Source organism: Diadema antillarum, unplaced genomic scaffold, assembly GCF_040938485.1.
Source record: "Diadema antillarum isolate AM-2024a unplaced genomic scaffold, OU_Dant_1.0 seq00000036_RagTag, whole genome shotgun sequence".
Taxonomy (NCBI): Eukaryota; Metazoa; Echinodermata; class Echinoidea; order Diadematoida; family Diadematidae; genus Diadema; species Diadema antillarum.
The window spans coordinates 308710-452888 of NW_027271150.1; the positions used below are offsets into that span (position 1 = coordinate 308710).

The 144179-nt window shown below is 38.4% G+C and overlaps 3 protein-coding genes and 1 long non-coding RNA gene across 5 annotated transcripts; 2 read left to right on the plus strand and 2 right to left on the minus strand.

The window, feature by feature from the left end:
* Positions 1-20845: 20845 nt before the first annotated feature.
* Positions 20846-24542, minus strand: LOC139725385 (uncharacterized). Of its 2 annotated transcripts, XR_011710543.1 has the most exons (5): positions 24456-24542; positions 23049-23317; positions 22453-22597; positions 21569-21660; positions 20846-20944 (listed from the first exon to the last, which is right to left on the minus strand). It is a non-coding gene; the product is annotated as an uncharacterized lncRNA (long non-coding RNA). The 2 variants fall into 2 exon arrangements; XR_011710542.1 differs by lacking the exon at positions 24456-24542 and having other exon boundaries at positions 23049-23428.
* Positions 24543-59555: 35013 nt separating this feature from the next.
* On the minus strand, positions 59556-94613 carry LOC139725386 (serum response factor-like). The gene is made up of 9 exons (XM_071636467.1): positions 94210-94613; positions 91029-91295; positions 68657-68738; positions 67414-67581; positions 66533-66665; positions 65138-65292; positions 64057-64197; positions 62596-62678; positions 59556-59790 (listed from the first exon to the last, which is right to left on the minus strand). The coding sequence occupies exons 1-9, from the start codon at positions 94513-94515 to the stop codon at positions 59632-59634; spliced, it is 1494 nt and encodes a 497-aa protein (XP_071492568.1). The 5' UTR covers positions 94516-94613; the 3' UTR covers positions 59556-59631.
* A 4936-nt stretch (positions 94614-99549) lies between these two features.
* LOC139725387 (BBSome complex member BBS1-like) lies at positions 99550-117945 on the plus strand. Its single transcript, XM_071636468.1, has 15 exons — positions 99550-99640; positions 101191-101267; positions 104967-105149; positions 105617-105741; positions 108390-108478; positions 108861-108936; positions 109652-109783; positions 111338-111444; positions 111956-112076; positions 113125-113283; positions 113936-114164; positions 114885-115018; positions 115588-115722; positions 117175-117261; positions 117726-117945. The coding sequence occupies exons 1-15, from the start codon at positions 99582-99584 to the stop codon at positions 117810-117812; spliced, it is 1800 nt and encodes a 599-aa protein (XP_071492569.1). The 5' UTR covers positions 99550-99581; the 3' UTR covers positions 117813-117945.
* Positions 117946-130755: 12810 nt separating this feature from the next.
* On the plus strand, positions 130756-139331 carry LOC139725388 (uncharacterized). The gene is made up of 4 exons (XM_071636469.1): positions 130756-131000; positions 135471-135894; positions 137488-137546; positions 137935-139331. The coding sequence occupies exons 2-4, from the start codon at positions 135630-135632 to the stop codon at positions 139036-139038; spliced, it is 1428 nt and encodes a 475-aa protein (XP_071492570.1). The 5' UTR covers positions 130756-131000; positions 135471-135629; the 3' UTR covers positions 139039-139331.
* Positions 139332-144179: the final 4848 nt, after the last annotated feature.

Here is a 144179-nt window from a genome sequence, read left to right on the forward strand (position 1 = left end):
ATCCTAGTAATGGTGTGATTGTCAGCATATCAATTCTCTGGAGATTTTGCCTCCAAAATCTGATGCGCAAGTCTTAATCCAGCATTATCTAGATTTCATTTTTTGATTGTTATCCAAATGGAATACTATAATGTAAGAAACGTTTGCATTTCTAATGACTTTTTGCATTTCTAATGAAAATTTTTGTAAAATTGGAGCTGATGGCCTTTTTTCATGGCAAGACATTTCACAAATTGCCACTGACATGCCGTGAACATTGGCCCTATTATGTAAACAAGAACTTTCACATGCATTTTAATTTCATGGATATTGGCTCTCATGAAATTCTCAAAATTAAGTATGCATGCAAAAATTTCTGGTTTTACAGTAACCATTACATTTACTAGCCATTCACCTGTGTAAAAAAAAAAAAGGCTTTCTTTGCATAAACTGATTATTTCAGTAAAGTTGAATTGATCACAGATGACAAGGTGTGTATCAAATCTTGCCACAGTAGCAGAGATCAAATTCTAAGTACATTAAAAATGGGTTAAGTACAGGCATAGGAAACCATGCCAAGAATCACCCCTCTCTAAATCCTTCTCAAATGGTGAAGGTTTCCTCTACTAGTCACAGGCTGACAGGGTCTACAGCAGCCGTTCAAGTTTCAAGGCACATGTGTGTTACACTTGGCGCACAGATTCCCCATTTTCTATGTTGTTGTTTTATATGCTTCCGCCACAAAGTTTTCGGGTCGACCGTCCATTCGTGATCAATTTTCTGTTTAACTTATGAACCATTTGACGTACTGTATACGCCAAATATTTTGCGAGGTTTTTATTTTCGCGAATTTCGTGAGTCGGGTGCTATTCGCAAAATTAAAGACATGCGAAAATAATGACTCTGATCCCAATATGAATGTGATGCACACATACATTTCTCCATTCAGTACAGTACTCCACGATCGCGAATTTTACCACTCGCGAAATCGTCTAGAAGTCCCGATTTGCAACAATTTAGACTCACTATAAAATATATGCCGTATACAGTATTCAAATGAAACTTGGCATGTGTATATATGGGTGGATGAAGCTATGTCCAACAACTTGAAGCAGTGAAGCTTTGGCATTTGAAATACAAACAAATAAACTCTATACATTGTCTTCCACATTACTGATTCTGTCTGTGACATTGCTTTGAGATAAGCTGTTTCAAATGTGCCCATCCCTTTTATGCAAAATATTAGGACAAAAAATACTCTGTGTCACTTGTTGCCCTACTGGAAGAAAACAACAACAAACAAACTCTAAAATCTGCAAAAGATACAAATACTACTTCATTGAATGTTCAAAGATATTCTATACACTACTGTACATATAACTGATGGCAACTTTTTATCGTAAAAATCAATTTGACAACTCTAATATGCCACAGGGAATTTAAAGACCGGCTCCCATTATGCTGATACATTTTACCACCAGTGATTTTGTGTGAAAAACTGCCAAAAAACAACACCAACGAATCCTAATCCTTTGTACTGCATTCTATCAAAATATCATAAACGTCATCATCACACAAGATATGATACACTTGACAGCCCATTAGGCTTACATGGATGGATAGGTGGATGGATGGATGACAAAGCAACATATACTGGTACTCATATTTATTCAGTTGATACTATCTGGTGATTAAAGAATTTAATTGCCAGCAGAACAAGAAAATACAATTGAAAGAGCATATTCCTGTTTCCAATGTTTTGTCATCTTTGCACCTTCCACAAGCTTTTAAACATTAACCCAAATGACTTTTGTTTCAACATAGTATCTCATACAACTGCCAGTCACTCCGTGTTTACTTTCTCAACATGCCATCCGCACGCGGCTGATGTGTGAAATATCACCGCCTCTCATGGAATGCGCCGTCAAAATTTCTCATTTCTCGGCTGCTGTAAATGCAAACCGAGAACCCACAGGAACAATGGATCAAAGTTTGTCCACTGCCTTCTTCAGCGACGTATCCGCGTCCCCTTCTGACGACATTTACGTGGCTGTGTTCCACGATCAGACGGACATTAGTTAATCATCTACTGCGAGTTTGTTTTACTGATTGACAAGATGTTGCGCAGGTGGGAAATAACGACCACACTAATGGCCATCATCTATATAGTAATGTAGGGCAATGGTATGAAATATAAGAAAATATAAAACTTCGACACAAATTAACTACTGCCAGAACAAAACTGTGCTGCAACACTTGATGGGCAAAATACACATAAAAAACGGGATAGGTGGAAAATGGGTTGTGGAATGTTTTGTTTTTAATATGAGAGTCTGCATTACTGCTCGCAATGGGGTCAAAGGTAAAGTGAACCCAATACCCCCCCCCCCCAAAAAAAAAAAAAAAATGTTCTTGGTCATAACATCACATAGCAAAGCACTGCGGACAGGGTTATTTTGTACATGTCTTATTTACATATCTCCAACCTCCCCCCCCCCCCCCACAAGTTCCACAGCCTTTGTGGAATAGAAAGTAAGAATTTCATCCTACAGGATTTCATCACCAATTTGAATACAATAGCAAATCAAACACACACACACACAAATCATAATTCCACTTCTGTTTGTTTTTACTTTCACTATTTTGAAATATCTCCCAAGGCAACCTTTGTCATGCTTATATTCCTCTACCCAGCGTTTTAAGATATTTACTAATATAAGCTGTGGATAGTCAGAATTCCCTCAAAAGAAATGCTATCATGTTCTGCTTTATATATATTTACATAATATATTCTTTAATTTGGGGACAGACTGACATGGAAAAGCTATCTTTTTACTACCTTTGGATTGTAAGTAGTTAAGAAGCAACAAATCAATTCTCCCTGGTGCCTTATATAGATCAGGCAGTATTCCACGGTGACTGCTATGTAACATTTGGCACAATAGAGGAGGGGGGGGGGGCGGGGGGAAGACAAAGAAAGATTGGTTTCATCTTCTCCTTTTAAGTCTGTCAAATTGAGAAAAATCTCCTGCCAAAATACCACCTGACAGTCTCATTAAGCGCAGTTAAGCGCAGCCTTGATTAGTTTCTAGGGACATGCCATGTGTTGGGCAAGGGGCACTTATGTTCGTCCCATCTGAAGGCAAGCATAACAGGGAGAAGGTGGATGAACGTCACATTGGGACATTAATACGGGCATCAACAAGTGAGACCATGCGAGATAAAACAGCAGGATAATCTCCACTTGCATTTGAATGGTATTTCACACTGGAACACAATTAACAGCACATGAACAATATATGGCATCACTCCAAAACATAGCTTTTTAGGTTTATTCAACACTTCCTCCATCACGCAGGTTTTGACTCCCTGCTGGAATTTTCACATCTCACTTCCCTTACCAGATGCTATTCAATACCATAATAAACACCACCACAAAAAAAAAGGAAAAAAATATGTGGTGCAAATTGCACCAAATCTATCCTAAGAGCACCACATGAACACTATACACATTGCGGGTAAAAAAAAAAAAAAAAAAAAATCTCACTGAGTGCAGATAATTCAGTCACAGTTTAATGAAAAGATGCCAGGGTTATCACTCCTAAGGTGACTCGAGGCGATGCTGGAAGCTCCAGTTTGTTCCGCCCCACTGCAAAGCAAAACCACTTACAGGTTGGTGTCCTTTGCTCGAGATGAGAGGGGGAAAGGAATGCTTTGATTTCAGTCAGGAGCTGGATGTGCAGGTAAGATCCATCGGCACACACGTGCTCCAATTCCTCACATTCACAGTTGACTTTTTGGGGCTAAATATTGTCCTGGTGTTTGTTACCCCCCACCCCCCCCCCCCACCCCCACCCCCATCCCCACCTCCTTCTTCATCCCCTCCAAAACCATCTTGCTCTGGAGAACATGTCCCTTAATGAAATCAAGGAGATGTACATGCATGCAAATCACTCGGTAAGATTATGCGCTGGCTCACTAACTGCAGAGGAGTGTGAACTCCTCAGCTTTTGGCATTATTCCAATGTCAAGCTCTTGTGGAGGAAAACAGCGGGAAAACATCTTGCTGCAACTTTTTTTTTTTTTCTGAATGGGCAGGTGAAAATGAGAAGCATTAAGAATGTATGGATTTTGATGTCATTTACAGTCACGTGGCGTGAAGTTTGCTGCCGTGTAAAGTACAGAATGGATCAATAATGTACTCATCTGTCAAATGTCCCACACTGGCCCAGAAAGATAACCTCGCAGTTTGCTGCCATAACGCAGCAGTTGTGCAACGTACAACACATCAATGAAGCCTGATGTGTATTTTTAAGCCTTGGCTATAAATGCTGACATGTGTGTGTGGAGACACAGTCTACTAGGGTTGGATTCAAAGTTACACTTTCGTGCAGAAGAATCACACAGAAACAACAATTTAAGAGTTGATCTTTCTGTTTATGTGCAAAGGTCAATTACATCAAAAAAAAGCATCCATCCTCTCTTACAATTATAAGAAAAGTATCTAAAGCAGTAAGAGGTTCCCAAGTTTGGAAATTATGGGGATTTACTGGGATGGGCTTTTAGTTTTGCAACACCACAAGTGGGGAAGTTAAAATTTCACAATGAGAAATCTTTAATGGGCTCTCACACAGCCATGCATCTGCGGAACGTCTTTAACATTCGTTTATCATTACATAACTGATATGACAGCCTGTTCTTTTTTTTAAGGATTATTTCAGGTTTCTTTGTATGGGGAGGAGAGGGGGAAAGGCATCATTTTAATTGTCAAAAATTTTCTGATCTGTTTGTCAAGAAATTCAGCAGAAAAAAAAAATCTCAAGATTGTAGTTTTTGAAACTCCACTTAGGTTGTCAACTGCCATAAATCATATGACATAGATAGACACCCATTGGCTCCCATTTTCTGCCAATCATAAGTGTGTTACACCTACTGTAAAACCAGAAATTTTCAGGAGTTTATACTTTTGCAAATTTTGTGAAGAGTTAATATTTACAAAAGTAAAAAGCACATAAATGTTTTTGTCTACACAATGCATTGCATGCCAGTCGTAATTCACAAAAGTTTCATTCCTCAAAAAAAAAAAAAAAAAAAAACGGCTGTCAGCTCTAATTCGCTATAAATGTTTATGGTTTACAGTATTCAAAGCAGCACTGGGAATCCCATTTGTCTTTCAACTCTGCAGATGAGCAGGCTTAACTCTGTGTGTACCACATTCGCACGCCCGACTCAGTCGATGGCGTGCCAACTTTGCATATTCTGCTCAAACACACAAGCCCATCCCAACCGATCGATAAATCGTCAAATGCTACAGTACAATGAAAGCGTTTCTTGCGATTCCATTCCTGTCACACGTGGCTTGCATATTATGTGGTGATTGACTATCAACGGGTGGTCTCTACTGGATCTGCAAGTAAATTCTCGTTTTCTGTCACTGTTTTGCGTGCAAAGGTCATGCCTCTACAATAATGTAGCTACTGATCGTTAAAAAGAAAAACAATCATAGATTTGTCATACAATTTACACCAAAGCAAAGCTGGGCATTTTCTCTACAACTTTGCGCATCACATATCCAGGGTAACACAAATCTATAAAAGTGACATAGATTTGAAAGACAGCAAGATTCACCAAACTATGACTACGTTGGTGTCTCAGAATAGTGTGGCACACAGGGGATTTACACCATGGCACATAAAGAGTTTAAAAAGGTAAAAATTGTTCATCCTTGACTGCAACTTCCAGAGTGGGGGCAAATGTCGTGCATGAAATGGTGACAGGAAAAATGATGAGGGAGAAAATGATATATATCTTTGTGAACAGTTTGCCTACTCCGGCAAGGGCATTGCATCCCTTCCTCTACTGGTAATTTGATATGTTAATTGCTTTTAAATCCATAAATTGAGACAATCTTGATAGAAGAGGTAGCACTTTCAAAACAAGCAAAATATTCATATCTGTCACAATATCCATGGCCATAGAATTTCAAATCCTGCATCTGTAACTGATGGTTATAGGGTTGATTTCATGCAGAAACACAGGAACAAGCACACACCCACACAAACGTAAACATAATATGAAATGAATTACCATGTGCATAAGACCATATAAGCCACATCCCAAGTTTGGTAAACAACAAAAATTAACGAAAAAAAAAGTGTGGTACGATTTTATTCTGTTCAAACTTTCCATCACCTGCTTAAACTGCATGAGATAATGCTGTTCTTGCAGGCTATTGTATTGCAATCCCCACTGTTGCTGTGCAAACTTACTTCTTCATGCTGTGCTTTGTAATTTTGTATTCAAGACTTTATTTAATCTCTTTAAAATTGGCACAGAAATGACAACAATAAGCAGCTGATAACATAACACATGTTGTCACTTGGTTGTGGAATGTAGCATTGTCTGTACGATTAACTGGATGTATTGCTCATTGGCACATAGCATAGTCCCATAGATGATCATGTGTGTTAGTAAAGACAGTGATTCGCTGGAATTGAATATGACCATGATTTGGTGGTGGTAATTAGGCAACATTCCCAAATTTACTGCTATATTTCTGTCAAAAAAAAAATAGCGACGCTTCATTGCCGATATATACAGTATGCTTGGATGCATAAATGACCTCAAGAAGTAGAATTTAAGTATTTTGCCATTTCAATAACATGTATACCTGGTAAATGCATCATCATAAAAAATGTAAGAGAAAACTTAGCTAACTGATAAGTCTGCACTGCAACCAGAACACGCCACTGCCAAATAAAGCGAAAATAAAAAACGAATGGACGGCAGTGATCACAAATTCATCAAGCACTCTGAAAATTCCCTCATACCAACAAAAAAAATCAAGTCTGGAAGGAAAAAAAATGCATATTGTAGCAGCATCAGAGATGGATAATATATCAAATTATGCCTTGATGATCATTTATTGTTTACCTATCATCCACATATATTCTAGCTTGCAATGAGAGACAATAGTTTGCTTAGCTGAGCTTCTTAGGGATCTCAATTCTATCATTACTGCTATCCCTTCGGCATGCCTTGACAAATTTCTTCGTCTGGTGGAAATCACTTCCCGTTCACTTACTGCTTACTTTAGTTTCGCTAGAGAGGACATCACTCTCTTCAAAGATAGATATTACATCTCTGGATCTGTGACAATCTGGCTGCCAGTAAAGGAGACACAATCCCCTACGGCAGATATGCTCTGACAATATGAAAAACAAAAATAGAATTTATGTGGGCAGAGAACATGCTGTGGTGTGTTGGCGAAGATTTGGGAGAACTGCTAGATATATGGCCGGTTAAATTTGAAGGATCACCACTGAATCAACTATCAACACACAACATCATTTAAACATGAATAAGATCTATCAATCAAAAAAAAAAAGAACATAAAGATAGGGGTGGTGAGGAAAAAAAGTAGCACGTAATACTTTGATGTTATCTGTCAATAACCACAAATAAGGCCAAGAAAAATGAAAGTTGTATTGGCATAATGCGACCGACCCTAAAAATGGTAGGGAACCTACGGATTTCAAAAAATATTCTTCGCTATTGCGATCATGACAGCACAATATTTCGATATCGATAGAGTAATCATCATCACTTTGGCACAGTTGCCATCTTTTCTCATTTGAGTTTCACAACTTTCATCTGTTTTTTTAATGATTTGTCTGCTTGTTTTGTATTTAATCTGCATTTGTAGTAGCATGACTTTTTTTTTTTTTTTGCTTGCCGAATAAAATCTTCAGCCAGTCATATTGTGTATATATATAAAACATTCACTGATGTAGTCATCAAATTGAAGCTCACACCTTTCCCCTTTAAAAACAAGCATATAAAATAAAAGAAGAAGACCTGCTTTCGATAAACTTACAAGTAAATATTCAGATCAATGGCCCGAATTTCCTATAAAAGGTGGTTTAAATCGAATTCGGCATGGTCCAGTTAAGTCCATAGACTATGCGCCAAATATAGGCATACATTACACATCTATGCACATCAGCGTGCATTCGTAATCGAGTTCTATTGACGTGCACAATGTGTCAAGCGAATTTACACAATGCGTGATCCATGGAATTGTTTTACCACCCCTGTGTGAAATCTGGCCTGTAGGTCCATTAAGGTTTTCTGGCTAAGCCAGTCATCTCATGCCAGTGGTAGAAGCCAGTATGATAACCCTATCCTATCCAGAGTATTCCATGACAGGCAAATGACACTTACAAAGGGAAAGCGGGTGGGGGGATCCCATTACGATAGCTTTTCTGATGATGTCACCTCCAAAAGTGGGAAAGATGACTGTAGCTTAAGCAATTTCCATCGCAGCCATATGAAGCAAATGAGGCAATTTTCGGTTGGAGTCAACATCTTCAGTCCACGCATGAGTAAATATACTCAATCTGCTCTCCACTTAGGCTAAATGGAATACAATTATTTACCCTCCTTCACACAGTGTACATTTCGTATGTACCAGTATCTCTCAGAAGGAACTGCATACTTACTTGCCTAAACTTGTTAAACTTGCATGAAAACAAGAAGGCACAGCTGCAGGAAAAATATATAAGTGCATCATCTAATGCTGGCTTTCCTACAGATGATAGGTGTCAAATGGGTGGGTGGCAAAATTAGTTGTAAACCAATTACTATGTACCCTCCCATGAAAAAAACAAACAAACAAACAAACAAAACAACAAACTTACTGCTTATTACACAACAGGTTCTGAGGGATTTTTTCTGCACATTCCTATGTACCATCTTCTGATTACTATACTGACACTTCCGGGGTTTCTTTTCACCAAGCTCAAAAATTAATTTTCAATCTAATCAAAGTTCAATTTTAACTGATTTTAGGGACAATCTGGGGCTCGACTAGTCCTCAGAAGTTAAGAACTGTAGCCATTCAGGAACGATATCTTGTACCTACCTTGCCACATTCTAGAATACATCTTGATGGTCTATAGATGTATCCTTCCCGACTAGATCTGATCTGAATCTGTCCAAAATTTGGGTTTTTTGTTTGGCTCGATATAGTTCCCATGTTAGTGAGTCAGGGCCCTGAACTTTGCAAGATATCTTTTATTGGAAAAGAATAGCATCGCATTGGTGAATTCATTAATGCTGCACAAAATCAGAAAGAAATTTACAAAAATTTTGCCAATTTTAGAGAATAACCAGAGCATGAATTTCAAAAATGTGTTGCCAACATTAAGAGGCCAGATACAAAGTTACAAATAAAAAGACTGTTGAAAATTCTGCAACCCAAACAAACAATTACATATAAATTGTTCGCAAAGTTGTCAACCATCAAAGAAATTCTGCTCATTTTACTTTACCTTATTTAAGAAAAAAAATAAAAACTAGCCATAAACATCAGTATAAATATACTACCTCACGAAAGACGCAGTCTCAAACCAAAGAAATCTGGTTTCTGAGACTTAATGTATTAAATGAACCATAAATGCCATGCATCAACTCTGGGGGGATTTTGGCATTTACCATATCTCAGTGCAGCAGATTGACATGTAGTAGACTGTCTGTGAGCATGCATTTCTAATAGCATCGAGTAGAATTCTTGTTTTTGTTTTTTTTTAATATCCATCGATACTGTTCTGCATGTAGAGAAAGATGCTATATGGGCCAACATTCAAAAATTTTCCTCTCACAGCAAAATTATGTTTAATAATAGTAGACATTTATAGAGTGCCTTTTCCACTGGATACAAAGCGCTATGTATGAGATGTCATTCCTGGTCGCCATAGGTATATACAAAATACCAGGCAGCGACAGTACAAGTCCAGTGCACATATAGGAACATCAAAATAAGTAAGTCTTCAAGTTTTGTTTGAAATGATCAAGTGTTGGTGATGATTTCAGAAGAGGAGGGAGCTTATTCCACAGCCTAGGAGCAGAAGAAGAGAAAGCTGCGTCGCCAGGTAGTTTTATCGTGTGTGGTTGAGTGAAGGTAACGGATGATGAAAGACGAGTGCGCCTAGAGTGAGAGTGTCGTACCAGACACTCCCCAATGTACTCTGGAGCTCTATTGTTGACTACTTTGTAGACCAGTAGGAGAAGCTTGAAGGATATTCTTGCTTTGACTGGCAGCCAGTGGAGTTGACGTATAAGAGGAGTGGCATGAGAACGTGAACGAACATGGTACACAAGTCTAGAGGCAGCATTCTGTACTCTCTGTAAGCGATCCACATCAGCCTGACTGATTCCGCCAAGAAGAGCATCGCAGTAGTCGAGTCGCCATAAGACCAATGCACGGACTGCTGTGTGACAAGTAGAAGCATCAATAAATTTTCTGATCCTCCACAGATTTCTAATGTAGTACTAGTAGTTAGCTAACTTACAGATCTGTGAAACATGCGTGCTCATCTTTGCATCAGAGGAAAAGATAACTCCAAGATTGCGCACATGTATGATCAGATGGAGAGATGAGAGTTGTACCAAGAGCAAGTTTGATGTCCTGTACAAGCTTAAGATGGCATTGGGAGGCGAGAACAAGAAACTCTGTTTTCTCTTCATTGAGTTTCAGCTTGTTCACAGTCATCCATTCCTGCACTTTACCCACACATCTGGACAGTGCATTCAGAGTGAGTTTAACACTGGAAGGGTCACTGGGGTCAAACTCAAGATAGATTTGCACGTCATCTGCATACATATGAGATACTTAACATTTTCAGCACGAAGAAGATTTCCAAGAGGACTGGTATACATGGTGAACAATAGGGGCCCAATTACAGATCCCTGTGGAATACCAACCACTGAAGTACACTCCCTAGACAAGTGACCAGACACGCAGACACAACTCCTTCGATTTGTGAGGTAAGAAGCCATCCCCTGTAGAGCTGAACCTTTGATACCAAAGGTGTTGTGTAAGCGATCAAGCAGAATTTCACGATCGATTGTATCGAACGCAGCAGACAGGTCAAGCATTACCAGCATAACCCCTTTCCTTTTGTCAATGCTGCGAAGGATATCATCTTGGACTTTGAGGAGGGCTGTCTCGCAGCTATGGTTACTCATATAGGCAGACTGAAAGGAATCGGAGAGATGAGACTTGTCCATGTACTGAACAAGTTGAGATGTGACTACACGTTCAATGATCTTGGATCTGAACTCGATATTGGAAACTGGTCTGTAGTTCTTGAGAATGTCTTTGTCACATGAGGACTTCTTTATCACTGGAATCACAATAGCTTGCTTCAGTGAGTCTGGGAAGGTTCCTGTTGATAGAGAGACATTTACCAAAGCAGTGAGTGAAGGAGCAAGAATCGGAAGATGCTTCTTCAGCAACCATGTAGGTAAAGGATCAGGACAGCAAGTCTTAGAAGGACTCTTCATGATTATCCGTGTATGTTCAGTAGCAGTTACCTCAGAAAAATCAAATTCATGTTGAGTTTGCTGATCTGCGTACATGGGGTTCAAGACCAAGTTGCTGCACTGGTTACTCAGGTCACAGCTAATATCATTGACCTTATCAGCAAAGAAGGATGCAAACTGGTTGCTCACATCTACTGGTGAATCATGAGCTGGTAAAACAGTGTCCTTGCGGTTGAGGAGAGATTAATGATTCCAAAAGCTGTCAAACAAAACAAATCTTGATTTCAATGGCTCCCTCATCAAGTGCACTATCAAGCCTTTTTCACACCCTCTTGAGACTTACTCAGAAAATGATAATTGTTTCCATGCTTGTTTGGGTTTTTTTAACAGACACTGATTGAAACAATCTAAAATTTGCCCTCAGCAAGGCTCTCTTCTGACTGAAGTAGTCAGAAAACAAATGTGGTAAGTCATGTTTCTGATAACTTGGTAAAGTACAGCAATATTGATGCTATATTGTATCTTTCAAGTCATCTTGCATGTGAGCACTGTATGTTAAGTGGTCATCTGTGAATTACAAAAATATAAAAGCCACTCTTGGTATCTACATAATACTCAAACAAACAAACAAACCTCTTTAAGAATCGGGACGAATGCATTCAATGGCTCTTCTCACCAACACACATGCATTACATTGTACGAAACAAAGCACGCTTTTATAGACACAATGTTGAGCAAGATTAATTATTTGTTCTCAAGATTGCTATCACATTCACAAACACAAACTCTGTAAGACCTACATTATCAGGCATAGATAATGCTTGCTTGAAAACAGACAAGATTCTTCTCAGCTTATCTCTCACTGATATTAACAACTGCAGTCAGCACACAGCTAGTGGAAAAGGATTAAAGGGGAATTCAGTCTAAAGCTAGTTTGAAAAGAGAGAGTACAATTTTACATATATACACAATAGTGAAAATTTGATCAAAATTGGATAAAAATTTGGGAAGTTATGAAACATTGTGAAGTTTTATTCATTTTTATGAAAACCTTTCTTCAACAGTCAATATAAATGTGCAAATAGTGAGTTGGTGATGTCACTACCTCACAACTTGCCATATAGTTAATTTGTACATGAAATCTTGTGATTTTATGTTTCTGCGTTTTCGAAAAAACAATTATGCCACCGTCTCAAATCCTATATCTGACTGATCATTAATTTGAAGTCACTTAGTAAGAAATAACACAATATTGGCAGAAACATTGGGTTTGTGTCATTTTTTTGCACAATCAATGGGAGATTGTGAGGTGATGACATCATTAGCTCACTCATTTGCATATTCATATCAACTGTTCAAAAACTAAATTGCAAAAATAAGTGAATCTTACAAAATTCCATAACTTTCTTAATCATCTTAACATTTTACTCTTTCTTCTCAGACTAAGACCAGTGCAGTTTCAGTAATTTAATTTACTTTACACTTGGCGTTTTTACAATTTACTAAACTTATAACTGGCCTAAAATTCTCCAGTAAGGCATCATCTCTTCCAGACACATTGGAAGACATAGGAAATCATATTGCATGACTCACAGACTATTGCCTTCTGAATCTCTATTCATTAGTCTTCCTACTATCTAATCTCCCGTGTTATACTCATCAAAAATTTTCAGTGCTAGTTCAACCGCTGCAAAGCGGTTTCGTGCTCTGATCAAACAGACTTGAATATGCAACTATGCAATCTGCTGTTTCTGAGGCAGCCTGAGCAGCCATTTGGGGCTCTGAAGTGAGCTCAGTGTTGCCCTGCAAGCTCAAAACTATTCCAGAAAAACCTAACTTCCACAGCCCCTGGAAGTTCACCTTGTGGGTAACGCAGTATGACACTGTAGTGCCGGCTATCGTGCCATCACATAATACACAGCTATGTATGTACAGCATGCTGATAATTTTCTCACGTAAAACTTTACCAGCATGCACATACATTGGTTATTCTCAATTAATTGATTGGTAATTCTCAATTATTTGATTGGTTATTCTCAATAAATTACTAAAGGCAGCATTTCAATACAGACTGGTTCCCAATTTCCAAACAGCTCTCACAAGTACAGTTCATGGGCTCTTGACTTTCTGGCTGCAGTAAAAAAACAGTGGTGTACATCTCATAGACAGTTTGGCATCATATCTCGTAAGAAACCTAGACAAGGGCGACTCCGGGTTCATGTTACCTCGCAAAATTGCTCGCACTCCTGCGACACCAACGACGCAGATGCCAGCTGTAGAAGCATGATCTTCAAAAACTGTCAAGATTCTTTTTTTCTTTTTTTCTAATATATCTCCCTTATCTCTCATTTACTTTCATTCTTATTTTCTTCCATCTTTTCTTACCCCCCCCCCCCCCTCCGTCTTTCTCAGCATGTCTTCTTGCCAATTGCCAGCAAGCAATTTAATCAAGACAGTGCTATCAATGACAGGAGGCGAGAGATTTTTGGTTGTAACACCTCTTCGTGCAGATATGATATCGATCAGGGTTGGCTGGTTCGTGGGCATGCATGAATGTGCGTGAAGACACAAATTTGTGTATGCCTCTGTGTGAGTGTGTGTGTGTGTGTGTGTGTGTGTGTGTGTGTGTGTGTGTGTGTGTATGTGAGCATGCAGTGATCCAGAGATGCACTTATGTCCAACTGACCTAGCATTTGTGGAAAGGTTACTGTGTACGGCACAAATTTCCATGTGGTTTTTATTTTCACAAATTTTGTGAGTCGGGTTCTATTCGCAAATATTACAACACACCAAAGTAACAAATGACTTTGATGCGAACATGAAACTTGCCTGCATACATTTTTATGTCCACGACTGTAATCAACAATCGCAAATTCAACCACTCCCAAAGTTGTCAGGAGGACCCAATGCAATACTCAGGGTGTAAATCATGTAAAGTTAAGACGGAGACAAACAATCTCTAAAACTTCTGAAATTCTTGACATCATATAACCATCAGACTATAAATCACTTCATTATAACATGTGATACAATGAACCATTCAATCATACATAAATAGGCTGTGTCTGTCTTTAGAAAAAAAAAACAACAACTCTATGGTGAAAGTATGAAGCTCTATATCACATCGCCTTAAAGGGATAGTACAGTATTGGTGGAGATGAGAATTGGGCTTTTAACTTTTTGTGAGATACCAAGAGAACACTAATGATGTAGTACAGAGCATACCATTTTAAGAGGAATTCAAAGTTTATTTGATGAAAATCGGGTTTGGAATGACTGAAACATCCAAAAACATAGTAAAACAAAGCGATCGTAATAAAGTGTGGGTCCCACACTTTATTAGAATCGCTCTTTTTTGGCTATCTCAGCCATTTCAAAACCAATTTTCATCAAATAAATGTTGAATTCCTCATAGAATTACATGCTCTTCCATATTTCATAAGAGGTTTCTCATTGTCTCACCAAAAAATTTTAGAAACCTGAAATTAGGTCTCAACCAAAACTGTACATTCCCTTTAACCCTTTCTTTGCAAGGGACTTTGAATAGTGTGTACAAATCCATAAGGTTTTTCGTCACAAACCAGCACTCAAAGAAGACCATTTCCATATGATTCGATACTGATCATACTACATGCAGGGCTCCACACTAACATTTATTTTTGGTGGCCCAAAGGCAAACATCCGACCTTTTTTGGTGGCCCGATCAGGCCACCAAATTCTTCATTTCTGAAATTTTGGTGGCCCAACGTGCGTTTTTGGTGGCCCCGGGCCACCAGGCCACCGTTAGTGTCGAGCCCTGCTACATGTATCTAACCCTGAAAAAATGAATAAGATGACTTCAAGCATTTCCAGGTTTGCGCATAAGGCATGCAGGGAGAAAATTATTCTAGACTTGTCTGGTGTAACCTTTTCTTCTCTTCCTTTGCAGTCCTGTCTCATCTCCTTCTGTCATTCTCTCTCTCTCTCTCGCTATCTATTTCTCTCTCACTAAAAACAAAGGAAATTTCAATTCTACCTTAACACCTTTCGAGGTTTGATTGAGTGTGACGTCTGGTTTTCAAATTGCCTCCCAATGATATTGATTAGATATCTCACAAGAGCTATTATAGATTGCTCTGTCTCTTCAGGCCTTTATGGTCTACTTTCTCCCTTTGCTGAAAAAAGAAAAAAACAAAACAAAACAAATATCTAGATCACCACATAAAGCTACTTCTATCTCTTAGCATCACAGTTTTGTTCTTAAAATCTTGAATAAAGTTGCTCATTTTTTACAGAAAATGGAACACTCTAGTTGTGCACATTTGATGAAATTTCCTTCATGACATTATTTAAGCTGGATTCAATGACTGATGTTTGAAGAAGAAGTTCATATGGCTTACTTTAGCTCCCCAAAAATAAAGAAAAAAAGAAATCTGAGATGCAGAAGAAATAACGTCAAATAGAAAATTTCTGCAAACGAAATCAATTATCATGGCCTTGCAACCGATAAAACAAAATCCCTTAAAAGTTAAATTAGCTGCATCAGTATGAGTACCTAGAAAAGATTGTGATATAGTTTGAATGTTGACAGGAACGCTAGCCATTAAAATTCCTACGGATGCCAAAACATTTGGGGGTTATTTGACTGTAAAGCACCTTGTACAAAAATCTGCATTTCATGCTGCCACATTTAGAGAAAGATTTGATTTGCCATCAATCTGTGTCCAGATATCACCTTTCCCAGTCTAGCAAGGTTGGATTGTAGGATGATATAATATATCTGACATCATTCCCAAGTGGAATTCCCATGAAAAAGCCCTATTTCAAGAAAACCCATGGGCAGGGATGATGTGTGATTGACAGGAATATAAAGCCAAGAGAACCATTAGTATGATGTAAGATGGTGGCACATTGAGTGTCATTTTTACACAACTGACCAACATTCAAATGGTAAGCAAAACATTTAAATAGTTTCACTCACGCTGTCCAGGACTCAACATTAGCATTGCCACTGCATGGTGGCCCGGCCCACTAAAAATTGATGTCAGGCCATCAAATTTGCACAGAGCTTATCATTTGGTGGCCCGATCAGGCAGCTAAAATTCAAATGAAATTTCATATTTCTTTTTATTTCAGATCATTACATTTCTTTTTCGGGACAACAAAATTTCAAATTCAAAGATTTTAGCGGCCCAAATGGACCACCAGCGGGAAATGTTATGGTCCAGCCCTGCTGTCATAAATCTCCTTACTCTGTTCATGCTCAATCTCCCCCTGATAGAAAAGTCCTTCATACACTATTGTAACAGATGAAATCACTTAAACAACTGTAAAGAAACAATTTGGTAAGATTTGGTACGGCAGTGAAGTCAAGTAAGATTTGTAAGATTTGTAAGATTTTATTGACTCTATCGACCCCCTCTCGGTGTATGAGAGTACAAACAGTGTACAATATATGAATACAAAAATGTTAGTGATAATGTACATGTACTCTCTAAAAAAGAAAGAGTGAATTTTCACTCGATTTTCACTCCCCTTGGTAGTGACGTCAAGGATCACTAGAAGTGGAGTGAATTTCGAGTGAACAGAAATATCACTCCAAAAGAGAGTGAAAAAAGACGGAAATGTTTTTGGTGGGATGTTCACTCCTTTCTCACTCTAAATTCACCCCTGACGTATTTCACTCTTTTGTCAGTCGTTTTTCACTCCTTTCTCACTCTCAATTCACTCCTATTGTATTCACTCTTCTTTAACTCCGGAGGTTTTTCACTCCTTTTTCACTCTTTTTTCAATCCTTTTTCAATCTTTTTTCAATCCCAAACGGAATTACACTCTACATGAGCACACATCTCTATCACCATTGATCACAGCACTCAGTGCACTAGTTATTCAACCCTGGAAGAAAAAGTGACAATATGGTGATGAATTTGGGAATAATCTAGGTGGTCTGGAGTCATTTTTGGAATAATGAATACCAATCAAACTCATACAAACAAAAACAGTAAGCAACGTTCATAATAGAGATATTTGTTAATATTAATGCATGTATTTAGAAGCCAACGATCCACCACTGGTAGCCCAGTGCATTGCCAACTTTGTGTTCCAGGTTTGAAAGTAATTCCTACCCGAGCTGGATCAATACATGAAACTGAATAAATATAAGCTAGTAATCCAAACGGCTGTTGTTTCATTCTTTCTTATTAATTTATTCTTTCTTTAAGTAGCATTGAGGGGATATAAGAAGATAATGTACTAAATGCCACGCATGTTATAGTTTTTTTTTTATGAGCTGATTCTCTATATTAAATAAATATGTGATGTCCACTGGATCACCTGAAATTAAAAAAAAAAGGAATATACCTCTTTAAATATCTAAACTTCAGCTGCAGAGCAGTACACCATTACAAACAGTCTTCAAGTGCTGAGTATCTGGTTTTCCATGAATTATGTGGCCAATAATAATTATACATATTTTTATCATTTAAGAACAACTGTCACCATAATCATCACAAGGTCCCTGCAAATATGCTATTCTAGCTGTCATTCCCAAAGCTCTACAAATGAAGAGTTTGTTTGCAAAAACTGCTAAGTCCATATGTGCCAAATGGAGATATTTGCGATTAAAGGTCAAGAAAAATAAAGAGAATAATAAGAAAATGTTTGCTTCTTTTGATCATAACTTCAAAAATGTACCTTTATATGTAGTGACCAATATATAATTTAAAAGGTATTATTTTGTACTTTATGACAGAGACCATACTTCAAAATCTTCTAAAATGGACATATCGGTTTTTGCGAACAAACTCTTCAAATATTAACATCACACATTTCCCTGAAAATATGCGAAATTCATAAAGTTTGTGCAAAAGTGAAAAATTTTACAAGTACCCTTCCTGAACATGTTTAATTTTCGACTACAAGTGAATATAATTATTGCATGTTCAATGATAAGCTACAAAAGACTTGCAAAGTATAGTCACCATTATCTATATTATAATACAAAAACAATTACACATGTAGTAGGAATTGTGATTGCTTCGAAAAACTGACAAAAATACAGAAATTTTCAATACTGCATGGTTAATCAAGTTTGGATCCTCTGTCATGTAACACAGTGATGCTCTACAAGTACATTGTACAAATACCTAAACATACTCTATCAGAGAAGCATGGTCTTGACTTTAAGTAGGCTTTAGGTGGGGTATTTATGTAGATGATAGAGCCAGAGGGGGGCTCCCTGGAACCCCCCAGACCTCGGCCATCAACCGTGCGATCATTACAAAATCCACACACAAACTGCCTGTGACATAATCTATAAAACGGTAATGTTGATTTTCAACAACAAAAAAAGTCAATTGGCTAAATTAAGCTAATTTGAGCATGAAATCAGACCATTTGCCATTAATAAAGTTCCAAAAAGGCACATTATTTGTTTTTTGTGTAAATATTCTCTCTAGTGTCCATAGCAAATGAAAGAGAAAAAAAACTGTGCCATCAAAAAATTCTGAAGTATCTATTTTTTCTATTTACTCATGTATTTCTTTGTTTCTTACTTTTTGTTTTTCATTGCCTTTTCAATGAAATTTGTCAGCAACACGTCCAGCATGAAAATATTTATGTCATTGATTACAATCAATAACCCCCCAAAATAATCATGCCTTCATGAAATTTGGCATGGAATGTCAAAGGGGAGGAGGGCTCGTAGCCCCCCCCCCCCCTCAACTGGGCCTACTATTTATGGAAAAAGAATTGCAATCACTACAGTTGTCACAACATGTATCATATCATTGATCTTCTTCACCTAAAATAAGGTATCATTGTACAATATTGAACACTTGTAATCCTTCCGAGTTTTGCCAGATGTAGCAACAACTAATGCATGCAAACTGAATTTCTTATAGAGTGATTTCATGTGACGTCATGTTGGCCACCATAATGGTGGCTTCCATAGCAAAGGCGATCAATATTCATTCATGCATGCCTCTCTAACAAAGGTGTTCTTTTGCCTTCGGTTTCCCTGAAGTAAACATTGCTGCAGCTTTTGTATGCAGTCTTGATTTCTAGTCGGTTTAGGCAATTGACTTCATTAGGCTGCGTTCACATAGAAGTATACGGTATTCGCTATTCGCTATTCGCTATCGGGCACCCAGTACACCATCACCCGCACCGTCAACTCGCTATCCCATGCAGTGAGGATTTCTTCCTCCTACATCCCAGCAAATCTTATCAACAATTTCTAAACTGCATCAGAATGTCAGTCTACATGCTTATTTTAGCTAAAGGGCAAATCCAGACCAAAATTGTCATTATTTCATAAACGAGAGACGGTATACGCTGCAAGAAAATCGAACAAGTTCGATTCCCACTTTGCTATACTATTCTATGCTATTCGGTACATTCAAATAGTGCCCTCTTATGTGAACCGGTGTTAGGAAATCCTATCGTTCGATTCAAGCTATTCGCGTGCCCTCGAAAACGAGCCCCAAATACCCAAATAGTATACTTCTATGTGAACGCAGCCTTATGGTGGGCAATCGTGACATCACTGCTAACACTCTATAACAAGATATGATTGTCAGTTGCAGGTTATCTTAATAATTTGTTATGAGGTCAAGGGAAGAATTATCCATAAGTTTGACTTGGCACATTAGTGAACTAATCTATTTAACTCCATCTACTCTAATGCCGTGGATTTATCAATGATGGGCTGCAGATGTTTCATGGAAAAAGAAGTTGAACCAATTGAGCTTCTACCCACAAGTTTTTCAAAGTACAGTACATCAATTACATAAAGGTGAAAATGTACAAAATAACTCTGGGTCCCGTAACCCTAGGGATCAATGATTCCCATCAATTTTGTTTTATTTTTTTTTAAGATTTTCCCCCTAGTCCAAAGAAGATGGATGCAATGAATTTGAGCACATGCATATGTACTGCATCAATGCTAATCAAAGGGGTGACAAAGGTATGTGGTAACTTAATCACAACATGGAGACATGATCTTCATCCCAAGAGCATGGATGACCATTGGAAGATTCTACTATTTAGCTGCTATTTGTAGCATTCCCACCCACCCCCCCCCCAAAAAAAAAAAAAATGAGGGAAAGAAAAAAAATTACATACAAGTGTCTGTCAACAGTTTTCTCTCTTGAATATTAGACCATAAAAAGGTTTTATTAAAGCAAGTCAGAATTGCCTGGAGAGAAGGGGGTGCTTAATCATGAGCGCAGCCAGATTCGTATCATACGGAATGCCAAGCTGTGTGTGGCCAAACATTCTTTGATATGCTTGGAACACCTCACAGATGAATGTATTGATTAACATGTGGCCATGAAGAGGAGATTTTTTTGACTATATAAGTCAAAACTATTTTCAGTTACTAGTATATACAACAATCAACAATTTAAAGCATTAACAATCACACATTCTATGCAACAAACTCTTTTCATCGGTGAGCCCTGTTTTACTTTTACTGTTGAGATGCTGCAGTACATCCTGGTAACAGCTTCATGCTAAACTACCGCTGAGCCTGATGAGGCTTGGTGGGAGCTGCAACTACTCTCTCTCTCTCTCTGCCTGAGGTGATTTGTGGTGTCATAGCTCCTCAAGGTCTTCAAACGATACTCGATGAATCCATGATCCTTGCCATACAGGTATACTCCTGAAATATAAGAATGCATTGTAAGTCAAAGCTTTTTCTTGAGTCTCAACAAATTTGACTTTGGCACAGAGTTAACTATAACTGATGAAGATCTGATAGCAGTAGAAATACATGTAGTGGCATTCTTATGGAAGAAAACGAGAATAGGTTTATTATAAATGAACGGCACAACTGGCATGTTGGAACTTAAGTTACATTATGTTATGTTGAAGTTAACGTTCATCGAACCTAAGTCATGGAATCAGGCCAATCTGCACACAACTTTATTAGACATCTATGAGGAGGTACATCACAATCCCCACATTGCCTGTATGTTTGCACAATGAGTTAATTAAGAAATAGGTGCAATTTCCCTGTAAAGGCCATTTTTTTTTTTTTTTTTTTTTTGGGGGGGGGGTCATGCCCATAATCTGAAAAACTTTGGGTCCTTGCCCCCTACCTAAACAAGGATGATCAACTCCTCGTTTGGTTGCTTAATTCTGTCCACTAGCTCTTGAGAAAAGTTGAAAATGTTGAAGTTTTTGCAAGCTAGATGAATAAGATACCATGTATGTCACTTAATCTTTCTGCTAAAGAGGGCTAAAAAAGGTTGTAGATCACATAAACTTACGAGTATAAACTTACATGTCCTTTTGCACCTTGTGTGATGTCTCACAAAGTGGGGTACTGCATCGCAACTGCCTTGGCTACAACATCCTTTGCTCACTACTTGGTATCTGAATTTAAAAAGAAAGCAAGAAAATGTTAATCATATTCTACGATGCAAACATCAAAAATTTGGCCCTCATTTTAATCTTTTAAGGGGCTGAACTATTTTTATGTTTTTTTTTTCTTGGCATTAATTTCTATTGCTATTCAGTACCACTGTTTCAAGTACATTTATTGCTACTTGAGCCAGATATCAGTTAATACATATGAAAATTTCATGCAGATAGGTTAAGTGTGAATGTGCACAGTTAGTAGAAAAATTTATACAAGATGTGATTATCCATTGAACTTCATGGCACATCAACTCCCACTTTTCTATTAATCATTGTGATGACTAAATCATAAGTAACAGTATTAGGACTACAATGTATTATCAAATCAATATACATGTGGCCCGATGGGGCTACCACGAAAATAAGTCAGCGTGGAGTCTTGTACGTACACTCTGTTTACATGTTTCATACAAGTATACCAGTCTTTATTTTTAAATCTATAACCATCACTTCATTAACAATGTTATACTTACTGGTCCCTTCTACTTTCTTTCCTTTTTTTTTGGGGGGGGGGGCAAATTTTAGTCTGCTTTTCTCTATACTTGAGAAGACCCCCCCAAAAAAAAAAAAACAAACAAACAAACAAACAAACAAACAAATGAACAGGCAAATTACATGGTTATATATTTTATGAAAATGTACATTGTAGTACAAGACATGACAATGGGAAACTGGTATTCCAGAACAATTTTCAAATTATAATAATAATATATGAATGATAATAATATTTTAACTAATTGAACTTACGCTGTACAGTTTTCTGCTTCCACTTTCAACAACAAATATGCTGCAATGATCTGGATGTGCAGATGTCTCCTCGGAACAGTCAGAACTCCTTCCCTCAGCTTTTGAAGTATCTCTTCCCCCTTGAAGTGATGTGTGTGTTGAATTCCTGGGCAAATAAATAAGATTTAATGGTTTTATGAATAATACAAATGGCATGAGGATAGTCGGTTCCTCCAGTTTACATTATAAACTTGAAGAGCAAAATCATTTAACATACATATTTGACACAAGCAACAGCTCTACTTACACAACTCAAGACTGACCATAACATGGTTTTCACTTCTGTCGATACGGCAAGTACACGGTACACATTTTTCTTAAATACAAGTACTAACCTGTCAAGACATTCATTGTCAGAGGGAAGGACAGCTCCAAAACTGCTCCATGAAGTATCTTGAAAATCATTTCTTCAAACAAAATAAAACCAACCAAGCATTCAGTCTCTTAATGTAGCCTCTTATGTAATTACTAAGACTCTAGAATGTAAAATAAATATAAATCAATTTCAAACTAGTCTCCCTTCATTAATCATTGTGGAAAACAACAGAATAGCTTACAGCAGGGTTAATGCAATGGAAGTCCATATCTCAGAGGCTCCTTCGCTGATGTTGGCCCGGTGTTTCCAGCATTCGTCAACCCTGAATTCAATGGCTAGTCGTTGTATGACCACATCTGGTACTTTGCAATCTGGTGATCTGCACCCTCTTCGTGTGACAGAGACTGTACAGCTCTCAATATCTGTCTTTGTTCTCCAAACGATGACCCCTACACCGAGTTCCTTTAAATCACCATCACTCCCGAAGAGCTGTCATGTCTACGTCCTTATCTGGAGGAAAGTATGAAAACACAAGGTTCAGAAATGGATTTAGAACTCATTTCCACAAGACAATATGCAGTTGTTTTGTCCACACAAATACTAAGTGAGCACCAATACAAAAGCTAGTAGGCCTAATTACTTTTTTAGCTACCGTACATCAGCATATTTAATGTTAGAATTAAAGACCCAAAGATGATCTCTGCCAAATTTCAATACCTACGGTCACCTGTAACGTTCATAAAAAACAATGTTGAAAAAAGTGCCAGTCATCGTCTGCTACAAGGGGGATCGATCTCCATGATGTGTGAGCACGCTGATCTTCAGCTAGAAGTGTGATGTCACAGTGGACCAACACTTCACACGAACAGTACACGCATCATACTTCTTACCTAGTACAGTAGTAGATGATCACGACACATGACGTGGGAGCTAGTGTACGTGGTATTCTCCCAGCTGTTTGGATGCTCAAATGTAGCGGCAAATAAGATTCCTTTTTACTACATACAGTGTATATAATGAACAATAATCATAAATCACCAAATTTCACCATTCTTTATTACCGTACTGATCGAGATCACCATCTCATCTGGCAACGCACAGACCAGTGTCAGTGATTCGGCTGTCAACTCAACAATAGCAATGTAGAGTACGTGTCTGGCGCTTCTAATTTATTGCTTTAATTAGCACAGCTTAGTAACAGTTAGGACCTTATAGTATAAGTTCGATCTCTAACGCTACACTCGACCACAGTAATCTCTGTGTGATGATATGCTTTCATACGAATGTCAATTCAATGACTAACGACCAATGTTTCATTCATCACCCATTTTTTTTTTTTTTTGAATAGTTCAAGCCCTAACCGTTAGATCCCAACGTGTACAATTAAAGTGTTGTCTAAAGACTCAACGTATTATTAGATCCCAACACCTTGCGTGTACCATCAGCTGAGTTTCGGCCTCCGATTCTAGCTGTTCGTAAGGTGTTCTATGGTATGACCAGTACAAACCATTGTACATTAATTGTTCGAAGGAGCGCCAGTACAGGCCCGGGGTTATTCGTATAGAACCCTAAAGGTAACTTACTTATGGTCGTTTACGGAGAGGTATAATTACTACAGTAGATCGATCTATGGTCTATAATTGCTTACCTTCAAAAATGTGAATAATATCTCCGCCCCACTCAATTTGAAGACAGACATTTTCTCCCGTCCATCACGACATCCAGGCTCTGCTTCTCACGATTGCACTTACACGCACGTAAATCTGTGATCCTATACATAATACACGCACGGCTAGCACACAGCACGCAATTATTACACACAGTCCACGCACAGGCGACGCGTCGCTCTTCAGGTAAACCTGCCCGCGCCCAAGCCAGGGGAAATTGCTGCTGGTGATTGGCTTAGAGTAAACACATGACAGGGGAATTCTCAATTTCTATTGGCCTAGCCAAACGCGTTTAATTATGTATTCACTCGGAATTCACTCGGCTTAATTTTCACTCGGAATTCACTCGGCGAATGGGTTTCACACAAATTTCACTCGTTACAAGAGTGAAATTCACTCGACAACGAGTGAAAGTCACTCTTAATTGAGTGAAATTTTATTCACTCCTTGCAAGGAGTGAATTATTCACTCGAATTTTTTTAGAGAGTATATATGTGAAAATAACAGATATAAATAAACATGTTTATAAAACAAGGCATAAAGGACGTCTACTTTACTTTCTACAAAACTACTGTCTTTCTTCCTTGGTTTTGAAGAAAACTGAAACATAATTATTCTGGCAAATTTGGCTAGTTTTTTTCAAATAGCAAGCATTAGCTGAATTGAATAGTTTGGCCATATGTAATGCACTTGGTCTACTGGCCGTCAAGCTACTAGGTAAATACAATATTAGTCTCACTTTGTGGAAAAAGGGACAAACAAAAATATAATGACATTCATCCCCTATATCAGCAGATGATAGTACAATGCAATTCATCTGTCAGGCTTGCATCAAACCTGCCCTTATCAACGGGTAATCCATTAGATCGACATCTGAATTTACTTAAAGTAATATAATCTTTCTTACACAGGACCTGTAAATACTTCTCAAACATCAAACCATCCTTAAACATTCTATAATTTGTACAAATTCTATTTGACCATGTGGCTGCTCTCCACTCTTGACTAAACATAAAGTCTAACTTATGAAGTGTGTGAAATCCATGCAGCAATAAATCCACCCCCTTGTGCTAACCACACATTCCCTAGCCCTGCATTTCATAATTAAACAAGAGACCCGCGGGTCTAGCGCTCACCTGAGTATCGCAAGTTCACCTTTCACGCAGTCACTAATCTAAATTATTCACAGCTCTACCAAAATTTGACGAGGCATTCTCAAGTGGAAGATGAAAATGTACAATAAGGGCCCAATTTTTTCAAGATTCCTTAATTTGGGGGAATTGGGGCCCCCTGGGGCCCTCTGGGTGGGGCATGGTGCCCAGTTTGATAAATTGAGATCCTGACCACCTAGGGATGCTACCTGCCAAGTTTGACAAAAATCCATCATGAGGTTTTCAGGAAGAAGATGAAAATGTACAATTCAGGCCTCCATTTGGACCCTTCCAACCACCCCCCCCCCCCCACCCCCAAGAGGGGCACCCCTGGATCTCCTATGAACAAACTTGAAACTACAGTCATTACTGTACTCACTCATAGTATTATCTCAGCTCTATAACTTCTGATTCTAGAGAAGATTTTTAAAGATTCCTTCATTTGGGGGGTTTGGGCCCCCTGGGGGCCCCCTGGGCGGGGCATGGTGCCCATTTTAACAAATTGAGATCCTAACCCCCTAGGGATGCTACCTGCCAAGTTTGGTGAAAATGGGTCATGGAGTTCTCAAGAAGAAGATGAAAATGTACAATTTAGGCCCCATTAGAACCCTTCCCCACCCCCCTCCCCTGGGTCCCAAGGGGGGCACCCCTGATTCTGCCATGAACAAACTTGAAACTACAGTCATCAATGTACTAACTCATATTATTAACTTAGCTCTATCACTTCTGGTTCTAGAGAAGAAGATTTTTACAGATTCCTTAATTTTTGGGGGTTTGGGCCCCCCTGGGGGCCCCCTGGGTGGGTCATGGTGCCCATTTTAACAAATGGAGTTCCTAACCCCCTAGGGATGCTACCTGCCAAGTTTGGTGAAAATGGGTCATGGAGTTCTCAAGAAGAAGATGAAAATGTACAATTTAGGCCCCATTAGAACCCTTCCCCACCCCCTCCCCTGGGTCCCAAGGGGGGCACCCCTGATTCTGCCATGAACAAACTTGAAACTACAGTCATCAATGTACTAACTCATATTATTAACTTAGCTCTATCACTTCTGGTTCTAGAGAAGAAGATTTTTACAGATTCCTTAATTTTTGGGGGTTTGGGCCCCCCTGGGGGCCCCCTGGGTGGGGCATGGTGCCCATTTTAACAAATTGAGTTCCTAACCCCCTAGGGATGCTACCTGCCAAGTTTGATGAAAATCGGTCTTGGGGTTCTCAAGAAGAAGATAAAAATGTACAATTTAGGCCCCATTAGGACCCCTCCTCACACCCCCCCCCCCCCCTGGGTCCAAAGGGGGGCACCCCTGATTCTGCCATGAACAAACTTGAAACTACAGTCATCAATGTGCTAACTCATAGTATTAACCTAGCTCTATCACTTCTGGTTCTAGAGAAGAAGATTTTTGCGGATTCCTTAATTTTGGGGGGTTTGGGCCCCCTGGGGGCCCCCTGGGTGGGTCATGGTGCCCATTTTAACAAATGGAGTTCCTAACCCCCTAGGGATGCTACTTGCCAAGTTTGGTGAAAATGGGTCATGGAGTTCTCAAGAAGAAGATGAAAATGTACAATTTAGGCCCCATTAGAACCCTTCCCCACCCCCCTCCCCTGGGTCCCAAGGGGGGCACCCCTGACTCTGCCATGAACAAACTTGAAACTACAGTCATCAATGTACTAACTCATATTATTAACTTAGCTCTATCACTTCTGGTTCTAGAGAAGAAGATTTTTACAGATTCCTTAATTTTGGGGGGTTTGGGCCCCCCTGGGGGCCCCCTGGGTGGGGCATGGTGCCCATTTTAACAAATTGAGTTCCTAACCCCCTAGGGATGCTACCTGCCAAGTTTGATGAAAATCGGTCTTGGGGTTTTCAAGAAGAAGATGAAAATGTAAAAAGTTTACGCACGACGCACGACGGACGACGCACGACGGACGACGGACGACGGACGACGGACGACGGACGACGCACGACGCACGACGCACGACGGACGCCGGACGAAGGGCGATCGCAATAGCTCACTTGAGCCTTTGGCTCAGGTGAGCTAAAAATATTTGCGATAAATTATAACCATCGTTATTTTGATGGAGAGTGTATGTCTCCTTGTAAGTACTTAATATGCCATATATTTCACAGGTATGATATTTCACGAATTGGGACTAGTAAGACAATATTGTGAGTGGTTAGATTTGTGATGGAGAACCAAAATGACAGAATGAGAAATGAATGTCACCCAATCCTGATAGAGTTTGTGATCTCCTACAAATGATATCTCGGAGATGACAGGCAGAGCACTTGTGTTACGGAAGCAATATTATCACAAGTTGTTAATTTCGTAAATATCAGTTGATAAACTAGAAATGTCGCTATGGCGACTGATGCCTCCGCCATAATGCATGATTGTCCCAATAGGCGTATAGTACAATGTCTTCACAATGTGTGATCCATGACAGTTTCACATAACTGGCAAAATATTGAAATGACAGGTTTGTCAGAAATGTCTTGAACTGGGTTTGCTTTAATTTTCTAAGAGTGCAGGTACACATATTTGGGGAATTGAGAATTTTAACTTGAATTCTGACAGACCTTTTTATAAGTTTATGCATTGAGTAATTTCCAAGGTATGAAGAAAGAGTGTAATGACGGTACAAAATGGATAATTTTTTTTTTTTTTTGGGGGGGGGGGCATTGAAACCTGGCCTTTGACCCTTAACCTTTGACCTTTGTCTGTCTGGCTGCAAATTTCCCAGAGAATCTCCATTAGGTAATGCATGTATTAAGTTTTGAAACTAATAATGCAAGCATTGCATATACTAATATATGAGGGAAATAGTAACATTTTGAGGAGTTGACCTTGACCTTTGACCCCTGGCTATTGACCCATGACCCCTAAATTCCCTAGATAATCCCTGCAAGTCAGTACATGCGTATGTACTAAGTTCCACGAAGATACATTGAACCATTTGCGAGAAAAGTGATATTACAACATTTTCACCTAACCTTTGACCTTTTGACCTTTGACCTTATGACATGAATCTCTCTCTGGAGAATCTTTACGCAGTAGTACATGTCCACACCAAGTTTCAAGAAAATACCTTTAGGCATTGCATAGATATGGGGGAAATTGCAACATTTGTAGCATTTGACCTTGACCTTTTGACCTTTGACCTCTTGCCAATCTCACTAAAATCTACTCAACTAATTGTCCCATCATACATCATCCTTGGACCAAGTTTGGTGAAAGCTGCTTCATCCAGTTTTGCGTTATCACGTAAACAGATAAATTTTAGAATTTGACCTTGATCTTTGACCTTTGACCTCTGTCCGATTTCACTGAAAAACTAATCAAGTAATTGTCCCATCATACATCATCCTCCAACAAAGTTTGGTGAAATTTGCTCTATCCAGTCTTGAGTTATCGCGTAAACGGATACAATTTCATGATTTGACCTTGACCTTTGACCTTTAGCCGATTTCACCCAATATCTAATCAAATAATTGCCCTATCATACTTCATGCTTGGACCAAGTTTGGTAAAATTCCAGTAAATATTACTCAAGTTATCGCGTAAACAAAAGTGGACGGACGTACGTACGGACGTACAGACGGACGTACGGACGGACGGACAACCCGAAAACACAATGCCTCCGGCACCACTTCGTGGCGGAGGCATAAAAATGTCCTGAAATAGAAACACAGATCCTATATAAACACAATAAAAGTATACATACATTGTACATGCATGTATAATTATACACTATATGTATCATAAACCCCCAAAAAGTCACAAGTGTGAATTTTCCAGTAAACATGAAAATTTGCATTTGAGCAAAGCAGGTTGATTGGCCATTTTGAGTGTTTTCCAGAGGACAAAGAGTGAAAAATTTCTATATAATTTGAAGCATGGGGAGCACAGGAAGAGGTATAAGAGTTTTATCAGTTTGATATCAAACTTGTTTTCTTGGCATGCAGCAAGATAATGAGAGAGAAAAAATAAGTCTAATCAGCAGCCACAAAGGAAAACCCTCGACAAAATAGGCACTAAAGAGGGAGAATGCTATTAAAGGTACTGTCTACCAATGGGAGCGGTGATTTAAAAAATGTTCAAGTTATCACATTTGATGCATATATGTGTAGGTCAGTTGTATCACAAAACATCCCACCATATAAAAAATTTTGCAATAAAGCCACAAATACTTGGAGATATTACTAATTTTGTCACTAAACCATAACTAGATGGTTTAGTCTAGAAACAATTTTATTATAACTATTGTTCACATTTTGTATATTTAACAAGACTTAACATTGATTGTACAGATTAAAATTTTTACAATAGTTCTTTCGATCCCTAACTCACAGTTTAGAACTATTTTGAAGCACTAAAGCTAGGTTTTTGTTTAATCTGCGAATGGTAAATAATGCCTTTAAATGTTGAGCAGTGAATTTAGCTCAGGCATCTCCACACAGCACTCGTACATGCCCTTGATTCCATTTGTATTGTTGGTTAAAACTGTGTCCTTGCACAGTCATAATATACACATGGAGGGAAAGAGAGAAAAAAAAGAAGAAGAAGGAAACAACTTTCGCAATTTGGAAAGCCAAATCACAACCAGCCCTCTGAACTGTCTGGCACACACAAAAAAACAGCCCAGCAAAGAACTTGATCAGAGCGGCTGACATTTTGTCAGGCCGCCACCCCGGTGGAAGCTGCTCCCGAGATTCGATTACGACGACACCAGCCCTCACCTGAAAAGCTGGCCGAAGCTGGGGTCGGCCCCAAATACTGACATGGGGATGCCATGACAAGTTCTTTTCCGCGCCCGGCGGTGGACGCCAGAGAGATAGAGAGAGGAAGAAAGATCTTTCAGAGGACAAGAAAATGAAAGATGGAGGGAAGGACAGAAGGAAGAAAGGAGTGAAGGAATAAAGAATGGAAAAAGAGAGATGAAGAAAACGGAGAAGAAGACAAGGAGAGACCGTCAAACTCATCACACTTTCCTCCAACCAAAATATCTTGGAGACGGAGATCACAGAGGAATGTGATCCTCTTCTTGCTTTATGAACTCCAAATTAGCCAGATAATGCCCTGGAACATGAATGAATAATGCAGCCCAGTTGCATACATTCTGTTGCAAACTCACCCACAGGCTAGGGAGGGCTGAAATATTTTCTCATCAAATTTAGAAGAACAGCTACTGGATACTACCGGGTACTACCACTTTAAGCAAAATGCAGGTCATCGTTGCCATTACTGAGTGCCCCCCGTAGACCAAACGCGGCAAAACGACAAATATGCAAACTTTGTTGCCATCTTTTCTAGATACAAAAGATAGATTGCCCACCGCAGCAAACCAGGCATGTCATTCGTGTTACACAGGGGGGTTTGACCTTTTCTTCAGCAAACAATCAAGTAAATTTACAACAAATTACGGCGGAAGTAAATTGCGTACTTTCAAAATTATTACCACCCTAGCGACTATGGCTTTGATTGGCATATCAATTGAGTTTGAGAACAAAGTCTCTGTTGATACATGCATTAGGTTTGACAACAGAAAAAAAGTACACTTCCTGGCCAGGTCTTTTTTTCTTCTTCTTCTTCTTCTTCTTCTTTTTTTTTTTCAATTTTCCTCATCTTCTTGCTGGTGAAGATTCTCAAATTTCTTTCATAGCTCTCTTTCTTTGCCTCTTCCATCTGCTAGTATGATGCCCTTCAGCTGTATGTAATGACGTACAAAGATCAATCTTTAATATTTATACATGTATATATATATATGTTTATACATGTATATATATATATATATATATATATATATATACTGTAAAAGTGGAAATTTTCGCGGTGTTCAAATTTTCGCGCATTTCGCGCAACCAGAAACTAGCGCGAAAATAAAAGCACGCGAATATTTTTGCTTGCCATTTGTGCCTGTGCGTGATGTCTTGATTCCGCGGAATTAAAAACACACGAAACTCTTCCGACCCGGCCAAGCGCGAAAAATTAGTCACGCGAAAATATCCACTTTTACAATGTATATATATATATATACATATATATATAGATAGATATGTATAATGATAAGTAGAAGCTGCACCCCTATACAATATTTGCTTTTGTTTTGTAGTTAAGATCAATTTTATTGTGAAATATCTAAGATGGATATTTCTTCATATCTTTTTTACTCTGTGTCATTTACAGTTTTGGACAAATTTCAGTGTATATTCAACCCAGCATCCTGTAAAATGTCCATGATTCAGCCTATGAGATACCTTTTGAATTTAATCAAGTTCAAAATAATGCTGAAATCTCAAGCCCAAGGAGAGTCCATTGAATAAGGGATCCCAGAATTCTTGACTTCTAATGATCCCTAGATGGAATAGGCTAAAATCTTGCATGTGAAATGTCCCATGAGGAATCCCAGAAATGCTTGACAAGTTAATTGGTTTTCAGATGACTTCCAAAATTGTAATCATCCCCAGTGACATACCCATAGGAGAATAACTTCAACACGCCTGGGTATAAAGCTGATGTCCATTGATAATTCGAAAATATGTTGGCATCCAAGGGTTCATTCAACATATAATCCAAATAGCAGGTGGTGATAAATCTTAATTGCCTAATTGGGCCACAAAAAAATATGTTCTTTTTTTTAAGTTTGGTAGCCCATCATAAACTTTTTCAGTGGGCCCGGGTCACCAGGCCACCGGGCCATCAGCAATGTCTAGCCCTGCTATAGCAAATCTTGGGTTACCATGACGCCTGCTGTATAAATCTCTACACCTAAATATTGAAAGAGGACTTCAGGACTGTTTAAATTATTTTTCATCTTTACCTGCAGATCTATGACATGCATTACAGCTCAAATGGCATGTCATCAGCTTTAAACTGAACATTACCTTCCCCATGCACAACTTCATGTGTCAGTCTATAAAGTGAGATACTGCAATAACCTCCTGCCATTAACCATGAACATGGGAGAGTGATGATATTATGCACCTGCAAAATTTGATACACGTTGCGATAACTGTCTATCAGAAGAAACAGTTAGAATTGATGGTCCACGAAAAAGTCTGCTAAATGCCAAGTACGTCAACACAACTCTTGTTTCTTGGTAACTCAATCCTTCCTTTCTCCCCCCCCCCCCCCTCCCCCATCCCCCACCCCCATCTAAATCTAAAGACTAATATAGACCTGATGATTACAACGATCCACATATTTGAATTTGCGAATTACAATTCAGGGAAAATGAAATTCTTTCATCTTGGTCACATACACAAACAGGGAGCCCAGGTCATTTTGTTCATTTCCGAGTAAACTTTATGTGAAAGCACAGTCTCTGATGACTATCATAAGTGACCAAAAAAAATAAACAAAAAAAAATAAGATATGTAAATGCGTATATATAGATGAATTGATGTTTCCTAAACCAATTGAGGTATCAATACCAATCATTTAATCACTAGGAAATGAAGAGAAACAATCCCAGATTACTTTTGAACCAGACGCTATGCCATTTCCAGTCTACAGCCTCAAGCATATTAAGCATGTCAGAATGCATTGACGGCTTAGGCAAATCCAACATCTTCATCGCGAATGGAGGACAGCCATAAATCGATCGATTCTGACTGGGAGCTCGGAGTACGACCACCATCAACTTGCTAATGCAGAGGTTCATTGAAAATCAGAGATATTTGTGCATGGAAGTAGATCAGTCTTTTACGTAAAAGGAAATGACCTGCGAAAATCCGAGACAATCAGCTATTACTAACCTATCCCATATTTAAAGAGGATACCCACAGCATGACTGCATGCCTGGTATGAAAGTTCAGAGTGTGAAAAAAAAAACATTTATGTCTGCTCTCACTCGTGATTTGACTAAAGGGAATGAAATGTATTGTGCTTTCAGAATGCATGTCTCTTGCAGTAGACAAATATTTGAGGTTTTTTCTTATTGTAGAGAGGTATACGATTTTGCCATTTTTATCCTAATCCTCACCCTTCTCCCCTTCCACCCCCCCCCCCCCCCCCAATTTTTGCCACTGCTCAATTTCCAGCCTTCCTGGGTATATAGGCACAGATGGGCAAATTGTGATTACAATTTTTAAAAAAGATCGTTTCGTTCATTCATACATGTTCATTGCCTTAATTCAATTTGGCCGCATAATTGCCTTCCAGCAAGCAAGTCAGTGACGTTTAACCTAATTTGGGCCTTATTCAATAAAGCCTTGGATCCTTCCGCTGGGGTGGATGAAAGGGGGAGGTATGCAAAACAAGACAGGGTATAGAGAGGAGGTTTAAGACTTTACGGGGGGGGGGGGGGGGGAATACATATTTGTTAGCACTCTTCTGAAGCGTGTTTTTTTTTTTAATGTGTTTAGAGTTGCTAAACGTTCAGACACTGAACATTCCATAATTGACATTTAAAGAGATTATAGAGTGCTGGTTGAGACCTTAGAACTTCAGGTTTCTAAAATTTTTAATTGAGATAATGAGAAACCTCTTATGAGATGTCAAAGATCACGCAATTCCAAGAGAAATTCAATGCTTATTCGATGCAAATTGGTTTTGAAATAGCTGAGATACCCAAAACGATCGCTTTGCTTTACTTCTGTTTTTGGATGTCTCAGCCATTCCAAAACCAATGGCATGCTCTGTACTATGATTCTAGATCTATTTCATAAGTGGTTTCCTGGTACCTCACAAAAAGTTAAAAGCCAATTCTTCATCTCCACCAATACTGTACCATCCCTTTAAAACCCACAAAATGTAGGCCAATGTGAATTTCTACTTTTCTACAGTAAGATGTACACTTTAAAGTAATTATATAAAAGAGGTAGGAGGTGCAGTTTCATTGAAAAAGGAGAAAAGAGGATTTAAAGTTTAGGATCACTCATGAATGCTGCACAGTGGTATCAGTTTCCCAGTGAAGTAGCAGCTGTCCCCAACCCTCCCCCCCCCCCAAAAAAAAACAACAACAACAACAAACAAACAAACAAACAAACAAAACAAAAAACATGGCATGACATGGTCCAGAAAAGCTGTTGACATCTTGACTTCAGTTTGTTTTTGTTTTTGTTTATGTTTTGTTTTTTGTTTGTTTGTTTTTGTGTGTGTTTTTTTTTTTTTTGGGGGGGGGGGGGGGGGGGTTAAGCTGCCAAATTCTGATGGTGGGTGGAGAAAAGATGGCTCTCCTAGATACAAAAGACTTACAAATTTGACTGGGTCAACCCTATTTACATATTTTGGTTCATTTCACAGCCTCTTAAATCTGTGACTTTTTGTGGGCTTTGAGCTGGGCGGCCCCATATAACAGTTGTCCTGCAAACTACACAGCCTGTATAAGTCATAATTGTAGCTTTCCATACACTTTCTATGCAAGAGTACATCACCATGGTTGGAGTAAAAATAAGGTCAAGGGAAGCTCTGCAACTAAAGACTGCAAAGGCAACAAGAAAGCACTTCCAGACCATACCTGGCAAAAAAGAATTGCAGAAATGTGTGAAGGAGAAAAATGATTCTACTTTCTTTCACACTGACTAAAAAACAACAACAATAACAACTCGATAAACATGAAACATGTTTTGAAACATGTTCATAAATGAGTTCTGTGGTGTATCCAAAACTCCTCAGACTGAGGATTAGGAGGCAAGAACAGTTCATAGGGAAGGAGGTAGAGGAGAGGGTAGCCTGATGGTGGAGGGGAGCGCAGAAAGCTCTCGCACCCATATGAAATCCGACCACCTGGTCGACATCCCCTGCTCGTGCAGGAATGCCAGGATCAGGAGTGGGTGCGGTGCAGGGCGTGTCATCACCATCATCACTATATATAAAGGGATGTGTGACAAGTCTCCTTTTGAGACTGATGAGAGCTGCTCACTAGGGGGAAGCGATGGCCCCAAGATGCCGGAGCATGCAATGGGTGCCAAGCTCCTTTCGACAACAGTTGGGGGGATGCAGGCACACAGCACGCAGAAGATGGGGCGTCAACTAAGAATGGAGCACTGTTGACACAAACATGAACTTGCCCAATATATCATAATTGCCGGTCACCAAACACTTGGTCCAGGCATAGACTTCATTTACAAGGTTTGGTTTTAACCCCCTTTTATAATGAAATACAGTTCTCATGAATACAACAAATTAATATATGCTTGATGATCATGGCTTTCTCTCAATTTTTTTCTTCAGATAAAGATTAAAAACCACTGTGAGTGACTGTTCTTAATCTTCATGATAGCCTATAAAAGCTAGAACCTGCTCCTTTGTAAATTAACTGACATTTCCATTCATGTGCTCTGAAAAAAAAAAAAACTTACACTCAACAAAGTTAGCCATAAAATCAGAAATTACGAGAGCCTTTTACAATCATACGAAAGAACTTAATCTTAAAAACATACTTAATGATTGTCCACTTTCTGGCAAAAAGTGTTGACTTAGTCTTGCAACCAGGAACAGACTTGACAAATGCCAAAAATCTGTTAGTCAGTCCGGCACACAATGGACATTCTTGGGGAACAAATTATGCTCAATGGAAGAAAACAAATGCACATTCCATGTTTGTTTGTTCTTGTGGTAGTTTTTTATACATAGATAGATAGATAGATAGATAGATAGATAGATAGAAGATGTATAGCTTATAGTCAGAGAGATAGATATATGAATAAATACACAAAAAGACAGGTAGATAGATAGATAGATAGATAGATAGATAGATAGATAGATAGATAGATAGATAGAGATTATATGCCTGCATTGATTAAGGTGGTATAAAGTAAATGATATGAAATCAATGTAGCAATCTCTGTGAGAATATTGCTAAAGCATTATGCCAAGGCCTTGAACATATGTAGATCTATACACACTGAGGCTCTTTCATGCTTTACATCATCATCATCATTATCTCCAGGTCAGTTTCCAGCAAACATTTTCATGTCATATACCCTTGATCAAACAGTCTGACTGACACTGAAGAAAATATCTCCTTTCTCAGTAAACAGTAAAGTAATACTGTGTGGAAATTTGCTTCTTCATTCTTTTTTTCATTTTTAGGAAGAAGGATTTAGTTTTTTTAGCTCAAACTGGAAGAAAAATGAAAAAGATGTCCAAGCAGCAAACCTTGTTTTTATTTTTTTCTTTTTTTCTTTTTTTCTTTTTTGTTAATTGAAGTACACAGATTGATGTTTGTTGATCATCCATTGATCATCAATTTATGCAAACTTTGATAAATGCAGGGAGAAAATTGCACAGTACAAATTAAAAAAAAAAAAAGAGAAGAAGATGGGATCCACTGAGACAAGCTAGCAATTCCAAGGAGAAAGCACCGATTGGACCAAGGATTGTTTGGAATACACTCAAGGATAGCATTTTTTAATGACAATCTCAGGTAACCCATCAGGAAAGTGAAAAGCATTGATCACTCTTTTTACCAGTACAATCATTCCATGGGAAAATTTCCATTTTCCTCAGATATCAGGGAGCCCTCAAAAAGGAAAATGGACATTTAAGCAAAATTTAAGTGCATAATAAATGAAAAAAAGAGCATATGAAGAAAAAAATACTCATTATGTAGATTGTCACACATTACATCCTTGAGAATCAGAAACTATCACTCTGGTATGTGGCTCTGATTTGAAGCGGACATGGTAATCTTTTGCCCTCCTTGTTTGTGCATGAAATGTCATTATATCACACTTTTGAATTAGATGCTTCTAATTCTATCACAAAATCATCATAACTTCTGTGAAGGACACTGCTGACAGAAGTCAATCTTATCACAAGTGGAATTCAAGAAGACTACTCTTTTCTGCCATGTACAGTATTCTATAGTGAGAATATTCTGGCACATTTCACACAATGTTTTACCAGCACAATACTTTACTTCCCAGCAGACAACTGCAGTCCTGTAGTCTCGAGATGATACTGAGCAAACAAACACTGACTTTTATGGGGTAGGGATTGTAGGTGTTGAATATTGACCAAAAATAGTATCTTACTGATATGTTTGGAGTGTTGTGAGGTGATGACATGATCACCTCTGCAAATTTGCATCTCTTGTTGAGACAAATATTCAGTTCAATTCAATTTGATTTTCATTTATTTCCATCCACGAAAAAAAGCTGAAGCCCTACTTCCATTGATCATCCAATATCAATTAATGCCAATTTGAACCTGGTCTGGAGTTGCACCTTAGGCCCCCATTCCACCAACCACCGGAGGCTAATCTGATCCCCAAAATGCAAAAATTTTCAGCATTTTGATGAGTTCCCATGAAATCTGATCCAACAAGCTTCAGAGACTCGCACCGAAGGGTCATCAATACTGATGCCGATGCCAGAAGAGCCTCTGAACCAAAACTCACATTTACCTGTCCAATAACTGTTTAACCATCAGAATATCAACAGACTCACAGGACATCGGCTGGACACGCCCGATAGTGGCACAACACAAGCCTAACACACATCGGATTAATTTGACACTTATCAAACTGGCTCAACACGTAAGTGACACTGACTGGACTTGCGACTCAATATGGCTTTCGATGGCGAACTAAGCTCTAAGCCTAGTTCCTACATCGGACGATCTTGCCTCATTGGATCACACCAAACATGTCAGACACTGACCTCACAGTCGACCAACACAGGTTGAATTCATCAGACTATACACCAAATGGTGAGTGGCTGGAGGCAAAAAAAAAACTTTGCTTTGCTTCCGATGAGTGACCGATGAGGAAAAATCTCTCTGGAACGGGGGTATTAAACACAATCTCAGAAGAGCACTTGACAAACAGTGCACAGAAATGCATAATAATGATTCGGTATCACATAGCAATTATTTCTATTTCCACACAAATCTTTGCATCAGCCATATCTATTTCTATGTCATCAAAGTTTGATGCACATAACATTCTGGCTGCTTAAAATCGAGATAAGCTCCATCAAAGCAAGTACGAAACAGGCACATCTTAACTAATTCTCCTGACAGCTGCCCTTTTCTTGAGTATTGATTTCTCTCACAAATATTTCAAAGGCATAAGTTTTATTACAGGCTAAGATTACAATGTGGCAGGGAGGTGGTGGGGAAAATATCTTCGTTGACAGTTAAGTGTTTTAAAAAAAGCAACAACCTTCTTTTCTCTTGACTTACAGCTGAATCATGGCAAAATGACAAACATGGCCAATGTAAAATATGACTGACCTTGTAGGTCCAGCCTTATCATTCCCACAAGAATCATAACACAGTGAAAAATAACATGAGACTCTTAGCAATGCATCACTTTTGTCATGTACAGGATCACCTTACTGTTGAAAAAAAAAAAAAAAAAGGTTACAAGAGAAAGAGGAGGGAAAATTCTACGCATTCAATTCAATAGTTTGAAATGACAACTGTGGGCAAAAAATTCACCAAGCACAAAAACTTGTCCTCTGATTAACAGCACAAAAGATCATTCTGTCACTGCTACAAGTATTTCCCCTCCATAATGATTTCACCAACATTATTGTGACATTATTTTAATAATTTTCACGAGTGACATATATATTCTACCCTAATAGTCAATACAATCAATCAAATAAAATGTAACTTCTCTCATCATCAACGTCACTGTTATGCCTAATCACCATTATCATGATCACTCATTATAAGTAATAGCAGTGGTACTAGCAGTAGTGATGACACTGATCAATTTAATAATTCATATGATCAATTTCTCACGTATCTTGGCAAAGAACAGCTACATTTCAACAGTTATAGCAAATAAGATACAAGAAATAGGCAGGCTGTTTGTATCAGACTGCAGGTGTAATACAATTTTGTTAAAATGTCATCCCTGATGACCCATCAACTGTTAACCTAGCTTTAAACAATGATATTACCCTCTAATCTGACAAACGATCCTGATTACGACCATATTATAATATTATATAACTGTATCCTTTTTTTTTTACCATTGAATGCACTTGTTTCAATTTTGCGATTAGTCAACGGCAGAAACCTAGCAATAAGACTTGCATCAAGTTGTCTACAAGCCCATCACTAACAATTCAAAAACTTATCATTGAAAATTGTTTTACTTTGATACATGATAACAAATACTGCATGGTATCTGACTTCACTCGAACTGATTGAAGGCAAGATTGTCCTTTAGTAATTTAGCTTTACAAGGTCTGTTATTTTGGTCACCTGATGTTGTGTTTGCTTCAGTGCAAAAGGGGCTCAAACTGGCCAACGAAACATTATTTCAGCGTATTCTCATCTTACTACTACTACTACTACTATTAATACTACTATTACTATTACTACTACTACTAATAATAATAATAACAGTAATATATAGTAATAATAATGGTGTTAATGAAAATAATTATGACAGCTATTGTTATAGCTATATTTATATCTTATTATTATTATTATTATTATTGCTATTATCATTATTACTATTATCATTATTATTATCATTATTATTACCATCATCATTATCATCATTACCATCATCATCATTAATGGTAGTGGCAGTAGTAGTAGTATATCATTAATTATTATTATCAAATATTTTATTATACAACACATTCTATTACAACACACTATTTTTAGTTCATATAGTGCACTTATAGAAATAGTCCCTATTCATTTTGAAATCCAATGAGGAGAATCATTTTCATCTTTTTCTCTGTGCTATAAATTCATTTCGATGCAGGGACAGTAAGTAAACCTCCACGAGCAATCTAGCCTAACAGTAGAGAAAATGTCTTTCAGCTATCCCTCTGACAGCCAGCAGGTAACAATGAGGCTTGCTGAAGATAGTTTGATTATCTGAATGAGCATTTTCCATGAATTTGCACGACCATTTAGCAGTGATATGTTCAACAACAGCAATAAATCTAGCAAGAAATTTTTGCCGCGGCAATGTCGACAATGGAATGCTTGCGTCACCCTCATTGATGCCCCACAACACCTGCGATTGGTTCCTGAGACCACCTCGGGCAACGGAGGAATATCTTTTCCCCTCCAAACTTCCATGCCAAAAGCGTCACGTATCAAGTTTCACTCTGCATTATTTGGACTGAGGTGAATTTGCCCTGCCAGATTTGGCCTGTTTTGGGTTGGAGTTTTTTTTTTCTCTGCCTGATGTATTTTGCCACATATCGAGCAATTCTGTTTTCTTTTCTTTTCCAAGAGCTACTCTTCCATATGCGAAAGTTTACGATAGTTTGTGATAGTTGGAGTTGTATTTTTATGCATATTTATTTATACCATGTTTCTTTAAGAAAGCTCTAATTGATGAAATGGCAAATCTTTTACTGAAACTCTCCCCCTAGCAAAACTTTGATGTCTCTTTCTTTCTTTCTTTTTACATAATGTGCAGAGATAAATATCTGTATCACAAATCATTCTTGGGGTTCGCATTTTTCCTTCAAAATAATGGCGGGAATAACTAATGAACTGAGGAGAAAAAAAAAATGAGGAGATTGCCTAAATTTGCGAGAGAAATTTAGAAAATACCAAACAGACTTTTAATGCTGTGCATGTGAATGCTCCTAATGTTCCAACCACTCGATACAAATACACAAGGGATTGCGATAACAGTGTTCTCATGCCATAGTACAGTCTATATGTGTGTGCTATAAATGAATGTCTAAGTGGTAATACATTTGATTCCTAATGTCACTCTAAAGATCTATCACTTTCTCTCTCACTCTCCTTCTATCTATACACAAAACAGACCTTGAACTGTCAATTATGTAAATAATGAGTCAATGTCATTGCCTCACAACTTGTCATATATTTTGTACATCAAATCTTCAGAATTCAATATCTGGGTTGTTGTTTTTTTTGTCCCAGTCTCAAATCTTATGAACATATTTGACATTTGATTATTGTGACACTCTTCAGCCAGGAATAACATCATGCTTTACACAAGTTTTCATAGCAGAAGAATTGAATTTTCATCATATTTTTATATACACTGTATGATCAAGATGGAAAATTGTGATGTATTGACATCATTAGCTCACTCATTTGAATATTTGTTCAAATTGTTCATTTGAACTGTTTGAGAAATATTTTGCAAAAATTAGCAAATCCAACTTTTACTACGATTTTGATCAAATTGTCACTGTTGTGCTTACAAAATCTTATTTTCTGCATTAGACAAACTTTTAACTGGTCTTTAATTCCCCTTTTATAGTCATTCAGTGGATATCTGATTATGAATTTTGACTCTCCTGAAAAATGTCAAAGAGTCCTAAATTTTCTTCTTGAAAACATCACGTTCCACGGTTTTTTCTCTTGACATTTCATTTTGATTACGAAAACAAGGTCTCATAGGGATTCCAATTTTTAAACCTTGGAAGGATTAGTTTCTTGAACGCTGCACAGACAATTAATGTGACTGACTCATGTCAAAAGTAACAAGTATGAACACAGATCAAAGCATCTCACTCACTGGCATCAAACAATTTAACCCATTGAGGATAGTTTAATTTTGCTACAACATGCATTTCCCATAGATACCTGCCTGAGTATACTCGGGACTCGTCCTCAACGGGTTAAGCAAAATCCGAATAATCGTCATGTTTAAACACATTGGGAAATTCACAATGCTCTGTTAACTTGGAATAAGAGGACCAAGTTTTGATTGATAAAGAGAGCAAGAAATGAATGATAACTACACTGTAATTCATGTAAAAATAATTATTTACTGCACATGAGAACACACAAGTTCGTGAGAAGAAATGTCTGTGAAAACGACCATTTTCTTTAAATTTGACTATGTACGATGTTGACAGTGGGTAGCATGGTAGTCCACTGTTTCATGAACATGAATGAACAAATAGGTCTATCACCTTTAACAAAAGATTTAAAAAGAATCCACATCATTATTGAACAATGAAACAAAGACATTTTCTTGAGATTTTCATCATTATATAATTTAAAAAGACAATGTGAAAAAACGGCCTAAAAATATCTTACTGTGTCTCCATCAAAACATCTCTTACAAATCACATTATTCCACAGCAATCTCACTTCAGTGATTGTCAAATGAAGCAGAAATTTGCTCACTACATTCCACAAACATACATACAGATACACACACACACACACACACACACACATACACAGAGCATCAACATTTTTATGGTAGCAGAAAATGCGCAAAGAAATACCAAAGTGCTGCCTGTCAAACATATCCTGTCTCTGTGTGTGCAACACTGCCACTAGAGGGCAGTCTGCACTTTTAGCGCCACAGTCTGTGGAATGCATGTTTAATGCCAAGAGTAATACCGAGCATAGAAGAGGATCATTTTCTCTGGCTATGCTTAGAAGAGATATATCCAATAATCCATTAAGCCCTACTGTGTATCTTCTAAATACACATAAAATTTTATAAAGTGGCATTTGGGAAAAATAATCTAGAGAATACAATCAGTCGGGGAGGGAGATTGTTTTGTTTTGCTTGTTTGTTTTTTCCAAACCCCAGTTCAGCTAAGATATGTTTATGAATCATGTCTTGTAGTTATTACATGCAAGCAATTATAATCGTAATGATTATGATGATGATGACAGGAATAATATATATATATGCTGCTTAATCTCTTGATTAGAGGTTGACATTTCAACAAACCTAAAGGTATTCCAGAAATCCAATTTTTCCATCAAAATCTCTGTACACCTTTATGTCAACGGCTGTTGCTAACAATAAAAAAACCTTTGTGGAAGGCTTGCCTAATATAGCAACAACTAATGTATGGAAATTATCTGAACTGCTCTCAATATGAACTAAAGCTGGGGATTAAAGTTTTATAACGAATGTAAACTTTTGGTTGTTTTGTCAAACTGATAAGCAACTTCCAATTCCTCAACAGCTTTGGAGCTTTTTGTGGACCTCTTTGTTAATAGAATTTGAGTCAGAACCAATTTGTATTAAATATTTGTGTGACAAGCTGGCATATTGCCTATGAAAATCTTTTGTTCTAAGGTTGTGCCTCACATTTGACTTGTGACAGAAAACTCCTCTATTCCAAAGAAGTGTGACATCTGCTGTATGAACTGTGAACTTCTTCCAAGTTTTGTACCATGGATCATGAAGTCACATGAGCAGACGTAACTGGGAATGTCATTTAGAAGTACACGTTCCAAGGGCATCTGGCAAAGACAAAACCACGGCTTACAGAAGGCTACAAACCCCTCAGTGTCTGGTTCAAGACCACAGGGCAGACCCTGCAAGGGACACTAGCAGAGGTCACATCGAAATACCTAGTCTTACTCAGGGTGGCTATCAGACTGGGCAGCCTCGAGAAAGGCCGTAAGGGGATAGAAATGTTCCGCCCCCTAGAGTGGTGAAAAACTAATGACAATGACATGACTGTTAACATTCAGACATTAAAATCAGGAAGATTCAAGGGAGCAATCTGATACCCCGTTTATACTGTGAGCAGGTTTCAGAGCTTCCTCGAGGAGGTTCGAAAGCCTGCTCTGAAAAAGCAGCCTCTCGTCTGTTTATAATGCTCGAGAAAAGCAAGCCCTAGCAGCCCCTAGCAGGTCAAACCGGCTCCTCCCCTCTGATACATGGCGTAGGCTTTTGTGCGAAAGTGTGCAAGTTGCACAGGTTTTGATTAGCTGGGATTGGTCGCAGCACTGGGTTGTTTATGTTAGCGGGCGATGACCTTCAGCGATAACTTTGGGTGGGCTAAGAAGTGGCTCCTCGAACCTTTATATTCTATAATGCAGCAGAGGCAGCTATAGTGGGCTGTGAAACGAGCCCCTGTAGGTGGTTTAAGAACCCAACCTGATCGGACCTGATCGGATCACCTTCTGTCTGTCCGAGCTGAAAGGCTGCTCAAGGCTGCTATAGGAGGCTTCAGAACCCCTTTTTGCTTGGTAAAAGACAGGTTACGAGAGAAACTTGAGTATTACAAGCCTCTCAATGAGCACAAATAACTCAAATATCAGGGAGGCATTTACTGTAAAGTATAAATTTTTATAGTGTCGAAATTTTAGCACATTTCAGGCAAACCAGAAACTGGCTCAAAAATAAAAGCATGTGGATATGTTTGCTTGCTATATGTTCCAGTAGTTCACGTATTGACTCTGCGGGAATTAAAAACATGTGAAATCCATCTTATCCGCCAGAGCACTAAAAGTTACTCACAAGAAAATATCCACTTTTACCATACGTTCCCTTGTCGGGACGTTATAAGAAGATGTTTTAGTTTTCAAGGAGCCTCATGCAAAATTGGTGAGACGTGGCAGCTCTGCAATGATGACCATGGTTTGACTTACCCACACACGATGGCTGGTGAGGGGGAAGCCAGGCGCCACTCTTTGTGCATATAATCTTTGGGGGGCCGTCGAGAAGGTAGCCGTCATCGCATGTGAAGCGGAGGACAGCGTGGACTGCGAATTCTGTGGGTGTCGCAGGCTCAGGCGGATGCCGGGCACCATTCTTAGGGGTGCCCGGATCAGGACACCCGAGGGCACCTGTTTTAAGGAAAGCAGGGAAAAGTGCTAGATGTATGACAAACAATGGTAATGAATATTGCTCACACTTTCCTAACAGGAAAACATAAAAATCCATCAATATTCAAACAATCAAATACACAAAAGCTACTGTATAAGTGAGATATTTCACACAGGGAAAATATTTGCAAGCCGTGTATAATGTGATACCTTGCCAAAGGAAAACAAAATCAAACATTTTACTGATTAAGTTATTATCTATCCTAATACCAGTCACATTAAGAGTATACAAATTCAAAAGACAAGAAAAAAAAACTGCAAGTCATCTTGTAAATCAATCATGCAAATATTTCCTCACTTACAATTAATGAATCAATACAGAATACCAAAGTATTATGAGTGCATGTGCAGAGAGCATTTGTGACCAAACCAAGGATAATCATGGGGTCGCTGAAATATTCCAAATGCAATACCTGTAAATATGTTCCTAGCACAACTCATGTGTTCTTACTACTAATCTGACATGTAGTTAATGCGTAAAGATAAAATCTACTTTACTGTCTAATCATCGATTTCATTTAAATCATACATTCAGAGTTTTGAATTTACTCGCTTACCACACAGCATCCATGTCACAACAATCAATGAAAGCTTGGTCTTCATATTGATCCTGGGAATGTTGAAAGAAAATATAAGGCAAGTGTGACAATGCTGATTTGTGTGTATACCCAAAGAGGTTCAAGAGCTGGAGTTCTCAGTGGCTACAATTATTCAAACAGCTCAGTTTTCTATGGATGCACAAAAAAATTCTGCAGAGTGCATCTATGCCTTTAATGTTCGGTGTTGGAAGCTGCTATCTTTCTTAACAATCTGAAGAGTCATTTTGAATTCTTACTTAATATCAGGTATATTTTGCTTGTTAATTCAATAAAGGAAGTTAAATTTTCCTGAGGATATTACAAACATGTCATAAACTAACTTCAATCCCATCCAGAAATATTTGCAAAAGTATAAATCAGACCTGTATGTTGTAGAAGTGTTTGAAAAAGAGCCTCCTGGAAAGCCGATTTTTTTCACTTTCTTCTAAATTCAAACAAATTAAACTGATATGGTATAATCTCCAAGTATAGCTCTCTATAAATTGATATACTAAGACTAGTCCCCATACATGCCCAGTGGAGTAACTTTGATATCTATTTCATTAATACAATTGTACTTGCACAATTTCCAGTCATTCATTCCCATGTCTTTGCAGTTATGTATCACTCATCTTTTATTAATAGGGATAGCAAAGAGTACCAGTAATTACTATCAAAAAGACATATCTTCCTTGAAGAGTGGCTAGGCATTATGGAACATGATATGAATCAATTGTCTTCCTATCTGTAAAGTAGATCCATTTTGGCGCATGCTTCAAATATTTTTGAGTGGCAGTATCAAAAATGGGTTCAAAGGAACACAGTTGTGATAGTCACTGCCAGTGGCTCTATCTGGGGCTTGCATGCATGTCCATTACTTTGCACACATGGCTTGCCAGAAATCTGGCTCTGTATTGCACTACTATGACAAGGGTGGATTGATATCCTTTTTTTCCATAATGTAATCCAGTCACATCACTCTAACAGTGGATTTTTATCCATGATAGAGATATATGTGCCTGAACTAATATTGCTGGCAGTGGTTCCACTAGAAGGGAAACATCATAAAATTGGTTTTTATTGTCGCCAAGCCAATCTATGCAACTTGTTTACATATCAATTTTGGGAAATTTATTTCACAATCAGCAGGAGAGAGCAGTCTTGAAATGTGATTTTTCTGAAATTAGAGTTCTTTTCCAAGCATTTCAAACCGACAATTTTCTACCAGAGTCAGGCACGCAATTCAAAATCTGCACACAAATGGGAGCATGTCTGATGAGACTTTGGCAAATTTCCCAAGTCTGCAGCAGCGTTTTACCAATCGTATCGTGTTAGAGCAGCTGTGCGCGTGCTTGACTGCATAACACATGTAAGCAGCATCAAGCATGTCAATCTATGCCACTCAGCTCAGTAAATGAGGAAAATCGGGACAAAATCAGGGGGTTCCAAATGCTGTGCCAGGTACTGTAAACGTCAATATTTTCGCGCGATTAATTTTTCGCGCTGCGCGGCTCGAAAACATATTCGCGGTTTCTTAAATTCGCGCTCAGCAGCAGGTTAATACACAGTCGCTGTTTTCATCCAGAGCCTCTGCTACTACAGCTTGCTATGCCAGCGTACAATAAGCGACGTAGCGAGCGGCGCGAGTGCGAGTACAAGCGCTCAACTACGTAGTACTGTACATGTATTTTACTCGATACGTGTACTGTAGTACTAGTACTGTAGTCGCGGGGATGTAGCACACCAATCGGCCGTGGGCTTGGTGCGTGCGGTGCATGCGATGATACTGCTATATGCGTAAACATGTCTGTACTACGTAGCAGTATCATCGACGAAGCGCACACAATTCAGCCCGTTCAAAATGTGCATAGAAAATTGCGAAGATATATTCGCGCGTTTTTTAATTCGCGCTAGCCGAACGTAGCGCGAAATCCGCGAAAATTAATGTACCGCAAAAATTTCCACATTTACAGTACTTTGCACGAATAATAGCCGATTAAAAAAAAAAAAGGATTGAATGTCTATTATAAGGCACGTAATTATACATTTTGGGGCATAATTAATCTTCTTTTGCTACAGAACTTCACTTTTCAATTTCTGGTGGTGTTAACTAGTTGTGACTCCAATCTCTTGAACCTCCTTGGTATATTTAACATTAGAATCAAAGATTGATTGTCAAACATGAGCTGGTTTTATGATGCTAAATGAATGTCAAGTTACAGTCAATGTAGATCTAAACAGACTACACATAGCTCAAATTATCTAAATCCACTCATGGACAAGTAGTTCACTTGGTTTTGGGGTAACACCATTATCGTCAGCAATAAATAATCCTGCAAAGTGCAATGATTGTCAATAAGAGGCAGAATACAAAAAAAATAATAAATAAATAAATAAATAAAAATAATAATAATGCATCCAAGCCTGTTTTTGTAGTATTACCGGTAACGTAAGTAGATTATTAGCAGTACTGCTATGGGTGCCGGATAAGATTTAACGTGTGTTAGATCTGCTATGGGTGCCGGATAAGATTTAACGTGTGTTAGATAGAAAAATCCTTCTGTCCAGAGGAGTCTTTTATCATTTTTTTTTTAATACTTTATTGGCTCTCCTCATCCATGAAGCCAGACGCAGTCTCCGCAGAACATATCCCCGGCGACCAGCTAGCCAGATACAGACCAATCTTTCAGCACGTCAAGATTCTAGTTTATATTGTCTTTTATTGCATGTATTTTAATCCAATATACAGTAATTACATTCTGCTAGTCCATAGTCCTAATGCATACGACCGTCGATGACGAAATTTCGTAAGTACAAGAAAACACTAGGTCACATTTTATAAACGGATATGCCTGGTGCATGGTGCCACTGCACTGCTACGCAAACCCTAAGGTGTGGGACTACTATTTCGCGATGGTGGTCTATCTCAGTCATAGTGAAGAATACATGTGCAGAAGACAAAACGGAACGGTACAGTAGATGAGTAGATCTATATGCGTAAGCACATGAATGTGTCGATGAACATACCAGTATTGCATGTGTTTTGTGGTGCCGATAGGAAACATGATGGCATAGATATCACAGCTTTGGAACACCTTGAATTTACCGATAATTTTTGCTGTTTTTTCCAAGCACGTACAGTAAACATGACCATAAACAAGTTGTTTACCAGACTCAATAACCTTTATTCAAGGCTCTGTTACTGTTTCCAAAGGATAGATGACTGGATGATGATTTCTAATTTCTAAACTCCGTACGAAGCAAAACATAAGTAACGTTACTAGGATAAAGGAATGGATATAAATAACTTACTTCAAGGGCGAAACGAAAAAAGTGACTGAGTGAGTCGTCAGAGACCATTGACTTACTGGAGTCAATACTGTAGGGGTCTTTCGTCATGGCAGGATCCCACGTAGGGGAATTCCCAACGTAAACATCCCGTGCACGTGCACCCCCACATTGTACGAACGGTTCGATATGATCATTGTGATTGGTGGGCTTTTTGTTTGTTGGTTTGTTTTTCTTTTTATCTCTTCCTTTGTTGCTGTCTTCCGATCCACGAAGGAATAACACTGAAATACTAGTAAACTATGTTTAAAAGAGTCGTTTAGTTGTGGACTCAGTCTCATCTTGGTAGAATGTTAGTTGACACTTGACACAGTTTGACAGTTTGAAATTTAAGAGACAAACAGCAATGTTTCTAATTCCATAGTTTCCTCATTTCAGCCCAATTTTCCATTATAAAAGTCTATTTGAACCCCGGGAGTTTCAATATGGTCACTATACTATACAACATTCCTGGACCACATTCATAACAGCAAAATGTATTTATATTTCTAAAATCTAAAATTGTCATGCTCTGTGAGCCTCTAATATACACAATAATACTAAGCCCCACATATTTGGCTCTGTCTCATGGGAAATTACGGCAAAAAGATACACAGGGGCTGCTGAACTTTATGGGGGGAGGGCCTCTGGCATGAGGGATAGGGTAGCACCTGTTTGTTGTTGGGTCAAGGGTCAATGCTAACTGAGCAATGTTGTGTGTAAGCATACCGTCCCCTCAAACTAGCAAGAGGCAAAGCACTCTGTCCCTCGGAAAGGACATAAAATGGAGGTCCCGTGTATGAGAGAGTAATAGCTCATGCACGTAAAAGATCCCGCTTCATTCATTCATCACAAAGAGCAGGGTGTTTAACCCGGTGAAGTGGTCCCACCTCACATCCAACTGGACCCCATGGAAGACCAGCTTAATGTAGCTGAATATGGGCTATCCAGCCATCTACTCAGATGGAAATGAACGAACAAACTTCTCAGTGCAGAACTCTAAGGAAGTCATGGGCTTCATTTTCCCCCTTTTTTTTCCATTTCTTTATTCAAAGCCAGACATGTGTGTATGGGGGGGGGGGGAGGGGCTGCAGCCCCCTCAACCATCCGAGTTCAGCAATGCCTAGTAAATACACAAGTAAATTAAAAAGCTGGCACATACCCCTGCCGTTTACACACTCCTGTTCACTTAGTTCACTATTTCTCTTTCAAACTTTGGCTCTTTCAGACACACGGCTCACTAACCATGTCAAGTCACATCTATTGATACCCCTCTTTTTATCTCGCTTTGGGTTTCCAAATGGACATATTATAATATGTGCATTACTATTACATTCCATGCATTTGCACACATGAACTCACACACATCATATATATATATATATATATATATATATATATGTATATATATATATATATAGTGCGAGAGATAGTTCCCTTCCCAAATGTGCGCGGTGCCTCATTGTTGGTTGCATATATGAATAATTGATTTGTGTATATAAAGGAAATATTTCAGAAAATTGGTGTATATGAAATTGCATTACATTATATGACATATCAGGTTATTCAGATAATAACTATTCTGTTGGTAGATCCTGAGGAAGGCCTGATGACTGGCCGAAAGCTTGACTGAATAAAAGGGAGACTCAAGATCGAGAGCAACGTCCGCCTCAGTCTAATTTCTTTCAGTACGTATATATATATATATATATATATATATATATATATATATATATATATATATATATATATATATGTATATTCATTTACTTATGTATTCATTCATTTATTTATTCATAGATAAATAGATAGACAGACAGACAGATAGATAGACAGATAAATAGATTTGTAATGGAAATCATCCTAAATAATTTCACGCAAAACATTTTATTTGTAAATTTGTTCTTTTCTTGGCCTCTAATCCCTTCTGCAGCTATCTCTCTCCCTCTCTGCCTCCCTCTCCCTCTCTCTCCCTCCCTCTCTCTCTCTCTCTCTCTCTGTCTCTCTCTCTCTCTCTCTCTCTCACTTCCTCTACCCAACAAATGTCATTTGCATAAGAATTTGTATGCACAGATCTATATCATTTTTCCAATCCCCAGAACATAAAAAATGATGATTCCTTCTGACAAGAGGACTAATGACTTTGAAAATAGAGTCTTCTTTATTTCAAATGAGATACAAGGAATAAATTAATATTTGCATATTCTTATTTACGAGCATAGACAACAAGCATACAAGCAGTGACAAAGTGAATGTAAGGCTTACATTGCGTGGGACACTCATTAACAAAATATTAACTCTCACGACTATGTTCTTATAAATCTTACATTTGTCCGCATTTCAACTCTTCAACATTAAGCAGCTTTCAAGCAAAATGGTAAGTAAAAGTGAATTTCCTTCAGCAAAATTAACAAAGAGGAAAGTGAAATAATACAGGTGTCAACTTATGATTACATTTGAACTCTTTATGTCCACTAATTCAAATCATTTTTACACATTTTTTCAGCCACGGCGACTTCATCTGTGACATTCAAACAGTGGGCTACACTAAAGAACAGAAATAAAACGGACATTTTTCCCTTTGCTATCTTAGTTTCTAATCACTTGGGCATTGCACCCAGCTTTAGCTAGGGAGGACCATATCTCAATCTAACTCTGTTGTGTGACTATCAAATCCAAACATATAAGGTATATTATGTATCTTTCCTCTTCCTTTTTCAAACTGAAAAAGTATCATCTTGTGACTACGGGCAAACTTATCAGAATTACTACCAGATTCAATCTTAATTTGAGAACTTTTTTTGTTTCCATTTCCCCTTGGGGAAGGATGCTGAGAATTGTTTCACTTCAGATTGCTCACATTGATATGTTCATGATCTCAAATTCAAAGCAGAGAAAGATAGAAACATTTTTTTCTAGTTCCAATGGTCCGACGTGACCTTTCTCTTTCGATTCTATTCATTTTCTGCTGAATGAAAGGTAAAAGCACTGCATTAAAAAGGGCATTCCAATGTAAATGTCGGTACACATCTTTGTGAGTGATATTGCAAAATAACTGTTGATTGAGTTAATAATTTGATCTCTTTTTTTAAACATTTGAGAGACCTTAAGGCACCTTAACCAAACTTGAGGAAACCAGTAACAAAAATTATGTATCTATCACATGTATCAAAAGTGAAATGTTTGCCTAATCAAGTCTATGTAAATATTTTAGCTTATATATGGGTCCCACTTCCTCTGGAAAAGAAACATTATAATTTGCAACAAAAGACTACCAAGTTTCAGCAGCCAGGAACTATATGTATGGTTTCACTTGAATTGATTTATACAGCAGCTCAGAAATATTTAGGCACTTAGAAATAGTCAACAAACATTAAAGACAACTTTACTTTCAACAACAAATTCATGACACGTACTTGCACATTTTACTGAAGCTGGAACAGATGGGAATAGACAAGAGAAGCAGGTTTAAACATCAACTTTTTAGATCATCAAAATGTTTACCTGCTTTTGTTACACAGAATACAACATTTGAGCCATCAGGTAACATATAGGTTGCTATCAGAACGTTCCAGAATTGCATGTTACAGTCTGTACACATTTTATATGATTGTTCCATAAATAATAAAACACTGGCAGTTTCATAGACCTTCTCAAGACTTTATATACACGATGCTCCATAATTACCATGCACTCGAGATAAATGGAACAACCATTACAAAAAATTTGTTTCATCTCTCTGTACAGTATATACAGGTCTATTGCAAGAAAATATTTTACCTCTTATAGGGGAATATAAGGCAGGCACTGTACAACCTTGGTATCTTGTGTCATATATAGATACAAAAGTGAGAAGCAAATGAACAGAATGTTTGGAGAGGAAACAAAACTCAGAAAAGATCACTTAAACTACATCAATAAAAGTGGCGGCTGGAAGTAGCCTCCCTTTCAATAGAAACAGTTATCAGAAAATCAAAGTTGTAAATGGCATCAAATACATTTATGGCGCTCTCTCTCTCTCATAAGTTAGACCCAAGTTCCACTTGCACCAGAAGAGCAGAGAGACCACCTCTTCTCTAACTATGAGAGAATGAAATAAATCAGAGGGATGGCCATGTATCATCATATGGTGACACACTGTACACTGAATTAATGGTTACCGTCATTCCGAGCCCAAGCACAGTTTTGGAAAACCATCCCAATCGATTTGTTGCTCATAACTTCACTTTGCCTCAAACAAAATTAAAGGAAGATACATGTGACATGCATTCCATGTAAGGTTTAGACAAGAAATTTGCACGTAAGTCCAAGATTTTGCCAATTACGGGCAAGTCACTTTGGACATAGAAACAAACATAATCATAATAGTCCTGCATGCTCATGTCTGTGCCCCTCCTTTTTGAGGAAAATTGTGTCAGGCTAAGCATTTGTTGCTTTTGGTCTTTTCTTTCCATATCTTGTAAATTTTGCTAGTCTATATTATTTAGACTAGAAATTACAAAATAAACACTTCTTAATCAGTAAGCAACAGTTTCGTAATTTCTTTCAAAATGAACCTTTACAGCAAAACTGTCATGGGGCTTTAAAAACAGTTGATTCTCAAAAGCTCTTCAGACAGACTTATTCCCGACCGCAACAGTACCCAAGTTGATTTTAAAATGCAATCAACCTTTTGGGATGCTTTGCTATCACAGGAAATTCTTTTCAAGACAGGGTTTAGTATGAAGAGGAAATAGATGATAATCAGGTTAAAATTCTGCTAAGACATTGACAACTACAACACAACTCTAAAAGTTAAAATTAAAGTCATACCAGTATTGTTAAACTTGGAGTCCTGTATCCTGGCTACCATACAGAAACAAATGTCAACATTGCATTTTTATTCTTCAGCACAAGCCATTATTACAACTTCAAAATTGTCCACTGACAAAGCAATGATAATTCAGGGCAGTATAAATACACTGCATAACATTACACACCTAGTCAGCAGGGTGTTTTGCCATTTTAACATCTGGAACTTCCTGTAACAGGAACAAAGCTCTGTCTCTCTGCTTAAAGGGGATGTTCAGACAATTTCCATGATTTCACATCAAGTAGTTGATAAATCGACAGCTCTATATATCTGTGGAATTCACTGTGGTCCTTAAGCAGAAAAAAAGAAAATACTCTGAAAACCCCATAACATATTGCCCTGAACAAAGATGATGATGAAGGAGGTTCACATTATGTCAGAAATGTAGCAATATAATTCCATGACAACACTCCTTGTTTAACAAGTCCACCTGTTAGAATTCATGCATGCTTTCTAGTTATGTTCTGCTTCCTTGTGCCCCCACTTATGCATTATTATGGTAAAACTGCCATGTCATCATCCTTGTTCAATGATTTCTTATAAATTTTGAAAATATTCTTATTCTTTATCCAAATCACTATAAATTCTGTAACTCTTTACCCAGTATCACTAATTTATAGTTGTTCAAATGTAGAAGTCTGAAAATCACCCAGAGCTGTCCTTTAAAGGCATCATTCAAAAAGAGTCTTTTTTTTTTTAGCATACGGAGAGATGCACTAGAGGCTATTTCTCTGCTTAAAGGCAAAATTTGAAATTTAGAAGAAAAGCAGGTCTTTCTTTTAGCATAGGGCGATTTGCTTGTATGATTATTTTATAATTTAGACATGTTTTGAGTTCATTGGAAGCATAATGTATTGTACAGCAGAAAATAAAGCATTATTTTCATCTTTCTGAGGTGTGTGTGTAAACTCCGCCAGCCTAAGCAATGAAATTTTAACAAGCAGCAAGATGTTCCACTTTCATCGAGGCGAGGCTACATTTAAGTTGAACATGAATAGTTTATCATCACTTTCTGTGACCTTATTGATCCTTTCTATCATGCAAGCGTGCAAAAGCTAATTAAGATGCCACACTTAATTCATGTCAGTCTTGCAAACTCGTAAACCTTTAGCATACAGAAGTTCCAGTCACCTTGGCACTGTAACCCATTACATGTTGATTCTAGATTAGAATCTTTCAAATTCCAACAAGAAATATGCCCAATTTAAAAATTTATATGTATATATCAAGGAGAACAAAACTGGCAATTCTTGGTGTGGTCACAGGCAATCAAACTTTCTCATTCATCTTTCAGGTATTACATTTGCCAGTGTACCTGTAGCAGCACATGTGACACTCCAATGCACAAGAGAAATTGTGCAAAACTTGTCAGAAATAGCATGTATGTCTACAGTACAAAATCCATTACAGGATATCCTTCATATAGGAGACATGTGGAATCATGCATTCAATCAATAAAAACATTCAAAGTGAAATTTTCTGCAAAGCTTCAATCAAATTCAGAAGTTGTGTGACAATCAGCAATTTCCAAGACATTTCAACAAAAACACAGTCAGATGGCATTTCAACATGTAGTGCGCCCCCCAAGTGACAGCATGGCTACGAGGCTACAACTCGTGCAACTCAAAATGAGCACACTGTATTTCACTCATTCTCCAGTTGCTTGGAATCAAGTATGTTGCCATGACCATTGAAACATAAATTTATATCATCATCAACAAAATATCACTTGAAATGCAAAATGTTCGTATTAGATGAGGATGTAACTCTTAAGAGAACAGCATTTCAAAATATATGTTCACAGTGCCTGTAAAACTACAAGATTCCGTGAGACCAAGAAAATATTCCTATTCACATTTGAATAATAAGAAAGATCAAATATGTATAAAAAGAGAAATCAACACTGTAAAAATAATGTATGAATTGTTATTCACAGCTCTCTGCAACTGTCAGTGTATCGTAAACAGGTAATAAAATCCATCACATTATTACAATATGACCTTTCTTCTTTCTTTCTTTTTTTTCTTTTCCTCTGCTTAGATTGCTGACATGAGCAAAATGTGAGACATAACCAAAAATTATCTTCAATAATAAGTACTGTATTACCATGCACTTACTACCTCTGGAATGATGATATTAGATCAGCTATACTCAAGGAAAGTTCTACAGCTACTTGAAAACGGTTTGAAAAGTAGCATCTTACAATAAGTATACATTCTTGAATATAAGAAATATAGGCATGCATTGATTGGAAAAATGCACAAATAGTTCACAACTGCTCTGCTGAAATTCAACTTTACCACAATATCTAATTGAAAATACACCTATTCACTGAACTTACCTATTTATAAAATAAGAAAGAGAAAAAAAGTGTCTTGTTTAAGATATTTGAAAGAATATTCACACCTTCGCATGGATGGTAATTTTAAAAAAGACATCCATGTATCCATGCATTGTATAACCACACAATTCTTGCACATTTTCTTTTTTCGCTCCATGATGGCTGACACCAATCACTGAGATTATTTGTTACACTTGCACCACCACTTCAGCCATTTCTTTGGTATGCATTCTCTCCCACGCGTCCACAAAAGATTTCATCTTCGGGGGGCAGCCTCTTACAAGAAGAATCACAAATCTTTCTGGGAAGGCTGCTACCACACACATTTCTGCACTTAAAACATTATTGCGTCCTTATACAGTGAGAATATATTGGGTAGCATTGAAAGGAACACAAGAAAATATTGTATGAGTTATAGCCACATATTGCCCCACTCACAGATGACTGCAATGTACAGGCCTATAAACCAAGACAGTACTTTCCAGCATTCCGTAACAAACAAACCTGCTAATACCATGATCATAATTCATAGATCAAACAATTCATCCCTACCAAAAAACAGTAGCTGATGTTTCAACATTTAGCCATGGCAATCGGCAATTGGATGCTGCTAATATGGCGCATGTTTGGCATATGAGATACAGAGTGGCAATGGACAGAAACCATGCACTTGTACTGTGTAGGTAAATTGCATGACAAAAATAATGTCATTGATTATCTGACACATGCATTGCATTGGCAAGCAACTCCTGGGCCAATGAATCTGAACATTCAAAGGCACAAATTTGCTTAGAAATTCATCTACAAGGGAGCAGTCCCGACATACAACACACAACATAAAAAGGTCAACACAGGGATACAGTTTTGATTGATGCTCTTTTGGGATTCCCTTCTTTTGAAATCCCTCTATCTTTCTCTGAAATTAGTATTGGGTATTGTGATATAGTGTTTGCAATCTGAGATCAACTGCCTTTCTGTGCCGAAACCAAAAGCAAAAACATATAGGGTAACGATTTACAATATTTTCACTTTGAAAATCTGAGCTGCAAGGTCCTACATGGTATCACAACTTCTGAATAAATGCAACGTGCCTAGTAAAAAAAAAAATAAATTAATAAATTAAAAAATAGTGCAGTCAACCAGTGTTGGAGCAAAACAATTTCGAAAATATTTTATTGGCATGGTAATTTTAGTTAAGAGATATCTTCATAGTGATAGCACAATGTTCAGTTCTAGTATTGAGTGACTCTTCATGCATTTGAATAGCATCACAGAGGTCAGTGAGTAGAGTTCAACGCTTTTTGAAACTAAACCACAAATGATGAACAGTGCCTTTAATTAAGTCAATTTCCTTCTCATTTCTCTGAAACAGAAAAGGTGTTTCTCAATTTCCTCCTAAACGACACTCTGATCTGTCCGCGCTCATGTCATCATATGACAAGGAATCAAATGTCAAGATGTATGCTTACAATGTATTAATATCAAACCACCAATTTCCCTACGACGTGAACATCTGTGATTGCCTTGGACAGACACACTGCTTCCTTCCATATTGGACATGCTGAAAATGAAATTAGCCATTTTTGCTATTACATTCAAAGACAAAAGTCTTTTCCGAATAGATCTACGTAGCAACGAGAAGAAAAGGAAAGTTAAGCATTCAGAGCACTATAATGACAACTGTTGGGACCAAGGCATGGACATTTCCAACATGTACTTACACACATTTCTTCCAAAAGATATCCCCTACAAATATACAAATTGGACAGATTTTGACATGCTAAAATAATGATCTATCTTCCTCCAGGAAAGTCATAGTGGTTGCCAACTCTACCTCAATAGGGTGGAATTAAAGATGGCATGTTCACACTTCAGAGCATTCCGGAAGGGTACACAGAAAAAGGATGAGATAATGTGATGAATGAATTCACCACTTTCCTCGGACAGGCGCACAATAGTGGGCCAAGAGAGTTTATAAGGCGAGCAAAGGAGATGTGTAAGATATCAGAGCTTCTCACAGGCTTTGACTTGTAATGTCTTCATTCACTATTCATACAACTGATGTCTGGACAGAAATTAGGGTTCACTAAATGTAACAAGTCTTGTCACAGAACTAACTGACAAGTATTCATCCCATGCCTGGTGCATGTGCACAGCTGCATACGATCACTCACAGCAATCACACCACTGCCTGCAAATGTGTGTGCCAATAAAACACCACAGACTTCTGAAAACAAAGCTGCTTTAAGTTTGCAAAAAGAGATTATGAGACTGATATTTCAGCATCATCCGATTTGCTGTTGACAGAACTCTCTGTGCATCACAGAAGACTATGCCATTGAAAACAAAACAAAACAAAAATCTTCTGCAGATTCAGGAATATTCATTCCAACGGCCATTTCGCCATTCTGAGATTATTGTAAAGATTTTCCTGTGATGACTTCATGAAAGGGACCAAAGATTTCTTTCTTCTCATCCATTGCTAGGGGGTATTGTTATTCATGCACTATTCATAACCATATGTAGACCTCCCAACCATTCTGAATTTGGAAGGAAAAATCTAAATTCTGACCATTCCCATCTCTTGTTTCAACAGGAGTTTCCTAATTTCTTGATAATCTTGATAGTAAGCAAATAATCAACGTTGGTGAAGGTGATGGGACAAACTATCACTTCCGAGGCGATCTGGATGTAGCTATCTTTCCGAAGCGCAGCTGAGGAAAGATAGCGTACACATTCAGATCGCCGAGGAAGTGATAGTTTGTCTCATTGCCTGAAACTAAAAGTTGATTATTTGCTTTATATTCCACATCTAGGGTCCTAGAAATTCCCATTTTATTCCACATCTGAAACCGTTTTAGCTGTCTTTAGGTATCCTTAGGGCTTAGGCTACGTGTGCGCGTAGATGACAACTTACAATGAATTTGCTGCGCGCACCGCGCGGCACCGAAGTGAAAGTGCGTTGCACTGTGTACTATCAAGTGACCTAGGTCATATGATAGTCCACAGTGCAACGCACGTTTATTTTGCGCGTACTCATCTTGCGTTAGGACTGTGTGGACTGTGTGGAGATCAGCGAAACAAAAGGGACTATCAACACAGAGTGTAACGAACTTTTCTTCTCAGGTGATGTGATGGGCAAAACTAGGCTTCATCACGTGATCAGCTCTGGACCAATCCTATTGCAACATTCTTAGTATGTGGAATATAAACACTCCAATGGGAACTGCTCTTTCTTTACTACGTTAAAGCCAAATCATTCCTATTTTTCAGTCAGAAAGGTTAGGAGGTCTGCATAAGTGACCATACATTAGGACTCCTTGTATTTGTGTTGGTATTACAAGTCTCATTCTCTGGAGATGATATAGAAACATGTTAACAGCAACAATGACACACACTCGGACAATCACAGTGCTTTGGACTGCGCTGGGGCCTTGACTTGTACGGCAGCGGGGCTTGCTGTTCTCAGCGCGGCTCCCGCTATCTGGCCGGAAACCTGGGGAGGTGTCGATAGAGGGAGTGCTGCTGCTATGGCCGAGTTACTTGCCTGTGTTGTGGTGGTCCCCTGCAACAACGACATGAACATGAAAAGATTCCACATTACATATACAGGCAACATCAAAGTCAATTCCCATACAAGTATCATACACCGGGAGTTGTTTCCCATTTCACTGTGTTATCTTCTCATATGCAACCCAATAATCAATAAAGAATGCATCGCCATGGGTCAAACATAACTTACTCCGGCCAAGACATGTGAAATCCAATGTGCCAATCAAATGTGTTATACATGTAACAGGAAGTGGGGGAATCTCACAAGGTTCACTCAGTTTATGCTTGGACATTAAAACGCTATGTCTACCACTGCTGTTTCACTGACACTACTTTGCAAAACAATACATACATATCAGATTGCTCCGAAAGAGGGCTTGGTTTTAACTCTATTCAACAGGAGAATGCAAGCCACAGAAAGCCCACATGTTGATTTATATTCCACGTTAGAACAGTTGTGTGTTCAGCTGGGCTAATTTTCATTTGCAATAATTCAATACCAGAAACTTTTTTTTTTTTCTGAAAATTGTGATATAAAAACAACATGACAATTGTGATAGGGTGTGAAAGAAGTTCAAGCAAAAATTTTCTGTTCCGAATTCACAAGAGGTTTCCTAAAGCAAGCCGTATTCATACCGGCACTGTTCTCCTATTTGAGAAGTGAGATTATTGAAAGATTTTTAGGTACCCGATATGTAAAGATTTCAAAGAAGAAAAATAAAGCAAAAATATGATTGGAGCTGCTTGCAAATGTTGAGGATATCATTTTCTGCCGGTGCATGCTTGGTAAAGTAGTAGGTCGAGGCAAAGAGGAGAGAGGAGTTCAGGTGCGTAGAGGGGGGGAATCATGGTATGAACTTTTAAATCCTGACTTTCATCAAAACTGCGACCCAGTGCTCTATTCTTTTGCAACAAAATGCTACAATATTAGTCACAAAAATAATTATAGTTTTAGTGGCCATGACACAATTTTTGTTTGAACCATGCACTTTATTTATTACAGATTGAATACAATTTGAAAATTTTCGGTAAATGCTCATACTCTGTGACTCATTCTGTCAACACAATATTAGAGTGATTCCAATTACACACCATAATTTGCACTTGGTGATACCAAATAAATTACAAATGCCATGTCATTAAAATTCTGGCAAACAATTTTATGTATTAATCCAATCACGATTGGTTTTGAGTATCATCAGCAAGCAACAAAAACAGAATTTAAAAGTTTTCATAGCATCAAATGTGGTCCGTTGACATGAAAGCATTTAACATAATCAATTATGAATTCAAAACTTCACCAGATCTTTTTTCTCTACTGATATATGAACTGTATCACTTTATTTCCAAAGATCTACCCTAGAAAGGGTAAGCAGACTGGCCCCAAACAAAAAGTGATGAAAAATTAGCTTTCAAAGCTCAGTCGCAGTCGATTGTGCAAGAAACTGGGCTTTTTTTTTCTTTCTCTTTTTTTTTAAAGTTAATTCAAAGCACCAAAGAACCAAACATCATAAGGATGGGTTTCAAACTTTCAAACAAAACATTCCTTTATTTTGAAATGCAGGCAGGGAAAATTGAGCTTTTAGGATTTTGAGTTAAAAAAAACTCTAAACTGTTTTATTTTCAGATAACTTGCCTTACTCTGCAGTTTTCTTAGCTTTGATGTCTGCAACTATGTCAGGGTAAGGTGGTGACAAGCCATAAATAATCTTTCAGTGAAGTTCTTTGACACTGACAGGTTATGTGGGATTTTCAGGTAATAAAATAATAGGGGCAGGTAAATTTGGACAGCAAGTCACTGAATAGTTGATTGAATTCAAACAGGGTTTGATAAAAAAATAAATAAAATAAAATAAAAAATAATAAAAATAAAACAAATAAATAAATAAACAAATAAATAAATACATAAATACATACATACATACATACATACATACATAAATACATAAATACATAAATACATAAATACATACATACATACATACATACATACATATATACATACATACATAAATAAATAAATAAATAAATAAATAAATAAATAAATAAATAAATAAATAGATAAATAAATAAATAAATAAATAAATAAATAAATAAATAAATAATAGATAAAAAATCAAATGAAGGTATTGGAGGAACACATTAATGCCACAAACCCTGTGTAAAAAATTTTAGTTAGAGACTACATTAAAACAGGTTGGTGTGACTATTTCGGCGCAAAAGATTTGAGAAAAGGGCACGAAAGGATGGGTGAGTATAATTACCCAAATAGTGGAATGGTGCCACATATGTAGTGTATTAAAGGTTTGAATGAGGGGCATGGGAGGACAGGTGGGTCTCAAATACTTGGGGTAAAGGATTTGGGTTAAGGGACTGTAATACAAGGGTTAATGTGATGCACTGGTTCAGAAGAGTTTGATTGAAGGGACTGTAATGATTGGTTCATGTAGAAAGTCTAGTGCTAAGTATCATGCCAAAGGATTGGATTGGACAGAGAGATTGGTGCCATGACTTGTGAAGGTGTTAAGGGTTGGAGTGAAAGGATTAGAAAGACGAGTAAGTGTCACAAGTTTGGTGTAAGGAGTTTTGAGCACAGGGATCGAGAAGATGGGATGAAGAGAAGGGTTACAAGCAAAGGGTTTTGAGTGCAGGGACTACACAGATAGTTTGGTGTTACAGGTCAGGTGCTATGAGCCTGTGTAAAGGAATTACAGCTGGAGGTTGAAAGGGGGATTTGGTGTTAAAAGTCTGAGTGAGAGGTTTGGAACGATGGGTTGGTGTAAAGGTCTGGTGTGAAAGGGGATGACATCTTGCCCACCTGCTGACATGCTACATGGACTTGAATGGGAATCGCCGGAACCGTTCCCGTGAATGCCGAGCTGCTGCTCCCTTCCACGTTGGCTAAGTGGTCAAGGAGGATCACATACAAACATGCAGTTAATGCCACTTTGCATCACCTCTCTTACTCCTTCACCTGCATTCTCTAGCTTTTCTTTCTTTTTCTTTCTTTTTTTTTGTTTAGTGATTTTTGTTGTTGTTTTTAAGCTACAGCAGCCCTCAAAACTAGCATATCATGGTTATTGGCAGTGGTCCTCTATAAAATAGAACTGGTGCACATGTCTAGACCACTAAGAATTACAAGAGGTCTTGTGAACACTCATACAGCTGATGCAAACAGTTTGAGACCTGCTGTAGGCATGCTTGTCCTATTGCAATAGAAAGTGTGCAAAGCTGCACTGATGTACAGTCAAATTGCCTGCCTAAACTTTCTTCTATCTCATAAATTGCCAGTCTCATATGCTCCTTCCCTTCAAAATGAATCATAAATGAAACGCTGTTTGCCATTTGATCATAATTCCCAAGTTTGACAGTAATTGACTGATGCTTTCACAAGTTGCTGAAAAACTTGTGCATTTCTGATGAAAATCTTTCCAGATAGTACATACATGTGTACATAGTCACCATAACAAAAAAGAAGTTCACTATAGACTATTATTAGAAAAAGAAAAAGGTGTCATCACATTCTAAAAGCTACTGACCATTAAAGAAAATGTTGATAAGATCATCAACAATGCAGTGTTACGAAGACTAAGAAAGCTTGCCATATGTGAAACATCTGGATTTTTGGACTGACTAAGCTACAGTTTTTCTTCCTCATATTTATGGCATAATGATGCTCAGGCTTGCATGCTATGTTATCTTGATTAGTAAATGAGTAAATGTGGTATGAGCAGGCAAGTTGGTTAGTATGTCACTAAATACATTATTCTCATGCACTGAAATTTTGGTGTACAACCTAATCATTCACACAGCCTGTGCAGAAGGAAACATATTTGTCCTTCATGTCAAAATTGCATAAAATATCTGTGATCAGTTATCACTGATAATCAATGCTTGTTTTATGTCCATTGTGGGGTACACAAGAGTGCCAATTCTTCTGCAAACTCCAAAAACCTCAATTCTACACTTTTGTAAAGGTCTTACTTTTCTGCTTTGGTTGTATCCATCTCACCCTCGGCACATATAATTCCAATTCCCTCTTATAACACTAAAGTAATTTTTGTCTCAACCAGGAAAGACGGCGAGAAGCTTTCCATGTCAAAAGAAAAAAAAAAAGTGTCAATACTGGACTTTGCAGATAAGCATGTATCTTTCCTCTCTTCTGTGTGTTTTCTTTTTTTTTTTGGAAGTCAATGGGGAAATCAAACTTCCTGTTTGACAGTCGTCATTTGAGTGAAAAAGTCTGTTGTGTGACTGCGGTTCATCGGACACTATTTACCTTGGCTAACTTGCGCCAGGTGGGCCGTAGCTGCCTGGTAGTTGAAGACAAAGCCATCTGAGCCTGGTGAGGCAGCGTAGACCAGACCCTGGGGGGCGTGGTACATGAGTGGGGCAGCAATGGCATTGGTGCTGCCTGCGTCTATGAAAGAGGAAACACAGTATGATTTGTCTTTCAGATCAATATGTAGAAATGGTTATGACGGCTGCCACAAAAGTTATACCCCCTCAGGACTGTCCAGTGCTTACACATAAACTAATGTTTGCGTGTAAACTCTATCAACAAGCATATCATATTATACAACTTCTCAAATTTCGAGATTAAAACGTAAAAAAATCCCAATGTATACAAGTTCAAGAAGTCAGACATCAACATGATGCCACTGTAACATTTCATTTTTTTTTTCCTTAAATACTCAAAACATCACCATATATACAAGTCACCTTTCAGAACCGCACAGAATATCATGTAAGATGTGAAATATGTTCATACTGATTTAGTTTCTACTGCTCTAGGCATCACTACACATTCAAACTAACTGGCACACAATCCCACCTGAATCAAACGACTGTGGCCATCCTTTTTTCTGCGTTTAGGCAAAGTAAGTGTGATTTTCTGTGGTCTAGTTTGCCTCAGTTCCTTTTTGACCGACATTGGGGAGCTTTAGATTTTCGCGACGGGGGCGCACAGAGGGAAAAAAACCTGGTCTGAGCATGCGCAGAATCGCGTATCAAAGTCGATCTATTTATAACTCGCACGCCTGAGTTTTCACTACGCGTTCTGGGCTACTTTTACGTCCGCTCAGTTCACGACGTAGAGAGCTACTTCATGTACCGATCATAAGAGGGCGCCATTTTATTTTTTTATACATTGCATCCCAGCGTAATCTACAGCTACTTTTCAACACGACGCAGGGAAGAGGAGAACATCCAGCCCAAGCGTCGCCTCAAACGTCCGCGCAGCAAATCTAAAGCTCCAATGACTCCTTAACTATATTCTCTTCATCCACATACTGTGATGTGATAAAACAATGAATCAAAAAATGTGTTTCTTTACGAGCAATATTTTGTGTTCTACTCACGACTGATGGACGTCTGTGGAGCAGCCAGCATTGCTACACTGTTGGCGTTCTGCGACGGCTGTGTCGTCGTCGCCGTGGAGGCAGCAGGAATTGACGGGACCAGTGCGGTGACAACCTGACTGGCAGGGCCAGTAAGGGAGGCTCCCTGTGGTAACCTGAATTGTCAGAACCATATATCATGACTCACTTTTGTCTTATTCATAACATTCAGTGAGAAACTGTGATACACTGACTACTTAGTTAGTTAGTTAGTTGGTTAGTTGTCAGTTTGATACGGGATACACGACTAAAGCACACAATTTGTGAGGACAGTTTAGGAGAAATATCATGGGTTTCCTCTTTCACAAGGTGATAGCTTAACCTATGTATGTTTCTCTCAGGTTAACCCACTTCAAAACCTTCCAAAAACCTCAGTCCACATCATTTCTCAAACCTGCCAGGAATGAACCATGTAATAGTGGTAACTGTAACACAGCTACATTCCTATCCAGTGCTCAAACTGATACACGACATATCAACTGCAGTAATGCTGAATTCTGTATTATAAATCTGAATACACACAAACAATCAACACTACCATCATGGTTCCACAAACATGGGCATAATGACAAACACTATGTGAAAGGCTACCGAACAAGAGTGTTTCCATAACGGACCCTGTTGGTGTTTGTGGGCATGGACGAACAAGAGATACATTGTGGGGGTTCCATCTTATGTTTCATTTTATTTAGTCAGGCACGGTGGGGGTAAAAATGACATCGTGGGAGTATTTGTCTATGGGAGAAAACAATGGGGTACTCCCACAAGTACCTATTGTTAGTTTGCCTGATATTATGAATATTGTTGGAAAGAAGGGGAGATATTTACTTCCGTCAAGGTTATGTTTTCGTCAGTGTTGGTTTGTCTGTCTGTCTGTCTGTCTGTCTGTTTGCAAAATAACTCGAAAAGTTATGAACGGCTTTGGATTAAACTCACAGGAAAAGTTAATGACACAAGGAACAGATGATTAAATTCTGTTAGTGATCCAGATAACCGTCTGGATCGAACTTTCTTTATTTTCATTTTTTTTTTAAAGGATTCTTCATCACTGGCAAATATGGCATACAAACCGGGGAATTCAAGCTGCACATATTTGAGGTTTGCAGTTGTGCGCACTAAGCATGCACTCGAGGTGCAGCAGGAAGCTAAGGTAGAGACATGAGAAAGGATTCTTTATTACTGGGATATTGGGCCATTCTCAGCATATAGAGATATGTGTTAATGGGTGGAAATGAGCTGCTTGGTGGAGGTATGCATTCTCCAAGTGCTCTTCTACTTTCACTGAATCATCTTTATTCCCAAACTCAGTTTTTCACGTAGAAGATACTCTACACACATTATTTGCACGGCAATTACCTGTAGAGGGTGGGTGCTGCAGCAGGGGTGTGGCTCTGGGCGTTAGCTTGGATTTGGACCTGGGGCTGTCCCTGGGGCTGGACTTGGAGCACACCGGTGGTCTGTAGAGCCTGGCCTGGTGTCAAGGCTTGACCTTACAAGTACAAACACAGATAAAGGTAATCCAAAACGCAAGACTTTAAACCAAAGTTTGTTCTCACCCTGGCATCGCTTTCCAAATTGACATTTGAGTTGCACACTCTATTTTGTTTACAAGACATGAATCCACCTTCCCCACTATCTAATATCTACACTGTCTGTCCATGAGACAAATACACACAATATCGCATGCTAGTCTCACGTATCTGTTTATCTGTAATTCAAGTTTACATCCATCGGCATTGTGTGAAATGTATACTTTGTGCTATTGTGTATTTTACAGGATTTCATGCACACAAGGGAGGGCTGATATGTCCACAGCTATTACAATATGTGTGATCTCTATTCCGCTCACACCCAAAATATTTTTTTTTAAAGACAGGGAAAAAAAGGTCTGTAACTCCACATCAAATTCATTGCGGGAGGGTGGGGGAGCAGACCCTCTCTACCTTACAGCCTGTAACTACATGTACAAACTCCGAAATGGTGTTGCTGCATCACAGAATATACTATAAGGAACCTAAATCTATTGCTATTTGAATGCAAGCACCACATGTAAAGTATCTTTGTTTCTTCATCTTTTCTTCCTTCTTTTCTTTGCATACAGATGTGATGCATATCACCAGCTACGCACACAAACTAAAGTCCACAACATTACTGAGTAGGTCTTGTCCGAGCACAAAAGGGTGGTTGAGGTTGGATGAAATCGGGGTTGGGGACTGGGAAAGGCATCGATTGGGTACCTGTCGGGGAGATGAGGGTGGTAAAACTGGCCACCTGCGGCACTGCTGTGGACACGCTACCCGCTAGGCTGGAGTTCACCTTGGCGGCATTGGCAATCTGTGCGGCGGAGGATGTGGGCAGGTACGTCGTCATGGGAAATGTGTGGCCAGCCCCGGTCAGTTGAAGACCTGGAGAAATGGAAAAAAATGAGAGCCACAAACTTGAGAAAGTGGTCTTCTTGTAAAAACAGCTCACTGAGAGAGTTGGAACAGCAGCAGAAACAGACAAAATAATATATTCCCATATACCATTACTGAAGGTTTCTTGACTAGTCATTATATCTGTCCAACAGGTTTCCAAGTTCAAGCCACATACACTGTTCACTGGTATTACATCCAAACATCTTTTATCATCACAACTCACATGGGTCAAAGGTCAGTTTTGCACGATACAATTACATCCGAGCAGCAAAATTCATTGATACTGAAACACAACAGGATCCAAAGGGTCCTCTTGATATTACAGCCTGTTTAGCTCTCAAAAGTATTCTAAGAAGTTTGAAACTAATGAAAGAGAAAGCTCGCAGCAACTGAAGCTTATTCATCTGTCAGACAAGATTCACATGACATTTCAAAGAAAACATTAGGGTCACTACAGGTCTTTGACTCAGAGAAATTGGCTAGGAAGCGAGGGAATGTCATACATTTGAAATGTCAACCAACAGAAGACAGTCTACATGTACTTGTACATCAAATCCAAGGCAACCGTTGGATGAGAGGATTTACTGAACTTGTGGGGGGAAAAATAATTTGCTTTCAATAAAATGATTTACAGTCAGTAATAATGGCTGGAAAAGCTGTTACAAATCCCTTAAAGTCTGCTGGCAATAGTAGCTGTAATTTCTAGTGAGTTAGGGGGCATGCACGGCACGTCACTGCCGTGGTAGGGTTTGAAGAATCTCCCCAAGAAAGGTTAATGACATGTTTGAAAGTTACAATTCCCACATGGTCACATGTGCCAAGATGAGAATAGTCAGGTAACCGAATTTTTACTCCAACAGCCATTCTTTTTTTTTTTTGAAAAATGCAGAACGGCAAGGCCAAAGGAGTATCAAAAAACAGGAGGCATATAGGAGGTGAAATTTTCATTTTGACTTTTCCCTCAGTATATGCACAAGTACTTGTCTCAAAATTTCCAGCAAAAATCCATAAATGTGAGAAAAGCTCAGGTTTTTCTCTACCAATGCAAATGCCTTCTACATACTTGTGGATGCACTTGTGTTGATGTTGGCATCTGCTCCAGCTCCTGGTATGTTGGTCGCTGTGAAGAGAGCTGCTTTCCCCTCCTGAAATGAAAAAAAGAAAGAAAAAAAAATAATAATTCAAACGAGACATGAAAACTCGTCACATTGAGGACGAGTTAGGTGATACGCTTGTGGTCATGAGATGACAGTCATCTGTGATCGACAAAGAAAAGAATGTGATATAGGCACCTTGAAGTTATATTGAGCGTGCATGCGAAACCGTATCTGTAACCACTCGACCACGGGTCATCCACGGAAATGGTAAGACAAAAAAACAACAACAATGTATAGATATAACGGGGGGAAAGTCAATGCCCACTCAACTAACGTGGCCGTGTGAACATCTATTGCATTGCTAGACGGAAAAGCGGCCTTGTAACGACTGAGGTCGCTATGCCATTTCTGGCAACTTGGGAAAAATACGTCCCGCAGACATAAAACCTATAATCGGCTGGTTTTGATACCTTGCCTTTAATCACAATTTTCAGTGTAATGACGTCATCAAATTACAAAACAATGACATGGTCTTGAAAGAAAATTGTTCAAAGTACAACACCTCAGTCGTCGTCATTACATACTATGATCGGTTTGACAAAGTCAACCTGCAAAATGTTGCTGCAGTCGAAGCAATGTGGTCTCCAACACACAAAAAAGAGGGATATGGCGTGTGTGTGTGTCTGTGTGTGTGTATAGGTGCGTTTATATACGAACGTGATTTCTACATGGACGAATATGTAATACAAAATTGAAGAAAAAAAAACAGTAAAGTAGCTAATTATTTTGTTTCGTGATCTTGTGGGGTTCGAACCCGCAACCTCACGTCTCTGAGACGTCGCCTTTAACCACTCGGCGACACGTCTCGACGGGAAAATATGGGGAACGTTATGGACTTGAAAGACAGTTGTTCAATATATAACACATTCATCGTACGTTGTCAGTTTGCTATTGACATGACGATCTATCATTTGAATATGAGGCAGGCATTAGTACCTGTATGAAATTATTATAGGCATGGTTATCAAATTGCCCTAAAATATCCTTATAATTGCCTTATTTTTACACACAGTTACGCTATCCCTTTAAACTCGTCACAGTTTAATCAGAATCATTAACATCATACATTAGTACCATATTCAGTTCCATAGCTGATCACGTTTGCTAATCAATTAAGAGTAATTGTCTAGCATGTGTCATATGGCCAACCTGTATACACACGTATATACACACACACAATGCTAAATGTATGTATCAAACATCTGTAACACAGCTTTGAACTAACTATAGGAATTATCGCTGCACTTATCATCCATACTTTTTATCACTATCTGAAACTCCACAAAAACCACTAATTGACAAATAATCATCAATACAGAAGACTGAATACCTTTTTTACAATGTATAGCTTGTTACATGTATAAATCAGCACAAAGTAACCACGACTACATTGTGTTACTGAATTAATATGAACAAATTTCATGTTGTGACAGTATACTATATCAGTTTGAAAAGCCCAACCTGCAAAACTATAATTTTGCAGCAGTCGAAGTAATGCAGTCTCCAACGCAAAACAAAGGTATACTGTGTGAGTGTGTGCGTATAGGTGTGTTTACATGCAAACGTGATTTCTACATGGACGAAGGTGTAGTACTCTATTGAAGAAAAAAAGTAAAAAAAATATATTATTTTCTTTCGTGCTCTTGTGAGGATCGAACCCGTACGTGTGCAACCTCACGTTTCTAAGACGACGCCTCTAACCACTCGACCATACGTCTCGACGAGAAAATTAGAGGAACGTAAGCTTATGTACGTGAAAGATGAATCAGGAATCGTTTGGTCCGCATTCCATTCTCATTTTCAGTTTTAAATTGCAAAATTGTCAACCTCATGAGGAGATTTCAAAGAATAAAATGCATGATTACTGCAGCTTATTGTCACAGCTACAACATAAATAAGTTTCAGAGGAAATGAAGCAAAATCAGCTGAGATAAAGGTGCTTAAACGTTGTCAAGTCAATGCATGGTTTCTAAAAAAATCACCTCCCATAGACATAACACGTAAACTTGTCCGATTTTGCGTCTTTACCTTTAAACACAATTTAAAGCATGATGACGTCATCAAATTTCAAAACCATGACATGGACTTGAAAGGCAAATGTTCAAAGTACAACATATCTGAATTTGGGATAATATTGAGCTTAAACAACAGAGATACGAGCAAATGAATGTCAGAAACAGTACCTCAAAAAAATTAATTCCACTTTTTTGATTTCAGATGACGATATGATGACGTCATAATGTAATTATGGAAATAATGATACTTGAAACGTCATGTCCAATTTATATGCTTTTGTAATATGCAATAAAAACATAGGGTCACCTGACGTTTTAAAGAGCTATGGCGAAATAAACAAAGACATGTTTTTTCACTATATTTGCACATAGACGCGCACGCGAAATTTGAACTTTGACGCAAGTGCATTGCTTTGTTATTTGTAGGAATCGATTAGAAATCAATGGATATTGTTGCTCAAAGTATCAGGAATCCAAATCTGTCAAAAAAAGTGTATTTTCATGTTGCTGACGCGCTGTGCGCGCGAAAATGCGCGGACGGACGCGCACGCGCAAAATTGTTTGAAACGCATAAAATTGTCTGAAACTTCGAGATTTCCCATTGGAAAGTTGTTTTGAGCCTTTTAAAATTTTGACGCGCGCTTACGCGCACTTAATGATGTCCTAGGTAATTAGCATCAAAAGAAGTAAGATAGAACGTGACCTGAACTTTATGTCCACAAAAAATGATACAGAAATGACCTTTAGTTATGAAGTTATGATCGATCATGTAACATGGTCCAAAAATCACAAAATGGCGCCTAGACGACGTCATAGATATGTTACTGTCATGAAAACCTTATTGTGGCTAGATATTGTCATGAGACATGTTCCCTGAAAATGTCATGTTATTCCGTAATGTCATTCTTGAGATATTGATGACACAAAATTGTCCAGAAAGAAAGAAGAATAAAAAGAAATAAAGAGAGATTTTGACAATCACAATAGGTGATACGCTGATAGCGTATCACCTAATAAAAATTAGAATTGGAGATTCAAAGAAACAACATTAGCAATTACTGCATGCAGACACTCATATCTCTTTTCAAGAAATATATGCAATGACACTGTCATATCATGGTTGTTGTCCAGTGGATAAAATAAATTGATCCAGTGTACAGTAAATGTCCTGTCACTACCAGCAGCACTGGCTCACGAACAATATCAATGGAAGTTTGAGATAGTGGTGCTTTGAGGGTTAATGCACTTTTTCTTATTCACTGAATTCATTGACAGCTTTGTTTCTTCTGTCATCTTAGTATGAAGGGAATTTACCTTTCAGAGAAAATATTTTTGAAAAAAAAATCTAAGCTGATAAATATATGCAACAGATATGCAGTTTTTCCAGCAAAATCAAAAGAGTACTAAAATAAGCCACAATTTCAATGTGAGTCACTTCATACTATGCACTGGAGGACTTATATGAAAAGAAAAAACCAGCCATCATGAATACATTCATCAAAGCCTTATCATTAACAAAACTATGCCATCTTTGCTGAAACTCTGACATTAATGACATCCTACGATGTCACCACCAAGCTACAACTTGAACTCATCTGACGCACCAAGTGAATGGAATGTGACAAGACTTCAATTCTATTCACACTAGCCAAAGTCTGTTTTCTAGGCTGGATCTCCATTTTTTTGAAATTCTGTTTCAGGTTCAGCATAGAGCCTGCAAAACAATGCAGGTTTTGTTGTTGGTGGTGGTGATGTGTTGTGGTTTTTTTTTTTTTTGGTCCCTCTTCAAGATGTAGAAATGATATCATAAATGTTGTGCCCGTGTACGCTGCATGCACGTAAATTTTATGTTACAGAACTGACCTAAAGTGCACAAGTGGTATAGTGATATAGTTGGACCCCAGCAGAAGTGGGATAGAAAATAATCAGACAGACAGTATGCAGTATAAACAGACTAGCAACCATTTTTTTTAAATCAGTTTGAAGCAGCCTGAACTTTGGGCTGCAACACACAAAGAGCATTACCAATATATTTAGGCGATTGACATTTTCATTCATTTTCAACTGATACGTGGTTTTTGATGACTTGGGTTTATGAAATGATATCAAGTTTTCCTTGGGACATATTTTCCCTTTGCAGATAGTAATACCTGGTGATCAGACTAAAAAAAAAAAATAGTATGAGAAACAGGTACTACCATTAGCATGCAATATGTATCACTGCCTAAAGATGCCAATTTCATCAAATGATTGAAACATAATATTTTGGAATAATGTAAAAGAAAATATCTCTTATAGAGAATGTTGAATTTTACAAGTAAAAGTGAAATGTTAAAACATATCCAACCCAAAAAGGCCAAGGAAAACAGGTCTCATAAATCCGGCGTATTCATATGACTACTGAGTTGTTCATATGGTGAATTTTTGGGATTCATTGCTAACTCCAGAAGTGATACTGCATGAAGTCTGTTAATGAACTCATCAATCCCTTTTAAACTACATTGTAATTTTTTAAATGATAACTCTCAACGTTTACAGGTACTAAGATGTAAATCAAATGTATGACTGAATTATTCTTCATTCATTTCGGAAACACAGATTCAATTGAATCAAATAAGATATCCAGAAACAAGGGTCTGTCACGATCCTCCCACTAAAAACAGCCTCAAGCAGGTAATAAAACCATTAAAGTGACATACAAAAGAACACAAACGTGGCTGTAACATCAGTTTACAACATTTATGACCTGCCAAAAATGCGTGGTATGGCAATTATCCACATATTCCAACTATTCTGTCCACCTCAAACTTTCTCCTTATCACCACGGATAACTTGGCAACCGTCCCCTATCAACGTCATCAGCCCAGAATAGCTTTTAACTTCCAACAATGCAGTGGGTCTATTCCGTCCCATATATGCTGGAATGCCATATATGCGACCGGCTGCGCTCCCCGAGAGCCGCAATTGGCTGGACCGCTCAATTAGCATATGGCAAAAGTTGCCAACGGCTTCTTCATTTGGCATCACACATCTGATGTTGAATTTGGGAGAGGCCAGCAGAGAGACAAAATTCCTCTTCCAGAAAGTCTTGAATACCGCAGTAACAATATTTTGGTCAATTATCAACGGGATCGAGTTTGGACCAATTTCTTTACTGGCATCAATAGCATCACTGGCAGTATGTGGGAACATTTTTCAATCTGCAAATGCAGTCTCTATAAGGTTTGATATCATTGAAATGCCGCAAAGGAGAAAATAATGCACTCATAATTCTGGGAAAAGGATGGATGTGCGCTACTAGTGCTGTAGTACCAACTTCCCGTTTAGATGACATCAATGGGTTCTATGTAAACATGAAAGCAGGAAGCTTGAATGACACTCAATGAGGTTTATGTTTAAATGTTCCCACTCATTACCTTCAATTTAGTGTTCACGACATAGCACGCCTTCCTGTGTGTAATAGTTTCTCAAGAGCAATCCCCAGTTTAATTGGTATACCAGAATCATTTCCAATAAACATTTAACAACAGCCTCTTTTTCTAATGCAATATAATCTTTTCTTTTTTCTATTTTCCCAAATTGTTTACTGTATGCACCATACAGCATATTAAGCAAGTGTAACTTTTCACAAATAGGGACTTCTTGACAATCACAAAAGTGGTTAACTTCACAACATTCAATAATGGATAACAGCATTGGACTTCGAAATGTGTGCATGCATGCCACATTCATGTGAGCATCTGAACAAAAAAATGTTCACGTGTTGTTAAATTTGCAAATAGCATCAAATTTGCGACAATAAAATTCCTGCAAAATATACAGTATTTTGTAGAGAGGCTTTGGTTTTGCAGCAAGTGTGCAGCTAACTACAGTCACAGCAGGTGTTGAAAAGACATAAGCTCCTCATTTGATCCATCGTCTCAAAAGCATTATGTTTCCATGAAGCTCTAAGTCAAATTTATGAGTCAAATGTGACACTATGACCATGAATTGAGTGTCGGGCTATATCATGCACACTAACCCTCAATGTCAGTGTCAAAGAACACAATTCTTCTCATACCCCCCCCCCCCCCCAAGTGATGGGAATTATTTGCCATATGTTGTTATCACATGAGTTCACCTTTGCCCACATATTCCTGTACTTTATGACTTAACAGCTTGTTCATGAGACCATTGTTGCTGTTTTGCTGAATAGCACAAAAATTGATTAAGATACAAACAGAAGAGCACAAAATTTTATGTACCGAAATTCTTAAAATCTTATTTGCAACAATCCAAGAGAATCTATTTGATAAGATAGTAATGCCAGGGTTAAAGGGGCACACTCACGGAAAGTTAAGACAGTTAAACATTTGTAAATCATCCAACTTAGCATACTACTGAATATTTACAATGGCTGTCTTACAGTAGCTGTATGGATCCGACTTTGCTTGCAGGGACATCTGTTTGTTTTATTCATAAATAAAATCAACTATTGAAGCATTTATCTTTCAGTACAAATGGCAAGAATCACCTAACACTTACTTGGAGGACAAAACAAAAACAAAAACAAAACAAAACAAAACAAATGTTCCAGTATTAGATCTTGAGCAGAACTTTGGTGGAAAATATACATGTATGCCTTTCTCAAAACATCCTGTACACGGAGTATCACATATTAAAGTGACAACATGGTGAATATCAAGATGATAACTTTAAGGTGCCCCTTGAGAGCCATGTTTGATTTACTCATCAAATAAAACTGTCCTTACTCACAGAATACATGTCAGTGTCCCTCCACACTTGAACTGATCTTTGCTTTCACACATCACTTTCAATACACATCCTTGCGGTAATTTGTCTTTGGAATACATGAGGACATGCAAAAAGAAAGTTGTGGAATTTGTAAAGTCTCACATGTTGTGATTGAATATTCATTGCACCAAAATTTGCAAATTGAGTGAGGTGCTGATGACATCAACACACAACTCTCTCTTTGTTTGTGAACATACATACATGTACAAATCTTGTCTTTACTTTTCTGTGTGATGACTAGCATGTAATTAAATATGCGACTAATTCTACTTTTAAGTAGTCGGGATGGGTGGAACAAGAGCTTGAATAAGACACAATCGTTCTTCTTTTTTCTTTTTTTTTTTAAGTAGGCCTACTTTACATCATCATGTTCTGATTTCACACCTTTAGATAATGGCATGCTTTTGAGAATTACAGCAGGTGCGCAATTTACATTCTTACACAAACATATTACCCCGTAGTATTTCTCAATGCACAGTAAAAAACAGAAAATGATAGTAAGTTGAATGTCTTTTTTTTTTCTCTCTCTCTATATATATTTTCTGAAGGAAAGTCATAACAACCAAAACAACAATGCCAAACTTCACAATACAATACAATTTGTACACCAATCATGATGGCAGTTGTATGCAGATTTCATTCAGCCAATTAGATGCTCATACAAACGGGTTGATTCTTTTCACTGGAAATGAGTTTTTATGCCGTATACTGTGGCACAACTATGGCTGAAGGAAGAAAAATGTGAAAGCAAAATCGAGTGAGGTGAAATATACTTGTCTCAAGAAAGTGTAAGCTTTTTTTTCTCTCTCTCTCTTCTTTGTTAATTTTGTTTTTCTGCAGACTTGACATCACACTGAATCTCTCAGGGAAATCTATCTTCTCTGATGTGGCAATTCTTGAAATGTGCCATATGGAATGTTTTTAGACAGCCTCATACAAATGCTGTGAATCATCATCATCATCATAATCATATTTGATGTACAATCAAATTGTACACAACATAGCTGTGATTTATCAAAAGTGCTTTGATTTTAAAAATCATCATCTGTATGGTACACTCGAGTCACTGAATGTACGTTGGATGATTCGTGGATGAAGGGATTGGATCACGCTATTTTGCACAGTCACGTTGAACAAAGCATTTCATCAGAAACTCACTGAAAGTTAACAGTACCTGCAAACACAGGTAACATGCAATAGCATGACATGCAACAGTGATTTACAACATCCGAACAAAGTGTGCAAATACACAACTTGGCTCTGAATGAGCTGATAATGATATGAATTGGGAGAGATAAGAGAGGAGGGGAGGGGAAGGGGGAGGGTAAGGGGGAGGGGAGGGGAGGGGGAGGGGAGGGGGTGGGGGAGATATTTAATGCCCAGAAGATAAGATGGAGGGAAATACAAGGGAAGGGAAGAGCTATTCAATACAAGGAGCTTGCCCTCATACAAATAAACTCTTCCAGAAAACCAAACACACAAACACACACACTACATGAGGTGCAAGTTTACAAAGGGGGAGGGGGTGTTTCACCGCTTTGTTTTACCTAAATTCACAAATATATTCCATCATAAATATTCAGAGAGTACATACAGAGAGAGAGAGAGCAGGGCTGGAACCCAGGCATCTCCGCCCCACAACCCCCCTTGCATTCTTCCCCATCTGAGATGTGGGCGCAACCCAGGACCCATGACCATATAAGGAAAATGTGTTCTCAAACATGGTAAGCTCATTAATCAGTGAAGGCAGCTGATGATATACAGGGGCTTCCCAAGAAGTGAGAAGCTTGTCAAGGGGGGACTGTTCCAAGGCAGTTAGTGACGCACCAAGCTGGAAGGGGTGGGGGGGGGGGGGGGGGAGAAGGATCCCGCAGAGTAGTTGTTGTTGGTTTTTTTTTATTGTTCAAATACAAGACAAAAGGATATCTTTCTCTTCTGTATTCTTCTTTTCATCAAACTTTGACAAATCAAATGGGATACACCTCATCACTTTCTGAAATCCCCATTTTTAAATCTTAAAAAATGCATGCATATTTAAAAAAAATACAAAAGCAAACACTTTTTATAAATGCTGGAAAGGAGCACATCATTATGTTGTAATAGCATGCATTGATATACATATCACACATGAACAAAGAGCAAATTAATTCAAAGGTATTCATTCAGTGTACACATTTATTCTTCTGTTAAATCCCACTACAACACTGAGACAATGCTAACACATCTTTGTATTGTATTAGAATAATAATGGTTGCAATTACATGTATTTCAATTCTAATGTGAATTGCAGGTTACAACAGTTCTCAATTGGGGGAAACACAATGTAACTCAATGTCAAACGAGGACATTCCACAATACCGGTACTGTTGTTGTAACTGCCAAAGAAAGCAATGAGTGGTAGGTGAAAAGTACTCTTACTGAGGTCAACATGAGGTATAATTAATCTGCTATCTGCTGAGAGGGAAGGATTAGACCGCCCAGTCTCTCTCCATAATTTCTAGGTCAGCTAATGACTGCAAATGAGTGTGGCATAGTAAACACTGCACTAATCACGACCTGTTCGGCTGATACCAATCTGATTGACTCGCTGAGTGGCTTTTTAATCGGCCACAACCCCTTGCGCAATCCATCACGAAATCCGCCGCGGCTGGGTCCCTTTCAGTACGGCTCACTTTAGCGTACAGCGTGCAGCAACCCCCCCCCCCCCACCCCCAACGTAGCCACGCCCCATCCCGGGCCCAGGCGCCGCCCCTCGCAATCCAAGCAATCTGAACCTCGCTAGCACGGCCACACATGGGACATGTGCAGCGCCCCCTCTGCATTCACTTGTGACGTCAAACCGAGTGGGGGAAGGACGCAGACACCCAATTGTATAGTCCACACATGAAAGAGCGCCAGGCATTCCAAGATGCGTAAAGTCATCTCTGGCATGATACTATCATCACTGTACTCTTTCTTGCGACCACCACGAGTACGGCGCCGAGCTATTTTAAGATAAAGACGTCATCACACCCACAGCACGTGGAAGAGGGCCACATATATAGATACTCCTCTTGTTTATAAACACAAGGCAGGTCCGTTCCTCCGGGGAATAAAAGTTGAGGACTGGAAGAAGCCTACGTGCAACTGCCCCCATCAGACAGGTCTCAAGAATCCACACGTTGGAATGGCATTTTCTGTACATGTTTACGAGCACATTCCCTCATAACTAGCATTCCTGGTCCTTTCCTTCTCCCAAGAAGATTCAATGAACATGTTCACTACATGGTCATGCTTAGAGCATCGCTCATATGAGCCATGCTCAAAAAAGTTTGCATCTCTCATGTAATAATGTCACATACACTGTACAGGCTGCCACAAGCACATCAGGCTGAGTGACTTTACAGGGACTACCCCATTTTGTATAGAAAATGCTAACAAAAGCAGATATATGTAAAGCCAAGGAGGTTCGAAAGATGGAGTTACAACTGACTATAATTATTCAATCAGCTGTCAGTTTTCTATGGATGGACAAAAGAATTCCACAGGTTCATTTGTGCCTTTGATGTGCCATGCTTGAAGCTGCCATCTCTCTGAGCAATCTGAAGATTCATTTTTAACGCTAACATAATATCGGGAATATGCTGCTCGTTTTAATCAAATGCAATGAAATTTCACCTAATGATAGAGCATATAAAACAAAAGTCAATTCTGTTCGAAAATATGTGCAAAAGTGTAAATCTGAGCTGTATTTTGTGAAAGTGTTTAAAATTTTACCCTCATGGAAAACCGGTTTTATCACTTTTCTGATTATTTCTGCCAAATGAAACTAATATGGTATCATCTTCAAGCATAGTTCTTTATAAATTAATACGTCAGATTAGCGTCCAGACACGTACAGTCGAGTAATTTTGATATCTATTTCAGCAATATTTGAGCAATTTCTATTCGTGCACCCCCGTGCCTTTACCATTGTCTACTGCCCATCATTTGTAAGTAGAGATAGTGAAAAGTAATTACACATTGTACCATCACAAAGACATATCTTCCTTGGAAAGTGGCTGGTGATTATGCAATGAGACATGAGTCAATTCAATTGTCTTCGCATCTGAACGGCAGATCCAGTTTGACACATACTTCAAATATTTTTGAGTGGCAGCTTCGAGCATGGGATCAAAGCGAATACGACTGTTGTGACTCCATGACCCCGTTTACAGTGCGGGGCTGGGCCGAGCCGCGGCCGAGCCGAGGCCGGGCCCCGCAATTTTGTCCGTTTACCCTACCGGGCTTGGCCGTGCTTTTGATTCAAACCTTTCAATATGTTGTCGTAGCGGGGCTCTGCTTGTAAACAAATGCAATTTGGCATTGTCTAGTTTTCAGACCCTTTGCCAAATGAATTCCATGGCGACGAAGTCGCCGTTCGGTCAAAGGCCTTTGCCAAAGGAAAAAATCCTTTGCAGGACAAAACCACCTTAAACTATACTAGTTTTCAACGTTGAGGGGGTTAATATCCTGAACAGAGAAATAGTACAGGCAGAGGGTTTGGAAGCCAGACTAAAATTGGCCGCGCATTTGGCCTAGTTTGCGTTTAAACTGAGAAAAGGCCGAGCTCGGCGGCTCGGCCGCGACCACCTCCAGAGCGTGGCCAAATGCGAGGCCAATTTTGGCCTCGCATTTGGCCTTTTGCGCGTTTACACCGATGGGCTCGGCCGCGGCTTGGCCACGGCCGAGCCTCACACTGTAAACGGGGTCCATTACTTGAACCTCCTTGGTAAAACTATCACCTTCCTAAATCTTCAAACTACTAGCAGCACCCGTGGAAATCCACGGGTCTGAGGGGCTTAATTTTTTTTTCTCATAATACGATTTTGCACATTTTTATTGAAGAAATAAAAAGAAAAGTCTTCTCATTCTTTCGTTAATTGTGCTGTCTTCTAAATGACCATCACCCTTCCCAGAAATTTTATAATACATTTTTGTAGTATATGCCAGGCGATCCGGTCCATTGGTAGGGATCATTCCCGCCACTACTTGCTTTTATTATAGAACTTGAGTTTCGAGGGGTTATTTGCACCCGTTGAAGTCCAACAGTTGTCTTGTTGCCCCTCACCCCTCCCCCCCCCCCTCACGCACACACACATTTCCACCTCCGCAGGGCAAAAAACAAAAACATTCAGGGAAAAATTACCAAAAACGCAAATGAGATTCCCCGAAAGTTCTGCCCACAGGTTGTTCCCGTCGAAACGGGAAGATATCAACACTATGACTTTGATTACCCCCTGCTCTTGCATCCACGCGGGCACCCGCGGGAATCCACGGCTGGTCTCAAGGCTTCGGTTTGTTTTGTGGTTTTTTTTTTCATGTTTCTTTTCCCCACGTTATGAGAGAAAAATAAGATATTTTCGTCTTCATAATTTTGCTCCCTCCTTTTTGTTTTTAATCACCAAAACTTGGCTTGATATATCATATTAATATAGAACTACATCTGCTTCAGATTGTACATTATCATAATTAATATTAGGCCTACAATTATTGCTCCTATTATTGTTATTATTATATCATTATTATTATTATCCTTATCATTATCATTATTATTATTATTATTATTATTATTATTATCATCATCATTGTTATTATTTGGGGAGGGGGAGATCATAGTCATCAGGTTTAATAGGCACCCGTGTGAGTAGGTTCTCACGACCTCGTATTTTTTTTCTTTAATATTTTTCCCATGTTATGGAAGAAAGAAGAATATATACATCACTGCATTCGTCTTCATTTGCTCCCTCTTTTTTTTTTTGTCACCAAAACTTGGTTTGATAGACCATAGAACCACACATTCTATTTCCACTTGCAATTTTAAAAATAGGCGGTCGGCAAAGCGAGGTTTTCCTCTACGTCCGCTCATCTTATGAATATGTATGATTACAGCAGCTCTGCAGTAAACGAATGGACACAGCTGCGCGTGTAATCTGATATGTAAGGGTACGATCGGCAAATATATTTAGCCGCGTCCTAAACAGTCTGCGTACAATGACACCGGACTTGAGAGCAAACGGCGAGCAAACTAAATGACGTACCTGAGCTGCATATAGTATTCTGCAGTTGTGCAAAATACAATTACATAACCAACGTTCGTTGTTTTCATTTGGGGACGCCAATAATGGCGAACTGTACGTAAATGCCCTTGTAGTCCATATCACGCACACACAGATTCGTGTAACCATCGTCAATACATTCAGTACACGTAACAGGCGGAGGCAAAGGTACATCACAGAACTATATACACACAGTGTAGAGTGTGTATAGAGTTCTGCGAGGTACATTGTGTGTGTGCGTGCGCGTCCGCCGGAAGATGTCAGAGATTTCGCTGCACCATCATCTTTAGTATCCCCCAGTGTCTCTGCAAGCTAAAAGATGGAAGATCGAGAAAGCAGGAGGCCAGCGCAGGTCCGTGAATATTGAAACGCTCGGCTCTTTCGTCACGCACAAAAATGCATTATGCATATAGCTAATTAATTTTTCTTTTTCGTCCTCGACGTCGACACGGAGGCGGAGAGGGGACGAAACCCGCGCCATTCGATGTAGGATACTCTCCTGCGGCCGACGGCACCGGTCGCAACTGCCCGGAGCCGACGGCTCGGGAGGAGATAGAGAAACCAGCAACGCCGAAATAAAACAGGAAATACATAAGGCCGCGACAACAACAACAACTTCGAGTATTATAGTATAGGATATTTTTCCTACACCTTCAAACAGGCTATTAAAGGGACTGTACAGTACTGGTTGAGGTGAGAATTCAACTTGCAACGTTTTGTGAGATATTTAGAAACCACTCTATGCAATGTTAAAAATCTTACAATTCTAAGGGGAATCAAAAGTTTATTTGATGAAAATCGGTTTTGAAATGGCTGAGATATAGTATCTAAAAACAATGAGATCCTGATAAAAGTTGTGGCAAGTCAATTTTATTCTGATTGCATTTTTGGATATATATCTCAACCATTTCAAGGCCAATTTTCATCAAATAAATGCTGAATCCTTCTTGAAATTACATGGTCTTTCATTTTTCATAAGAGGTTTCTCATTATCTCACCCAAAAAAAAAAAATGTTATATACCTAAATCCTCACCTCAACCAGTACTGTACAGTCCCTTTAATCACTGGTCAAGCTTATCTGTCATCTTGCTTCAAGATCTCTTTATCTATTGTAAAGTGTGTGAATAACCTAGAGTGAATGCACTACCTAATTGAAGGCAAAACATGTCATGTAAGAAGTTCATCTTCAAGCAACAATGTACTGTACCAAACTGTAATTATTACAGAACTATAAATAGAGCAGTATTAAACTGCTGTAAGTTTTGGTATAGGCATTTACACATTCATCCTAGTCCTACTGAATTCCTCCCTTTTTTTAAAAAAACAATTTACTTGGTCTGAACTTACAGGCAGTGTATGCCAACATATATTTTGGAAAATAATCTGCATGAGAGCTTTTAATGAGTCAATCTGCAGCAAATTACATGGAAGTTTAAAACTAAGAGTCATCCTGTCGCTCATACCTTTTCATGCGCGATGTCACTTTAAAAGAGAAATAACTAAATCAGTGCATACAGGAAAAACATTGGGAATATAACGCCACAAAAAGGCAAATAAATTCTCCTCTATTTCTATCTTATGCTTAAAATTACAAAAATAGTAACTTTCCAACTTTTTCACTAGACTTGGGAATGATACATGTACATAACACATCCTGTATTGTGAACATTTTGCTTGAAGCCAATAAATTGTTCTTTTTTTTTTGTCAGTGGATGAGGTTCAGTTATCATTTCAATTCCTTAAAAAATTTTCTACACTGGTCAAACATTGTATCATTGTTCCCTTGCGATTGCAACTTGCGATTGCAAGTTTTATGATATTGCCCACAGACCTTTTTTCTTTAATTGACCTTCATTGACCCCTAGCACATTGGTCCAATAGAATCAAGTAAAATAGCTGTTGGTTGGGTTACCATACGCAAAATCTCGGAACTCGGTTGCGATTATTGATACTGACGCAGCATTTTGCATAGATATTCTACACCAATCTCACTTCATTAGGGATAGTGAAAAATCAAAGCTTTTACTGAAATATCTAGTTTTCCTCTTTGTTGGTGTAGCCACAAAAATCAAAAACTATTTTTGGCTGCACAGTAAATCATTCAAGTTTACATTCGTAATCCACTTGTGTGAGATTGTGGCTAGTAAAAGTCTGCAAATGAGGAAATTCCCAGAATACAATACCAACAACTGAATATCCTCTGAATGAGACTAGTAATGCAACAAGGAAGTGGCTATTTTCTTTTTCTTTTAAGTGGTCTGTTCAAGCACGGGGATGCTGCTGTTTTCATTCTAACGAAACATAACATGCACTTCTGCGTAATCGAGAAACAGAATATGGTGATGGGATAGGCCTTCTCTATCTCTTCTCTTTCTGTAATGTATCTCACTATCTCTCCCTTTCTCTCTCACCCTGTCTCTCTCTTCTCCCTCTCCTCTTGAGATATTTCTATTATGTAAATCTCTCTCTCTCTCTTCTTCTTCTTTTTCTCCCTCTTCTCCTATCCTTCTCTCTAGAGTCTGTCTATCTATCTATCTATCTATCTATCCATCTATCCATCTATCCATCTATCAATTCTATTCTTTCCCATTTTTTTTCATTCACTTTTCTTCCGGCGTACTTGTGAATGGGACATGAGTCATGGCGGATGTCTCTGTCAGGATTGCACCCTCCTTGTTCCTTCCTCTCAATTCCAATTCATACTGGTTTTCCTGTCATTGACATTTTGACAAGAGCGAGGAAATGCTACGCACACCTACGCACAGAGTGGACGCATTATCAGGAGGTAAGGGGGGGGAAAAATCCCTCCTTTTATGACGACAACGGCTTGGTACGGAGAAAATAAACACAAGTAGTTCTGATTACAACCAGAAGAAAAGATCAGCAAATGGGGAAATCCTGACATTGAATACGTTCGATATCGATTCACATGTTGCATGTGCATATGTGCAGTATAGTACATTAGCATTTTTAAAATCATTTATGGGGCAGCAGGAAGTACTGTCTCTGTGTATATCACACTGTGGATAAATGAACACTTTTCAAGCTTGCTGAAACAAGAAATATTGGTCTGACTATTAGACTAGGGTGCTTCATATATGTGCTTCTGAGCAACTGCAAGCTTGGTAAAAATGCTGGCACAGTGACATGTATTGTGACACTTTTTTTCCCCGTCATTCGCTTGTTTTGTTTTTGTTTTGAATTTTACTAATGTACTATGAGACACCATATTGTACCACGAATTTCTCAAGAGATTTGTATGTGTTCTGTGCTTAATTAAACTCATTAAGATGACCAAAGAAGGTGACAGGATGAACATGGATGGAGAAGAGTAACAATATCTGCTAAAATCATATGCAGATAAGTGTCAAAGTGCTGTCAGAGGGTATTTTACTCATATTTTTCAGTGCCTTCTTGGGTAATATTATAATGGAAAGCAGGAAATTAGAAATGATAAAATTGGGTCAAGGTTCCTTTTCTTCTCTGGCGTCAAGTGCAAAGTAACACTCTCTCCCTTTGTGATCCTTTGGAATGAGTTGTTGAGAAAGTAAAATCACGTTAAGGCAATATACAACGTACACATACAATTGTAGTACTGCTTTCTTGCACACACCCAGCCTGCAGTTATTTATTTAGGTTGTTTATTTGAATTTCAACTACACATGTGTGGTAGTGACCACAAAATCCTTTACAGAATAGCCTAGCCTGTATGCCTATGGGGCAACTGGAAAGATATTGGTTACCCCACCTCTTTTGTAGCTATCATCCACTACTGATCTTGTCAGTTTGGCACTTTGTGTCCCATGGAGCTATTTACACTTGAGCACTATTCTCTTCTACTACACACCATACCAAAAGACAAGAAGTACTAGCAGTACTGGTTTTCAATTCTTACAGTATAAAAATTATTAGCAGAGGTGTCTGCAACTTTGGCAGTCCAGTAAAGCAAGCTCTTGCAGTTGGATGGGCAAAAGGAGTGTGGCTGCATGAACCTAATGGTCTATCTAAACATAGGTCACGGTCAGGGAAACTATTCGTGACAGGGTTGATATCAACAATAACTACTTACAAGTTACAGTGACATTCATTGACATAACTTCAAGTTAACTACATAAACTTTGTGATAGCGCAACCCCAGGGAGATTAAAGACACTGGAGAATGTGTGAATAGGCCTACTCTCAGAGTTTACCTTTAATATTCTAATCTTAAAGTTTACTCAATGCTCTTGACCACAAGATTTCTTGCAGTTATATCATGGATACCTCATGATAAGCCAATCAATGAGGGATGCACTCAGCATCATAGTTTTAACAGCCTATCAAATAGCAGTTGTCATCAAGCTCACTTTAAGCCTGACCCTGTGAGCACCTAGAAATTTTCAGCAAATGAACGGAGAGAAAAAAAAATTAATACCGATGGGAATTACTTGCACACATTTTTACATGTACCCTTGCATACACTTTTTAAAGACAAATTTAGGTTGATTATCATGCTTCTGTGATACTGGTTCTACCAACACAGGCCTACCCTAGCAACACTTTATACCAGACATAATACCATGAATTTTGAAGTATGACATCATTACGAGAAGCATTATTACACTCATGTCTTCTCTTTCTTTCATACTGGGGCTTTTAATGAGACTTCTACTTAAAGGGAACGCAAACCCAAAGAGCAATGTGAATTGAGTGAAAGCAGTAACATTAGTAGAACAAAAAAAAGACAAAAAGAGTAGGAAAAAAAAACAGGTAATGTAAGGGAAGGAAGTTCATGACTTCATGCCAAATATGAAGAAATAACAAAAGAAAAGTGCAGAAAAATAAATCATCACCTGACAACCATCCTATGGAACACTGGAGCTATGCGAGACATGGCTCTCTCCAGCTCACTTTTCAAAAAATGCCATCAAAAGAAGACAAAAAACAGAAGCTGAATCTCCCACAAGAAGAAGAAGAAAAAAAAAATGCTATAAAAAGAGGGCAAAAATACAGCTACTCTGGGGTCATGTGTTCTCAATTACATATGCAACGTGCCTGCATGCCATTATGCCAAATATGGCAGGGAAGGCTTGTGCCTACAGCAGGGTGATGGACATGACCTGCTGCCAGGCACATGCCAGGGCTGCCATAATTGGGGGAGCAGGCCTATAAGGCATGGGGCTACCCAAACAAGGCCAGGCGGGGTCAAGAGGCCATGGCCCTTTTATGGCACACGCCAGGCAAGCACATCCCTCTCAATGGGTCTTGGAGGAGTGAATCTCAGGGCTGGCTAAGGGCGGGCCTAGTGTCTATCATCTAGTCTTGGCTTGGCAGGCAGTCTTGAACTGGTGCACTTCCTCAACAGTGTATCCATTGTGCCAGGAACAATTTTAATTCTGTTATATTCACTTTGCAAGTATAACATTCTGTTTCCTCGTTCGATTCTTGTCATCAAAGCATGTAATACAGCAAAAAGGTCACATGTTTCCGTCTATCATTATATCTTGGTTTCAATGAAGATTCCTACATGTAGGCCTACATGTACATTGAGGATTCTGCTGATAGGAGATCCGTGGAACTACAACTGTACAGTCCATGAATATAATAGATAGCTTTTGTAAAGATTGGGCTGGGATTATAACACAGCAAAATTTTGGTAATAAGGAGTGTTTGGACGAGAAATAGCTTGTACTCTTTTTGAATAACACATTACAGAATGGACTGAACACCAATTTAAAAAAAAGGAATTTTGAGGATCAGTAAAAAAAAATTAATAACAAAAGTAAGTACTAATATAAGGAAGTAGAGCTCTCTAGGAAGCACAGGGCTATCTATGGTGGAACTCATCACATTTGAACCCTATTAATCAGCATTTCTCTCAAATTTCTAAGGGAACCTCAAAACATCCTCATTTTCATTGTTAAACTCTGCATTTTGTGCGTCTTTAAGTAATGTACACTATTCAAATAATTAGAAATGCACATATCCATTGTATCGCTAAAAGATAATTATTATTTTCTACATGACTTTATCCACGGTATGAGAACTACCTGGGTTAAAGCATTATGTGGTAACCTGAGCATTATGGGTGAGCTTCGCCCACTCTGTTGATGATTTCTTTGCTACTCATAATTTCTTCTAATTATTCTGTTATGACAGGTGAAGGCTGGGTCACCCATTCGATCTGTTAAAATTGTTGCTGTATTCTCTGTGAGACTGAGACAGGATGGCGTCGAGCAAAAAGTGAGATCCTCGTTTCAATTAGTCTATGTCCATTCTTTCCACTTGGGGGAAGAAGAAAAAAAATGGAAGCCTATGATCAGGAAGTGCACAAGGGAAAGAACAAGCCACATATTTGTACACATGCATGAACATTTCTAACAAAAAAAGTCTTGTAAGTACACACATGATCGAGGTGACGATTCAGCTTGAACGTTCTGCGAGATATTTAGAAACCACTCTATGAAATATTAAAGAGCATACAATTCTAGGGGGAATCAAAAGTTTATTTCATGAAAATCAGTTTTGAAATGACCGAGATATCTAAAAACAAGGTAAAACAAAGAGATCCTAATAAAAGTCGTGGCCTGTCGATTTCATTAGGATCGCTTTTTAGGATATCTCAGCCATTTCAAGGCCAATTTTCATCAAATAAACGTTGAATCCTTCTTGAAATCACATGCTCTTTCATATTTCATAAGAGGTTTCTCAATATCTCACCAAAAAATGTTATAAACCTGAATCCTCACCTCAACAAGTACTGTACAGTCCCTTGAAAATCCCCTTTGACATAGTAGTATCCCTTCTCAGCAGTCAGCACTGCCATCATGAAGGAATCAATTATAAGTCAGTAAACTTGTTTTTATATCTTACATCTACAGAAAAAAAAATGAATATTTCAATCCATGCTATGCCATTCCCTCACCACCCCCCCCCCCCCCCCCCCCCCCACACACACACACATACACAAAAGCTGAGTTGCAGTAGGTGAGGTTAAAAAAAAAAAGCGCTTTGGGTCTGAATTAGCAGACTACAGTCTACCCCACAGTGAGTGCCTGGTTTGGGTTACACTGATATGCCTGCCCAGCTTTGACAGTTAGTCTTGCCTGCTTGTAACAGTTGACAAAATGAATGGAGTTAACTGACCCCCCTGACAAAGGTGAACAGCATTCATGTAGTAAATCTCAACAGCCACCATTCACTGAGTGATATTCACTGTTGTGGTTCATAGAGTAGATTTTCAGTTTTTATCAACAAATACTGGGGGAAAAAATCCCTAAGCATTCATGGCACGTGTATTCTCCAGCTGCCTGAAACAAAAATGATAAATCTCTTTTAAAATATACTAGAACTTTGCTTTGTTTTCCCTTATTCTCTTTTACTTATTTTCAGACAACAGTTTTATGAACGAACAATAGATGCTTGCCCACACACACAAAGTAGGCGGAGTTACATGAAAACTAACAAGCAATCAATCAAGAATACAGGATTTTCACCTGTGCACAGTAAGCTGGCATTTCAATTTACAAATCAAAAAGAAAAAAAAAGGGGGGGCAAAAGACTGGTTAAGTTTGAAAGAGAAGCACTTCTGAGATGGGACTTTCATCTTGGTTTTTGTGGAGCATATATGGACAGTTGCTAAGCAACTTTGAGGGACTGCTTTGTGGGGAGGTTACAATATGATTGTATTGTGAAGGTTAGCCAAACTCAGGACATATTCAGGTATCTGTAAAGTTTGGGGAAACGCACTCACAGCAGGCTCTTGTAAGCTGCCCAATTCACAGAAGAACTATTGAAGGGTTACAGACTTCAATAAATCTTTGAAGAGGTTCATCTGATTGGTAAATCTCTGATAAAAAGCGAATTTCATTAGTTCACAATCAAAAAAGGGTTACACTTACAAGGCGTGTCTTCATCAGCCCGAAGTTCAAACTAGCGGGACATTTTGCGGTCTTAGAAAATAGCCCGATACAGCGAATATGCGTCTTCATCAGCTCGAACAGCCTGCTTCGGGAAATTAGTCCGAAAATTGACGCATGCGCACTTTGCAATATTACTCTGCCTGGCTCGCGGTTCGAAAGTGGATTTCCCCGCTCAAAATCTCCTGTATCACCGTATGTACGATTCTACAACCAGGGAGGTGAGCAGTACAGCAAATTCTCTCCAAAGGGATATTAATAACGCTGCTCTTTCTTCATCCAGTGAGGCATCTTATATGAAATTAACGAATTGCAATGTTTAAACAAATCCAAAATGCACACAATCTGCGAGAATCTTCAGCTAAGGTAGAGTGGACCAGAAGAAGAAGTTTACAAAAGAATAGCTAGCATGCACGGCACTGAGTTTTAATAGGGAGGTGAGAGAAATCACCTCCCTGGTTTTAAAGATGACAACAACAGTAGGCCTATAGTACACACATGTGATCCTTGAATACACCGTGCGTGTAATGTACTAGCTGCTTGTATATGCGCTTTCCATTGCCAGCTGGCTAACCAGAAGCGTGGAGGGATCGAGAAAATTTCGGGCTGATGGAGACGCACCCAAGATAGCGCGCTATTTCACGAATTAGCGCTCTAGTTGACGAACTAGACCAAGATTTTGGGGGAAATTTTCCTGATCAAATAGCGCGCTATCTGCGTCTTCACTACACAGATAGCGCGCTATTTTGACATCGGACTAGTTTGGTAACCGCAAGATAGCGCGCTATTTTGAAACTTCGGGCTGATGAAGACACGCCTACAGACTTCTTTTGACCTAACCTCCTCATTAACAATACAACATGTACAGTAGGATTCATATCGCAATATGTTTTGGTGCACATACTGTATTTGCAGATTGGCAAATCTAACAGGCCTGCACTAGTTATGGGTTTTACACTGCGATGGGCAGCAATAATATCTGCAGATTGGACCAATTTAAGGGAAATTATCCCATCAAATGTCCGAGAAATACTTTGCCTGTTTTTCAACATTTTTCTTTGTAACTGTTCTTCTGTACAGGATGAGATTCCCCCCATTTAGAGAAGATGAATCAAGGATTAAGAGTCTGGAAATATTCATAGGACACATTTGCTGGGCATTCAAACTCCCACAAAAGTGACAGAATGCAACCAAGTGGGTCATGTTGAACTTAAAATCAACTCATCACAGAAACAACAAAAAGATTTGTCTTACAATTGCATGACAGATGCATTAATAATACATGTATGATAATCAAAGTAACAATGATGATGAAGATATAATGATAATAATTATACTTAAGTAATTCTGATACTGAAAATAAAAGTCATAACATATACCTCGTCTGCATCATAGAAACCACTGGATACATCATACATATTGGTTTGTTTTTACTTGCTGGTTTTGCATAGAGCATAAATGACTGTACTGGGTCATATTGAAACAGAACAAACCTTTGCATTTAAGGCTTCTTCGTCACTGACTTGATAGGAAAGCTCTGTCTCCTCGAAGCCAGTCGCACTCATGCGTTGGTCTGGGTTGTGGTGGTGATTATCCGAAGGGATGTCGGGGGAGTTCAGGCAGGTTTGAATCAACGCTTTCCCGCTCTCGCTCGTGATCATCGGCTGCAGCTTGCGTGTGGCAAACGTGTAGACATGCCCTGTTTCACTGGCCACTAGGAGCATTACTTGGGTACCAGTCAGCGTGGAGAGTTCATATGCCTATAAGAACAAGTGAACAGCCCAGTTTCATACGTAATCAATCTCTCCGGAGCAGCCAGGTTTTCACTTGTGACATGGCAGGAGATGATACAATGTACCAGTGTCATTACAGGAATGAAATCAGTGTGACTGGTGATTAATTAATCTTTCTACAGCAGAGTGTGAGGTTGAAGTCAGCCTGCTAGCAGTGCCTACAGTACAATGCATGGGTGGAAATGAAAAGGGTCTTAAGATTAAAGGACAAGTCCACCCTTCACATACATGTGGATTGAGAGAACGCAGTCAATATTAGTAAAACTGCCACATCAGTGAAAGTTTGGGGAAAATCAGACAATCCGTTCAAAAGTTATGAATTTTTACAGTATCTGCACAGTCACTGCTGGATGAGAAGACTACTACAGTGTGTGATGTCACATACGTAGAGCGATATCAGGATTTTCAAATAAACAGAGAATTTCACAAAATTTTATTTTTTGAAAAAAGTGCACATTTCCTCGACTTGTCACTGATGTATGTTAAGGATAATATCATTCCCCCTGCCTTCTGAAAGAGGGAAGTTGAGTATTCTTTAATTATGCAAGTTGTAGTAGTCTTCTCATCCAGCAGTGACTGAGCATAAACTTTAAAATATCATAACTTTTGAACATTTTGTCCGATTTTCCTCAAACACTCACTGATGTATTCTACTAATATTGCTGCATTCACTCAATTCACATGTCTGTGAAGGTAAACTGGCAGCTTACAGGGAATGCATAAAAAATATAGCCAGTACAGAGAGGTATATGACACAAAACTAATCAGAAACATTAAAAAAAGAGTAATTTGAAGTTAGTCTGCATCACAACATTTTCTTTATGATAAATACTAGTTGTACATCTTCATTTTGTATTCTAAAGGCAAACTATCAAGCCACAATATCAAATGTCAGTTCATTCATCAAAGACGTATGTGGGAGATAGTAATACACATCTTCTGGGTAAATCATACATGTAAAAGTGTTGAATACAATACATTGTGTACATTGAGTGAAATGTAAAATTGTTAAGAGCTACATGTACTCAGCAACTCTACTTGCCATTTCCTGTTGTTTTCATATTAATAAAGGAGGTGTATCAATGTAAAACTAATCACTTGGGGGTGGGGTAACATGCAACAAAATAAAGAGATTGGAAAACCATTTGGATATTACAATGTACTACACATACTTTGAGAAGCAGATGTATTGTACAATCACAATTATCTGAAGACTGTGCCATGACATCCTTTGTGATATTACAATTGTACTTGCATAATCAATGCCTGCTTTGTTTTGCGACAAATAAACAAATAAAATATAATAAAAATAAAATATTATAGAGCCTTATCACTCACTTGTTTCCTTTAAAGAAAATGAAGGAATAAATAAGGAATAAATAAATAAACAAATCATTAGATAAATGTTGTACAGCTAGCATTGTACGAATCTGCTTACTATCTATATCCAGGACACACAATTACAAAACGTTAACTCGAAACACAGTTTAAGGAAAATAACTGTCATTGTTGGATTCACAAGAAAAGTGCATTTAAAAACAAAATCAGTTTATTCCTTGACTTTACCTTGATACATACATGGATTCAGTGAATGCAAAAACACAAGTAGTACACATAGGTAAAGCTTGAGGAAAATTGGACAATCAGTTTAAAAGTTGAGAATTCTTTAGTTACATGTAAATATCCATGTGCTCTCATTGCTGAATGAGAAGACTAGTACAACAATTTGTGGAATCAAAGTACAATGTACATAGCAACAATATAAAAAAAATAGAGTTAAAAAAAGATGAGTTCAACGTAGTATTATTCAAATTTCTGGCATGACGAAGAAGAACTAGACTTACCTCTTTCAGAATGCTGGGGAATAATATTACTCTTAATATGATACGTCAGTAATGAGTCTAAAGAATGTGTACATGTACTTTTCATTTCAAAAATACATATGATATTATATTTGTGGAATTCTCTGTGCATTGTCTTTTCATCATTGTTGTATCATTGTTGTAATTTTCCTATGCAGTGATGACAGCACATGGATTGCACTTGCCAGAAATCCATTTCTTGATCATGTTCACCTGAAGCTGAAGGCAAATTAACTGGATGCATTCCCTTTTGGCTTGCCATGAACGAAAACCATGCATCCATATCCAGTACTTCAAACCATGCATCCAGTAATTACTGGTCGCATGGTTTTCTAGCCAATAAGCATCTCTTAACTTACTGAGTTTGAGTGCGCAAAGGCTTGCTTACTGCACAAACCTTTGCTACAAAAGTGCAAACTCTTGCTGCAAGTTTCTGACAACATGTTTATAGCGGCTGGCGCCGCGCTGGCTGTCCTCTGCTGTGAGGTAGCATGCTGCCAGTAAAAATCAGGTTTACGTACAGCTCTCAACCAAAGAGATTGCAGGATTTTTGCTACCCATCTTATAACATTTGAATATCTTGTCTAGTGCAGTGGGTCTGTTAAAAAATGTAAATTAATCTTTCATTTTAATATAAGCAGGATATTCTCCTTGTGACCTAGCCCGACCAGACGCTGTCGCGACATACCTACGTACAGCGACTGGGCTGTGTATAGTTACTTGTGACCTTGACATATTAAAATGTAAATATGAATGACTCACATAACCACTCACAATTTAAAGACTCACAAACCTGTTACCAAAGACAATGTAATCTAATAATAAGTACAAACTTTTGAGTTGTGTGTCACACCATGCTCACAGTCACAATCACATCCACATGATAAGCAGAAAAATCAATAGAAGGTCTACCCACTAAACTGTTATTGTTAGAATAAATGGTCAGAAAATAGTGCCTTTTAAGAGAGAGTGACAAGTTTGTTTGTGAATGTGATGTTCACTGTGGATGTAATACGTACCTTTTTCATGATGCCCGTCTTCCTTTTGCTGAAAGTTGTGTATCGTCTCAACTTATTGTCAATAAATTCCATTTTAATTTTTACCCTCCCTTTGGTCTTCTTGTGCTTCCCTGCTGCCTTTTCCAGATCAGCGGGGGTGAGATGAGTCAAGCCCGGGCCCAATCCGGGCTCATCCAAGTCATGATCCCGCTCGGCCAATTCGGAGCCTGTTCCAACGGAGCTACTATCACTGTCAGCCAGGCACGCTCCATGATCGCCGCTGCCATTTTTCAGTTTTTGAAGTGGCGAAAACGAAATCGTAGTCATTGCTACTTCTTCCTAATCGACCAGCAATACAAGTCCAATCAATTTTCAAACATTAAATGATCTTCACGATTTTTATTTCGCGGTACGAATCCTATGCCCAAAAGCAGAGTATGATGTCTTCCTCATAAGGAAACAGGATGCCTTTCCAGCTGAAGAAACGTACGCCAAAATAAAATAGTGCAGCAAATTTATTGATCTTTTCTTATAATTTTATTCAAACTCACTCTATTTGAGGATACGAGAATGATGACTCAAACTATTTAATTAATGTCAGTGCTTAGATTTGGGAGCAAAACTCATGATTACATGTTCTGCGTATTAATATTACGCGGAGAGATATGTAGAACGACCCATGTCACCGTAAAGGAAATGGGTCTACCAAATATGGCGGATATGGCCTCCGATGGCCTCCAAATAAGGGGAGCGGTTTCCTTCTTTGGTAACGAAAGTGCGCTGCATTTGTACAGAAGGGGTGGTGACTTCTGTAATGTATGCACATATCGTCGCTTGCCCGGAAGAAGGGAACGAGCGCGCGAATACGCGTAAAAATAGATTTCGAGAAAAGACCTGCATGAGGTAAGATCATAAGCAATATCATAAGATTTGTAGATTATTCATTATAGCCACTTTAGCTAGTACCAAATTGGAATATTATCTGTTCACTTGTGAATTTTCAGCAGTATTGATATTCAAATATCAAAGATATAGTCAATTGAAACTTTAAATTGCGATTTTCTCGAAATCTATTTTTTACGCGTATTCGCGCGCTCGTTCCCTTCTTCCGGGCAAGCGACGATATGACAACACAAAGTCCATGTGCGTTTGTTTGTCAGTTCAAAATACAGACCAAGCTCGAGGCAATACAAATGTGGAATACATACCCGGTATATAAGCATGATTTACATTTAATTCATATAGGGTTTGAAGCTCTTCACGAACGGATTGCACACAAATCGTCAATGCATTTATATCAATATGGAGAGTATGGGTGCTAGTACATATATCACACACAGACTTCGGCATACGTCAGTCTATTTTTATACATCGTATGTGCATTTCATGCGGTACACAAACACTCAAAACTGTAGATCGCGTCGCTGCTTTATAGCGGACTTGTCCAGTTAGAATCAGGTCGGCGAATAGCAGGGATAGCTTTTTTTTTCGCAGAGGGAAGTTACAATGTTTAAGTTCCCAATTATAATATCGTGTAACACTTTTAGCGACCTACACTCTTTGTTTCGGTCGCAACTGCGTGCACTAGGCTCAGGGCATCACCTCCTCACAACTCACTCCCTATTTGTACAAAATCATTATTCATCGAAATTATTTAGCACATAAGAACATATCCTGTGCTTTGAAGTAACCACTGCATAGTATAGGCCTATTAATTCCCAGAATAATGTGATGTCAAAGATGTTTTTCTTCCATTTCAATAAGACATATCATAAGGGAGCTTTCATAATGAGGCGATGACGTCATCCTCTCACAACATGACTGTCCACTTCATAAAAGATTGCGCTCGACTGACATTTCCGTTTCGTAAGTGATACCTCATGAGAAACTTTGTAGTAATTCACTCAATTTGGAATCAAATCCCGATGCCACATGACACCAAGTTTTTGCTTTTGTTCTGTTTTCTCTACCTGCTATTTGTGCTATCATGATCGAAGTGCTTTGCATTTGTGGCGGAGTTGCACTTTTACATCTTTGATTTTCAGATATTCACCCTTTATCGATAAATTAAAGACAGAACATTATTGGCTCTAATTGAGATTATAGACCAAGCTCCCGCGTTGGTCACGTATAACGTGTCACGTAAGTTGAAAAGAAAACAACAACAACAACAAGATCTGTTGTGCCAACTATAGGGCACCTTGGCTTTAAATGCAATGTCAGGATTAAGGGAAACTAGTGACCTGTTAGAAATTAGAATCGTATAAGAATTAGGCGGATTATGAAATTGTGAAGTTTCGCTAATCTTTGCAAACCCAGTTCTCTGAGAATTGATAATTATGAATACGCAAATGAGTAAGTTTACGATGCCATCACGTCAAAATTTTCCTCTGATGTTCCTCTGAAAAGAAAAATATGAAACTTTAGTTTTGGCTATATAAAAGTGTAAAAAGAAAGTTTTCCTTGCTACATCAGGATTTCAAGATAATGATTATTCAAATTATATTTTAAGACTTGCAAAAATAGCGTTTTGAACTAATAACCTGCAAATTTCAAAATTGTGTATACGTGTACAAACTTTCGACACCTTGTGAGGCAATGACATCATGCGAACTCATTCATTTTGCTCATTCATGTTGACTTTTCAAGAGCTGTTTGGTGAAAATGAGAGAAAATCAGCATTTTCATGCCTTCCTTAATTTTTATTCGATTTTGATCAAATTTTCACAGTCGTGCTCGTGAAATGTACTCTTTCTGATCAGCCTTATACCTTTAACTGGTTCGGACTTCCCCTTTAAATGACAACTCCGGACTTTAGTATATAGGAAGTTACAGAAAAAAAGAAAGAGTAAGATTTTACAAGCACAAACCATTGAGAATTTGATCAAAATTGTATAGAAATTAGGTATTCTATAATGAAATTGTGAGTGAATAATGACGCCACCACCTCAGTACTTGCTCTATAGTTAATACATAAAAATCTTAAAATTTTCCGTGGACTTTTTTTTTTCAGACGAAATTATGCTTCATAACATGACAGTCTCAAATCTTTACATTTTTAAATGGTCGTTATTTTAGAGTTATTCTGTCAGAGATCAGAGAATAACATGATGTTTTAGCAGAAAATTGAATTTTCGTTTGTTTGTTTGTTTATTTGTTTTAACACAATGGAAAATCGTATATAGGTTATGACAATTATCATCAGCTCACTCATCTGTTAGAACTGTTTTGTAGAACTGTTTTGCAAAAAAAAATTGCAAATCTTTACAATTTTTAAATTTCCTTATACTTTTGATCCCATTTTGATCAAATACAATTACTGCTATACTGGTAGAATTTTACTCTTTCTTTAACGGGGTCTGGAATTGCCCATTAGATTACTTTCTTCTTCCCATTTCAGCAAGCAAACACTGACACACACACACACACACACACACACACACACACACACACACACACACACACACACACACACACATAGTACACAAGTGAGAACCAAAAGGAAGCGGGAAATAACATAGCCGTCGATAATAGTGAGAAAGACAGACAGTCCTCACGACACGAAAAATAGCCCTGCCTTTTTTAAGTGTTGTGGTTATTGTTGCTGTTTTGTCGCTGTTTTAAGTTGCACAATCGTCACGTAATACAGTCCAAGGAGAAACGTGATTTATATGCCGAGTTGTCGGTGAAATTCAGAACAACGATGGGAGAGAGCCAATCAAGAAAACTGTGTTTTTAGTGTATATCGGTGTCCTCTTTCATGTTGGGATACACTCATTACCCCTTAGTCGTTTGATATTCGGATATTACTTATCTCACATCTTCACGTGTGTTCATCATTATCACGGTGTTTGTGAATGTCCTCAGGCCTGTTATAGACTTTGCTGACATAGAATAAAAGAAAGGTATATGAATTCCTTATAAAATTCACTTGTTTCCATAAAATGAATGCATGCAGATGAAACTTGTGAATTGTCATTTATGCTGGGAAGATGTAATTCAGGTGAGTTTGAGTAGGAATTTTGTTTGAATTTGAAATCCCCTTTTCCCTGTAAATATTAGATTGAAGAAAAAAAAATCAAGGCGAGATCGCGTCCGGATAACAAAGATCAATGATACAAATTACAATTTGTAAACTGTAATTTGCATCTTTTTTTCTTTTTTTTGTATTCGAAAATAGCTATTGCTTTATTTTCGAAAGATTTTTTATGTATAGATTATATGTCTCAAGTGACCCACTGACAAGCCCTGCTTTTCAGTTGGCCACTTCTTTTCCATTCTATTTCATTTTTTGTCAATCTTTCAAGTGTAGGCCTACTTTGATATTTGGTTATTTAATGACATTGTAATGTATGCATAGTCGTTTATACTTCATGATACTTGTAATGTCGTATTTCGGTATTTTCGAGTAAACGATAAAATAGTGACTGTATATAACGTATACATCTATTGTACTTTATTTCACAATTTTGTGAACAAATGGAATGGAAATAAATCTCAACTGAATTGAACTGAATTAAATTGAATTGAATTGTATTTGATTTAATTGATCTGAATTGAATTGAGTTGAGATCTGGATAAAGGGAGGTCGGATAAGAGAGGTCGGACTGTATGAAATTTAGATAAGAGGTGCAACAATATATATTTCATAGTTGTAGAATAATGCTCTTATTGGTCCTGCAATCTAGCAATTAAGATTCCTTCACTCATTGTCTAAGTACTGCAACATGTATTACGTGATCTGTTTTGTGTTGTTTTGTATTGTTTTTGATTTCGTAAGATCAGGCTAAATGCACGGACACTTCATATATCTCATATACGTCCCAGTGAACGCCATGTACCTCATTCGGGGAGCATTTTTAGAATGTATATATTAGGTTGTATAATTAGATATTCGAAACTGATGATATTTCTTCCTGTGATCATTTTGTTTACACTTGCCTGAATATCAGCACGTTTCAACTTCTATCTGTTCAGTGTTATGTCATGATAATTATGGTACGCATGAAAGTGGAAATACACACCTAAAACAATAGACTGCGTTGGGATAATTATATTCAATTCAGTTGTGCCAGAATATGTTGGGATTAATTATATTCAATTCAGTTGTGCCAGAATATCATTCTAAAAGGACGAAAAAAATCATGAAATTTATTTTTATTTCAATTGTAACATCTTTCCAGTGGTAAGAAAATATCCTGATCTCACTGGACCTGAAAGGAGGACAAAAATAAAGGGATTACTGTAGTTAGTGTAGCCAAGTTACTGTGAGAGAGGACGACAGGTGTACATCCGAAACTAAACTAATAGGGCTCCCTCTACTTCGGTGTATTTCACTCTACTTCACATTCCTGGAGCTGGAGACTGCGATATTGTATGATTCCGATGTCAAAATGCCAGAGGAAAATGACAAAAATGCCAATCCGGGAACAGATAGATCTGATGTCATAAGGTAAATACCATTCATTAGTATATTACTTTGATAATCCTAGCGTTGAATGTTATTTACAACCATTTTTTGCATGCAACCAAACGTGCACCACTCGAACTTCGAAGCTTTCGAAGCCGTAAGTGGAGGACAGATTCTTTAGTGTACGAGCATTGCACCGAATTGCACCCGTGTGTTGCTCTCGTTGTCGTATCACACAGCCAGTAATGCAGCTTAGCAGGGCGATAGCGTCTCGTTACCATGACCATGTCGCTGACGCTGTTGCGTACAGCGATGCCATGCCCATAACCTTGATCGCATCATTTATGAAGTATATGAATGAAACTACCTTCTCTTGTTTCTACACAGTGTGACGATGATATATTCATGGAATACGGCCATGAGAATTAGATATGAGATAAACTCTGAATTCCTCAAGTTCTCATACTATTTGGCATTGCACGTCTATTTTTTCTAATTCTAGTACTGTAGTGTCTAGATCCAAGTGCTATTATGTATCGTTAAGGTGACGTTAGTGCCTGTCTAGACTCTATTCCTATTCAATTCAGTTAAATATGATGAGATGATTGCACATTTTGAGATTTCTAATACATGTAGGCCTATATTTGTATGTCAGATGAGGGAATTGTTGTGTGATCGAGTTAATGTACTTGCTATGTGTGCTTGGAAGTTCAGTGCAGAGGCACAGGCCTGTATTTCTGACTGCAATTGATACTGGTTGCGGCAAGTTTGAATCTACCTGCTGACACGATACTGTAATTTATCTTTGATCAGGGGCGGATCCAGGAATTCTGTAAAGGGAAGATGCCTTTGCAAAATTAAAGGGGGCGGGCGCACCCCCATTTTTTCTTTTTATTTCTTTTGTTTTAAACGAAAATAAAGAGGGGGTGTGCGCCCAGTGCGCCCCCCTCTGGATCCGCAAACTGCTGTTGATAGTACAACTTTGCTGTTAGTGGCCCTATTCCTGAGGATACCAAGCTGTCAGAACTATCCTTTTAACATTGTGTGAATTTGCTCATATATTTATTGCTTTGCTGCGTGAATTCAAAATACCTCTCTTTCATTGTACCTTCTCCTTGTTAATTTGTTTTATTTTCACTTCAGTTGTTTCAACTGAAGAGGTTTTGTGAACCCAATCAGGCATTCAAATATGGTATTCGTAAATGACACAGTAAGTTACTGCTAGTGCAGTTGCTTTAGCTTTCACTTACTTAGTATAATGGAAAGTCAAATCAGCAAGTGGTAAATACAACCTGTAAGTTGAAGGTCCTTTCAGTTTCAGGGTCTTCTTCTATTAAGAAGAGTTACATGTACTGACTTTTAAAGAAAAAAAACCTAAATGTCAGTGCCATGTTTTGATATGAAGCTTTAAAATTCTTTGAAACATCCCAAAACCTGCCTGTTCAATTGTTTTAGAATTACTTAGATGGTTACCTATATATGCATATAATAAAATGTATATATATTTTTTTTTCTTTTTTTAGCTGTTCCATCAGAGACAGTTGTTATGCTTGAAGCCTGTTTTTCCCCTCTATTATCATTTCTTTTTCTAGTCATGATGGCAATGCAAAGTGGCTTGATGCTCACAGTGATCCAGTAGCCAGCCTCTACACATTTTCATCATGCATGAGTGAGTATACTTCCAAGTTTAAGCAATCAAGTACAATGTACAGACATTTTATCATTGATATTAGATAATTTGCAATCATCCTGCTGTCTTTGCTGTTTAATATTGTACTGAAGAGGTCAAGCCTGTTCAGTGTGGATATAATGTGTAGTTCAAATTGTCTCTTAGCTCAAGAATGCAAAATGTGAGGTTTGACACTTTTTCATAATTTTGTACACTTTGTGCAAAATGCACTTTGTGCAAAATTACCATCAGATTTATATAGCACTTCTCTCAGATGGGATTGCAATGGATAACCTCATATTACATGTGAGTGGTTTCTTTCTAAATGGAGGTAGAACATTTACTTGTATATTGGAAATTAGTCAATGATTAGTGGCAGCCATTGCATTAGTCCAGAGACGTAGTCTACCATGGCAAATTGAGGAGAAAATCATGCTGAACACAATATCATAACATGAGAACATAAAGAGCAAGGTGAATCCGAAAAAAAAGTAATGCTGTCGTGAAATAGGAAGAAGAAAGTGGTATGTTGTTTTTGAAATATACAGGCTGATCAATGAAAACGAAAGTGAAGTCAAGAGCAGGAGTTATCAGCTGCAATGCTCTCTATCGCAATCTGATACATATGTGACCGGCCACGTCAAAAGAATCCGATAGTCGCTGACGGCTGAGCCGAGAAAATTTAGTTCAAAATCGGATCATCAAAATCAGTCAAAACCATTGACTTTCTGTTTTTAGCGTAATTTTTTGGTCTTTGTTTTGTCTATCATCTGCCAAAATTTTGAAGTTAAATGATCAAAGGAAAGGCCAGAAATTAGCATTTTTCTGGGTCATATTTGCCGAGTTTAAACGGAGCAGAAACGTGTCCGAAGATTTGGATTTAGTGCTGCAGATAGACTTCGCCCCTAGCAACGAGGGAGTGATCTTATTGGTCAATTGATAAAAGCAAAGCTGTTTTGAAAGCCCTTTAGGAAAGCCTTTTCGAAAGCCCCAAATTTGTGGCTGTCCAAACAGGTTTCCTAAACAGGTTTTCAGAAACCTGTTTGTAAAAGCCTTTTGGAAGTTGATAAACGCAAAGCTGTTTTGAAACGGCTTTGTAGTCTTGTACTTCAGTTACGAACAATGCACGCCTTATGACATCTTCTCCTCGGGTCGAATTGCGTAATGCAGCTGAGCAGTGACAGGCCAGTTAAAAAATCGTGTTCGCGAAGAGAGTTGATAAACGCAACTATTTTGAAAGCGGTTTCTAAAGGGCTTTGGAAAGGGCTATCGAAAGCCGTTTAAACAGGGGAAAGTTGATGAACGCAGCCAAATTCTCATGCCGCCACTCAGAAATATTTGAAGTATGTGCTAAACTGGAGCTGCCTCACAGATAGGAAGACAATTGATTCATGTGGCATTGCATCATGACTCGTCACTCTCAAAGGAAGATATGTCTTTACGATGGTAATTGCTTTTCGCCGTCCCTTCTTAGAAAACAAACGGCACATTGATAGTACAGGCAGTCAGGGCTTTGGAAAGGGCTCTCGAAAGGGCTATCAAAAGCCATTTAAACAGGGGAAAGTTGATAAATGCAGCCATAGTCTCATAAAATCATTGATATCTCCGCAGCTAAGTACCTTTATGAGTTGTGTTATACAGTACTTTCCGCATAATCGGGTACTGCTTAATCGGGTATTCCGCTTAATTGACTTAAAAAGTGAAAAACAGTTCCTGATGCATGTTACATTTTCCGGATAATCAGGTAGGCATTCTGGATAAACGGGTAGGAATTTTTCAGATTAACCCGATATATTTCCATAGTTTCCTGCAGAAAGCCTTTAAAATTTGTGTAAATATAAATAATGAAGAAACTGTGAGGTGCTGAAAGTCAGTAGAGAGCTTAGGTTTACGGTTTAACACGATAATGTGCAGTGTACGACCGATTCGCTGTATGACTGGTACAAGTAGATGCATTTTTGCATGTCGTGTATGTATAACTCTTGCACCAGCACTACACACACTACCCAACACACTCACACACGCGCAGTGACACACTAATCCCTATACATGTGCCTATGAGCTATGAGTAGCTCTCGAGAAAAATGAAGAATAAACTAACTCCATTGAGACTCCAACCTTTCTTCAAGCTGTTAATTGCATATATAGGAATCTAGTTTCAAAATGACAGATGTTTAGAAGTGTTCATGTGGCTTGATGAGGACTCAGGGCTGCAAGCAGATTGCTGATGTTTGCAAAATTACACTGCAGACACTTTAACTAAGGCTGTTATGTGATTTTAGATGAGCTATGGCTGTTAGTGACATACTATGCTGTGTGTCTGACACAGAGAGGTGTGTGATTAGTTATATAATATTGGATGGCCTTGAGATTAATACAAGGAAATATTGGACGAGCTATGCACAAATATTGGACGAGTCGAAGACGAGTCCAATATTTTGCTTAGCGAGTACAATATTTCCTTGTATTAATCGAAAATAAGACATCCAATGTTATCATTATTATCCTACAGAGGATTTTAGCAATTTACTGTACACTTACCCTTTCTGTCTCCAAGTGCTGGCCCGACCAGACGCTGTTAGTACGCTGTGCGACTACAGCCGGATGGGCTGTGGAATAAGGTTTTCTTCTACTGTACTTGATCCTTACGTGGGGTATGGTACACTCTTCAGTGCAAGTTAATCTACTTCATTCCCTGATAAAACAATGATCTATGTATCCATGGTAGCCGTCATATTATTGTTAAGCCGAGATCTAGCTGATTTAGACCAGAATTAGATGTTCTTGTATCCGAGATCTGAGACACAATTTACGTCACATCTACCGTAGATCGTGAAAGGTAGTGCTGTAGTCCTAGATGGAGCTATGGCATGGCGCGGCCTACTACTGTACTTATATAACGTACATTGTACCGCGGTACGGTACAAACATGCATGCAAATGCAAGCGGCGGCGGCCGGCTACATGTATGTATTTGTTCGCGCGGCGCGCGGGCTATAGCAGTAGCGCTGAGCTGATCAATCGTGGCCTGCACACACACACACACACACAAAATGCAACTTGTTTTCGTCAAACCTAAATTTAATTTCCTGGTATGAAAGTGATATTTAAAAAAATTGTATGCAAAACAATTTCAACTAATTGATATATGAAATTTGTTTGTATAAATACAGAATTTTAGAAGAAACGATATTTTAGTTAATTCATGATTGACCAATCACATACGTTTTTACTTCATATTTCAGGTCATCTCGTATATATCCCAGCCAATCACGTTGCAGTTTATAAAAACTTTGGGGAATCCCCCTCTTGCCGTCCAATATTTTAAATATTGGTCGCCTCAGCAAAAAAATGTTGGTCGAGTTCAACAAACTTTCTAAGTGGGTCGGAGGTTATGAGGTGCGTCGACAAAATAACACTTGTATTTGGGCTCTAAAAATCCTCTGTATGGATAATAATATGTGGTATCTGTGTAGTAAATGGATTAACATGCTTTCTGGTTAATTGGGTACTCCGCTTAATCGGGTAAACAAATGCTCTGCTAGACACTAAATTAAGCGAAGAGTAATGTATATGCAATTAAAGCATTAGAGTTAGAGCTTAATGTCATGTCATTTACAGAAAATCGACCTCCCTCGGCTTTTGGATCCTTTTGTTGTAGCAGGTCACATACTTTTTGTCTTTCTCCAACTTTCTGCAGCCTTTTCAGACATCTCTGGAGATGGAGAGAACAAGCTGGTGATCGCCGACCTCGGCACGGGGACATTCGACATGAAGCTGAAGGTGTACAAGGGAACTTCCCTGATCAGTGAGAATGCCATCATTGACCTCCCCACTGGGGTGTGCACATTCTTCATGGACACCAATGAACCCAGGGTACCAGGTAGGTATCTGTAAGCCTAAGCAGAATTTACAGCAAGCGCTGCAAAAGTTTCTGACTAATTTTTTAAGGTAGCAATGAATGGTAAGGGACATAACTGTGTTTATCGTTCAGCTCAAGTGTTACAGGAGGATGATGTCACAGCAGAAATATGAATAAAGATGACCTGAAGGACTTTTTTGAGGTGGGGCTTATCAGGGTGCAGAAAAGAAATCAAAGAAAAATATTCAAAATATATGATGTATAATTTCATGAGGTATTTAATGATTTGGTTATGTACAGACCAAAAGCCATCAATTGAGGTCAACATACTCTTGGGTTGCAGGAACCTATCAATATGAAGCCACATGAAGCTGTTTTGATACTAGTAGTTAATTGAGTTTGCCTATCTTCTCTCTCGCTCACTGCCTCACTGCCCCCCCCCCCCCCCCCCCCCCCTCTCTCTCTCCCTCCCAACCTTCACACCAAAGCTATTGGTGTTGCCTCTGGTCCTTACCTGTACGTCTACAAAAACCTGAGGCCTTACTTCAAATTCACACTGCCGCCTCTGGATGTTAACCCTGTGGAGCAGGATCTCTGGAACCAGGCAAGAGACGTAAGTGATGGATACGGCTCTAGTCCTTGATGAAATGAACTTACCGACTGAAGAAATCATGCCGTGCATATACATTTTAGATTGAATAGTTAGAATTATGCCCTGTTGTATATAATAAGTGTGTGTGTGTGTGTGTGTGTGTGTGTGTGTGTGTATGTGTGTGACGGTATGCTTACACACCTTATTTTGAATGTAGGACTGCACTGATTCTGGCCTGGCATTTTCTTTTTCTTTGGTTGATTGGTCCTTCTTCTTGTACCATATGTCCATGTATTTCAATCCTACTACCAGTAAATCCAGTTAACAGCACGACTACTCAAACTCTCTTGATTATAAAAGTGTTAGGCATATCTCCTTGCTTTTTCATTGTGATGGATATTATGTCATGCGACTTTTTCCTCGAAAAAGAAATTTATTCCATTGATCTCCAACCTTGCTACTACATTTTGTTGTTGTTGTTGTTTGTTTGTTTTCTTGCTGTTTATACATCTTTTAAAAATTTAATTCAAGTCATTGCTGCGTTGATATGTAATCAAACTGTGAGAGAAAACATAATATCAGCAAAGGATAGTTGAATGTGACTGTGTGGCTATCAACTGTTTGTATGTTGCATCCAGCTTTTTTCATGGGTCTTGAAGTGGATCTTGCATGCACTACATCAATTTTTTACACAGAGAAATGTCAAATCAAATTCTGACTTTTGTTTGAAGTGGATGAAACATGTGAGTGAGCAATTAAAGGCATAATTTACCATTTGCAGATGAAACAAAAACCCATCATTAGTGCTTTAAAATAGTTCTAAAATGTGAGTTAGTGATAGAAACAACCACTGTAAATATTTGAATCCTTGTAATCAATGTTAAATATTGTTAAATACACAAAATATGAACAATAGTTATAATAAGAATGCTTCCAGATTTAACCGTCTACAGTTACGGTTTACTGAGAAAAATACTGATATCACCTTATATTTACCCACGCCGATGAAAATCGGCAGGGGGTTATGTAAAGGGTTCCGTATGTTTGTTTGTTTGTTTGTTTGTTTTTTTGTTTGTTTGTTTGTTTGTTTGTTTGTTTGTGTACAAGATAACAAGAGAACGGGTAAACGGATTTGCACGAAATGTTCACGGGATGTTTGGATAATGGCAGGAAAGAATCGATTAGATTTTGGTGATAATCGGTTGACCCTTGCAAATTCTGTGTGACCTTGAAGTTTTGACCCTATGGTATAGTGACCACTCCGAAAATTTCCCGTTTCTCACTTTGCGATTTTCCGCTACCATACGAAAACATAAACTCCCAAACGATCCGACTTCGCTGCTCAAATGTACGTAAGAATTCCGAAATTTACGTTTAGGCCTGTTTGAGGGACTATTTCCTTTTAGATTTATTAAAGTTCGTTCTCCGTCGTCACAAACTGGCCCGTATTTTGATGATTTTTCAAATTAACATTGATTTTTTTTTTCGTTGGAGGAGCATTTGCTCGGTCGCAGTCACACTGCACGATATGCGCGCTCAATGTCAATGCGTGTGCAAGGCCGCTGAAAATGCATCGCGCTCTACACTGTTGGTGCAAAATTGCATCGGGGACGTTGCGGCGCTCGTTGGTGACCGAATACTGGTGCAGTAGACATTTGCATTCAACCCTTGCATTGAATAATTTCCGTAGACACTAATCATAGGGGTAATTGCCTAGGGGGTACGTAAATTTTGTTTTTCTTTTGCGCTTTTGTGGATACCATCAAAGATCGTACACTCATACGACCTTTGATATCATCACACTCTCGGCTTGCTATAATCAAAATATCCCGCAAGAAAACGGCGTATTTCTCGATTTTTAGCGTTTTTCGGCGACTCGTCGCGTAGACAATACTCTTAAAACTGGACTTAATTCGCGCCCGCTTGGAAAAGTTCCGATTCTGCACTTGACGGTGGAATTTGGGATTTTCGATGGATTTTGGGAGGAGACTAAAGGACTTTCCTGTTGTGAATGAGTGTTACCGTATGTGAAATGATGTGATTTGCGTGTGATGTGACTGTAGAACCAAAGATCGTACACTGAAGTGTACGATCTTTGGTAGAACTCACTGGCTGGTGATAAAGCACACTAGCAATTAAGTGACCGAATTCTGGTAGATGACCGAATGCACATTATGTTTACCCCGACTTTGTACTTAAGGCGTGGGTCTGCCGCCTTTGACGGCCCCTCTCTAGTTTAAACTTTATTGCTAACATTTTATATGGTAGGATGTTTTGTGATACAACAGACCTACACATATGCATCAAATGTGATATCTTGAACATTTTTAAAATCACTGCTCCCAAAGGTAAACTGGCCCTTTAAGCACTGCGAATTCAATAACCCGCAAGTTTGTTTTTGAGCCGCTCAGCCCCCAAAAATAATCAAGCAAAAATATCAATGTCTGCAGTACCGGTACTCTGTATCTTGATACTTAAAGTACCTGTGTAGATTGTAGTGTTTAGGGCCAGAGATGAATGGGAAATATTTTATAGCTTTCCCTGACATCATAATTGGTTTTGTATGTGTTGACAGTAAAAGAGAAAGCTGTCCTTTATTAAGAAAAATGGCTGGAACATGGACAGAACAGCCTCATTGTCCAAATATGCGACCTTCTGTTCATTTGCAGGACAAAATTGATGTCACTGTTCTCCGTGAGATGCTTGACAGCATACGAAGAGAAGGGAATGAGGGCGCTCTCACAGTTAGGTCACTTAGGTAAGTTGCATTCCCTATCTCGCTTCATAACAGTTTGACAAAGAGGATAGAGAGAATTGTCCAACTCCGCACAGGGTGATCAGCTTACAGATAATCTCAAAGCAATCCACTGTTTTTAAAAAAAAGAAGAACAAGAAAAAATATATACATATACAAACCACAGGTTAAGTTAATCCATCTTCTAAAGGATCATTCATGCTCTTCCATGAAGAAAAACGTTCTACAATTCTAACCTCTCCTGTTGTCCAAACCTTGTTTTAAAAAAAAGAAAAGAACAGTCATTATGTCTTCCTGATATGCAATACAAATGGTTTGAAATTATCTTAAGTATCTTGCAAACATCGAGAGGGTAGAACTAAATCTGTTTTGGGGTATTCTACAGATTTCTCATGCTACAGGACAGAGAACAGATGGAGGCCTTTGCGAATTTACACAAAGTTGGTCAGCTGAAGAGACAGGTACGTAAATGGTGATGGTTAACCATAATTGTACAAATATGATAATTCCAAGTATTCACAAGAACAGTATCAAAATATTTTCAATAAAATTGAAAGAAGGACAGTTTCAATGAATTTGTAGTGGTTTTTGTTTTTGTTTTTGTGTGTGTGTGTGTGTGTGTGTGTGTGTGTGTGTGTGTGTGATACACATACAATGTTTACCATCATGGTCACCACTAGATAAAGTGATGTTTTGAGTTTCTTTATATACATTCAGTCAAATTATTGGTCATCACTCAAAATATAGCCAACAGCCCACAATTTAGTGCATTACCTCAATAAAGAAACAAACCCCAATTCATCGTGTACGTATCATGCTAACGGATGTTTACACAATCTGAATTGTCATGTAAATATGTATACCCATACAAATGATAAGACTAGATCCCAGAAGGATATTCCCCCCTCACCCACGTACACACATAAATTACTGTTTGGCATCAGACATGAAATTTGCCCACCAAAGAAAATATGTACGAATATGCACAATTCCACACACAAAATACACTAGTGATTTATGAATGGCCCTTCAGCCCAGAAACAATGTTCACTGTCAATTAACAACCTTACTGCAGACTTTATTGCCATTCAAATGCAGTCAATTCTCCTGTAAGTCATATGGGCATTTCGGATATTTGATGTAAATATTGAGATATCCCCTCTGCCCCACCCCCAGACTGTCATCACCTGCCTGGATACGTTGAAGAAGAGCACTGCCGATGATGATGCCATAAGTTGTCTGGTCGTTGGCACAGAGAGTCGGGAGATTTACATCTTGGACCCGGAAGCTTTTACAATCCTCTGCAAGGTCAGTGGAGTTATGGCTAGAAATTCCTCTAGTCTTTCTTTAGTTTCTCACTTGATGAATAAGTTCTATTGCCAAGCAATGACTTTACGTGTACATGGTTCTTTCTTATTCCAATTTCATGAGCATTGATTTGTTATGAATGAAATGAGAATGGATGTTTATGAAATGAAATGATTTTCTTTTGTCTTGATACGGAATGTTGTAGTCACATTTACAATGTGTATCTTTGGAAATTGATATGATAGTCTAGTCTTCTTGTCCGCCTTTTACCTTTTTAATTGTGCCTCATACAACATGTTGTATGTGTCTGTACCTCATAATGTGTCTTGTACCTCATATGCATCTGTCTGTACTGCAACAAGGAATTTTTCTTTTTAAACAAAATAGCTATAAGTCTGAGGCCTCTTCAAGCCCTCATCTGAGGTTGACTCTAGGGTTGATAAAGACCCAAAACTAGTCATTAGCCCATTAAAGGTAGGGAATCCCATTTGCATGCCTTAAATGAAGAGTTGTATAAACACAGTGGTATGTTGAAGAGAGTATCATTTTAGAAACTCCCATAAATTATTGAAAGTGGAAGGTAACATTTAGTACATTTTTACTGACCGTTAGATTTTGAATTGAATTCTTTTCGGGGCTCACCGTAAATTCCAGTACATTACTAGGCTACCTTTGCAGACCCATGCACTGCATGTGTGTCCATCACGTATATTTTGTGAATAAATCTCATCAAAACTTTACAAACATTTCTATATACATTCTTGCCACACACTCTATATGTTATTACATCAGCTCTTATACTTTTAGATTGTGTTTGTAGATAAAAAATACAGAAGACTGCGACAAAAAGGCTTAAGTGTGGCTGACACACAGAACTACTGAGTAGTTGAGTTTTGTGCATTATTCAAATTGTAGATAACTGTTGACTTCCAAATTTCTAAGCAGTGGCCTAAACAAATCCCCTGAGGTTCATATTTAATGTTTTGCTGCATTTTGGAAGTTCTGGAAAAGGTATCCCCTACCTTTAAGAACAAGTCAGAGTAAACTCGGGCAGATGTCTATGGGAAATGCATGTTATAGCAAAATCAGCCCGTCCTCAATGGGTAAAGCAGTCAGTGTGTATTCAATGCTTTGTATCTAAATCTTGTTTTGACATGCCTTTATAAGGTCTGCATTAGAATCCTTTTTTGCCCACAATGCTATCATTGACTTTAAACATGTATTACTTGAACAACATTTTGCAAATCTTTGTGTGCAAGTTGGTATTGTAAATGACAGAAATAAACATTTTAGGCTAAAATTGACCCTAATCATCGCTCTCTGCCCCTGCTAGTCTTTACACAATTGAAAGCCTTTACATAGGCATCATAGTGTGCAAAATTTGTGATGAATCTATTAATTCAAATTGTAGCTTTGTCGGCAATCAGTATATGGGCCTCTCCTTTTGGAATGAGGTGGTGATTTACTAAGGCAAAATCTACATCCCCGCATGTTTTGAATGTTTTGAATTGCCTTAGAAAGCATTTTTGTTTTCTCATACCATACCAATCTCAGATGAATGTTCCGAGTGTCCCGGTGTTTCTCAGCGTGTCTGGTCTGTATGACGTTGAGTTCCGGGTGGTCATGTCATGCAGAAACGGCAATGTGTATACCCTGAAAAGGTACCGCTACCCTTTAAATTTCTTCTTCATTGCACCACTAGGTAAAGACCTCAAATTAGGCATGAAATGTCAATTAAAATTTTAATTTGATGTTCTGTATGCTATAGACTTATAATATATATCAAGAAAGTATAAATTGCTTATCATTTATACAAATTTCTGTCTGTTTTTTTTTTTAATATCTGTCACAAAGTAATGTTGCTGTCATCTCTTTGAAATAAACAGTCGTAAAATCTTGTAGAAAGATAGTAGGACATTCAAAGTATCCCTTAGCATGCAAAAATTATGTGTAACATTACTTCAGTGTGTAGTACATTTGAATGCTGCTGTAAGGTTTGAATTGACCCACATATAAATAGAAAAAAAAAAAAGTTTGAATTGACCCTGTCTATGTGTTCTCAGCTTCATACAAACATAAAATTGCCTTCTCCTGAGCAAGCTAAAAATGACTTTGCCAGGAAAATAGTAATTTGATCACTCTGCCCACCTCCCCAAATCTGTTGTCTTGCAGGGGAATGAAGATGGCCAAATTGTGTTTCGAGCTCAACTCCCAGCCAGTGGGCCTGGAGAGGGTGGGCAAGAATGTCATCGTTGGCTGTATGGACCAGACCTTACAGTGCTACACCACCAAGGTAAATAGTAATGACCACCCCCTGCCCCCTTCCCCCCCCCCCCAAAAAAAAAAAACAAACAAACAAACAAAAAACAAAAAACTCAGCAACGACAACAAACGAACAATCCAAAAATAACCCCCCAACAAACGAACAATCAGACCAAAGACAGAAACAAACTCAAAGTGACATGGTTGCCTACTAAACACATATAGCCGTGTTTCTTGCAAAATAACCAGTTCTACTCAGCAACTCTTATGAGGTAATAGCCCAATGCCATAGATATCAGTGGCTGCACCTTCTGTGTCAGTGTTTTATGAATGTCAAGTTGCTAGTTTGCAACAATCTACTTTACACTTATCCTCAACAACGTCATGATCACCCATGATGACAAATTTTTTCACAAAGTGAACTGAGGCAAGAAGTTACAGTTATAATAATCATCTGTTTCAACAGAGAAAGTGAGAATGCAAACTGTGGTACAGAGAGGCAGAGTACAAAACAATCACAAGTAGAACAGGCATCTATAACAAAGAGCAGGGGTGACATGTTTGCAAGGATTCAAGTGTTGAGTAATTTAGCATAATGCATTGCAATGCAAACAGCTGCCTGCCCTCGGCACCGTCTCAGCAGTCAAACTAAGTGTAAGTTTTGAAAGTTCTCAGGACTTACAGTTGATGTGAAAAATGTTATGACGCCTTTGATGCCTGATGGCACTATGCACAATCCCCACCAAGTGTTATACAAAGTATATAGTGATACCACATGTTGCCACGGGTTAGTCTGTAATGATTTTGCATTAGCAGGTGATGAGAGCCAGAAGTGCCCTGAATGCACATATACCATAAAATGATACTAACAGGAGTTTTGGTAGCCCCCCCCCCCCCCCCCCCCATGAAAGTACATGTTATGTGCAGATTATACACATAGATTAAAAAGCTGTAGGACTTATAGTAAAAGGGAAGCAAAGCAAACACCTGGACCAAGGGGCTTGGATGGTTGTAATGTCCGAGATTCCTAGGTGTAAAGCCTTGCTTAATGTCCTACCACGTTCCCTGACCCCCAACAGGGCAAAAAGTTGTGGACAGTGTACCTGCCAGCAGCCATCACCACCATGGACCTGATGGACCACAGGCAGAAGGGCTTTAAGGCCGTCATGGTGGCCCTCAGGAACGGGGAGGTGCACATCTATCGCGACAAGTTCCTCATCAACTCCATCAAGACAGAGGTGAGGCCAGGGAGACTTTGAGAAGGACAAAGTATCCCCGCGGCTACTTAGTAGGAAGTTAAGTGTTAGCGTACAACTGTAGTTGCGCTCAGCATGAGTAAACCACTAAGTGCAACCCGGCTACAGTATTCCTCTGGGATTTTAATGAGTGCATGTGAAGAGCAAGTTTGATTCCAGCAACTGGGATATGATATGTTGCATGGTGCTTTGAGCACCCCTGCACAAAAGATAGGTGATATATATTTTTTTTTTTAAATGATGAAGACATTTCTTTGTGAAGCAAGTTGATTTGAGGTTTATTTTTTAACACTCTCTTCTTCCAATGTCAAAATGAGAAATTTATTGCTCATGAGTGGGGGAAAAAAAATTAATTCAATCAAATATCCAATGATACCTGATTAGTCCATCGTGATTGATGTATTTGTAGTAGTAATTGATAGCAAAAGCTTTGATGCAGTCGGGACTTTGGACTGCTTGTTAATCTGCTAAGAGACTCGGTGGCCTTTTTCGTAGATTTGGCATACAGGCACCCAACTGTATGAGTCTCGCTTATAATGCAAATGTGCTTCCATCCGACATTCTGGTTGGTACAAATCTGACCATGTCATTTGACTTTGTGGCTCTGGCCTTCATGCCCCTCCGACCCCCACAGGACATCATCACCGGGCTGAAGTTTGGCCGCTTTGGCCGGGAGGACAGCACTCTCGTCATGAGCACCAAGCGAGGGGGGCTGATCATCAAGATCCTCAAGCGCAACGCCCTGTTTGAGGACAAGGACGTCCTGAGGGGACCGCCCGCGTCTCAGCAACAGAAGCTGAACGTCCCTAAAAAGACGAAGGTGTTTGTGGATCAAACCATGAGGGAGAGGGAGCATGGCATTTGTGAGTCCATGAGTCAATCACAATACTGTAAAACCAGAAATTTTTGTGTACATGAAACTTTCATGAATGTCACAAGGAGCCAAGATTCGTAAAAGATTTTGTCTACACTATGCACTGAATGCCAGTGACAATTCACGAAAGTTTCATGCCACGAAAAAAGCCGTCTGCTCCATTTCACAAAAGTTTTGTGCTGAAATGTTTGTGGTTTTACAGTATGAAACCTTCATTCAAAACTCAAGCATGCTTGTATGGAGAGTGGTTGTGGTATTCTGTCTACTATTTTGTATGATTTGTTTGTGTTATGCTCAGTTGCTCTACACACCATGTCTTCTCCATGGACACCATAGTTGCATGGTGAAGGTTGGGGTGGCAGGGCGCTAGATTCAGTTAGAACTTGGTGTCAAGAACAAATTTGTTGCACTCATAGATGTTTGCAGGTAGATTTCTGCTGGGGATGGAGATACTCCACTGTTCCCTATGTTCCCAAGTACTTGATTTCATATTCCTTGTCTAAACTTTACCGACATTTTTCTTTTTATCATCTCAGACAAACTTTGTCACCTGTTTGTTTCTCTCTAAAATTGCATTTGGGTGTAGGACTATCCCCTGACTGCATATGATCATGGTTTTGTCTTTCAAAAGGGAAGTTATTTAGATAGTAATGCCTCAGGAGTCCCTATTGTATAAGAAGCACATGTTAATCAAATTCTTCCCCATCAGCCATGCACCGCATGTTTCAGCATGATCTGTACCGCCTGCGGCTGACCACAGCGAGAGCCTTCGTGAAGGCCATGGATTCTAGCAGCACGCCGGTGTCCACCAACCCCAACGAACCCATCAAGCTGTCTGCACAGGTGATGCTCATTTTGTGATTTAAAAATGTCAAAGTTGATGTGTTTCACTACAGACATATTTGCTGGAGCAACATCAAGTGGGTCATTGGCCACAATATGGTTGAAATTTTGTACTTGTGTACTATTTCTTTCTTGTGCTCTGTTGTATCAGGAATATATTCTACTCTTAGTATAAACCCATATGAGTTACCTGCAGAAATGTGGAAGGAAGTGCCATCGTACAAATTTCTTACATTTGTCCTGATCGTGTGGCAAAAAAAACCCCAACATCAACAACAACAACAACAAATGTTACAAGATGAAAACAACAGCATCAATATTCATGTTTGATGCTGTTATTGGTGTTGGCATTACCTCCCAATAACTGCATTAAATTGAGCTCCAACAGCAACAGCCAAATGAAGACAAGTGATACTGATCATTGCTATCAATCTCAAACACCAGGTGTTATCTTAAATTACACCGCCACATAGTCAAGTGACCGATATCGTTTTGTCCCTCGCTGACACAGCCCATTCAGCAACAATTTCTTTTTTGTTTTTATCTTTATAATCTGTCATGTTTTCCAGATTCAGGGCATTGGTCCCACTTTTAAGCTGACCGTCCAGCTGCAGAATACGTCCATCAACAAGCCATCCATAAAGCTCCTAATCAGCTTCTTGTATGACGAGAAGCTCTACTCTCTGCAGAAGACCATGATTCCTGTAAGTGCTACCATCATGACGATGAGTACTGTAAACTTCTTCAAACTCTGCTGAGATGTTCTCCAGTTGTGTATGCTCCGAAGGGTGGTCTCAAGATACTTCACCCTTTCTGTGCCCAGGGGTTTGTTCCATGAAAGTCCTATGAAAAGAGTTATTGCTCATGAGACACACTTATTAGAGACTTCATGAAATAGATTTTTCTTCTCTTTGTAGGTCTCTCATAGCTACGTATGTAGCAAAAAAAAACCAAAAAGCTGCCGGAAACTGCTTATCCAATGGTGGCGAGCCAATGGAGTAAAATGGAGTCGAAAGGGGCCTGAGCTTTTGATCCAAGCTGAATCTTCGTCAGAGGCAAAATGACAAACAGGCAGGGAAAGCAATCACATATAAGGACTAAACACAACAAGAACAGTCATGGGAGGGTTTGGGACACAGAACAAAGAAAACAAAAGAGAAGGGTTGGAGGTCATGGGCAAGGAGCCCAACAGGTAAATGGAGGGGGGTTAAAGCAGGAGGGTGGACAGACAAAAGGCAGAGGAGGGTCAGTGATAATCCCAAGGACCATGGGGGCAACCTGTGAAGGATAAGGATGAATAGGAGGCAACATCAAACCTGTTTGGCTCCTTGGCCGTGGCTTCCAACCCTTCCCTTTTGTTTTCTTTGTTCTGTGTCCCTAGCCCTCCCATGACTGTTCTTGTTGTGTGCAGTCCCTATATGTGATTGCCTTCCCTGCCTGTTTGTCATTTTGCCTCTGACGAAGATTCTGCTAAGATCGAAAGCTCAGGACCATTACGACTCCATAGCTATGTATGAGCGACTCTGGCCATTCTGAGATTTATGTAAAGACTTTTAAGTGATGACTTGAAGGAATGGACCCTGGGCTTCATAGGCATCCAGTAATCAATCAAAACTGGACCTTGTTGTACAGTTACCAAGCCCCATGAGCAATGTGCCTCAGTCCAACAGAAAGGCCACAAGGACACAGCAGAGATTAGAGGGTTTAGGCCATCTCTGTTCATTGACAATTAGTTTCTGGACATCTGTGCCAATCGGCAAAGAAACCACAGTAAGGGTATAGCAGCTGAAGCTGTGATCAAACTGGCAACTCTATGGAAAAGACTTACAGCAAAAGCAAACGTAATAGTGTTAAACTGTAAGTGCAAGTATATTGATTATACTGTGACGTATGTTTTCATATCATTTGCAATTTACGTTGGAGCTTTTCTACTTATATTCGGGTACATGGATCAGCATATCTAATTAGTGAATATTTGTTGCTACTGGTCAGTGAGACATTTATAGCATTGATGAAATATATGCATATCATGAATGACATAACGGTTCTTTTGAGAAGCAATGCGACATGCAGAGAGATGGATATGTGTACACTTGTGCCTCTCATGATTTTGTTTTTGTTTGATTGTGTTTGTTTCTTCATCTGGTTTTCTTCAGGTTCCGATGCTAGTCCCTGGGTTGAATTACTCCTTTGAGACACTAGTCGAATGCCTGAGTGATAAAGGAATAGCAGATGTTATAAAGGTAAGGGAAGTCACTTATGAGACTTGGAATGAAGGGTAAAAAACCCTTACTCATCCCATTCTCCCCTTCCCCCTTTCAGTCCTTCATCAAACTTTATGCATAGAATTCATGTGTCTATCATTAAATCTGATAATACCGCTGGCAACATCTTTGACCAAAATGCCATTGACATTTTGAGATATCAGTTCCGAGAGGGTTCACATGCATGTTGTTGTGGCTGGTGTTTTTTTATTGCCCTTGCACTGAGAGTACCAAAGGCATTCTGTTTTTGAATTACCTCTCCAAATGTTTTAAGTTGTTTACACAGTGACTGGAAACATGTGCATCACCTCCTAATCAAACTTGATGTGAAGATGTCAGAAGGAAAGTCTTGTGAGTGCTAGATTGTATCACTAATTACCATCAGTGTATACCCAACGTGACCATTGCCTGATGCTGTGCTATGCACGTTTTGTATTTAATAGGTATTTGTGCTAAAGGAAGGTCGAAGCATACCCGTCATCACAGCCGTCATCAACATGCCCGTCAGCGAAACTATGGTGGTCGTATGAGGCAAGCTTCTCCAACTCCTACTAACTATATGTGAAGTATCACAGAGGGAGACAGGTTGAGAGTCTCTGTATGTGACGTCCACGAGTACTTGACCCGTTGATTTTTCTACAACACGCATTCCCCATAGATGCCTGCCCAGGTATACTTGCGACTAGTCTTCATTGGGTTAACAGGGTCAATACAGTACATGTTACCTTCACCTAGTTAGATGTGGAATTTTGCATCATTTCCTCAGTTTCTGTGATGGATCTTTTTTTTTTAAAATCCATCCCCCATATATTTCTGCTCTAGAAATACTGTTAAATCTTTATTTCTGCAAATTTTGCGAATCACTATTGAACCACGCATTTATCAACATGCGAAAATGTCGCTCATGTGCTGATGTGATTGTGCACTTATGACAGCTTCCATGTCAATTCACGAAAACAACATCTCGCAAAAATGTCCATGACCCCCTCATTCGCAAAAATATCAGTACGCGAAAATAACAGCTGATAGAGTAATACCTTTTGACCAGTTACCCTTTTGCTCGTTAATTTTTGAGAAATCCACAATTACTGCCAATCTCCAGTTTGTTTTGGGGTATATTTGATGAGCATTGAAACATGGGGTTGTTACGAATTAAAAGCATTTTTGGATAGATATGATGGCTCTCTGGGCAAAGGTCATGCTCAGATTCTAATGTTGCATCACTATGTGCAATACCTTTAAAAATGATGCGACATGATTTCATTAAATTTGCTCTGTTGATGTCATATCATGGGACTACTGACTGATGGTATCTTTGGCTAAATATGATAGTCACCTTGGTGGAATTATATATAGTAAGGATATTGTTGTATATTAACCCGTTGAGGACGAGTCCCGAGTATACTCGGGCAAGCGTCTATGGAAAATGCATGTTGTAGCAAAATCAAACCGTCCTCAACGGGTTAATACCTGTTGGTCAGCATAATCATTCCAAATGTTGAGACAAGTTTGCTGGTTAGCATGTTGATTTAAAATAACTGGTTATCCTCCTTCACGGGATTATATAACAGTACAGCCTGTCCCAATTTTGTGTTTCTTTTAAAGCCCACAAGCCAGCAGTGAAGAAGCCTTTATTAGCAGCCCAAGCTCAAAATGCAATTGTGTTCTGAAAGTGCCGACGGCGTTATGTCTTTGGGTCGTCCGTCCGCTCATCCCACCCAGATCTTGTTATCGTGATTTGTGAAAAACCATTTTCTGGATTTCCTTGGTATCTGGCCCAGGCATGCTGGGTGAATTGTAGATGTGCTGATAAGATTTTGGGTAAAATTGTTCAAAGACAAAGATATCTGCTATGTAAGTGCTTGAAGTAAATGTGTATATTCAGGATCACTTTCCAGCACTCCCTGGTTTACCCCTTCTAGTGTTCTGAGTAAACTGCAATAATCAATTCTTTTAATCTTGTTGTAAAATTACATTCCCTCTCACTGTTAATGTTAAGGAATGTCCCAATAGCCGGTGGGATCCCCATATAGTCATGTCTGTAATGCTGTGTCATGAAAGTGGGTGGAGTTCCTATATGTCAAAACATGCAGTTCAAATTGTACTTCACCGTGCAGTGTTTGGTTGTTGTTTTTTCATTAGCAGACAAATTATATGAGTGCCATCAAACAAACAGCGGTAAATTGGTACTAGTGGTTTAGACCGGAATAGACTGTCGACACTTGTTTGTTTTTCATTATTTTTTTTATAGGATGCCATTTGATAATATGTAGATCGTACAAGCAGCTTAGAAATTACACATAATGTCAGTCTTCTTTATATTGTTGCCACATGCTCAAATACAAATGCATGAAAGGCTTACAGATAACAGTAACATAGAGATAAACGGCTCACATCATGCTTCAACTAGATTGGTTTTGTGTGTACGGGATTTAATGAAAAGAGGAAAGGAAAGAAAAGCAGATATCTTAATTTACAGTAATGTAGATTTTTATGTCCTATTTGATGATTTGAACGATACTGAAGGGAATCCCTTGTCATTTTTACCACAATCCTCACCCCAAAACTTTATCTCTAGATTGTTCTGTGAATGCAGTAGATGCAACTATTCTAGAAATGCTGATAACCAAAAATCAGTGTTTACCAACTGATGTTTTATTTCTTCATTTTATCAACACATCCTCTCTTTACAGGTAGAATATACTCCTGCATCGCTTAAAAAGAAATAGAACAAAGAAAGAAAAAAAAATTGTGGGACCAAGGATAAACATTAACATGGCCTTATAGTATTTCAGTGATGTTTTCATGCATGGTGTTACAGCCACAGAGAAAAAGCAATGAGAGAAAGTCAAAGACAGAAATACCTTTTTTTGATAACTGCAAGCGCCAGATTTTGTTTTCGCATAATTTGATGCACATACCGGTAATCATGATGCCACCAGCTGTGTAATATTTTCATACAGTAACACAACAGAGACGCAAGACATGAATGCTCTTGGAAAGTAATTGACCTTTACTCCCAAGTCTCCTCTCAAGTGGAGGGTTGATGTAGTCCCACCTGTTGCTCCCTGTGTATCCCTGTCTGGAGGGTGACTAACTGAAATCAAAGGTCAGTGCTGGAAATGAACTTTTGCGTGAGTGCTTTGTTTACAGCACTCATCGTTTGTCCTCTTTGTCTGGTACTCCATACGTCAGCTCTTTTAAGGTACGAGTTATTTGTGAATGATTAACATCATGCCAAGTGCGCTGCCTCCCATAATGCTGTACAAATGATAAGCACCAGTGATTGTGCATGGCAGGATTGCTACGCAAAGTGAGAGCCAAATACAGATCAACCATGTGTAAATGCATGATGAGCCTCCTTACGTGTTCTTATGTTGATGTTCACGAGAGTAATTAATAGCATGGGCGACACACTGTCCAATTAGCAGAAATAAAGAAAGTGTCTACCTGATACAAAGTAAACATTGGAACATGCATTATGTGATGATGACTGCCAATTCTGTGTCTGCAGAGTTGCATTTGACCAGATGAAGTAACTGGACTGGCAGATGGCAAGGATGCTAAAAATGTCGAACATTTGGTTGCTAACTATTTAAACTGTAATCCAGGTCATTACATACCCGGTAGTCATTTTAGAGTTGCAGGGAGGGTAGCAGGGTGAGAGACAGTTTCATTTTAAAAAAAAAAATGAAGAGAATTCAACAGCCTTATATGAAGAGGTGTGTGCAAAATATTAGCAATGCACACCCCCCAAAAGGACACCTACATACTGAAGTTATTACAATCAACAAAAATTAGACTGGTCTTTATGTCGTGCAGGTTTTGAGCTGCAGGAGTTGTAAACAACTTCATGGTGACTAGAAGATGTTTTGCAGAACACAGCCCAGTTTGTTCAAATTCAAATGCATGTTTAAACACATTTTCCACTTCACCGTGTTCGTGTATATTGCCAGCTTGGTAATTTATCGTCAAGCTCACTTTGATATCTTATTAGACAGTGTGATATCTCATCAGATGACACACGTGTCTAATTTGTTATTGACTGACAAGGTGATGTCTGCAACTCGTTCAGCATCTCGTATGTTGCTTTCATTTGTCGTAATTTTTTTACAGCATACTGCATCGTGCTGTAAATTTTCATACAAATGTATCTGCATTTACAAATGTTAAAATGTCCTTTTTAACTTGTGCATCGTACTGGCGGGCATGTAGTTGAAATCATCATTTCAAAACCATGTCTAGTGTTTACATGACATACCCAGGATACTTAAATTTTGCATTTATGATGGCCTGAAAAGCCAAGCAATTGTTTCACCTTGATTGTTTGTTATATCAAGTACTCTCGGAACTAACTATCCACATTTTTTTTTTTTTTTTTTTTTTTTACTGATAGGTAACACAAAAATGTGACCAGTGTATTTAGGGGGGAAAATATATATACATGTACATGTATGACTTATCATTCACTGTTATGTTTGCAGTGTTGCTGCTTACGGCAGTGAGGCTGATACCACTGCATGTGCAGACTGACACATGAAGATGTCTGATTTCTGCAGACATAATGATTTCCTTGGTTGCCGAAGGAGTTTTAAAAAGTGATTTCTTTAGGAATGGAAGGACATCCGAATGAATGTTGCACAATGCTGTTCAGCCATATTGGTATACAGAAATAAGAGCGCTCTTTATTGAAATAATGATGAATTGGCATATTTAGGATGTTTTCTTGCACAATACATGCAACTGAGCTGCCAGGCCTTATCAAATATTTGTTGCTGATGTACATACAAACTTGGGATGTGAGTGAAATATAAGGTGTTAGATGAACACTTTTGTAAAGACATCATGAAGATGGATATATGATACATTGTATTAAAGTGTTTTATGAACAGAATGATTATGTGTATATATGCGATCAATAAATTGACATGAAAAGCACTTGTGTTGACTTATGTATATGATTCCTTGGATCTTTGAGAGTGGCAAATGGACTTGTAACCTGTTTATACAGTGGGTGGGTGTCGAAAAAGCAGCCTCTTTCATGCTTATAGTGCTTGGCCTGGTATTGCGCCAGTAGGCCCCACTGCTTCTATGCCCATGGTCACCGAGTTCCCCTCCGATACACCCGCGGGCTTTTGAATTTTTTTTCATAACTATAAAACATGATTGAGCACCAAAGTGTGCAATCCGTGGGACATTTATCACTTGGTCACAACGGTTGTGTAGGTTGGCTGGTGATTGATAACATCGGAATCTGCAAAAAAACGGCTTTTTAAAACCGGGTAGCATTAATTATACTGCAGTCGAGGCTCTTCGAGGCTGCTATTGCAGGCTCTGAAACCACCCCCTATAGGGGGTTTCAGAACCTGACCTGATCGGATCTCCTTTTCTGAATTCTGTTTGTTTATAATGAGCTGAAAGGCTGCTCGAGGCTGCTATAGGAGGCTTCAGAACCCCCCTTTTGCTAAGTATGAAAAGGGTAACAGGAGGAACATTCTCCGATAAAGTGTGCAAAACTGCGATTTTTCGTGTCGCCAGCATGTTTATACAGTTTAAATCAATATTTTGTCCCTCAGAAATTAATTTTTTTGCTTAAATTCATCTGAGAGGTCGGACCTGTAAAATGAATATCAATAAAGCTATTGGGATATCCGGGATAATATTAGAAATACGATCCGAAGTTTGATGTAACCCTAAAAACCCCATGTCGCCAGGACAGGAAGTATTCATATAACAAGTTCTTACTTGTTAACATATCATTCAGATCAAATCTTTTGCACCTCATTACATTGCCCCTCGAGTGCCTGAATGAAAAATAATATTACATAACAATATGATGTTTTGATATTTTTCTAAGAAATGATTTATATCGTGTCGCCAAATCACAGTCAGATACGTTACCTTTTTTTTCAGACTCTTGAGAGAAGATCAAAGAAATGCCACATGGCAGTGTAATTTCATGTGTTAAACAAAGTCAACCTAACGCATATATGGAACCATGATTTATTCATTAAATCTCTTGTTACAAAAAATATACTGATCCGAAGCCGCGGAAGCCTCATGTTACGATAAGCTGACATCAGATACGTTACTTAAACTTTGCTTCATTCAGAAAAAAGTATGCTGTAAATAAAAACGAATCTCAGATACTTTTGAATACTTAAGGTAATGATTAATCACACAACAGAAATTGTTTGAGAAAATGAGTATTTTAGTAGATAACACTTGTAGTATGAGAACGGTAACGGCACGTCAGATACGTTACCATAAAAAATGTCAGATACGTTACCAATAAAATGTATCGTGCAGCAAGGTTATCCGCGCCACGCTTTTGCGCGCGGATTTAACCGGTTTACAACGGGCTCTCTTATTATGACTTGCTAAAAGGATAGTTCTAAGAGGAATTAGGAGTTTATTTGAAGAAAATCGGTTTTGAAGTGGCCGATATGTCCAATACTCAAGTAAAAGAATAAGTTTCTAACAAAATGTGGTGGCTCATCTCCTTTTATTTGGATATCTTTCTTGTACTTTATTTTGGACATCTCAGTCACTTCGGGGCCGTTTTCATGAAGTAAATACTTAATTCTTCATAGAGTTATATGCTGCAAAGTATTTCGTGTAAGTGGATTTCGATTATCTTGCAAAAGGTTAAAGGGATTGTATAGTTTTGGTTGAGACCAAATTTCAGGTTTCTAACATTTTTGGTGAGAAAATGAAAAACCTCTTATGAAATATGAAAGAGCATCTAATTCTATGAGGAATTCAACATTTATTTGATGAAAATTGGTTTTGAAATGGCTGAGATATCTAAAAAGGGTGATTCTAATAAAGTGTGGGACCCACACTTTATTACGATCGCTTTGTTTTACTTTGTTTTTGGATGTTTCAGTCATTCCAAACCCAATTTTCATTAAATAAACTTTGAATTGCTCTTAAAATGGTATGCTCTGTACTATTAGTGTTTTCTTGATATCTCGCAAAAAGTTAAAAGCCCAATTCTCATCTCCACCAATATTGTAACATCCCTTTAAAACCTATACTCATCTAAACCAGAAATGTACTATCACTTATTGTGGCATTTACAAAAAGTGCCGTCAGACATGTTACAAATTCATTTTCTTTCTGCTTTGTTGTGTTTGAGTGTGTGCCTGTGTGCGTGTTTTGTTCCACAATAAGATAGAAAGACTTTAGAGGCTGAGTTTTGGTACCCACCTTTTTTTCAACTTCACAGCAAACGCAACTACATGAACGGTCTACCTTTCGTTATTACCTTTCATTATAATGTTGCATCTTATTTACATAAAATGGGGTTAGTATTATGGTTAAAGTCAAGATCACTCCCTTCGTTGCAGGTTCATGTTCTGAAAATTTCGATAGGATTTGATGTTTAACAATTTCTAACGTTTTGCATCAGGTTTTTTAATTATATGTTTGAGTGATCGGGGTTTGATGTAAATTGGTAGTTTATTATGTCAATAAACATAAATACTTTGTCAGATACGTTACCATCGCTTATTGGTTCTTCAGACCTAATTTATTACAGACAGGAACAAAGGAAATTGAATTTATATTTATCACTTGCTTATATCTTTTCCAATTTCATTCTTACCGTCTTCCGTGTATCATAATAACAAAATTTCGGAACTACATCAGAAAAGAAGCATTGTGGAATTGTGCCTGCTTGACTCTCGTATTTCACGTACATCTCAAAGTTTTATTGCAGAATAATCTAATCTTCTATCGATGACGATAATATTTTTATGCCTCCGCCACGAAGTGGTGCCGGAGGCATTATGTTTTCGGGTTGTCCGTCCGTCCGTCCTTCCGTCCGTCCTTCCGTCCGTCCGTAATGAATTTTGTGGACAGGGTAACTATCAAAACCTTTTGAGGTATCCTAATGAAACTTGGCATGTATGTGTATTAGGGGGTGAAGTTGTGCCTATCAACTTTTGGGTACACATGCTCAAGGTCAAAGGTCAAAAGGCCAAGGTCAAATACATAAAATCTTACTATTTCCACCATATCAACGCAATGCCTGAAGATATTTTCTTGAAACTTAGTGTATACATGTATTATCCAATTAAGATTCTCTGGGGAAAGTTTGGGTCATAAGGTCAAAGGTCAAAGGTCAAAAGGTCAAGTGAAAATATTAAAACTTTACCTTTTTTCTCTGTACCTTGGAAATTGTTCAAGATATCTTCATGGAACATAGTATATATACATGTACTGACTGGCAGTGATTATCTAGAGAATTTAGGGTTCATGGGGTCAAAGGTCAGGGGTCAAAGGTCAATGGCAACACTTCAAAATTTTACTATTTCCCTCATGTTTACGCAATGCCAGCAGGATTATTTTTTTTTACACTTGGTGTATGCATGTGTAACCTAATAGAGATTCTCTGGAAAGTTTTTTTTCTTTTGTTTTTGCCTCAAAGGTCAAAAGGTCAAAAACCAAGTGAAAGTGCTGAACTAATTTTTTCCTCCATATCTCGGAAGTGGCTCAAGTTCTCTTGAAACGTACTACATATCTATGCATGTTCTGCCTGACAGTGATTATCTTATGAATTTTAGGGTCAAAGGCCAGGTGAAAATGGTAACAATCTACTATTCAATACAGAAATTGCACTTTTTCTCCATACCTAGAAAATTGCTCAATGCATAAACATATGAATGGGTCAAAGTCAAGTTAAAGTCCTTAAATCCCAAATACAGCATACATGCTCTCCTATTCATCCAATTAAACCTAGGTCAAGGAAGGTGAACATTCAACACATTTGTGACAAACTTGTCATATTAATATTTTGCCAATTTTGTGAAAATGTAATCACACATTGTCCACGTGTACTATCTAGACCTATTAGGAGAATCATGCATTGATGGCGGAGGCATACCAGTCGCCATAGCGACATTTCTAGTTTACGTTTAGAAGTGCGGTGTTTTAACGAAAATAATCATATTGTGATGTTCTTGCAAGTTAAAATGAATATATATTGGCATGATTGGTGTCGGGTTTAAAATTGTATAGTAACGGAACGTCTAATGCGTCAGATACATTACCACACACCGTTCTTCTTTCGATCCGAAATGTATTTAATCTGGCAGAGATGTTACCTGGCATTTGCTATTTATGAGAAGTATAATACTTGTTCATAAAGTTGCATACATAATCAATGATATTATTGTTGTAATTCAAATGCAGGTAAAAAGTTAGATTTATAGGGCAACATATTTCAAGCCGAAATATGTACATGTTCTTGATTTTTATTTAGCCTTCATTTTATAAATTACGATCATTCTTATTACAGATTAGATCAAAGCTGACTCTAAAATGTTTCACGATGCTTGTAGATGTTTAAGCTTGTAGTTTTACATCATCATTGCCATTTTTAAGCACGAAATAAGCAGACAATCAACAGTTTTGTAAGAGGCTACCTCTGGTAACGTATCTGGTACTTGGTTTTAATATGCAAAAAAAGGACTCTACGTTTGGAAATGTTTCTAGGAAAAGTATGGGCTCTCAAAAATAACCCATTGATTGTTTTGTATTCCTAATGGATTGAAGTTTCTGAAATGATGAAAAATAAATGAAATCTCTGATGTTGAATTTTTGTCATTTCTACAACGGTAATTGCACGCTTTATCGGAGAATGGCCCAGGAGATGAAAGGCAGTGGAAGAGAGGTGTAAGTGTAAGGTGTAAATGTAAGTGTTGCATGTGTGTGTTTATTATGTGTGTTGAGGAAAACACAGGCTGTGTAATTATGTGTCTCTGGCATGTGCTTTGTTACTTGTCATAGAAACAGGTATTTGTGAATAGAAATTGAGTTGAGTGGGTCTGAATAAATGGTGTATCTAAAATTTTGGTGTAGGGATGAAGTACCAAATACCCTGGCGATCAGTTAAAGTTAAATCTTAGTTTCCAAACACCTGCAGAAACTGTCAACTTTTGCAAAAAAACAACAACAAAAAAGCTGGAAATGTCGCTACGGCGACTGGTATGCCTCCGCCATAATGCATGATTCTCCTAATAGGTCTGTAGTACATGTGGACAATGTGTGATTACATTTTCACAAAATTGGCAAAATATTGAAATGACATGTTTGTCACAAATGTGTTGAATGTTCACCTTCCTTGACCTATGTTTAATTGGATGAATGGGAGAGCATGTATTTGGGGATTTTAGGACTTTTACTTGACTTTGACCCTTTCATACGTTTATGAGTACTTTTCAAGGTATTATGGAGAAAAAGTGCCATTTCTGTATTGAATAGTAAATTGTTCCATTTTCTTCTGGCCTTTGACCCTTGCACTTTGACCCTAAAATTCAGAAGAGAATCACTGTCAGGCAGAACATGCGTAAACATGTATACAATGTACTAAGTTTCAAGATAACTTGAGCCACTTCGAGATATGGAGGAAGAAGTAAATTTCAGCACTTTCACTTGATCTTTGACCTTTTGACCTTTTACCTTTTGGCAAAGAAAAAAACTTCCCAGAGAATCTCTATTGGGTTATACATGCATGCAACAAGTTGAAAAAATTAACCCTGCAGACAATTGCACATAATAAGGGGGATACTCTGTAAAACGAGGAATGTTCGCGTACATGTTAATTTCGCGAATTTCGCGAGCGGCAAGATTCGCGAAATTTAAATGCACGCAAAAGTTCATGTCTACACTATGTGCATTGAATGACAGTGGCAGTTCGCGAAAATGTCATGCCGCAAAAGAGGCCGTCGGCTCCAATTCGCGAAAAATTCATGCCGCGAATATATCATGTTTTACAGCAGTAAAATTCTGAGGTTTGCCCTTGACCTTTGACCACTGACCTTTGAACCTATGAACCCAAAATTCCCTAGATAATCACTGCCACTCGGTACATGCATATACTATTTTCCATGGAGATACCTTGAACCATTCCCAAGATATGGAGAAAAAAGTGAAATTTTAACTTTACTTGACTTTTGACCTTTGACCTTTGACCTCATGACCCCAAACTTTCAACAGAGAATCTTAATTGGACCTATACATGTATACATTACGTTTCAAGAAAATATCCTCAGGTATTGCGTAGATATGGGGGAGATAGTGAAATTTTGAGCATTTGACCTTGACCTTTTGACCTTTGACCTTGAGCATGTGTACCCAAACGTTGAAAGGCACAACTTCACCCCCTAATACACGTACATGACAAGTTCCATTAGAATACCTCAAAAGGTTTTTTAGTTACGCTGTCCACAAAATTCATTTCGGGCGGACGGAAGGACGGACGGAGTTGGACGGACAACCCTAAAACATAATGCCTCCGGCACCTCTTCGTGGCGGAGGCATAAAAAACAAACTGGACAGATATGAAATACTAGTACTAGTAAGGACTGCATGAAATAATGGTGTGATAACATAATTTCAGTTTGGTAACAATGAAAATATGAATTACTAGCCAAAAAGGTACACATGTAGGCCTACATGTCCAATCGCGGTTACTAGGTAATGTTAAAGATACTAGATTTCTATGAAAAGTACAATGTATCGACAAAAGCTATGTTGAAAGCTGTTTTCTTGTTCGATGCCGCACACTATACGACGTCACAGTCTTGCCAATTTCCAGTCGTACGACTGGGTCTTAACGCCAGTCGTAGAGATTTGACATGTTGAATTTCTACGACCGGTCGTGGGCTTTCAGCCATTCACAATACAGCAAAAGTGCAAGCGCATGCAGTAAAATCTATCGCAGACAGAACAGTCGTAAGCTTCCTCGTAAGGTCAGGTCGGATAGTGTGCGTTGGCAGGTCGTACGACTGGCGGGAGTCGGGATCGAGTCGTGTAGTGTGCGGCGGGCTTAAACTTGAGCATGCGTTGCAGGTTTTCCTGAATGTACTCACAGATTTTTTTTTTTTTAATACACACCCTGGTACATAGACACTCGGGAAGTCATGCGTGTGTGCACATGCAGAGTAGGCACATGCTGCAAGGGTGGGCAGGAACAAGTGAAGAAACATGAGAAACATTTGTAACACTTCCTACTTCGGATCCTAGTATTCGCCACACTTCCTAGTATTCGCCACAGTGAGTTGACCAGACGAAGGCAGGATTATAGACCAACATGTCACATACAACTCAGTTTCTATAACACCTTTGCTACAGTCCTATGGTGTTGCAATTTAATATAAGATATTTTCCACATGTTGAAGGAAATTTTGGCACATCAAGGTGAATTGTCCTACCCCCTCTCAAATACCAGTAACCTAGAATGTATCACATCTTCGGAATTTAATTTCAATTTGCATTGTTGTTTTGGGTTTTACCTTGACAATGACAAAAAATCTACTGTATCTCAGATATCCCGTTGATCTTATTATAGATGGACTACCGCCCTTATGCAATCTAGACACAAGCACACACTAAATAGGTCGTGATTATACGGCATGCAGTGTCGTGCTATTTTTTCCCGAGGAGTCGATATCTCCACGCCCTCGTCGGAGAAATGGCACAACATGTTGAAGTGTACACGCTCCTTTTCATGCCGCACTACTCGCTGTCACGTTGATCAACATGTTGTTGCACTGGGGCCGGCGAAGACTGTTGTTTTCCTCGTAGTCGCCGAGGAAGACTGTTCAAACCAGTTGCTATAAAAACAATTTTGAAACATTCGTCGTGACAAAGATGCTTCAAAAAGCAATTGAACTACGATACAAAACAGCTAAAGTCCAAAAACTGTTCAGGTTTCCTCCAGCTACAGCCGAATTGAACATGTGAGTGATGAGTGAGACTACTTATAAGAATTAACGCCGAGAAAATAGAATTCATTTCTCTTGGATACTGGCTGAAGACATAGACTAAACTCACGTGTATATAAACACGATCCACGTGCCAGCATATCGGGGCGCATTGTCATCGCCCTGCAAAATCGTGCTGTACGCTCAAGAATGTGTCTCTGCACGAGGTCGGTAACTGGACGTACATGTAGGAACCTACACATCCTTATTCACACGCGTGCAGGGCTGCCCAAGGAAACCCAATACGAATGCATATGCATGATAAACGGTCATACTATGGTAGATTTAATTTTAAGCATACTCGTGTTTGGTGCCGCTTTTCGAGAGGACCTGTTTCGTAATTCATGCATTTGCCACATTGTTCAGGACGGATACGATTTCTGGTGAACTGTGTGTGAGCCATTGAAATTTATTGCCGTACTGCCGCTCGCTCTGCTGTGCTGTGGTGCTTGGTTGCCTTGGACAAGAGACCAGAGCCTCTCACGTTAGATCAGGAAAGCTCGTACGGAGAAGCAGGCCCCGTTTTTCATCACCTCCAGCATAATTTCTGCTGACTATAGAACGGTGCAGCAGTGATCTGATTTTTATGCTCAAAACCCTACGACTAGGACATACAGATACAATTACAAGTCTACAACCACGACAACGGAATATTCAACCAGTGCAGTGCAACCGTTTTTACTACCGACTGACACCCACTCGGTGACAGTGCAGTGATTGAGAGACGAAGTAGCCTACTTTGTCGCATGCGGCTCCTGGCTTTGCCTTTTGTGGTCGGCCGTGATGGGTTAATCAGCTGTTAATTGACTGCCTGGAAATCAGTAGTCTAAATACACTACATTTTGCCTGTTTAACAACCAACTTATGCAGCGACATTGACCATGGTGGATAGTCAGGATAAATAACGCATGTGGTCGTGGATCCTATTCCTGCAGGCGATGGCAGGTAAGACTAATGTTAGTCGGTATAAACTGTTACTAGTTCAAAAGTTAGATTCTACTAGAGTCTACTGTTGGTTCAAGTGTTCTAGTAGTAAATTTAAATTGAATTGTTTTACTTTCTAGTCTGCTTGTAGTAACGTTAACCAGTTGAGTTAGATCTTTTGTTAATGTTACTTCGATCTAGTAACCATACTGTCGACTTGGTTGTGACACTGAAAGTGAGAGATACTCTTGGTGCTTAAAGATCTTAGAAATATCCTGTATAGACTACTAGATTGGCCCAGTGATGTGTTCGGAGCATTCGGTCGTGTTTAGTGGCTTTTCTATCATTACGTACTGAGTAGCTATTCTAGACGTCTGATATATATAAATAAATTCAGTAAACCCTGGCCTGGCCTGGCCAATCGAGGAGCCTGGCTGGCCGCTTTTTATGCATGCAGTGCAGCTAGCTAGCCTAGCTGGCCAGTAGTCTGCTGCTACACATGCTGCAAGTATGCCTAGCGCGTCCGATCATTGCAAGTCAGGCGACCTCGCACTCGCGGAATTGTCACGTTACGGTACACGAGACACGGCGCCTTGGCTCCACAGTCTCGTCGATTTCGCGGAGGTTCGCTGGCGCATTTCTGCTTGCTCGCGCGTGTGTCGCCGCGTGCTTTAAATTGTTTGTGGCTTCTCTCATTACCTCGACATACAATATAAATTACATCTGGAAGAAGGGAAGATAGATAATGTGTTTCTCATCCAGCGGAATCGACGTCACGCGCTTGTATCCCGTCTACTGCAGTAGAATGAATTTCTTTATAGAATACTGAAATGGTATACAATATTCGAATAATTTGTCTGCACCTTTTGGCTTTACCTCCAACATGATTGGTAAAGTGTACAACGAACACTGTATAGTTGTAGGTATAGAAACACATGGCACAGTGACAAAATTGATTGATCACCAGCATTTCCATCAGCTTTTAATCAGTTCCCATGGCAACCATGCACCATGTGGTGATTTAAATTTAGGCTTAAATTGATTTTACTGCCATTCAAATGTTTAGAAGTTTTCTGTTTTGTTTTGTTTTGTTTTGTTTTTAGCTCTTTCTACAAACCACTAGTTCAGTTCACTTGATGTACTTTGATACAAATTGTGAAATTTTTACTGGGACATTGGTTTGTTTCAATGTTTGTCTTTGTCATTGCTCTGCCAAAATCTGTCCTGCATCCAGGTACTACACTGCGTACAATTTTATGCCACATGAGGTTTAGATGGGATAACCTGTACATATAGCTTTTTTTGAGAGAGAGAGGGAGCTTTGTCAGGGAATTACAGTGAAACTAAAATATATTTAAATTAAAGGGATAGTACAGTTTTGGTTTAGGTGGGGCTTCAGGTTGTCAATGTTATATTCAATGATTATATTCTTGAGGTACAGGTAATTAAAAACCTCATAAAACATGAAAGAGCATATAATTCTAAGAGCAATTCAAAGTTTATTTGATGAAATTTGGCTTTGAAGTGGCTGAAATATCCAAAAAGCAATCCTGACAAAAGATGAGACCAACCTTTTATGAGGACCACTTTGTTTTACTTTGTTTTGGATATCTCGGCCATTTCAAAACAGATTTTCATCAACTAAACTTTGAATTCCTCATAGAAGTGTATACTCTTTAACGTGACATTGAGTGGTTTCTAAGTATCTCGCAAAAAGTTAGAAGCTGAATCCTCGCCTCAACCATGAAAAATAAGAATCTTTCCTTGGTTTGTTTGGTTGTTGTTTTTATGATTCAACAAAAACAGACCTACAATTGTACCATGTCTCGCACCAACAGCATGTATGGCGTGTGATTCTCACCCCCCCCCCCCCCCCCATATCAACCCATCTCACACTCGGTTGCCCAGTAATCATTTTCTCATGCCTCCTCCTCCCCCCCCCCCCCCCCCAAAAAAAAAAAATAATAATAATAATAATAATAAAATAAAAAATATATAAAAATGAAATAAATAAAAGTAAAAATAAAAATAAAATGAATAAATAAATAAATTGATTAATTAATTAATAAATAGATAAAAAAGAAGGAAAGAAATGCTGCAGTTACAGACAAACGTTGGCTGAGAAGCCTGCTGGGTGAGTTAGGTAAACTTACAATGTAGTCTTATTCTTTTTGTTGACTAGAGTATACCAGGTACACATGACTGTGGCCTGTAGGGATTTGTTTTTTTATTTCATTTCTGAATAGATAATCCAAAGAGGTCTCTACAAGTCTACTAAGTCGTGTCAGTCATCTACATCTACTAAGTCATGTTAGTCAGTCATTCTAGACCCATTCACCATATAGACCAAGATTTGGGCAAAAAAAATGTTCAAATGATGTCTTGGAGGACCATCTTTCATAACAAATAGATGAGAATTACAGTATGCAAGTAATACACGAAAGTGTGCACCAAATTGTACAATTTCTATTTTCAAGATAAAAAAGCTCAATACAGTGGTGGGGGCATCCGCTCCACCCTGCCCCTTCATTCTTCTGCTTAAAATCACAATTTCTCACTCCCAGCCAGTTGAAAAACTTGGTATCTCTACAAAAATAAAATAACTGAATAAAAATATACAGGTGTAGCTCACCAAATACTAAGGAAGTACAATTTAACTTTATACTCTTAATATGAATTAATGTGACCTAAATGATCAACACTGCACTGTGCATACTTGGGTACCCGGTACCCACTATTGATTGGCTTACCTGTTTGTGTAGATCTACTTTTAAATTTAGTTTATAAACCAAAATGTTCACAGATAGGAGCAGTGAATGTAACACCCAAGCCAGGTTGGCAAGAAGATACCATTGTACAGTACTTCCATACACCAACAGGGGTTTTGCTGGGTAGACAGCAGAGTAGACAATCCAAGATACAATATTTTGCACAATGACTTGTGTGCACTGAATTATCACAAATGGTGCCTCCAAGATATGAAAGATTTTTTTCTTTTTCCAAATCATGTGTTGCCAAACAAATTGATAAGATTAATGTGAAGTGTTGGTGCAGATATTCAACTTGTGAACAGACATGCCTTGATCCAAAACAAGAAAAACAACTTTGTGTCTGAGAGGGTCAAAGACCAATCCTTTGTCAGTCAAGTGGCCATGAGTGGTTTATGGCACATGATAGTACATGTGTAGTGATTGCATTGAAAAGAGGAAACCATTTCAGTTGACTCTGTGCAGCAGTTGATGTGCGGTACGTGTAGGGGTTTTTTTTTTCTTCTTTTTTGTCAGTTTGTTTTTTCTAGTTTCTTTGCTTCATATAGGATTACTGGAACATATGGCAAGCAAAATCATTCATGTGCTTTTATTTTTCGCGACTGGTTTCTCGTTGTGCGAAATGCACGAAAAATTTCAACACTGAAAAATTCCATTTTCACAGTATTTCTCTTTGCACATTGAAAATGGCTTGATTTGAAATCTACAGATACAGTGTAGGCCTAAGTAACTAGTAATTTTCAAGTGACTTAGGCTCCTACAATTTTGTAATGCCAGTGCTTGCTGAAATTACTGTATTGTATTTTGGAACTAGAAAGTGTAGTGTCACTGCCATCTCATTATCAGGTGCAGATCCAGGAATCCCATAAGGGGGGGGGGGGGGCGCACGCACTCCCCCCTCCATTTTTTTTCCCATTTATTTCTTTTGTTTTAACAAAAAAATAAAGGGGGGCGCCCAGTGCGCTACCCCCTGGCTCCGCCACTGATTAGGATATTTGTATGGAAATTATTTTTTTTAAGCAGATTGAATCTAAGTTTAAATTGGAGTGAGTGTCTATCAATTCTTTCATTTCTTTGTAAAAGCTGTAGACATACTTCATGTGAATTGATGAATCTTCTAATGTGATGAAAAACTTGAAAGTCCATGTATAGTGTACTGTAGAACCAGAATTTTTTTACACACATTTTTATTTCGTGAATTTCGCAAGAGCCAAGATTCACAAAATTCAAATGAACCTGAAAGTTCTTGTCTACACTACATGTACAAGTTGTATGCTTTGGATGACAGTGTGACAATGTGAGGACTCAGGGTTTAATCTTATCTCAGATTTGTTTTACTCTGCCCGAAAACCCACTTTTCAGACTTTTTGGCAATTCAAATTCAAATTCATTGAGATGTCCACAGTTTGAATGCACTTCGGACTTTTTTTTTTTTGTATAAGTTTCAGTATTTTCATATTGTGTTGTGTTTTTTTTTGCCAGTACTCTCACACCCCAGAGTATTGCTAACATACACACATTTGTGAAATTGAATTTATCCAAATAATTTATCAAATTTTTTATCATATAAATCAAGTTTGCTTCTGCAATATGACTTTTTGAACACAAATTTTTGCGTCTGAACAAGGCTTACATGTTGTACGTTCCGTGGAATATAAACTTGGGACCATTTGGCACTTTATACAGTTTCTAAAATGCCAATGTGCATTTTGTTTTCTCTCAGATGTGTAGATGATGAAATGGCATCTCGCACACCACAGCCATCATCAAGTCAACCACCACCTATTGAAGATTTTGAAGCCGTAAGCTGGGATGAACTGCCCCATGACAATTCAGACAAGATGCGAGAGAACGCAACACCAGACGCTGGGAGAGGACTCTGATGGAGAGAGGGGGCCATCCTCGCACCCAGACCACGCCCAGATATGAGACAGAACCCTCCAGTACTCTTTTCGACCCCTTCCCTGGTGCCTTGTCAGAGCCGGAGGGTCAGGGTGAAGACCTGCTGTTGGCAGGACAATCCACCTCTGGGGCTAGCCCATCTGATATACTGATAGCAGAAGATGGGATGAATCCAATGCCAGCCGCGAGTCCCTCCTGTGATTCGTCACTCGGTGACTCTAGGTCACCTGATGTCCTCTGGAGAGGTGAGTTGATGTAGCAATAACAAAGGGTCTGTGGCACAGTTATTGTTTGGGTGAAAGAATGCCCTCATATGTACATGTACAGTGGACTCCTGTTATAACGAAGACCTCGGGACCGGCAGTTTTCTTTCCTAATATCGAAATTTTGTTGCGACCGAATAAACAATAAGAATACAAAGAGTGGATAATGTTGCGGCCAGAATTTTTACTTCATTGTAACCGGAATTTTGTTATAACCGTGTTTGTTATAACGGGTTATAACCGTGTTTGTTATAACGGGAGTGCACTGTAATCTAAATCGCCAAAAATCAAGATGAGCATAAAGCACCAAATAAAGTGAGCTGTGTTTCAGGCTGAAATTCTATCTGTTTTAACTTCACTGACACTCTTTCTGTTACTTTAAGTTTCCCATGAATGCTCGCGATTGGTTTCAGCTATTCATGTTTAAAAACTAACCTGTTATTTTTGCGATCAAAATATGCAGTAGTTTGATATCTTAAGCTCAAAAGTCACTGCATTAAAGGTGTAGGCATGCGTAGTTCTTCTCTGATAGATTTTCCCAGTTTTGTTGGCAGTTTACATTTGTGTTCATCCTTGTGTTGCTATTTTCGAAATTGATACTGTGATCACCTTTCTATCCCATGCTAACAAAAGATATTTTCTTCTTTTTAGCAGAGCTGAGTGAAATGCAAGTAGATGAAGACCTTTTTGAAGACGGATGTGGCGCGCGGAAGAAAGAGCCAGCTCAATCAATGAATAACAACCCACTTTTTGTCTCCAAATAGGAGACTTGATCTTGCCTCAAGAAACATGTGGAGGCAACAATTGCACTGTGGAAGCACAGTGCAGATTTACTTAGGGGATAGCAGGGGTGACCAATGTAGTACAATTTTGGGTGCACAAGGGTGAATGCAGGAGAATATAAACTGTAGTGTGGTGTCAATAGTAGGCTGCCAGCTTTCTCCATAACAAAACTGGTCTGTTATTTAGTTTGTGTTTTTTTTAGTTGAATTATTGAATACACTATGTATGTGCAGAGAATGTGGCTCACACTATGCTCAGAAAGTACTAAGTCAGGCAGATTACTATCCTGTACAGTTTTAAGTTGTAATGTTTAGATAGCAATTCCTTGCCCATTAGTTATATTGTTTATTGAGGGACCTTCACTATTTCTCTGTTCTTAATGTATGCTTGCATTAGTTCAAAGTCTAGAATTAAAGTAAATTGATTGGAGGATTTTTTATGTTTTTTGCTTAATCTGAAAAGGATATTGTGAAGAAAGGTGAGAGGTTGTAGCACATCTCAAGAAAGCTTGCAAAGCTCTGTAGTAACCTGTATTTTACAAGAAAGAGACCTCCAAACAGACAGCAATGATGATTTTTTTTTTGACTGGCAGCAATCCACATGTGTCATGCTGCAGCGTCTATATTGTTATATTGGAAATATTATGCTATTCTACAGATATTTGTGTGCTCCTTTTTCAGTATCTGCACATCAGTAGTTGCTTTCTTTGAACTATATGTACATTTACGACGCATATCATAGTGAGTCCCATCATGTTGATGATTAAATTTGTTTGTATTTCCAAATTTACAGATAGCTGCGTCTCAGATATGTCTGAAACATCCTCATCTGGTTCTGCTAATTGCTCTACAGTAAGTGAGAAAGAGATTTTAGAGTGGTCTGTTCAGAAGACCATTCATTCATACTTAACTGATTGTTGACTGGTGATAATTTCTAGTCACAGTATGAATAAGTGTGAATAAGTGCTTTCTTTTAAATAATGTGCCGTCTACTCACAATTGCTATAGTACAGTGGAATTCTTAAACTCGCTTTGTTCATCGAAGTCTTGCCACTAATTTCCAAATTCATTATCGTATTCAAGATGCGAATTATGCATTCCACAGAGCTTGAACTCTATACTCAAGTATTACAACCCTTAGTAGAATCTACGATAAATCTATTGCTGTGAATTTCTTCGCCATTTCAGATTACAAGGTACCCCATTTTCTTATCCAATTGCTTGTACTTTTCATTTCCAGACATCACCAAAGGATGAATCCAATGGAAGTGCGTTGACTGGGCATAGTTCCAGTGGGATGAACAGTGATCAGGAGAAGCAGAAAAAGATCACCCAGGCAACCTTTGACAAAGTGCTAGTGGATGCCAACCAGAGGAGACAAATACGAAACAAGGCCAGGAACACTGGCACTGACTCCGGCTCCGACTCAAGTTCTGGAAACATGGATATGAGAACGGTAATAAGCACTTCCGCCAATGCCATGAAGCTCGAGTCTACGTCGGATTCCTCCGGCATTGGGGCTAACTACCCATCTTCGGTCCAGTGCGACCTCGAGTTGCCGGGCCCATCGCGCCCCCAATTGCTGCAGAGTGGGGTGACCAACAGCAGTACTGGAGTCTCCACCATGTATAACAGCCAGGGGAACAAGGTGTCAGACGAGAGTAAACAGGAAAGCATGTCTAGCGGTAGCAGTGGGAACCGCAAGAGGCATATTCCGTGGTCAATAGCAAGACACTACTACCAGACCAAGCGAGCAGCCATGTCACCCGAAACCCAAAATGCAGCAGACGAAACCAACTCCGAATTCAGTTCAGTCGCACTGAAGCGCCCAGCACAAACAGATCGCAAGCGAAAGCGATTCCATCGCACTTTTACCGCCTTGCGTCAGTGTGGCCTGCTGGATCTTACGATGCAAACGGCCTCCCTCATGGAACAAAACACAAAGCTGCAGAAGCAGCTGAGTGACTTGCATCGCCAAGCACATGTAATGTACCATACTGTTACCCACTTCTCCAAAATCCAGCCCAATGCATTTGGCACTCCTGAGGCAAAGAAAGTTATGGACGGCCTTAAGGCAATGGTGGACAAGAATCCTGCAAATATGGTTGACATGTCATCCTTCGAGTCCACGTCAAGGACATCACCTGCCATTGACAGTGGCGCATTTACTCTCAGCAACTTGCCCCTGTCATTTGTGGAGGGTTCGACATCATCGACATTCATGAACCCTGGTCCTGTGGGATCCCAAGAGACCAGCACCCAAAGAACTAGTGCTGAGAATGCCATGCAGTCATCTGGAGTCTCAGTCTCTGCAAATTCCAGCACATCAAGTCCCAAGCAGTGACTCTGCTTCCAGTGTTCCCATTTTTAGTCCTGAATGTCATTTTCCCATAGGTACCTCCAGCCTAAAGCTATCTAGTATTGGGGTGAGTTAGTTGCTCACATTTGTCTATTACTAGTGCTGTGGTCCAACTGTTATCATCCAAGAATTGCTGTTGCCTTATCCTTGTGTATGTTTTAGCCTGTTTTGCAGTAGCGTATTTCAAAGGCCCTCGCACCTGTGTTAGTGCTGACAATTACAAGCGAAGTGAGCAGGAGCCAAATGCCTCATGCAAAAGCCTTCTGAGATCGGCAAATGTGATTATTATTAATGAGCTGGCAGGAAGCTTAATTTGCACACAACACCTACTGAACAATTTAATCAATGAATACTGCAGTTCTGCAATTCAGCTAATGGAATTGTTAGATTTTCCAATTGGCTGTCATAAGCTTCTTGGAATAGAGCTTCACTGATTGGTTGTGGTCTTTACTACTGAATGCTGGTAGCAAACTGAAATATTCAAAGGCATATTAAAAGTTCAGAAATGCTGATGGTTCTCAAAACGTCCTCTCACTGATGGCTTGATGCTGTCTTACATGAGACCTACTGCTCACTTCTCTTGCAGATACTACGGTGAAAGTGCCTTTGACAAAGGCTAGTGTTGCGCAGGACAAAGAGTATGCCAAGGAACACTCTGTTTTGAGGGTTTTTTTTGTGTCAGTGTGGAATTGTGATGTGTCATATTTATCTTTCTCATGTGTGTACATTCATTGACGATAACCCTATTCCAGGAGATGACAGCATTGACAAACCTGAAATATGCCAAGATGGCCAATGCTAAGAAGGCACAAAAGTGTTTGTGCAATAGGACTCTGACCCATGTACACATTTGTATGTATAACATCTTGTTTCTACAAGATGCTACCTTTTTTTTTTCATCCTGAGGCAGTCAGTCAAATCAAAAGTTGCTTGTTCTCGTGTCAAGATATTAATGTAAGATGGTTCTAGCATCAGTACAGCAAATGTGACGTACTAAATTGTATTCAGTGTGATAACTGTTTGTTGTTGTGTGTTATTATCATTTTTTTTTTATTTCTAGGATTCATTTAGAATGTGCACTTAAATCAAAAGAGGAATTGAACAAAGACAAATACCAAAATCAGTGATCTTCTGATCTTTGTCGGAGGTTCTTCAGAAGGAGTAATCGAAGATGAAATTTATTTATTGTTTCTTTCAAGCTTGAGAAAGAAAGTACAATACTGTAATATTGGGAAAAAAAAGGTAGAACATAAATCTTCTCCCACTGACAATAATGTCAATTGCGGACTGTGCTCCTTTGAAAAGATATTTCTTCCTGCTGTAGGCTTCACTATGTTTTGAATGGTAGTACAAACCATTTCTGTATGGAATAAAAGTATTCAGCATGCTATTGTGCTATTAAAAAGATGTAAGGAATCCCGATGCAACAAAATTCCCCCCTGAAAGTGCTTGCTATTCATATTGAATGTCATTTTTTAATGTGAAGTATAAGTCTGCTTTCATGGGTTCCTCTGTAATGCAGTACAAATACTTTTCCCATTTGGCCTTGTAATTCAGTGGCACAGGTTGAAAGAATGTTATATTGACAGAATTGCCACATTTGTTCATATCTTATACTTTGACTAGGGAAAAAGATGTGTGAAGGTGATTTTTCTTTCCTTCAGAATTCGACACTGAGTAATAACTTGAATGCATTGACTAATGAGGTACCACTCCTCATACATTGCACCAAAACATTATATGGTGTATGCTTCTGTACATTTTCTATCATCATAGGATAACCTGATGTGTGGGCAGGTGCTGTTCAACAATATTTCATTGAGAACATGAGATTCAAACATACATTGTACGTGTACCTCTCAAATTTTTGAAAGTGTCAGAACCTGTTGACATGAAAAGAATTTCATTCAGGAAGAAAAAGTGAATTGTCTTCTTGTAGCGTCATTATTTCGAGTTTCAAATTGTACTGACATATATTTTTGCTGTGGATCAGAAATAATCGTGTGAAACAACCATATTCTTTCAGTCAACTGCAGATGGTATCTCTCCCGCCCCCTTGAATATTTCCAGAACTGTTAAATTGTATATATGTATTATGTTTTACAGAGTTGGCAATTCTTTACATCTACTTCATCACAGAAAAAGAAAAAGAAAAAGATGCTGCAATCAGGACTCGTTTAGATTATAAAGTTTAATGGATGATTTTTGACATGTAATATGAAATTGTACCAGCACCTGTAATGTGATGAGGTTTATCTTTGCATTATGTATCCATACCCTCACTGTAGTCAAGTAGCAAATATGGATATTCCTACAAGATCAAGACAAAATCATAGGTTTAAAAGAGTGCAAATGTGTGATGTCTATTCAGAATGAGTGACAAATTTACTGGTTATCATTTCTTTTCTGCAAAGGAAATATTACTTCAGAATGACAAGGTTTTACTGGTTTGTGCTTCCAGTGTCCATCAAGGTTTTGTGCACTAAACAGATTGTCATACCAATTCTTTTTTCACATGATGGTGTTGTGTTTTGTTTGAAGGTTATGTGTTATCGTGTCAATGTCATAATGTTTACATTATGTTTCAGGGGAGGTGAGTGCACTTCCGTTGAGCACGACCAATGTACACCATGGACGAAGAAAGACGTGTTTACTGTGTTTCCTGTAAGATATTTTCTTTTACATTCATTCAATCCATTGATTGCTGTTGTTTTCATTGCCAGTGTGATGAGTTGTACCACTTTTACTTTCCACCTTCATGCGTCTACTCAACACGCACAAAACATGCACATACTGTGCTGGTATGTGAAAAGAGATAAGAGCAAAGTTAATGAATAGAGCTGTTATTTGCAAACCAGCATTTGCACACTCTCTATCCATTTCCTAATGGTTATTGTCATCTGAAAAGCAGCTGTTAAGTTTGCAAGTCAAACTGCCTTCAAGTCCTTGAAATGGGAAACTTTGTGACCCATGTCCCCATGTCTTGTAAAGCCAAAGGAAATACAAAAATTGGTATCCCAAAGGGACGAATTGATGTGAGTATTGCATAGCATTACATAACAATTTGTACTTGTCAGAGCCCTTGTTTGCCAATGATAAATTAAGCTATTCCAGCAATCTTATGCACTTCCAAGTTTGCCAGTAGCCCAAAATGACGGTTTTCAAGAAGATGTGTTAATTTCAAAGCCACACAGAGCATAATTTACTGTTCAAGGGTACCCATGATGCTTTGCAGTCAAGTGATCTGCTACATGTACCCACATGTATACATTTACAATTGTTGTGTATTTGTGTAAGAAGACAGTTCTTTTTCCCATCTGTGTTTTCCTTTTTCATTGACAAATGTACTTTTTTGTTTGGTACAGTTTTCTATGCATCGATGTACATTTGGCTGGCAGTTGTCGTACTGTGGCACTGTGAAGTGTGTTTGAACGGAATGTGCCCTTTTTAACGAAAGTGATCATCAGATCAAAGAGAACAACATCACTTCAGATAACTCTTATCAGTGTTAGTCATGTGTATAGATTTCAATAGCTCCTAGAAATGATTGGCAGGTCATTGCTATTGTTATCAAAGAAATGATTGAGGAAGAGCAAGAAATGACAATATTTTCAAATACTGTATGATTCGAATGTGTTTTTGTTTGTTAACCTTAAGTATTGTGTAGGCAGTTAAAAACACGTCTCACAGTATAAATAGAAGTATTTGATGTACAATTGTTGTTACCTGCTTGAAAACTGATGCCAGATAGCTGGTTAATGTTAAAGCCACAATTGTGCACTTGTAAATAATTAAAGTAAATATCTAAATTAAAACATTTCCTATGAAAATGCAAAATCCTTGTGTGAATACCTCATTTGTTTTTGCGAGCTCATCCAGAAATCTGTCAACAAAGGAGATACTGCATGAAGATGTTTGATGTGGATCATGTGGGAAAATAATTCATGCATTTTATACGTGAACATGAGTTGACATGTCAATACATTACATGTACTTACCATATATATATATGAGTATACATATATATACAATGTATATATATTTATATATGTACAACAGTATGTATGTATATATACATATATATATATATATATATATATATATATATATATATATATAATGTATTGCAGAGCGCAAGACAGATGGTATAGATATATCTATATATATATCTATATATATATATATGTACATATATATATATATAATACACTGTACATATATATACAAGTATATATATATATGTATATATACATATATATTGTACATTGAGTGTGTGCGAATGAATAAACAAAAAGATCTAGTTTCAACTAATGTCTTCAGGTCACATTTAAAGCTGTTGCAATACACACAATTTGTCGAACAAGGAGTTTATAAGTTCTATTTTTCCAAAGAGTGTGAAATTTCTCCCTTTCCATAAAATCTCAGAATTGCATTCTATGCACTTTTATGTCCAATTTAAAGGGGAAGGCTAGTAACTGATCAGTGGGAATCAGTGGAAATGCTGGGAGATGATTGTTCCAATTCTTATGGGATTCATTCAAGAGTTCATTGTATATCTATTGTTGTGTGAAAATGATTTGCTTCAGAATGGTCTCATATTCAAGTAATGTGCAGTTTAATGCTTCCAGGTTAGCGTCCCTGGTCAGTGACGGAGCATTGGTCTGTTGACCACGTCGAATCATTTAAATTTTTAGTTTGGTAAGGTATTCATATTGCATTAGCTTTACATACAAATTATCATATATATATATACATATATATATATATATATATATATATATATATATATATATATATATATATATATCAAAATACATATACATACATACATCATACATATTATAATTCAATAATTCAATGAATTCCGGGCCTGCCATACAAAGCGCAACCAAACTTCCTTTCTGCGTCAAGAGCAATGTTATAAGATTCAACAATATTAACAAAACGATATGACATCGACATCTGCTACACAATTGGGATACATGTATCTTAATTTTAAGATTTTCCGAATTTTCATCATTTTCATCATCAGTGTTAGGTAGTTTGACACCACATGTTTGTTTTGTTTTATCTTGTCAAAACATCTACTACACCGTGTACTAATTGAGATAATAAGGCCGATAGAG

Bases quoted from the DNA above. Each gene is read 5' to 3' on its own strand.
- LOC139725387 (XM_071636468.1), top strand. From the start codon at position 99,582: ATGCCAGAGGAAAATGACAAAAATGCCAATCCGGGAACAGATAGATCT. The intron at 115,723-117,174 runs GTAAGTGCTACC...GGTTTTCTTCAG, and splicing joins TGCAGAAGACCATGATTCCT to GTTCCGATGCTAGTCCCTGG. The intron at 117,262-117,725 runs GTAAGGGAAGTC...TGTATTTAATAG, and splicing joins GAATAGCAGATGTTATAAAG to GTATTTGTGCTAAAGGAAGG.
- LOC139725386 (XM_071636467.1), bottom strand. From the start codon at position 94,515: ATGACTACGATTTCGTTTTCGCCACTTCAAAAACTGAAAAATGGCAGC. The intron at 62,679-64,056 runs GTAAATAGTGTC...TTGACCACTTAG, and splicing joins CCTGGCGCAAGTTAGCCAAG to CCAACGTGGAAGGGAGCAGC. The intron at 59,791-62,595 runs GTGGGCAAGATG...TCGTTGTTGCAG, and splicing joins TCCATGTAGCATGTCAGCAG to GGGACCACCACAACACAGGC.
- LOC139725388 (XM_071636469.1), top strand. From the start codon at position 135,630: ATGGAGAGAGGGGGCCATCCTCGCACCCAGACCACGCCCAGATATGAG. The intron at 135,895-137,487 runs GTGAGTTGATGT...CCAAATTTACAG, and splicing joins ACCTGATGTCCTCTGGAGAG to ATAGCTGCGTCTCAGATATG. The intron at 137,547-137,934 runs GTAAGTGAGAAA...TTTCATTTCCAG, and splicing joins GTTCTGCTAATTGCTCTACA to ACATCACCAAAGGATGAATC.